The sequence below is a fragment of the Caretta caretta genome, chromosome 13 (assembly GCF_965140235.1).
Source record: "Caretta caretta isolate rCarCar2 chromosome 13, rCarCar1.hap1, whole genome shotgun sequence".
NCBI lineage: Eukaryota > Metazoa > Chordata > Testudines > Cheloniidae > Caretta > Caretta caretta.
Window position 1 is genome coordinate 19,348,337 of NC_134218.1, and position 144,179 is coordinate 19,492,515.

At 44.9% G+C, this 144,179-nt stretch overlaps 4 protein-coding genes across 8 annotated transcripts; all 4 read left to right on the forward strand.

Annotated features, from left to right (window-relative positions):
- The first annotated feature begins 1,379 nt into the window (after positions 1-1,379).
- On the forward strand, positions 1,380-6,023 carry TP53RK (TP53 regulating kinase). The gene is made up of 2 exons (XM_048819508.2): positions 1,380-1,659; positions 5,391-6,023. Exons 1-2 carry the CDS (start codon positions 1,422-1,424, stop codon positions 5,867-5,869), a joined length of 717 nt encoding a protein of 238 aa, XP_048675465.2. The 5' UTR covers positions 1,380-1,421; the 3' UTR covers positions 5,870-6,023.
- A 5,211-nt stretch (positions 6,024-11,234) lies between these two features.
- On the forward strand, positions 11,235-34,291 carry LOC125621996 (tyrosine-protein phosphatase non-receptor type substrate 1). 2 transcript variants are annotated; one of them, XM_048819505.2, is made up of 8 exons: positions 11,236-11,741; positions 20,576-20,917; positions 21,869-22,192; positions 23,485-23,604; positions 24,498-24,857; positions 24,994-25,302; positions 26,234-26,548; positions 27,701-34,291. In XM_048819505.2, exons 1-8 carry the CDS (start codon positions 11,699-11,701, stop codon positions 27,703-27,705), a joined length of 1,818 nt encoding a protein of 605 aa, XP_048675462.2. In that variant the 5' UTR covers positions 11,236-11,698; the 3' UTR covers positions 27,706-34,291. The 2 variants fall into 2 exon arrangements, with proteins under 2 accessions (XP_074974887.1, XP_048675462.2); XM_075118786.1 differs by lacking the exon at positions 20,576-20,917 and having other exon boundaries at positions 11,235-11,741.
- A 7,998-nt stretch (positions 34,292-42,289) lies between these two features.
- SLC13A3 (solute carrier family 13 member 3) lies at positions 42,290-85,681 on the forward strand. Of its 4 annotated transcripts, none has more exons than XM_048819501.2 (13): positions 42,290-42,455; positions 55,964-56,229; positions 56,692-56,855; positions 62,811-62,877; positions 63,654-63,839; positions 67,389-67,514; positions 70,990-71,085; positions 73,800-73,904; positions 75,026-75,123; positions 76,022-76,134; positions 76,472-76,633; positions 79,376-79,513; positions 80,207-80,805. In XM_048819501.2, the coding sequence occupies exons 1-13, from the start codon at positions 42,345-42,347 to the stop codon at positions 80,252-80,254; spliced, it is 1,680 nt and encodes a 559-aa protein (XP_048675458.1). In that variant the 5' UTR covers positions 42,290-42,344; the 3' UTR covers positions 80,255-80,805. The 4 variants fall into 4 exon arrangements, with proteins under 4 accessions (XP_048675458.1, XP_048675457.1, XP_048675456.1 ...); XM_048819499.2 differs by lacking the exon at positions 80,207-80,805 and adding an exon at positions 83,966-85,681 and having other exon boundaries at positions 42,291-42,455; XM_048819503.2 differs by lacking the exons at positions 42,290-42,455; positions 80,207-80,805 and adding exons at positions 50,591-50,611; positions 83,966-85,681.
- A 15,346-nt stretch (positions 85,682-101,027) lies between these two features.
- On the forward strand, positions 101,028-112,313 carry OCSTAMP (osteoclast stimulatory transmembrane protein). Its single transcript, XM_048820572.2, is given in 4 exon segments — positions 101,028-101,071; positions 106,661-107,711; positions 111,961-112,272; positions 112,275-112,313. Coding segments are annotated over 4 exon segments (1,446 nt in total).
- The last annotated feature ends 31,866 nt before the right edge of the window (positions 112,314-144,179 follow it).

A 144,179-nucleotide genomic window follows, 5' to 3' on the forward strand; every position in this document is an offset into this window, starting at 1 on the left:
AAGGAGGAAATATAGAGAGGGCACACAGACAGAAGGCAGTACAGAGTGCGAGAAGGTGGTATAGACAGGATAGGGTAATACATGCTAGGAGGGTAGTATAGAGGGCTGAGTGATACATAGCCGGAGGGCATTATACAGGGGATGGTGTGATCTGTGGTGAGAGGGTGGTATAGAGGGGTGGAGTGATAGACCTGAGTAGGGTTGCCAACTTTCTAATCACACAAAACCAAACAATCCCTGCCCTGCCCCTTCTCTGAGGCCCCACCCTGCTCGCTCCATCCCTGCTCCCTCTGTTGCTTGCTCTCCCCCACCCTCAGGAGGCAGGAGGTTGGGGGCCAGGAGGAATTTGGGATGCGGGGTCCCAGTGGTGCTTACCATGGCTCTCAGAAGTGACCGCCAGGTCTGTGCAGCCCCTAGACACACGGGCGGCTAGGGAGGCTCGGCGTGCTGCCCTCATGCCCGCAGCTCCCAGTGGTTGCGGTTTCCGGCCAATGGGATCTGCGGAGCTGGCAGTGAGGTGGGGGCAGCGTGCAGAGCCTCTGTGGCCACCCACATGCGAGGGGCCGCAAGGACCTGGCAGCCGCTTCCAGGAGCTGCACGGAACTAGGGCAAGCAGGGAGCCTGCGTTAGCCCTGGGCCCCCGCTGAGCCGCCGACCGGAGCCGCCAGGGTCCGTTTTCAACTGGGCGTTCCAGTCGAAAACTATACGCTTGGCATGCCTAGATCTGAGAGGGCAGGAGGGACCTATAGACGGGAGAAGCAGTAATATAGAGGGGCGGGGTGATTCATAGAGGGAGGGCAGTATAGAGGGGGTGGAGTGACAGGATTGGATAGTGCTGCCTGGAGGGCCTATAGAGGGGAGAGGGTGGTATAGAGGGGCGGGGTGATACACAGTGAGGGCGTTATAGCGGGGTGGGGTGAACATGAGGAGGGAGGTGGGGGCGGGTCAATACACGGCAAGGGCGATACAGGAGGAGGGAGGTATGGGGGTGGCGAGATACACGGGGAGGGCGGGGTAGAGGGGCGAGGCAATACACAGGAAGAGCGGTATAGGGGCGGGGCGATACACAGTGAGGGCGTTATAGAGGGGCAGGGCGATATGCGACGAAGGCGATACAGGGAGCGGGGCGATACACGGGGAGGGGGGTACAGGGGCGGGGCGGTGCCGGTCTGGGTTTGCGGGGTGCCCCGTAGGCCGGTGTAACGCGCAGGAGCCGCGGGCTGACTGGCGGGGCTACAGTCTCCGCCCTTTAACGCGCTCCTGGGCGGTTCGGCTGTTTCCGGGAGCCGAACCCGAAGCTTCCCGAGGGCCGCGGTAAGTCACGTGTTACGGAGGGGGCGGTGTCGTGCTCCTTCCCTCTCACGCAGGTTACGCCGGCCGCGGAGCTGACGTACGCCGGTAGCGTACGGGCTCCATCCATCATGGCCGACGGGGGAGGAGAGGCGGGGGCGAGCGCGGTGCCCCCCCCGCCGCTGCAGGGGCTGCAGCTGGTGCAGCAGGGGGCCGAGGCGCGGCTCTACCGGGGACAGTTCCTGGGCCGGCCGGCTGTGGTCAAGCTCCGCTTCCCCAAGCGCTACCGGCACCCGGCGCTGGAGGAGCGGCTGAGCCGGCGGCGGACGGCGCAGGAGGCCCGCTCCTTGCTGCGCTGCCGCCGGGCAGGTGGGGCTGAGAGATGGGGGGCTAGAAGAGGGTTCTGCAGGGTGGGTCTGGGGGACTCTCTGAAAATGGACGGGAGGGCGGGCTCAGCCTAGGGGCAGAGGGGGGCTCTAGGGGTGGGTCGGGGGGGTCTTAGCTCAGGGGTGGAGGGGGGCTCTGGGGTGGGTGTGAGTCTATGGTGAGATGGGGGTTGCTTGTAGGGCGGGGTGGGGGAGCCTAGGAGGAGGTGGGGGCTCTGTGGTGGGGCTGAGCTGAGGGGGGGGCGTAGAGGACTGAGTCTAGGGAGAGATAGGAGCTGCTTGTATGGAAGGGTCTTGGCACTGTTTGGGGAGGGGTTTGTACCATGAATGGAGCCGTCAGCGCCTTTTTACCCTTTTTCATAACCCCAGGTAATAGGGCTTTTAATGAAATTGAAAGACAACAAAAACCTACACAAAAGGACCTGTTTAAAACCCAGCACACAATTGTCCTGAGTGATTGGCTGCCACAGGATATTGTTTTCCCTGTTGTAGGCATTTCTGTGGTCTTTACTGTAGTATCCGAACATTTCACAATATTAATGTATTCACGGAGGTCAAGGACTTGATAGTATTTAGAAAGAGGCTTTGAGCTGTTTCTGTGTTGGGGAAGTAATGGAAATAGGTGTTTTCCAATAGGTCCCTGCATGATTATTCTGCGATCTGGTCTACAGTTAAAATGTAAAAAGAAAAGGAGTACTTGTGGCACCTTAGAGACTAACAAATTTATTTGAGCATGAGCTTTTGTGAACTACAGCTCACTTCATTGGATGAAGCTGTAGCTCACGAAAGCTTATGCTCAAATAAATTGGTTAGTCTGTATCCGCAAAAAGAAAAGAAGTACGTGTGGCACCTTAGAGACTAACACGGCTGCTTCTCTGAAACCAGTTAAAATGTAGAGTGACATATCTTTGTTGCCCAGAAGTAGGAAGAAGTTCACACCTCTGAGTGTAGTAGCTATTCCAACCTGACCTCCAGTGTAAATTTGGCTAGGCTGACAGAAGAATGCTTCCCTTGACCTAGCTACCCGGGCTGGGAGGTGGCTTACCTACAGTGATAGAAACATCCCTTCTGTTACCATTGGAAGCCTCTAGTGTATAGCGCTACAGCACTGTAGTTGTGTTGCTGTAGTGTAAACATGCCCATATTCTGAAGTAGTGTCAACACAAGAAGCTATTCTGGAAGCTATTCTGCCCTAAATTCACACTTTATCTTACTCTGAAATAACTTTCGAGTGTAGACAAGCTCTTGGATAGATAATAGGGACAGCCTAAATTATAGTGGGGCAAAAGTGAAGCAGGGAGATAAACCCTTGACCTTCAGAGCACTATCCACTAATGCAGGGGTTCTCAAACTTCATTGCACTACCACCCCGTGTTATACCAATAAAATAAAAACCAGCAGGATCTTATTAAAGGGAAAAAGGCAAAATACCACATTTATTGTGAATACAGAAAGAATCATAGTAAGTAGTTAGTTATAGCTATAACATTCCATTCAATCTCATATTTATTCACACATTCATTCATATAAACACACACACACAGGTTCTGCAAGGTTGTTATCATAGTTACTAGCCTTAGAGTTGCTCATGCCAAGCCACTGGCCAGGTGGCCTGGACACGAGGAGGGAGCAGGGCCTTGTCAGATGCTCATCTGATGCTCCTGGAAGTTGGTTTGCAGAATCAGACCCCAAAGTTCTCACTTTTTAGAGTCTATTTTTATAGGAATTTCTTCCTATGCCAGTCTATGGGAATTGCTTCATCATGCTGTTGCTGAATCAATCAGCAGATAGCACATTCCTGACGGCTCCAAGATATTATCTTGTTCTTTGGTTCTCCCATTCTTGAGGCTGTTGGGTGGATTCCAGTCTGCCCTCCGGGGGGTGGTCTTCTGGTTATTTCCACTTGACGCCTTCTTCAGCCGATGGACACTGGATTCTTAGGCTGGCACCTCCCTGATCATTCAGTTATTATCCACACCAAGCATCCATCCACATACATCTTCTATCTCTATTTTAATCACAATTGTTAATACAACAAAAGGGCGGGGAGTCTCTGGGTGCTGTTTTTGTTGTTAGAGTATTGCTTTGAGTCTCTCTCTGTGTGAATTGCTTTGAGAACAGACTCTGTCTTAGAATGTACTAAGACAATTAGCAGCTTGGAAGTTTCACACGTAGAGGGAGAGAAACAGTACCAAAAACCAAGAGACCTCTTAATTAGTAATACCCTGGAATTTAAGCTATGGGGAATCAAACTCATTTGTGATTTTAATACAGAACTTCTTTAATATGATCCAACACCCCTTCTGACGACAACAAATTACTACACAACCCCAGGATGCGGGGCTGAAGCCTGAGCCTGCTCGAGCCCACTGCCCGGGCTGGAGGGGCCAGAGCCCAAGCCCCACCACCCCAGACAGGGGACATAAAGCCGAAGCCTGAGGGCTTCAGCCCCAGGCAGGGTGCCTGTAACCTGAGCCCTGCTGCACAGGGGTGAAGCTAAAGCCTGACCCTCACTGCCCAGGGCTGAAGCCCTCCGGCTTGAGCTTTCGGCTTTGGCCCCGGGCCCCAGCAAGTCTAAGATAGCTCTGGTGACCCCATTAAAACAGTGTGATATTTATCTTCATCTGCAATTTCAAGATGCTTGTGTGGTAATTTTTTCTTCTCACAAAGAGCAAATAACTGGTGTGTGTGTGTCTTTGTCATCTTTCTGATTTATTGTACTTGCTCAGGGTCTGCTCAAAATGCTGCCATGCCTAGGACAAAATCCTAGCATATATTTTGCATCTGCCAGACAAATGTGTTTTGGTAGGAGAGGAAGAGTGCTTAATTCTGTATTCCACTGAAAGTGCAGGAGGGATTTAAGGATAGATAATGAAATTTCAGCAGTTGAAATTTAGAGTTTGTCTACATTATGGGGGATCCAATGGCATAGCTACAGTGCCGTAGCCATGTTGCCATAATCCTGTGGTGCAATCCCATTCTAAAGTGATGGAAGGGTTGTGTGGGTTTTTTTGTGTGTGTGGCTATTGGAAAACCACCTCCCTGAGTGACTGTAGGTAGGTGGATGGAAGCATTTTTCTGTCGACCTAGCTGTGTTTTATGCAGTGGGTTAGGCTGGCATAGCGATGGTTGTCAGGTGTGGATTTTTCACACATCTGAGCGTCATAGGTTGACAGAGTTATATTCTAAAGCCTGGTCTACACTGGGGGGAGGGATTTATCTAAGGTACACAACTTCAGCTATGTGAATAATGTAGCTGAAGTTGATGTACTTAGATCTACTTACTGTGGTGTCTTCACTGCGGTAAATCGACAGCTGACGCTCTCCCATCGGCTCTGCCTGCACCTCTCGCCCTGGTGGAGTACCAGAGTTGACGGGAGAGCGCTTGGCAGTTGATTTATTGTGTCTAGACTAGACGCAATAAATTGACCCCTGCTAGATCGGTCGCTGCCCGTCGATCCAGCGGGTAATGTAGACAAGCCCTAAATGTAAACCAGGCGCTAGGCAGGGCAGTAAAGCTCAACACGGCTAAACTTGGGCTTGTCAGTGCCCATTAGGAGTCAGGATTTTGAGCTTCTGTCCCAATTCCAGGATAGTGTTGTAAACTTTTAAGGGTGCATTTGATTTATGTAATTATAAATTTTGAATATCATAAAGCAAGCTGAACATTCTTATAAGCTAAAGGCTAGCATTTCATCAACTCTTTTTTAATAGGGATTTCTGCACCAGTGGTTTACTTTGTGGATTATGTCTCCAACCGTATATATCTTGAAGATATCGCAGGATCAACTACAGTTCGGGATTATATAACTTCTGTACAGCAAAGTGGAAATGATACCAGCAACCTCTTTCTCTTAGCAGAAAAGATAGGTGAGGTTTTGGCACGAATGCATGATGATGATCTTATCCATGGAGATCTTACAACTTCCAACATGCTTTTGCGACCACCAGTGGAAGAGCTGGACCTGGTGCTGATAGATTTTGGACTGAGTTTTATTTCTGGTCTTCCTGAGGATAAAGGAGTCGATTTGTATGTTTTGGAGAAAGCTTTTCTGAGTACTCATCCAAACACAGACACTCTGTTTGAAGTCCTGCTGAAGAAGTACTCGACTACATCTAAAAAATCAAGCCCTGTGATCAAAAAGCTGGATGAAGTACGACTAAGAGGAAGAAAGAGATCCATGGTTGGATAGAAGAAAGCAGAGTTTGTGGGAGGGTAGGGGAAATGTAACTTCCTATGGTGTGCAAGTGTGCTTATGTTTATTAATTGTTTGGTCTTATTTAATAATTCACCATTTTGGTAGCCTTCATTGTCTTACAAGTGTACAATAAACCAGTTTAATCCAACATGGTGGTCATCCTTGTACAGCCATCTGACAAGTGGCTCAGAGTAACCAAGTTAAAGATAGGTGATGAGAGTGCAGGAGGGAAAGTAACAGCTGAGGGGGGAACAGTTGCTTTTCTTGTCTCCTAACTATTAGATATCCCTTTTTAAAAAGAAAAATCCAATATTTGTAGTGTGTTTTTGCTATGCAAACATAGAGCTTGTATTGTTTGATCATTAAAAATGTTATATGCTTATTGCAGTAAATTTGGGAAAGTGTAAATTTCGGCTTGCTCTCAGTTTTCAAATCAACTTTGTTTCCTTAAGCCAATAGTCAGTTACATCCGTAATAAAAATGACCAGTTCTCTGCTGACGATCTTTCGGTTAAACAAAAACGCTGCAACTTTCCATGTAGGGTTTCTGTTAGAAGGAGTGCTTCCATTCTGACTGTTTAAGCCCTCTAAAATTAATCAGTTTTTTATCAGAGTATAGCAACAGCAGAATGCCATAGTGGATCAGAGGTGAGGTCCATGTACTCTGGTATCCTGTTTCTAACTCTGGTCAATATCAGACACTTCAGAGGAAAATGTATTCCTGGGGGAATTTTGCACCAAAAAATTAAAATTCTGCATATTTTATTTGTCAAAACACAATATCATGCCATTTTCAATTATTTTGGTAATTGATTTCAAAATACCTGTCATCAAGTATGTCTGTAATGATACAGATGACAAAAAGGATTCCCCTCAGTAGTAGGGAGTTAAAGAAACCCTAGGGCAACCTAGTTCCAGTTTCTCTGTGATGCTTTTGTTGGGTGCCTCACACATGCCAGGGGAAAACTCAGCCCCTCCAATCTTTTAGTTGATTCTTGTTTTTTTACCCTCCCCCCATATAGTTACCATATTTCAAGTTCCTAAGTAGAGGATGCTGGCAGGAAGAGGGAGCCGTGGAGCCAGACACCCACATCCCCTCCCCTCCTGAGTCCAACCGTGGGGCACCTCCCGGCCCAAATGTCCACATCCCCAGAGTCCAGCTGCAGGCTCTACTCCGCAGTTTCATTACTATCCTGCCAGGCAGAGACGACTTATACCTGCTGATAGTGTGTGTGTGTGTGGGGGCACAATTTAAAGGTTTGGCTGTCCCAGAACAACTGGAGTCATACTCCCCCCTAGCAGGCCTCACCCCCTCCTTACTTAAGTCTCCCTTCCTGCAAAGCAGCAGCTACTCCCTGCAGCTCCCAGCTTTTGCTTCTGCCTCTTCTGGCAGCTGCTGTGCAGGGAGGAGGTTTGGCTGCGCCATGTGACTAAGCGGGGCCAGCAAACCTGGGAACTGCAGCCTACCCAAGCCTCCTGGGCAGGACACTTAGATCAAGAGAGAGACTTTTCTATTAGCTTTTTTCCCTTCAAGTATCCTATGGTTACCCTATCATCAGTGCTAGCAACAGTGGGGTGTGTAGGTAGCATAGACTGTGGCTCTCAACCTTTTCAGACTACTGTACTCCTTTTAGGGGTCTGCCTTGCATACCCCTAGTTTCACCTCACTCAAAAACTACATGCTTACAAAATCAGACTTAAAAATGCACAAGTGTCACAGCAGACTATTACTGAAAAATTGCTGACTTTCTCATTTTTACCATATAATTATAAAATAACTCAATTGGAATATAAATATTGTCTTTACATTTCAGTGTATAGTTTATAGAGCAGTATAAATAAGCCATTGTATAGAATATTAGTTTGTGCTGACTTTGCTAGTGCTTTTTATGTAGCCTGTTGTAAAACTAGGTAAATATCTAGATGAGTTGATGTACCCCCTGGAAGACCTCTGTGTACCACCAGGGTACACGTAACCCTGGTTGAGAACCACTGGCATAGACAAACCAATGTTCTTTTAACCGTTCTGTCACCTAGAAATGCCAGCAGCCACTGTATCCTACAGTACTCCCATCATTACTGAGGATGAAGACAGAGGTTACGTGTGCAGTGGTAGGAAATGTGAAGAAAAATATGAGCATAGGTGAAGCCACCTCTCCAATAGTTAAGTGGCCTTTGCATATAATAGCAAGAGAATGTACTTTGGTGTTCTCATTCTGTTGACTTTTAAATACCTGACAGAGTACCAGTGCACACTCTTCATCATAAGGGACAGCAGGAAGAGTTTTGGAGAGGTGGCTGAATGATCCAATTCCGTACTATGTTGAAACCTCTGGATCAGCTCAAGATCGATCTAAAGCAGGGGTGGGCACACTTTTTGACCCGAGGGCCATATTGGGGTTGCAAAACTCTATGGAGGGTCGGGTAGGGAAGGCTGCTGCCCCCTATCTGCCCACTCCTACTTCCTGTCCCCTGACTGCCCCCTGCAGAACCACCGAACCATCCAACCCCACCCCTTGTCCCCTGCCTGCCCCCTGCTGGGACTCCCTGCCCCTAACCTCCCCCCCGGACCCCACCTGCTCCCTGTTCCCTGACTGCCCCGGCCCCTATCCACACCCCTGCCCCTGACAGGCCCCCTGGGACTCCCATGCCTATCCAACCCCCCTGACTGCCCCCCCCGACTGTCATCCCCCCCGGACCCCCTGCCCCTTATCCAACCCCCCCGACCCCCTTACCATGCTAGTCAGAGCGGCAGGAGCTTGCAGCCGCCTGGCCGGAGCCTGCCCTGCCGCCCAGAGCAGGGGAGGGGCCGGGGGCTAGTCTTCCCGGCCGGGAGCTCAAGGGTTGGGTAGGATGGTCCTGTGGGCCGGATGTGGCCTGCGGGCTGTAGTTTGCCCATCTCCGGTCTAAAACCTGGAAATGTATACTTGACTGTCTTTCAAACAAACTTGAGTTGCTTTGTGGTGTGGGTTTTAAGTCTTCTCTGATCTGTGGACCAGTAAAGGTCCCCTGCCACTGTCAGGATGGGGGTTTGGCTAGTGGTGTTCAAAATTCTCTCTTCCCACGCTGTTGCTATTTACTACTTGCTTATCACTCTACCCCAGAGGTGGCTGCATTGCAGTGATAAAGTGTAAAATATCTTAGAAAATTAAAAGATGGGTACATTCCTTTTTGAAGAAGGGAAGGAGAGAGCAGATGTTACAGAAACATTATTATTTATATAACTGGATCTGGATGCTGTTACCTCCAGGTAGCTGCTCTTGTGTAATAAGTTCTTTGCCTGGAAGTGGTTGGGATCACCCTTGGCATTAAAATGAAAAAACAAACAAAAGCATTTATAGGGGTGTCCCGACCTCTGCATTGATTCTGTGCTCAGCAGAGGTGCTGCTTCCTTCCAGTCTTACCTACAAGTATCCATGACAAAATAAAACCTGAGAGGGAACCAAACAAACCACCCATGAAATCAGACCTATGATCTTCCTATGATGTGCAAATGTGCTTATGTTTATTAATTGTTTGGTCTTATTTAATAATTCACCATATTGGTAGCTTTCATTGTCTTACAAGTGTACAGTAAATCAGTTTAATCCAGCATGGTGGTCATCCTTGTACAACCATCTGACAAGTGGTTCAGAGTAACCAAGTTAAAGACAGGTGATGGGAGTGCAGGTGGGAAAGTAACAGCTGAGGGGGGAACAGTTGCTTTTCTTGTCTCCTAACTATCAGATATCCCTTTTTTAAAACAAAATCCAATATTTGTAGTGTTTTTTGCTATGCAAACATAGAGCTTGTATTGTTAGAGCATTAAAAACGTTATGTGCTTATTGCAGTAAATTTGGGAAAGTGTAAATTTCGGCTGGCTCTCAGTTTCGGCTGGCTCTGCTCCGAAGTTTCATTACTGTCTGCCAGGCAGAGATGACTCATATGTGCTGATAGTGGGGTGGGGAAGAGGTGCGGGGGGACACAATTTAAAGGTTTGGCTGCCCCTGGTACAGCTTGAGTCATGTTCCCCCCTGGCAGGTCTCACCTCCTCCTTACCAAAGTCTCCCCTCCCGGAAAGCAGCAGCCCCTTCCTGCAGCTCCCGGCTATTGCTTCTGCCTCTTCTGGCAGCTGCTGTACTGGGCTGGGGCCTGGCAGCAGCATGTGACTGGGCGGGGCCAGCAAACCTTGGAACTGTGGCCTGCTCAAGCCTCTTGGGGAGCTGGGCTCTGCCAGACCTTAGCAGTGGGCAGCAGTTTGGCAGTGCCAATTCTGCGGGGGGCGAATTAAATTCTGTGCAGAACATTAATTCTGTGCAAACTCTGTGTTGTGCAATGGTGCAGAATTCCCCCAAGAGCCAAAATGTAAGAATTCTGCAGTAGGCAGATGTGGGCTAATCAGCCCCCCGCATCGTGATCACTCACATCTAAGCCCTGAAGCACACATTTGAACATTAATTGGGAATATGTTCTTAGCACTAACTACTATAACTCTGGATATTCTTAAAAAGAAAAGGAGTACTGGTGGCACCTTAGAGACTAACAAATTTATTTGAGCATAAGCTGTAGCTCACGAAAGCTTATGCTCAAATAAATTTGTTAGTCTCTAAGGTGCCACCAGTACTCCTTTTCTTTCTGCAGATACAGACTAACACGGCTGCTACTCTGAAATCTGGATATTCTTGTTGTCTGTATAAATGTCCGGTTCCTTCTTGAATGTTGTTAAGTTCTTAGCCTCTGACTTTTGGTGGCAATCAGTTCTACAGTCTAATTATGTATTTATTTCCTGTCATCAGTTTGGAACCTGCCACCTTTGTTCCCTTGTCCTGTGGTATGAAATGGGGAGAAAAGAAACTCCTGATCTACCATCTCTATACCAGACATTATTTTATACTTTTATTCCTTGTTGTAGAATCTGCATCTTTTCAATGTCTCTTCCTATGATTTTTTTCCATGGACAAGTAGTGTAGACAAGCCCTAATCATTCTTGTCACCCTTCTCTGAATCTCTCCTTATTTTGAAATAACCACTGCTGTAAACTAATAACTACAGTTTTATTTTTCCTGTGACTTTTTTGTAACCATGTCTCATCTGCACACTTTGGGGAAGATGGGTGGTTGTATTATATCTTAGGGAGCCAGCCCTGAGATTGGAGGCAGGCGCCTTGGTCTCTGGCAGCCCCCAGGGCTAGTGGGAGGGAGCATGGTGAGTTTCTTTGTCCTGGGGGAGAGAAAGGACGCACAAGAGCCCGCCTCGCGAGGTGGTGAAGGAGACGGAACTCCCGTCTGGCTCTATAGAAGTCACTGCCATGCCGGCAATCGGAACAAGGCGCGTACCAAGCAGCTCGGTGGCTCAGCTTTAGCGCCGCAGCTTGAGAACGGGGAGGAGCCGAGTTCGGGGCTGCTACTCCCCGCCCCGTGCAAGCGTCCTAGCGCTTCGGGCTGCCTGTGCCCGGCGCGTATTCACTTCCTTGCCAGAAAAGTTTGCCCGGGTCAAGTGCCCGGTTCCCCCCGCCGTGGGAGCCGGGTTCCACCGGCCAGGGGACAATTTTACCGGGCGGCCTCCTCTGCTCTGAGGAGCCCCGGCGCTGCCAGCGAGGAGAGCGACTCCAGCCGCCCCATGTCCCTAACGCCAGCCGCCCCCCCTTTGCCCCGCAGCGCCAGGCGCCCTACAGGGAAGGAGGTGCCGGGTGCCTGGGCCCAGCGCTTGGCTGCACGGGGGCACCGGTCCTAGCTTTCCCGGCGCGCCTGGGGGGCGCGGCCGAGGCTACTCCTGACGGCAGTTCAAAGCGCACCTGCTGCGGCCGCGGCCGCTTCCCGGCGCCCTGCCCTGGCCACGCCGGACGATGGAAGCGCTGCTCACGGCGCTGGCGCTCCTCGTGGCTGCAGGTATGGACGCTCCCCGCGGGCTGTGCCTGGTGGGAGGCGGCGCGAGACACAGGCGGCTCCCCCTTGCTGCCTCGCCCGCCGCCTTCGCCGCCCGGTGTGTTGCCAATCCGCGGCCCGTCGCTGCCAGCCTCTGCACAGGACCTTGCTCCTGGAGTGGGGCTGTCCAGCTGGGATTATTCCCGAAGGAAGATCCTGGTCAACGGCAGCGGAGGCGGCAGTGTTGGGCCTTGGGGGATGGGGCGGGGGGTTTCTTCTAAATTAAAGCAGTTGGCGTTGAGGTTGGACACAAACCCCGCGTGTCACCACAAGGAGAAGGAGGCAAGTACCGAAGTTGGTGGTGGTCTTGTGGTTTATTGAAGCAGCAGGCAAGTAGGCTTGGAAGGATTAGATTTTTTTCCCCCAGTAAATGTCAGTTTCACGGTACACACAGGATCTGGCAAAACATTTCCATCAATAGTCACCGAAAGGTACAGCTCGGCAAAGTGAGAGAAAGGCTGCCTGATAATGTAGTATGTATGTCTACACTACGGAATAAGGTCGAATTTATAGAAGTCGGTTTTTTAGAAATCGGTTTTATATATTCGAGTGTGTGTGTCCCCACAGAAAATGCTCTAAGTGCATTAAGTGCATTAACTCGGCGGAGCGCTTCCACAGTACCGAGGCTAGAGTCGACTTCCAGAGCGTTGCACTGTGGATAGCTATCCCACAGTTCCCGCAGTCTCCGCTGCCCATTGGAATTCTGGGTTGAGATCCCAATGCCTGATGGGGCTAAAACGTTGTCGCGGGTGGTTCTGGGTACATATCGTCAGGCCCCCGTTCCCTCCCTCCCTCTGTGAAAGCAAGGGCAGACAATCATTTCGCGCCTTTTTTCCTGAGTTACCTGTGCAGACGCCATACCACGGCAAGCATGGAGCCCGCTCAGGTACCCGTCACCCTATGTCTCCTGGGTGCTGGCAGACGCGGTACGGCTTTGCTGCACAGTAGCAGCAACCCATTGCCTTCTGGCAGCAGACGGTGCAATACGACTGGTAGTCGTCCTCGTCGTGTCCGAGGTGCTCCTGGCCACGTCGGCTGGGAGCGCCTGGGCAGACATGGGCGCAGGGACTAAATTTGGAGTGACTTGACCAGGTCATTCTCTTTAGTCCTGCAGTCAGTCCTATTGAACCGTCTTATGGTGAGCGGGCAGGCGATACGGACTGCTAGCAGTCGTACTGTACCATCTTCTGTCAGGCAGGCAAGAGATGAGGATGGCTAGCAGTCATACTGTACCATCTTCTGCCGAGCAGCCATGAGATGTGGATGGCATGCAGTCCTTCTGCACCGTCTGCTGCCAGCCAAAGATGTAAAAGATAGATGGAGTGGGTCAAAACAAGAAATAGACCAGATTTGTTTTGTACTCATTTGCCTCCTCCCCTGTCTACGGGACTCATTCCTCTAGGTCACACTGCAGTCACTCACAGAGAAGGTGCAGCGAGGTAAATCTAGCCATGTATCAATCAGAGGCCAGGCTAACCTCCTTGTTCCAATAAGAACGATAACTTAGGTGCACCATTTCTTATTGGAACCCTCCGTGAAGTCCTGCCTGAAATACTTCTTGATGTAAAGACACCCCCTTTGTTGATTTTAGCTCCCTGAAGCCAACCCTGTAAGCCGTGTCGTCAGTCGCCCCTCCCTCCGTCAGAGCAACGGCAGACAATCGTTCCGCGCCTTTTTTCTGTGCGGACGCCATACCAAGGCAAGCATGGAGGCTGCTCAGCTCACTTTGGCAATTAGGAGCACATTAAACACCACACGCATTATCCAGCAGTATATGCAGCACCAGAACCTGGCAAAGTGATACCGCGCGAGGAGGCGACGTCAGCGCGGTCACGTGAGTGATCAGGACATGGACACAGATTTCTCTGAAAGCATGGGCCCTGCCAATGCATGCATCATGGTGCTAATGGGGCAGGTTCATGCTGTGGAACGCCGATTCTGGGCTCGGGAAACAAGCACAGACTGGTGGGACCGCATAGTGTTGCAGGTCTGGGACGATTCCCAGTGGCTGCGAAACTTTCGCATGCGTAAGGGCACTTTCATGGAACTTTGTGACTTGCTTTCCCCTGCCCTGAGGCGCATGAATACCAAGATGAGAGCAGCCCTCACAGTTGAGAAGCGAGTGGCGATAGCCCTGTGGAAGCTTGCAACGCCAGACAGCTACCGGTCAGTTGGGAATCAATTTGGAGTGGGCAAATCTACTGTGGGGGCTGCTGTGATGCAAGTAGCCCACGCAATCAAAGATCTGCTGATATCAAGGGTAGTGACCCTGGGAAATGTGCAGGTCATAGTGGATGGCTTTGCTGCAATGGGATTCCCTAACTGTGGTGGGGCTATAGACGGAACCCATATCCCTATCTTGGCACCGGAGCACCAAGCCGCCGAGTACATAAACCGCAAGGGGTACTTTTCGATAGTGCTGCAAGCTCTGGTGGATCACAAGGGACGTTTCACCAACATCAACGTGGGATGGCCGGGAAAGGTACATGACGCTCGCATCTTCAGGAACTCTGGTCTGTTTCAAAAGCTGCAGGAAGGGACTTTATTCCCAGACCAGAAAATAACTGTTGGGGATGTTGAAATGCCTATAGTTATCCTTGGGGACCCAGCCTACCCCTTAATGCCATGGCTCATGAAGCCATACACAGGCAGCCTGGACAGTGGTCAGGAGCTGTTCAACTACAGGCTGAGCAAGTGCAGAATGGTGGTAGAATGTGCATTTGGACCTTTAAAGGCGCGCTGGCGCAGTTTACTGACTCGCTTAGACCTCAGCAAAACCAATATTCCCACTGTTATTACTGCTTGCTGTGCACTCCACAATATCTGTGAGAGTAAGGGGGAGACGTTTATGGCGGGGTGGGAGGTTGAGGCAAATCGCCTGGCTGCTGGTTACGCGCAGCCAGACACCAGGGCGGTTAGAAGAGCACAGGAGGGCGCGGTACGCATTAGAGAAGCTTTGAAAACCAGTTTCATGACTGGCCAGGCTACGGTGTGAAAGTTCTGTTTGTTTCTCCTTGATGAAACCCCCCGCCCCTTGGTTCACTCTACTTCCCTGTAAGCTAACCACCCGCCCCTCCTCCCTTCAATCACTGCTTGCAGAGGCAATAAAGTCATTGTTGCTTCACATTCATGCATTCTTTATTCATTCATCACACAAATAGGGGGATGACTACCAAGGTAGCCCAGGAGGGGTGGTGGAGGAGGGAAGGAAAATGCCACACAGCACTTTAAGCACAGCACTTTAAAAGTTTACAACTTTAAAATTTATTGAATGACAGCCTTCCTTTTTTGGGGCAATCCTCTGTGGTGGAGTGGCTGGTTGGCCGGAGGCCCCCCCACCGCGTTCTTGGGCGTCTGGGTGTGGAGGCTATGGAACATGGGGAGGAGGGCGGTTGGTTACAGAGGGGCTGCAGTGGCAGTCTGTGCTCCAGCTGCCTTTGCTGCAGCTCAACCATACACTGGAGCATACTGGTTTGGTCCTGCAGCAGCCTCAGCATTGAATCCTGCCTCCTCTCATCACGCTGCCGCTACATTTGAGCTTCAGCCCTGTCTTCAGCCCACCACTTACTCTCTTCAGCCCGCCACCTCTCCTCCCGGTCATTTTGTGCTTTCCTGCACTCTGACATTATTTGCCTCCATGCATTCGTCTGTGCTCTGTCAGTGTGGGAGGACAGCATGAGCTCGGAGAACATTTCATCGCGAGTGTGTTTTTTTTTCTTTCTAAGCTTCACTAGCCTCTGGGAAGGAGAAGATCCTGTGATCATTGAAACACATGCAGCTGGTGGAGAAAAAAAAAGGGACAGCGGTATTTAAAAAGACACATTTTATAAAACAGTGGCTACACTCTTTCAGGGTAAACCTTGCTGTTAACATTACATACATAGCACGTGCTTTCGTTACAAGGTCGCATTTTGCCTCCTCCCACCGCGTGACTACCCCCTCAACCTTCCCCCCTCCCTGTGGCTAACAGCGGGGAACATTTCTGTTTAGCCACAGGCAAACAGCCCAGCAGGAATGGGCTCCTCTGAGTGTCCCCTGAAGAAAAGCACTCTATTTCAACCAGGTGACCATGAATTAGATCTCACTCTCCTGAGGATAACACAGAGAGATAAAGAACGGATGTTGTTTGAATGCCAGCAAACATACACTGCAATGCTTTGTTCTACAATGATTCCCGAGTACGTGTTACTGGCCTGGAGTGGTAAAGTGTCCTACCATGAAGGACGCAATAAGGCTGCCCTCCCCAGAAACCTTTTGCAAAGGCTTTAGGACTACATCTAGGAGAACCGCAAATGCCAGGGCAAAGTAATCCTTTCACATGCTTGCTTTTAAACCATGTATAGTATTTTAAAAGGTACACTCACCAGAGGTCCCTTCTCCGCCTGCTGGGTCCAGGAGGCAGCCTTGGGTGGGTTCGGGGGGTACTGGCTCCTGGTCTAGGGTGAGAAACAGTTCCTGGCTGTTGGGAAAACCGGTTTCTCCGCTTGCTTGCTGTGAGCTATCTACAACCTCATCATCATCATCTTCTTCGTCCCCAAAACCTGCTTCCGTATTGCCTCCATCTCCATTGAAGGAGTCAAACAACACGGCTGGGGTAGTGGTGGCTGAACCCCCTAAAATGGCATGCAGCTCATCATAGAAGCGGCATGTTTGGGGCTCTGACCCAGAGCGGCTGTTCGCCTCTCTGGTTTTCTGGTAGGCTTGCCTCAGCTCCTTCAGTTTCACGCGGCACTGCTTCGGGTCCCTGTTATGGCCTCTGTCCTTCATGCCCTGGGAGATTTTGACAAAGGTTTTGGCATTTCGAAAACTGGATCGGAGTTCTGATAGCACGGATTCCTCTCCCCAAACAGCGATCAGATCCCGTACCTCCCGTTCGGCCCCTGCTGGAGCTCTTTTGCGATTCTGGGACTCCATCATGGTCACCTGTGCTGATGAGCTCTGCATGGTCACCTGCAGCTTGCCACGCTGGCCAAACAGGAAATGAGATTCAAAAGTTCGCGGTTCTTTTCCTGTCTACCTGGCCAGTGCATCTGAGTTGAGAGTGCTATCCAGAGCGGTCATAATGGAGCACTCTGGGATAGCTCCCGGAGGCCAATACCATCGAATTGTGTCCACAGTACCCCAAATTCGAGCCGGCAACGTCAATTTAAGCGCTAATCCACTTGTCAGGGGTGGAGTAAGGAAATCGATTTTAAGAGCCCTTTAAGTCGAAATAAAGGGCTTCATTGTGTGGACGGGTGCAGGTTTACATCGATTTAACGCTGCTAAATTCGACCTAAAGTCCTAGTGTAGACCAGGGCTTAGAGTCTAAATCCAGTGATTTAGACTTTGAATCAGGGTTGTCACAAGTGGACTTAAGTGACTGAGTGGTAAGAACAGGGCGGATTGGTTGATATGAGGATATTTACTTTGGATATTTTGACATGTGATATTGACAGTTTGTGTTTGAATGGTTATAAAGCTTTAACTGTTTGAATTTCAATATCTATTGCCATTCAATAATTGTCCCCCCCCCCCTAATTTCCTACAACTGTAAAAATTTAAATAGATAAAAATAGAAAAAGCTTTAAGCCCCATTTTCTCCTGCAGCTGTTCAAATTTAAATATCGGTTTTATTTTTAAGAATTTTAAAATATTTTTATCAATTTGTTCCATGCTGTGTGTGTGTGTGTGTGTGTGTGTATATATATATATATATACACACACACAGTTATCAGAAACTTTAAGTGGGCATGCTAGAGGAACCATGGAGGGGGAATACAGGTGCAGTTACCAGAAACTATGAGTTAGGCTTGACAGAAATTGGTTTATATATATATATATATATATATATATATAATAGTTTCTGGTAACTGCACCTGTATTCCCCCTCCATGGTTCCTCTAGCACACCCACTTGAGCAGAGACCTGCATCTCTCTCACCCTCCTCACAGGGGATTTTAAGACTGCACAGCTACTTGGATAACACTGTGATATCCTCAGCAAGCCAGACTGCCTAAACAGGCCAGCATCTGCATGCTGTTTTCTCCCTGAAGGCTATAGCCCATGTATTGCCCACAGTTAGAAGTTACCACATAGCTCCTTCTAAGCAAATACATTTATTCTTAAGGTAAAAGCAGGACAGAGAAAACAATAAGAGAATCTACACACATGCTAGAATGGTTACTACAGGTCACCCCAAACACCAACCTAGCGCACTGGTAGCTTTCAGTCTTTCAAAACCCACCATTGGGTTTTCCCTGTGGTTGAAAGTTCATATCCATCTTAGCTCCAGAACCAGAACAAAGGCTGGGAAGAGCATTAGTTTCTTTATACATCTTAGGCCTTTGATCTTCTACGATGGGTAATCAGCAAAGACCCTCTCCTTTGAATGTAGCTTCAAAAGGCTGGGTTTTTGCATAACCAGAGTTGGTTAATGTGCGTTAACCCTAGGTATCCCCAGGAACTGCAGTTAATGCTTATTGTCCCAAAAGTCTATACCTGTCTGGCATTTTCAATACAGTCTTTTGACCTCCCAGATCCTTTATTGGTCATATCTTGCCCCTAGAGAGATTACATGAACTTAATACAATAAGGTCTTTCAGGGATATTGCGACATTGCCATATCTGTAACACATGGCGTTATATGCTAGATAAATGTATGCCAGCTAAATAATAGGTCCCTCCTCAAAAGAGTTTACCTTGCAGAGATATGAGTGGCTATGTTGCAATACAATACAGAGCAAACATAGAGTATCAGGGTAATATTTGGAATGCTTCACAGAACAGGGCTAGAAAAGTATAGTATTTTACACTAATTGTTTGGAATGTGTAACAACTTACATCTAAAATGAAGGCAAATTTGGCCCAAAGTGTCTTCAGTGTCCAAGTTTGAGGGTTTCAGTTTTAAGGGCCAAATTCTGCTCTTGGATGCACCTACACGGCTCCTGTTAATTTCACTGGAGATTCCCGTTTTCAAGTGCATCAAGAGCAGAATGTGGCCCGAAGAGCTGCGTTGTAACAATAAATAAATAAATTAAATAAAATAAATCTGAATTCAAAGGAGATAACATGAAAACTATTCTGAACATTTGCCATTTGGGAGGGTTGAAGTGGAGCTGGGGGGGGGGAAGAAAAGGAAACATTATGTCCATTAAGGGACTGTCCAAATTCCACAAGTCATCTCCTGACTCGTTCAGTAATAAATAAGGATAGTTTTATTAAAGATATGTTTGAATACAGTGGTATAGTTACAAGAAAAGAAGTCTGATTAATTTCTGAAATCTCTGACACTAAAGAGTGCCGTTGTCTCCCTAAGGTGGCTAGGTTTATTTCAGGCAGGAGTCTGGAACGAACACGTGGAACAATTTCCATAGCAGACCTTTTACAAATTGGGAAGAGATGTTCCACAGGCAGAAATGTATGACAATGACTTAGAAAAGCAAACAGGACCATCAGCTTGAAATCTAGTCAATTAAAAAAAAAAAGAATGAAAAGTCGTTTCAGGTCTTATCTTGATCTCTTGAGTCTTGATTGTGATTTTTACAATTACGTTTTCTGGACTCACACAATCAAAAGAGGAAACTGAATAAGATCACAATCCACCTTTTGTTTCAGTTGGTGTGAATCCTACACCTGTGCAGGACCCCACTGGCTTCAATGGGGCTGTGCAAGGGTCCAGACATCCTTGCTAGCAGATCTGATTGCAGGTTTGGGACCTGTGTTTGGCATCGTGTGCTGTAAAAGGCATGCAATAAACAAACAAAAAATGAATCCAATTCCCCGCTCTAAGCCTTTTCAGGTGTTACTTGTAACAAGGGTAAGGAAATAAATTTGAGACAGATGTGTGATTTTTATGTTGACTGTGTCCCATTGAGTAAATGATTAAATGTTTGGTGCTCAAAACCATCAATATATTGGTCGCCCCATCTCAAAAAAGATATATTAGAACTGGAAAAGGTCCAGAGAAGGGCAACAAGAATTACTGGGGGTCTGGAACAGCTTCCGTACTGGGAGAGATTAAAAAGACTGGGACAGTTCAGCATGGGTGTGTGTGTGTGTGTGAGATATAAAGCAGTCTGTAAAATCGTGACTGGTGCGGAGAAAGTGAACGGGGAAGTGTTATTTACCCCTTCACATAGCACAAGAACCAGGGGTCACCCGGTGAAATTAATAGGCAGCAGGTTTGAAACAAAAAAAGGAAGTACTTCACACTATGCACAGAAAACGTATGGAACTCGTCGCAGGGGATGTTGTGAAGGCCAAAAAAATAACTGGGTTGGAAAAAGAATTACATAAGTTCATGTTTATGAACTATAGTGATTAGCCAAGATGGCTATTAGCTGAGATGCTCAGGGATGCAACCCCATGCTCCAAGTGTACCTAAACCTCCAACCGCTAGAAGCTGGAACTGGATGACAAGGGATGGATCACTTGAAATTGCCCTGTTCTGTTCATTCCCTCTGAAACATCTGGCTCTGGCCTCTGTCAAAAAAGAGGCTACTGGGCTAGATGAACCACTGGTCTGACTCAGTATGGCTGTTCTTATGTTCTATGTTCTTGAATGGCTCAGTTCCTAAAAATATTAATCCCCTCGGATATGTGTCTGATGGCTTTGATTTATCCACAGGACAGGTACAACCACAGAAGCACAAATATCCCCACCCCAGCACAGTAATGTGACTCCATCCTGATCCTAGACAGGCCCCTAATTAGGGCTGAGAGGGAGAATTCAGTCTCTATAGCCCTTTCACTCCTTTTCCTGTTGCTGAGACTGATCGTGATAGTGCCAATTGCATGTTCATTTGTTTTATTTTTAGCTACGTTGGAAATCAAGACAAGCCCTTCCCCAGTATTCTGTCTGGTGGACACACATATTGAGTTGCATTGTAATTTTACAATCTGGAAGAGTGTTAAATTGGAGGATGTGGCCGTGAAATGGACCATAAACAATGAATTTGGAGAGAAGACAGTATACCAGTTTGATGGAAAGCATACATTATATCACCGGAATGGGGCCTTGGTGAATCCTGAATTACTAACCCAGGGCAGCGCATCACTGAACCTGCATAATGTGACATTAGATGACGAAGGGATCTACACATGCACTGTTTTAATAACCCCGCAATATGGAAGTGGGACAATCCGCCTCCAAGTCAGAGGTACTCAGCACTATTCGCTATAAAACAGAAACAACTTGCGACCAATGTGTAACTTTGAGGCCACTCCAAGGGTTGAGTTAAGACATGATGCTGTGATGTGATGTAACGGTAGCCTTATTTTAGCCTTAGAGATTTTCATTTTCAGGAATGCCTAATTGCTTCATAAACTACAGAATTGGGCCAATAGGGTGTCAGATAAATGGGAGTATCCTGTATTAATAAACTCATTTTACAGATGGGGGAAATTGAGGTTTAGAGAATAACTGACCTGCCCAGAATCACACAGTGAGTTCATGATAGAACTGGGCCTAGAACCAAGAGGTCTGATTCCCTATCCCTGGACTGCAGTAACCACTAAACCACATATGGATAGGAAGTGACTTTTTTGGAATAGGAGCACTGAATATTAAGCAAACCCCTATAATTTCTCTTGCCACTGCCTACAGCCAGCTGATCATTCTCCAGTGACTGTTTTGAATTATTTTTAGGTACTTGTTTGAGGATAACTGTAGCAAATGTTTCTTAGAGGATCATCAGGTGCTTGCCAGGTCCTTGTGGTCAGTTTAAAGTTAGCTCCTTTACTTTATCTTTGATGCAACGATTTAGCCATGGTCTGGCTTGTTTACATGTAAACATTATAAAAGTAAAACTTTTGTAGAAAAGAAACTCTCCCGAGCAATTCTTACTATGCTTCACTGGTGTGTATCTATCACTCATTTGTGTATTTACAGTCTCCTTTTTATTTTGAACTAAATTTTTGCTAGTGTCCATTAGCGCTCAGTCAGTATTTTGGATCTAGTCTTATTCACTTACTGCCATGTAACTCTCTATTCCCAATTTTAACTATCTACCCAGAAGCAAAATTAGTGTCTGGTGCTAATTAGGAATCTTTTATGGGGAATCATGAGCAATAGGATCTTGTCTGTGCATGACTGTGATTTGTCTTCCCAGCTCAGCCTACAGTGTTGCTGTCACCCCAAAACCCCGAAATTACAGCAGGGGGAGAGAAAACCTTTTCCTGTGATGTTCATCAATTTTACCCTCAAGAAATTGACATCTCGTGGCTGGTTAGGAAGTATGGCAGTAAACACGAGAGGCCTTTAACGCAGGATATCTGCACGGGAGTCCCATTGGCTCAAAAGGGCATGTTCACTGTGCTGAGCCGGGTGACCCGAGAGGTGTCTGAAGAGGATGATGGATCCTTGTACATCTGTGAAGTCCGACATGAATCCTTGGAAAAGCCGCTGAGAGGAAATACAACCATATTTGTCACAAGTAAGTGGCCCAAGAACAGACTCTGAATAGATCTGGTTGAAAATTTTGTAATGGCTCAATTTTCTTTCCGAAAATGGAATTTTGCTGAAATCAAACTGTTTCATGGAAACATGTTGGTTTGATGACGTTTTCAACAGGAAAGTTTAAATGAATCATTTTTTACTTTCTTTTTAATTTTGATAAAGTCAAAATCAATCATTTTTACCTTATCATGTTGATTAATTTTTGTTTAAACTTTTATATTATACTAAAATATTAGTTTTAATATATTGTATGTATAGATTTAACATGATAGAATATATGCCACAGTTAATATTTTATAGAACAATGTTTTGACATTACTGAAATTAAATGTTTCAATTGTTCCATATCAAACTTCTTCCAAATTTTCATTTTGCAGAAAATTTCAGACTTTCAGCTTTTCAGGTTGATCTGGAACAAAAACAAATTTTAAAATGTTGGGATTTCCCAGCAAATGGAAATTTTACTTTAGGCATTCGGGAAATCCTAAGAAGTGATTGATGGGAGGAATGATTTTAATAGGGGCAAAATCCTGCCTTAACTCCAGAAAGTCCTGAGTGCAGTAAAACCAGTGCCCAGGGGCTCAGGACTCCAGGAGGCTGCACAGGGGTTCTGCATTCTCTTCAGGCTGTGCTCTGTGTTGGCTCAGTGCAACAGCACGCGGAAGAGATTGCAAGTAGGGCGGGGCTGTTGCAGAGCCACCATCCACAGAAGAGGAATGCAGCATTCCCAGAGACTTTTGCAGCCTAGAGGCTTCAATAGCTGCTCCTGAGCTCGGCAGCCTGTATGGGAGATCTGTTTTTTCACCCTTGCAGTTCCCACAAATCTCCCCAGCTCACAACCCCAGTTTCTCAGGTTGTAGCTGAAGGCAGGAAATCAAAAAATACTCAAATATACTGTGTATCAGCCTTCTCTAGCAAACTCCTGTTAGCCCTATCCCTGCTTCAATACCCTCATGAACATAACCCTGTACCCAAAATAACAAAGTTACTCCATGGCTCAATCCGCTCCTCTTTCAAGTGTGTTCTTCGTGCACATGCTGTCCAAAAGGCCTATAATCCCTTGTCTTGCCTACAGAGAACTGATCATAGCTTGACCTCTTCATGACTCAGTTTACCATCATGTAAAAGGGGGATAATAACAATAATACAGAAGTGCTTCACTTTCCAGGGCTGATGGGAAGCTTCATTAGTTGTTTGTAAAATGCTTTGAGATCCTTGGGTGGAATTGGATTATTTTAAATTGTTTCTAATGAATACATTTGTTTTCAGCCCCAAGGCAGTATCAGCGGGACATGGGGTTCATTGTTGGAGTGGCTGCTGCTTGTATTGTGATAACTGGAGTGTGTAGTATATTTTTGACCATATTCTATCGGGAACAATTTATGAAAGGTAATTATTTTTTTTTAAACATTCCTACCCTTCAGCATCCTTCTAGCTGTGGTAGGCCTCCCATTTATGTACTAATGATGATAATAATAATTAATAACTAATAATAACTTAGCTAAGGGTACGCTCTGCAAAACAATGTGCTTCTTAGTTCATGTTAAAGGAAAGTTGGCCTAAAAATCAGAGCTACAGCTTTCTCTAACCCAGAGTGTTAACAAATATCGTATTTGATTCTGAGCCCCAAAGAAGGGAGTTGCTAGCTTCTGTACTTCTATCTGATTTCCTTAAGGATATTTTGTATGTTAGGGCATCTCAATCAGCTGTACGGCCCATGCACAGACTCCTTGGGAGGCACCAATAGTAGGTAATCTAGTTTATTTGCCTGCATCGTGGCAGGATTGATTTCATGTCCCTAAATCATCTGTCATGGATTAATTTAGTCTAATCTAATCCAGTCATTACAGGGATGCAAGAGGGTTTTAGCAACTATGGGAGACCAACAGTAGAGATAGGGGCACTAGATTTTAGCAGTCATAGCACTTGTCAGTACTGGAGGGATCAGAAGGGTTTAATCAGCTAGAAAGGGTGGGTTTCAGCAACTGAAAGAGGGGTGGGCCCCCTCAACTCATCGTATTGCAAAAGGCCATGGGGTGGAGGAGGTCCTGGTTGTGTCTGAGCAAGAGTGATGACAAAGCAGGGCTCCCGTCAAAGGTCCAGGGCTCTCTGCAGCTACACTTTGGGTACATGTCTAGAAAAGACCCAATGTGTTGATTTCACTGGGGCCAGTATTTCACTCCTACTGTGAATGTCACTACTTTATATACCCAGGAACCCCCGGTTCTGCTATGCCAGCATCTCACAGAGACTTCTACATCCCAAATTTATCTTCTTTTCAGTGCCACCTCAGGTTTCCTTGATTAACAAACCAGATGTGATCCCGATTAATGAGAAGCTGAAGCTGATGTGCAACATAAATGGGTTTAGACCAAAAGTAATTAGTGTGAAATGGTACCGGAGAACCCCCCAAATGGCATCAAGTGAAGCTCCTGGAGAAGCCTCTTTTCTTCTGGGTCCAAGAGAAGATATTACAGACAAGGCAAGGCAGCCTTTGGAAACCAATGGCAAGTTCTTCAGTGTTCCATCCTGTCTGACCTACATACCCACCATCCCGGATGATGGGGCAGTGTTTGAATGCAGCATTGAGCACAGTGCACTGAAAAGCGCCATATGGATGAGCACCACGCTGAGTGTCACCGGTAAAAGCCCCTTTCTCCCCCTCCACCCGACCCCAGCAGATCTTCTTTTCTTACTAACTCGTTGCCCTGAATAGTAACTTTTTACAAGATTTCCCTAAACACACTCTCTCTCTCTCTCTCTCTGTCTCCCTTTCAGCTCGGCCGGCAAGTCTCTACATCACTAGCTGGCCTCAGGCTCCCACGGTAGGAGAGAAGCTCATTCTGAGTTGCGTAGTAGAGAAATTTTACCCGAAGAATATCACTTTGACTTGGTTTCGAAATGGACAACTTGTTAGCGATGTGACACAGTTTGGACCTTTCCCTTGTGAAATTGACTATTTCAGTGTCTGGAGCCAGACAGAGTTTATGCTGACCAATGAGGAGGAAGGGGCAGTTTATATCTGTCAGATAAAACACAGCAGCTTTGGAAATATAGAAGAACTCTTCTATGAAGTTAACTTGCAAGGTAAGATGCATGCTGTGAGTCAACAGCTGCAAATGATGCTAGCAATGAAGCTGCCTTTGAGAGGTTCAGCGGATTTACACCAAGAGGTGCAAAAGATTTGTGGGGTTGAGTTTCAGAGCTTGAAAGGCAGGGTGGTCTATTGGCCTGTGCACAGGGTATAGTGCTAGGAAGTCCTGAGATCTAATCCTGGCTCTACTGCTGACTTGGTATGTGGCTTGGGGCGAGTCAGCCCCTGTTTTTCATCTATAAAATGTAGAGTATAGGGGTATAGTGAACATCAACTCGTTCATATAAAGTGCTATGGAAGTATTAAGTATTTCTAGGTGAGACCGGTTTGATCACCTGGAATCTGAATGAGGCCTTTGGGTTAAAGAGTGTGGAGGAAGCTAAGGAGCAGCTGAGTTCCTCCTAACCCAGCCTAGTAGAGTGATTGCTGAATGGACCTTCTGTTTTCTTGTCTTAGCCCCATTTCACTCACCAATCTTCAGCGATGGCGCTAAGTGGAACCGGCCCAGGTAATGCCCAAGGTCTGGGATGAGGAAGAAGAGCTGTGGTAGCTGTGTCTGAGTAGAGAGAGACCTTATACAGCACCGTGCACTGGGAGAGCCTGGGGATGCGATGGGGGCCATGAGCTATCAGTACAGGGGAAAGAATGTGGCACACATAATGTTGGGCCAAGGTCAAAGCTATAGTCACACCCAAAAATTCCCATTGCCAGACCCACAACATGCCATATACAATCAAACCAGGAACAATTTGCAGCAGCTCTCTCACTGTGTGAGCTGTAAGCTCCCACATTCTCATGACTGTCATAAATAATTCACCACTCCCATTGGTACTGTTATGCGTCTTGGCCATTTGCTCTCTTCTTGACATTGGAGGCGACTCATCTGACCATCTGTCCTGCTGTGTGTTCTTTCCGTTTGAACAGGGACACCCCCTGAAGTTCTCTGGATCACCACAGACCCTTCTGTTCCTGTGCTGGGAGAGGAGCTGAGGCTGAACTGCAGGATCAATAACTTCTCCCCTAACGTGATCACTGTGAACTGGTTCCGAGATGGGCACCTCCTGCAAGCGGGAGTCTGCCATTCAGTCTCCATAATGGGAGCCAATGGTTTGCACTCCATCTGGAGTGTTTTGAGAGTCACGCCTGGAAGGGAAGAGGAAGGAGCAGTGTTTACATGTCAGGTGACACATGCTGCTTTAAGGGACTCTGTAGAAAGATCATACACTCTGCAGCTGCCTGGTACGTCCTGTACTGTGTGTTTGATTGCATAGTTAATACACTGCCTGAGCAATGGAGATTAGCTGAAAGCAAAGTGTGGTCAAGGGGCCAAATGAGGCCTGTAGAGTGCCAGAGGGAGGCCTAAAGTGATGTTGTGAGCCGATGGCTGTGAGCTAGGAACTTAATGAGACCTGGTCTCAGCTCTGACATGGACTCCCAGCATGCTTAATCTCTCCGCCTAAGAGCCCCCATCTGTACAAACACTCACTTACGTAAGGGTGGAGCGAGGATGGCTGTGTTTGTAAAGCGCCTCATTTCTAATTGTTATGTTATTAGAATGCAGCCTGTGGCTGCTCTCTGCATGTCATCGTAGGACAGGAACAAAGCTGATCAACTGCGGGTTTTTAGGGCTGGTGAAATGTTATGAAACACAGAGCCTCTGAGTAGGCTCTAAAGTCATCCTAGCCCCTCCTGCATCCCAACAGCTAGAGGTGAGCACTGCACCAGGGGTGCCCCCCCCCATCCCGCCTCCTCTTTTGTATTGGTCTCTGGCTACCAGATTTAGTCCTTTGGCTAGTCGATGTCTATTACATTTTTCCAAGCCCTGCCCAAAGTACTGTACTCATGTATGGGATCCTCGCTGTGGTCAGAGAATGCAACTTTCTGCATCACAAATGGCAACATTTCACCCAGGATAAATAAGGTGAATTTTGTTTATGAATTTGCTCCATATGGAAATATGTCATTTTTATTAAAAAGAAAAGGAGTACTTGTGGCACCTTAGAGACTAACCAATTTATTTGAGCATGAGCTTTCGTGAGCCACGGTACACATCTGATGAAGTGAGCTGTGGCTCACGAAAGCTCATGCTCAAATAAATTGGTTAGTCTCTAAGGTGCCACAAGTACTCCTTTTCTTTTTGCGAATACAGACTAACACGGCTGTTCCTCTGAAACCTGTCATTTTTATTGAGACATTAAAAAAAAAAAAAAAGCCCTGCAGACTATGGGTAGTGAGAACCCAAAATGTTTTACTCTGTTGCAAACTGATTAACTTCCCCCCCACCATTTGGCACGTGATTTTTTGTTTTTGTTTTTGTTTATGTCGGTGTAACAAAGCACACATCAGCAGTTACTGCTGGCCGAGCTGACAATTCTGACTTTTTCTTTATAGATTGACTTGGTGAAGGCTTAACAGACTGTCCAGGGTGGGAAAGAAAGAGCAGAAGGTACACTTCCAGCACCGTGAAAGTTCTCTGGAAATGAAACTTACTAAACACTGAAGAGTTGATTCTACATCTCTCCCACTTCATCTCCTGGCTTTCACATTCTCCTTGTAAAGGGATCCTAACTGTTCCTTCCCATCCTACAGTGTAAGGACTGTGTCTGGTTATACGCCACACTCGTGGCAGCTGCTCGCTGCCTTTCTGAATGAGAAGCGCCAGTTCATCAGCTGGTTTGTAGAGCAGAGAGAATTTTTTGTTCTTTAGCTTCACCTTTGGTTAAAGGATGGGCTAGCTTCCTGCATTTGTTGGGTTGTACAGAATTGCTAAATGTCACGTGAGCAACACTATAGAATCAGTATTATTAATAAAATACTTTTTCTTAGTATTATTAACACCTAGGATTTATCTCCCAAGGGCATTAACTAAGTACTGGGGCTAGGGTAGCTAGGGCATAGTTATTAACTTGTTTAACAGAGGGAGAAACGGAAACACAAAGTAGTGAAAATTATTTACCCAAGGTTACGTAGGGAGCTGTGGAATTATTTTCACAGCTACTAAGGGGTTCATTGGCTTTCAGGTACATTGAAATGATCCTACCTGACTCCTACATAGAAATGGGCAAGGTCACGAAGAAAAGAGAGGACCTATCCTATATTTTACCACCGGGTGTCTCTCTTTACCTCATCACTGGAGGTAGAAATGAAAAATGTAAAGACAACTCTGCAGTCTGGCCTGTGGTGACCAGAGTGTGTTACCTAGCCCAGTGTGAATGGAGAGAAAGCTTTGCCTTTCTTTTCTTAATTCTTTTCACAATCAAGTATTTGCAAATTCATTTATTGAACAGAAAATTGACACTCCTCCTACACTTTTTACACAATGGATTGACTCCAGCTGTTTTGAGGAATAAATTCCCTTTCTCAGCGGGCCAACTTAGATCTGCTGTAAATGGATGCCATTCCAGTGATTTCAGTGGCGATGTACCTGCTTACAACAGGTTTGAATTAAGTTCAGTGTGCAATGACATCAAACCATGGGGAAAGGGGATATAAGGAATTAGGGAATGATAAAACAAGGGGAGAGAGAGAAGTTATTTTAGGATAGCTTTGGGATAGCTTCTTTTGGAGAGGGATGTTGGTTATCAACTGAATTGTCTTAATTTGTTACATTCTTTTTTTTATTGTTGTAACTCAGTGGCTCTCAAGCTTTCCAGACTTCCCTTTCAGGAATCTGATTTGTCTTGCATACCTCCAAGTTTCACCTCACTTAAAAACTACTTGCTTACAAATCAGAGATAAAAATACAAAAGGGTCATAGCACACTATTACTGAAAAATTGCTGACTTTCTCCTTTTTATCATATAATTAAATAAATCAATTGGAATATTAATATTGAAATAATATTAATATGGAATTATTAATATTAATATGTTAACATTTCAATATATAGAGCAGTATAAATAAGTCATTGTCCGTATGATATTTTAGTTTGCACTGACTTCGCTAGTGGTTTTTATGTAACCTGTTATAAAACTAGGCAAATATCTAGATGAGTTGATGTAACTCCTGGAAGACCTCTGCGTACCCCCAAGGGTACATGAACCACTGTTGTAAGGGATTTCTATCATAAGCAGGGGGCAAAGAGCAGCAAGTGCCTAGGTGTAGATTACTAGAAGTAATAATGTTAAGGACCGCTTTGGCCATTGAGTTGATTGGGAGTAGAATCCAGCCCCTCTGTAAGAGGAAATGAAGGAGGAAAGTGTGGTTGCTTGGCCAACAAGGAACACAAAGATACAAATAAATGTGAAATCTAATATATATGTTTAAAAACCAATAAACATGGCTGCTGGTACAAGTGTGTGAGCAAGAATACACATGTATAATCTGTAGCTTGTGCTCAGTTACCATGACTGCATGTGAAAAGGACCAGAGTCTCACTGTCCCTTTGCATGTTCAGTTACTGTGATTCTGCATGAAAACTGTGTGTACAAATTGTGCATGTGCACTTTTGAGTGGGAATTTTTGAAACTCTAGGCCTCAGTAGCTGCAGGAATTTGGAATCTGCCTGCTTTGCAAAATGCAGAGCATTACTAACCTCCTGCAAACACCGTATGGGTGCTGATAGGAAAATAAGTCAAACAGTACAATAAAAGCTCATTGGTAAAACAAAGGTCAGTATGTGAGGGTCACTAATGATAAATACAGCCTCTCCCCAGTCAGAACACAAGCCCAGAGTCTCAGGCTGTCCCTTAGTGCCATATCTACCAGCTCTCCCTTTTGCATGAACAGTGAGTGGATTTAAATGTAGTGGAACTGGGGATACAGAAAGTGTTGGGTTGGCATCAACCATCCTTCCTTCCATGCCCATTAACAGAGAGATAAAAATCTAGTTACAGCAGGAAATAATTAATATGGGAAAAAATGAAGGAAAGAAGCATATGGGCCTTTGCTAATGCTGGTGCAGGAAGTGTTGATTGTAGGTGTTTACAGGGGTGCTGGAACAATTTGTATAGTGGGGGTGCTGAGAGCCATTGAACCAAACTGAACCCTATATGTAATTGAAACCACTTCAAGCCAACACCTCTAGTTCCAGTGTCTATGGGCATTTACATAATTAAGAAGATGCAAAGAGGTTAGGGTTTAAATCTTAATCACATTCAAAATACTGGAACTCTAAGCAAATCAGTATGTCACCACTAGCACAGTAAACCTCAGTAAGAGACAGGCCCCTGTCCTATGAATGCTGAGCAGTATGTTTATAATACTGAACTGATAGGGGCTGCATTAAGAGAATTGAATAGAATTAAACAGGCACAAATGTGAATCGAGTAAGGAAATGCCTTCCCTTTGTTTCTCACTGTTAGAAACCTAAAAGAAAAGGAGTACTTGTGGCACCTAAGAGACTAACAAATTTATTTGAGCATAAGCGTTCGTGAGCTACAGCTCACTTCATCGGATGCATTCAGTCATGTTAGAAACCTGTATCACTATAAGAGAAATGGCAGATTTCTGCACTGGCCACCAGATAAACGCTCTTTCTCTTCTAAGATCTCGTGGTGTTCTTGTATAGTTGATTTTTAAGAGAGGGGTTTGTGAGGCTTCTGTGGCTACAGCATAGAAGCAGAGTATATTGTCTGGTGACTTGGGCTCCTTTTAAGTAATTGTAGTGTTTTATGACTTGAGAAGTTTACTGTTGGGTCCTCAGCTTCTTTATCTGCTCATCCTTTGTCATCACACATGGAATGTTACGTAAGTGATCAGGTTGTGGGGGTTACAAACCCCCCACCATTTGAGTCATGTTCACAGGTGATGCGCAAGCTCCCTTTTCTTTCTCTTTCCTTCTTGCTGTTAATTATGGGCCTGATACTGCAATCCTTATCCTTATGGCTAACTCACGTACGTGTGTAGCCATTGGCTTCAATGGGAGCAGGAGCAGACCCAGGACAGTTCTCCTGGGACTAGTCACAGGAGTAAGGGCAGCAGATTCAGGCCTTGTATTCGTGGTCTGAAAACGTGAAATCCACCCCATTGTTTCCTGATTTCTACCTGTGTCAAAATGATCCCTGGTAACCCTGGAGCCTAGAAAATCAGTTCAAATCAAAGCTGCCCTATCAAAGGATGGGAAATTGAAACAGGATCAGGCTAACAAAAGGAGCCCAACTAAAATGCAACCTGCTTTAGCCATGTGCGTCTCTGCTGCTTTAGAGAACTCTGGTATTGGAAAATCCTGGAACAATGAATAGCACTGGGTTTGGTGGGGCTCACCCAACAATATTATGGTCTTGGTTGTGTGTCAGTCCTTTGCTTCCAGGATGTTTCATCTTTTCATTGGGGTTTGTTTGTTTGTTTTGGCTAGAGCTTCATTCCCTAATTGCCACAGATCATTTAGTTTCTGTCTTATTTGGTCATTTTTGGTGTAGGCATGAAGCGCTCATTTTCCTTTAGCTCCGCAGTTGCTCTGTAATTAACATCTTAAATGCTGTTTACGCTCACTGAAAACAGATTCTTTTCAGTGTATCAGGCTGGCATAAGAAGGCATTGGAAGGCTGCACTGTTGCCTGTTGTTGGTTTTGAAGTTTGACTTTGCCCCTTCTGGGTTTGGATCTGCAGGTTGTGTGTGGAGAGAGAAATGCAATTAGTCTGATTGAATAAGGTCTCGGTGGCTGCTTTGTTTGTAAAGGATTAAAGCTTATGCAGTGCTCGAGAGTTATTCCGCATCTTTTTTCATGCGATAACTTTTTATTCATGTCTCTCAATTGCAAAATATGAAACTTGCAGAAAGGGCTGAAACATACACATGCCTTTCTCTCTTCCAACCAATTCTTTAATTAAATGGAAAACCACACAGTATCACTAGGAGGAAATAAGCAGGAAAGGAGTTATGTATGCCAGCATGGACTGAGCAGGGGGCTGGGAGCTAGGAACATCCTGAATTCTAGCTCTGCCACTGGCTCTCTGGGTGGCCTTGAGCAAGTCATTTAACTTATATCAGTTTCCCCATTTGAAAACTGGGGATGATGATGATAATAATAATATCCATTTATCCACCTCAAAGGGTTGATAGGGTGATTAATTGATTTGTTATTATTTGCATAGTATTCTGAAGCTATAAAGTGCTATTGGAGAGGAGGGAGAAACTATATCACATGGACCAGGATCTGCTCAGAAAAGATGCAAACCAGTCTCTAAAACGTACTGTACCAACAAGCTCTGTCGCTATATACTCCACCTCTTTTCCACCAGGCCAGTGATTTATGGTTCTTATTAGCCAGGGGATGGTTTTCTTCTTTGGAATCTGTTTTGTACTTTCTTGCTACTCATTTGACTCTGTTAGAAACTATGACTTTCCTGACACATTGGGAATGACCTATCTAGTATCGCTAATTCCCCTGATGGCTAATTGGCTGTGAAGGGGAAAGGGCTTGTTTGCCTAATAATAATTCTGTATCTCCTAGTACATTGTGGGGCTGAATTCATCAACATCCATAATGCACTTGGAGCTAGTCAGTCAGAGGGTGCTGTAGAAGTGCAAAGTGAGATCAGGTTATTATGCTGCTTGTCTTTTCTGCTCACTCTCTGGTTTTATTCAGACTGGTTTAGCCTCCATTCGCTGTACTCCAGACACAGCAACAAAACAGAGAGAAAGTCCAGCCCGCACTTGACTTTATCCTCCCATCTTTTCCCCCTTTGATCTGTTCCTCAATTTGATTATAAAGTTTGAACTGTCGTCTGTATCTTCTGCCCCTGGGATTCTCTGAGGCTGTGGCCGATTTTACTTTTTTCTTCTTATGTGGCATTTCCATTCCTGAAGGTTTGCACTTATGGTAGCCCATTCTTTACGATCCTCCGCTTATCTCTTTGTGGATGAACAGTCCTTTTGGTCCACCCAGGATACTACACTGCATTGACTGAGTTCAAGGGCATCGGAACCTTTGTAGAAGGTTGCGGGGAGGACAAGGCCAGAGTGGCGGGGGAATTAAAGTGCTACTTAAATATCCCACAGAGTACAACGGTAATAGAAATACCCAGAATACAAAATGTAGCCAGATTATAATGTTTAAGGCATAATTATAGTATGAACAAACAAACAAAAATAAGACAACTTTAATTCTAAACATCAGGATTGCATTTTATTTTTGCACTTCGTGTATTGTACTTCACTTGCATTTATCATTTTATTGCATATACTCCACTGTTAATACTGCATTATTATTGTTTTTTTACTATTGAACTGTAACTTGAAATTCTGTAACATGACAACAAATTGTCCTTCTTTATATATAATGTATATTTTAACAATTATAACACTCCATTGTAAATCTCCTTAGAATAAGGCATCAGCAAAATTAATAATAATAACAACAAACAACTTTGAAGGAAGGTGAACATGTCCCCATAGAAGAGGTACCATATAACATGATTTTTTTCTATGTTTTATAAAAAATAAAATAAAAATATCTTTTATATTTTTAGAAAACCTAACAAGCACCATGAACAGGTTGTAGCAGATAGAAGCAATACAGGATCTATTAAGCAAAAACTGTATACTTAATGCAGTGTTGCTCACACGATTATCTAGGATTGCAGTGGATATCTAGGAATGCATCTGATCTCCTAGTGCTTCTTGGTCTCTAGGAGTACAGTCATTTTTTTTTTGCACAGTGTATACATTTCTTTTGTTAAAAAGTGGGGAGGCATGGTTCCTTGGCCCTCCCCCCAGTTCCAGTGGCTGAGTTCCAATCATCTCTAATACTTTTTTGGTTGGTTATGCGGTCTATCCAGGATATTTTCAGAATTCTTCTGTAACATTATAATAGGGTGACCAGATGTCCTGATTTTATAAGGACAGTCCCGATTTTTGGGTCTTTTTCTTATATAGGCTTCTATTACCGTCCCCCCTACCCCCGTCCCGATTTTTCACATTTGCTGTCTGGTCACCCTACATTAAAATTTGAAGGACTGTAGTTTATCATCAATTTTTTGAATGTCCATGTTGGATTTTACTTTGTTCGTTCAATAAAATAATCCTCTCCTTGCCCTTTATCCTGTCTTTTTTTGCTGTTTGATAAAGAGGAAAAGAGCTATCCTGCCTGTGCTGATCGGGAATTTATTTTACAGGGGTTGTTGAGGTCAGGTGTGAAAAGCCAGTCATTTGGAGTTATAATTCTGGTGTGGGCATTTTCTGTACTTCCTCTATGACCTGTTTATAAAGCATCTTTTCCTAACAGGCTTAGCCTTTGCTTGGATTAATGTATCTGGGCCACATTCACGTGTTAGTTTTTGCTTGCTCAGCATCTGTGTGCAAAGTGGGGAAATGGCTTTAGTCTTGCTAAGATTAGAATGATACAAGGCAGAATATTGCAGAGGGCCTGGACCAAAACTCTTGAGCTGAGCACCTGCAAACTTTGAGAAAGTCTGGAACTGACGGTTGTCCTTTGTCTTGGGTCTGCTGTGATTAGCTCTTACCTTTACATTGGTTTCCTCCTAGCAGTGTAGAGAACTTGTCAAAATTCTTTTAAAAAACCCTGTGTTGTTGTCAAGTGGAGTTGGAAAAGCAACTGCACCTCCCTGCGTTGTCATTTTTGGCTTCTCCATAATGTGTGTTTGTGTTTGATTTCTGTGTACGGGGAAGAAATATGATACTGGATTCCAGACTGAGCATTTGAACAAATATTTAAGCATGTGGATTTTCAGTGTTTTTTAGCACGTCAGATGTAAGCACCTTTTCCCCCTTTGTATTTGAGATGTATTTAATGTAGTTGTTGGACTCAGTACAGGGGTAACAGGCTGGAATTCTCTGTGTTATGCAGGAGGCCAGACAAGATAATCTAGTTGTCCCTTCTGGCCTTAACATTTAAGATTTTATTTTGAAATGCATGACCTGCTAACTCCCTCTGATAACAAATGGCATGAAGCAAGGTACTCTGCAGTGTGGAAGATCTTGAGGAGAGAGAAGATGCCTGTGTCCCTTTTCTGAGAATAGAGATGGAAAAGAAGTAGCGTCACCCCTCCTTACACCCATTTTACTGTCTTGGTGTAATGCCATTAGCAGCAGAGCTGCACTAGTGTAAAATTAGAATAACACAGTGGTCCCCTGGAAAACAAAACAGAAACCAACACAAACAAGCACATACCCACTTCAGGCAAATAGCAGCGTAGTCCTGTGATTTTAAAAAGACCACTAAAGCTGGTATGCTGTGAAAAAGGACACTTTAGATTTGGCTGCATTTAAAAAGATATGGGCAACCACTGTTTTTTGTTGTTGCTAGATTTGCCATAGAGTTGTATACAACTAATACACGTCTTGTTAGATATGATACTGCTGGCCCTCAAGTTAAAAAGAGTTGGGTTAGTTCTGCTAGGAAATCCCAGGAAGTGATAATGGCGAACCGACTGATATCAGCACTGGGTGAAAGAACGTTGGTGTCCTGTGCAAATTGGGCTGCTCCCACCTTCCCCGTTACCACGGCAGGGCAGCTGGGCCAAACCTGAGTGGCCTCGCTGCACTCCAGCTGCTACCAGCCCTGCAGAGCATGAACAGGAGCCCCCCCCACCCCCCCCCACAGACCCCCGAATGCCCCTCCCACATATACCCCCACAGCCCTCTGCCTGCCCCCACTTATCCTGACATCCCCTACACATCCCAGAAGCCCTGACATACATCCTGCTCACCTCAGCCCCTGGCATCTCAGCCCCACTGGCAGAGCCCCCAACATGCCCCACTCACCTCAACATCCCAGCCCCCAGCCGCACCACCGTCCAAAATCCTCCATTCCCCCCACAACTCACCCCACCACCTCCTAACATCCCCCAGTGCCCCCAACCCCTCACCCTGCAACACTCCCCACCAACCCTTAGTCCACCAACAACTGAGGTCCCCGCCCCTCATCCACCACCACCCCATGAACCTTCCTGACCATTCACCGGCACCTCCCACCACACCACCTGGCTCCGTGCTTGCTCCAGTTCGGGGCAAGGGCAGCTCCTTACGATCCCGGCTGTGGCTCTTGTTGCTCCCCTCACCTGCCCTGCACTCTCACGGCAAGGACCAAATTTGCGTGGGTGGTATTGCCAGGTCACAACGCCACTCATTCAAATTTGGCCCGTGGTGGGGACAGCCAGGCTAAATTAGAGTGAGTGGCGTTGTCATCTCATGTGTCTGGTCGCCACACCACTCAGGTTTGGCCCGTCGTCACAATGCTACCCACCCAAATCTGGTGGTCGAGCTTGCTCGTGAGATGGGCGCCCTGTGCAAACGCCCTGAGTGCATGTTAGTTAACTCAGGCCTGGTTGGCACCCTTATTACTTAATACTCTGCCGCTGCCTCAGCATGGTGCTAGGAGGTGCTGTACTGCAGAGAGTGCTGGTGATTCAATAGTTACTCTTTCCTCTGCCATTACTGAACCAATGCCTCAGCAAGGTGCTTGCTCTTTTGCTGGATACACCGTCTTTTGGATAAGATGTGCCAACTGTAGTCATGAAAGGTTCCCACAAGAGTAGGGGTATTAACTGGGGTATCCTGGACAAATTCCAGCTTTACCTTCTTTACTACACTTGCCCCTGGACTTTCAATTGCATTTGTTACTCTTCAACTTCTATAAATATGATGGCAGTGTGTTACTGGTGCAGCATGAGTGCTACATTTCCATCCCAGAGGCAGCTACTTTTCAGTGATGGGCTAAATGATCCCCATACACACAGGGTCCAGTTTTCATACTTGTCACCTAAGTGAGGGCACTAACTGTGCATTCGGGTGCTCAGATTGACAACTGGGTGCCCAAGTTTGAAAGGTGGGCTCCCCATCTGCAAATTGCTTTGGAGTCTGTTGCAGCTGAAGATGCTGTAGGGTATTGGTATGATTTTGGTCTTTTCCTTACTTTGGAGACAGAGCTCTACACTTGATACCAATTAGGATTCAGAAGCCTATCGTCACCAGATATGTTTGTATGGGGCTTGGGATAGGGTTTTTTCAGCAGAGGCCATTCAGCTCTGGAATAAATTGGCCCCTGTGGTCTGAAGAAACCCAGATGTGCTGGTCTTCAAAGCATGTTGCAAGAAATCTCTATTCTCCTAGGCTTTTTCTGAGGGGGGAGTGACTAGGGCTGAGTGGCGATGGCAGGAAGATGGGCTTGTGTTGCTGGGGAAGGGAGTTCAGTGATTGTTATATGTTGACAGCGAGTCAGTTTTTACTTTGACAGGTTTCAGAGTAGCAGCTGTGTTAGTCTGTATTTGCAAAAAGAAAAGGAGTACTTGTGGCACCTTAGAGACTAACCAATTTATTTGAGCATAAGCTTTCGTGAGCTACAGCTCACTTCATCGGATGCATTCAGTGGAAAATAAGTTTTTACTTTGTGTGTGTGTGTATTTTTAAACTGCCTTGTACTAGCACCTGGAGCGTTAAGCACATTTTACACTTTAAATAAATAGACAAAAGTAAATAAATGTTAATTAACCAAGTAATCTTAACGAGACAGTGACACTGCTCATATGAACAATGTCTGTTCAACCCCATAGATTGGGTTGATTTGTTTGCAGGTCACTCTGTATCCCTTAATCAGCTGATTAAGGGTAACTCGCTAACAAAGTCGTCAATTGGTTTCTTTAATTCCTAGTTACTGTGAAAGGAGATCAATCAACATGATGTGTGTGGCTCTCTTCCATCTTCTTTCCTTTGTCTGGGCTCTTCCTAATCTCAGTGCCCTTCTAGTGGAGACGGGAACATGTAGAGGGAAAAGCCCTTACCTCTCTCAACCAGCCCAGTCTGCCCATTCCATTTGTTTTATCTGAGTCAGGTTTGACCTGCATTCTACTGTGAGAAGGAATAACTTCTAGTTATTTATAAGAACCTTTTAGTTACCTTGTTACTGGAGAAGTCATCTCTGGAAACATGCTCTTTCCACTGACAGCTATTTCACAGCTGTGCTGGCTGGTGTCTGAGTTCTGGGGACAATAGATTTGGAGCTGTTGGCTGTCATTACGCTGAGTTGTATTCTGTGATTCTGCAACCCAGAATGTAGAATTTTTCACTTTTTGGCCCATGTATGTGTCTGAACAATATCTAAATAAAATATGCTCTAAATTATGGAGGAAGATGTAACGGGGAATGGGGAGCACAAAGAAAGCAAGAATCTAAGCTAAGCAGATCTGCAGCATTACCTTCTGCTATTGGACCATATCCTGACATCCTTTCTCAGGCAAAACTCCACTGATCTCAGTGAGAACTTTGCCTATATATTCACTTCTGGATTGTAATCCTGTAGAACAGTGGGTCTCAACCCTTTTCACACGGGGTCTCCTATTCCATCTAGCTGGGGATCTCCTCCTATTTAGCAGTATGGGAAAGATGAGGTGGTTATGACCCTAGGTCGGGAATTTTATTCCATAGATATCTGGATTGAAATGTAAATTTCATTCATGGGGCCAGATTTTCAAAGCATAGTGCAATGGCTACACCTATAACTATACAATCATACCTACCACACCTGCGGCCAACGAGAGCTTTTGCAGATGCCCTTTGAAATGCAGCCCTCCCACATCTTGTAAACATCGCAAACTGAGGAGCCCTGGATTTTTTATTTCCCTCTACCCTCCCCCTTCCTCTCCCACTTTTTCTTTAAAAAGCTCTAGACATTAACTGCAAAAACCTAATTCTAAGACTTCACGGCAGAGAATGCATTTGCTTGTGCAATTAGGCCTTGATCCCAGCTGAAGCATCTCTGGGTGTTACTGTAATATAAATGTTAAATAATAATGAAGGTTACACAGTTAATGTTTCTGATGGAATCTTAACTTTACATTTCCTGCCTTTTGTAGCTTAACTGTGCAAAATTTAAAGTTACATGACATTTTTTGAATTGATTTCTATACTGAAGCTTTGCTTTAGATTTCTTAGTCTGGCAAAACCTCTATCTTTTAAAAATAAGGGCCTTATTTTCCAATGCCTTCTCCCTTGCAACTACGTAAGCAGGTGAGATCTCCCAAATCAGATTACTCCACACACACCTATGGGAATGCTTATCATTTTTGCACAAACGTCGATGATATAAGGTGCAAGGCAATTGAGAATCGAGACTAGACTAAACTATCACAAAAGGAAAATGAGTGCCTTGGAGTCTCGGGTGCACTGTGTATCCCACTACTTCATTTGTGCTAGGTTTACAGTGGTGCCATGGAGCCGGGCCCATGCTCAGAAGGGGCCCTGGCCTGCTCTGCTTGCATTATGCCCTGAGACCCCGCCAGCCCACTGGCTTCCCCCAACCCCACCCACCACTTGCTCTCTCAGCTAGCCTGCCGGTCAGCCGATGGCTCCTCTCCACCCCATGGCCTCAACCCGCCTGCTTCTCTCTGCCCCCTGGCCAGACCCCAGTGCACCTCCGGCTCCAGGCAGTTTCTCCTTCCCACCACCTGTGGGGCCCTGCCTGTCTTCCTAGAGCTGATCCACCTGGGACTGATGCAGAAGCCTGGCCAGTTGTGGTGGGAGACAGTGTGGGGTGCTTGGCTGGGTCCCTCCAGGCAAGTGGGTCCTGACGGAGCCCGGGTGGGGCAGGCCCTGGCCTGGCTGATCTCACCACTCTCAAAGGGCTGGAGCGATTCCCCACCCTGGTACCTGCCCTGGTAGCTCATCCTGGCAGACACAGTCATATCCCAGCAGGGCCGGTGAGTGGGCTGGGTGGCAGGGTGTGGGGCAGTGGGTCTCTGGAGGGCCAGTGGGGGGTGCTGGGCTGTGAGGGGGCGGGGTAGATCTCTGTGTGTTGGGGCACTAGGGAACGGGGTTCTGTGTGGGGTGCTGGGCAGGGGTGGTGTTGTGTTGTGCATTTGTGGCAGGGTCTGGGGAGGTGCTGGGCATAGCGGGTCAGGGGAGGGGAGGGAGCGGGCTCTGGCCATAGGGAATCGTGGGGGTGTTCTGGTGTTGGGCAGGGGGGCTGTGTGACATGGCATGGGTCCACCCCCAAGGGAAGGGGCTGGCTGGCAGGCAGCACAAAGCTGGGCGGGCCATTATGCGTGGGGCAACTGCCGGTTTGTAAATAGTGCCCTCGCCGTGGGCTGGGTGAAGCGGGGCCGCCCCTGCCATGCCATGCCCCATTGTCCCCATGGGGGCCCACAAATATGTTTGGGGCCAGGACCACAAAAGGTTAATTTGGCCCTGTACTTCATGGTCTCTGGACCATTTGTTGAAACTCATTCTCATACTGGGCCTTGGTATTCCCTGTAAAAGGCTTACATTACATTTGGGGGAGAAGCTGCCATTACCGTCCTTCTAAAGGCGACCAACTGCAGCATCACAAACACAGTGTTTCTTCATATTAGATACCCAAGGATAACAAAACATACACTGCTTGTGCTCACTAAACACTAGGGCCAGCCCAGAATCATCCCTGGTGTAACTACTGGTTTCAGTCATGTTGAACCAGGAGTAAATTTGCTCCAAGGACAACACACTTCTAAAATGACTGAAAGGAAACACTATGGCAGGGGCTGCCAGCTTCTCTGTAATGTTTAAATGACTTGGCCTTGAGCTCATATTACTATATTATTTATTATTATTAAACTCTGAACTGTTTAACTTGGATGTTGCATATAAGCCCCCCAATACAGCAACTGTCCCTATTTCTCCTCACTTACAGCAATGCCAACTGGCAGAATAACTTGGGACTGCCAGCTCCACGTTGTAAAACGAGCTAAGTGGCTGCAGAAAGGCAGGCCCAGGCCCTACATCATCATGGCTAGTGTACTACTTGTGAAGCAAGTGTGATTAGTTTACAGCTGGATTCACTCTGAGTAGCCCTGTCATAGATGCAATCAGGTGCTTTTCAGTGATGAGGCTTTGAAGAGAGGGATCTGGTGTTTGATAACTGAGAAAACACTTCAGGATAGCTCCCTGTTGGCTGTAGAAAGGAGTTGGTGGCACCAGTGATTAAGGCGGAGCTGTCTCCACCCCTATGGCACTCAGGGAGCCTAATTCATACCCAGAACACATGCAGCCAATGGCCCCTCGTGCTTCTGACTCCAGGCAGCACATTCCCACGTGACCTACCATCTGCTGGGCGGAGACCCATGAAGGGAGGAAAGCCGCGATGACGGCAGGAAGCAGCATCATCCGAGCAGGCTCAAGAGAGGGGGTTGCACTTCCCTGACATTCAAGCCAAAGGGGGGGGGGGGGGAGTGATGAGCAGCAGCGAGTCCCATGAGGCATGGGCAGCAGCAAGGACCGCGCTTCCTGCAGAAGGGTGGAGGCTAGGGAGAGCTGGTAGGGACCCTATTTCTGCAGGGTGCCCAGGCCCTCCGCTAGCAGGCCAGCTCTTCTTCCGCCAACTCTGGCTGGCCAGCGTAGGGAGCGCTCCAAGACTGGCGTGCCAGCAACCCGTGGGAGCTGGCTGTGGGACCCACAAGGGATGGGTCGTGCCCCCAGGATACTGAGCGATGACTTCTGAGAGAACTGGGTGCAAAACCCCTCTTCCTTGCCCCCGCCCTGTCCCCAGCCTTGGGGCGGTTAGGGATTTCTAAGGCGCCCATCACGGTGGTATCTAGCCAGACTGGAGAAGATCGCGCAGCCTAGTTCGCCGGAGTTCACCGCTCACCAGCTCCGTGGGGTTGCTTTGCACATCATGCGCCCTTCAGCTCGGGGAGGGGAAGCTGTTTTCTGTATCAAACAGCTCCCTCTCCTCCAGGCAACAGACAGGTGTCCTCTGCCGGGGACCCGCGCCGGCCTCTGGACTCCAGCTCCCGGGGCAGCGTGCGGGGGGCCTGCGGGTGGGGTGGCCGGAGCCTGGACAAGGCGGGATGGGGCTGGATGCGGGACCGGGGGTGGAAGGAATGAGGAGCTGGGTTGTCATGCGGGTGCGTGTGTGTGTGTGTATGTCCGGACGTGGGGGGCAGGGGAGGGGTGTCCGGAGCCGGGGTGTGTGTGTGCCCCGGGTAGAGGGGCGGGGTGTCCGGGGGAGGGGGCTGAAGGCCAGCAGCAGTGGCCCCGTGCTCTGTGCCGCCCCCAGGTAAGAGCCCTCCCTTCCTCCCCCCGGAGTAACTCTCCTCCCCCCGGGATAAAGCGGCGGCCCCTGCGCCCGGGCGCACTCGGGTCCAGCTGGGTGTCTGTCGGGCTATGGCAGCGATCGGAGCCCTAGTGAAGAAAGTGTGGAGTATCCGCCGGTTCCTGGTGTTACTCTGCACCCCGCTGGTGCTGCTGCCCATCATCATCAGCCTGCCCCCCAAGGTAACCCCTTCTCTTGCCCCCCCGCCCTTGGAGCCCCACAGGGGATCCCTCCCGCCTGCCCCCAGGGAATCCCGATTCCCCTGCTTGTCTCCAAGAGACACCTCCAGACCTGGCCCCCTAGCGACCCCCCTCCCTCCATCCTAGGGAGCCCCGCCCGCCGTGCTCGCTGCCCCGAGAGGAGCCCCTGCCCTGCCTGCCATGCTCCCTCCCCACATCTCTTCTGTCCCCTTTCGCAGGGCAAGTCACCTACCTGCCCCCTAGCCACTCCCCTCTGCCCTGCCTGCTCTGGGCCAGGTGCTCCCGCCCTGGAGCGCCCCAGCTGGAACCGATCCGCCACCGGCGCAGCGCCTCGTCTGCCCCTGGGGCCTCCCCCGGGCCGGGGCTGTCTCGCGGTCCCGGCGGAGCCCGGCCTTGGCGCCTTTGGATGCAGCAGGGACCGCAGCCAGCGAGCTGGTGTCCAACTCTTAGAACTTTCCGCCGGGTCTCTCGGCGCCAAGCGCCGGCTTCTCAGAGCCGCGTTTCGCTGGCACAGGGCGCCCGGCAGCGGGGACACACAGCCAGCCCCGGCTCCACGTGCGATGTGTGCCCCGCTCCTGCGCTCCCTTCCCCGCTCTGCGCCCGGCCAAGGCACTGCGGAAAGGCTGCGCCCGTGCCCGGCTCCAAGTGCCCCCCTCCAGCCCGTCGGCACTCGCCGCACCTGCTACATGAGCGTGTTTTCCAGACCCTTTCCAGTCAAGTTATTGGCGACACTGGGGCTGGCCTCCATGCGGGTCTGAATCCCCTCCCCGGACAGCCTGCCCTCCCTGCTGACTGCCTGGGGAGAGCTTTCCCTCACCCACCAGAAGAAGACAAGGGAACCAGCAGCACTATGCCCTGAAGGAGCATTTCAAGTCAGGAGACCTCATGAACCTTCCCACCCCAGCTTTCCCCACCCGATCCTCAGTGTTTGCTTGATAAATGATAAATACCTGATGCAAACGGTGCCTCCAGCTCCATAGAGGGTAGAATGGCATTGGATTCCTGAGCCTGGGAAAACTGCACTGCACAGGGCCCCCTGCACGGGTGGGGCCACACATCTCACAAGGGGAAAGAGAGAAGGCAGAGGGAATTAGATCTATGGTCCATACCCGCCAGAGTACACTAGGGGTCAGATTCTACAGCATGGCATTAAGCCCCTGGCACTGTGAGCAGAGTCTGGCCTGAGGGTGAAAATAAGGGGTTCTACCTGTACTCACAGCATGGATAAGGCTTAGCCTATGACTGTGAGCTGCGCTGGCTGCTTAGCCATTACCCTGCGTGGTTTTATCCCTAACTGCTTTGGGCCGTGGCTACTCTGGCTCTCTTCCCCTGTTGTGCTACCCCAGCTGTGGATAGCATAGTTTCTTGAGCTAGATTCCCCCTTGGTTTAACTGCCAGGAAGGCGTTTTCTGAGGAGCGGTCCCTGTAGGGACACTGGAAGTCCATCATTTTTTGCTCTGGGGGACTTGGGGTGGAAGTGAGTTCAGGGGCAGGGCCTGTGCTTAGTTTAACTCTTTTGATGTCTTGGTGAAAAGCTGCTTTGTTGTAGGATGCAGATACAGTGATGTTAACTGTGATGTGTATTTATATATTTGTGAAAGTGCCTAGAGTTTTGGTGGGGCGGGGAGGGGGCAGCGATAGCTCCAAACAAACCAATCCAACCCAGGGTGGTGGGAATATTGACTAATGCAGAACTAAGCAAGAAGGGTCTCAGAACTGGCTACAATTAAGTGGAATATGCTAAGATCTGGCACTAACTAGTATGGGATTCTACTCTTTCAACCTTCCTAGGATACTGAGTACTTAGAATGTTTTTCATCAGTAGATCTCAAAGGGAAACTTAGGTACAGAGAGATGAAGTGACATGCCCAAGGTTACCCAGCAGGCCAGTAGAGCTACTAACCCAGGATTCCAGAGTCCCAGCATAGTGTTCTATCTACTAGGTACACTGCCTCCCCAACTGTAAGGAAATCCCACTATAAGGCAATCCCAAGATCTACACCCAAGAACAGCTTTCTCAGGAGAGCCAAAAGTTGCAGGTTTGGTGTTAGCATTGTGGCTGGATTCTCAATAAAGTGACGCATGGACCACAATATGCCCAGTGAGTATTACATGGTTTCAATGGCTTGTTATCATTCCCTCTTACAAGCAGTGTTGCGAAATATGGCATTTTGCAGGTGTGGGATGTGCTTGTAAACAGGCAACCTTTGTTATCATGACTGACGAAGCTTCTTGAGTGAATATTTGGATTATTTTGTACAAGCTGTTTTTAGTTTAGGATTTGGGCTTGGGGACTGTGTGTTAGACAGCAGAGCAAGTGACATGTCTTTACAGTGAATGCTGAAAACCTTCTTGGGGAAATACAGGATTTTTACAAATCACACAGAGTTTGGCTAGATGTCTAGAATGACTTGTATTTCCTCTCAGGAGACTTGGGGTATTTCACCCCAATGATTGGGAAGTTTTTTGCCACTGACTTAAACGGGGCCAGGATTTCACCCTTGAATTCACATCATGACTCAGATCCACTTGAAAATGAATTTGTTCCTGTCAGCAAAAATTGGGCACAGTTCAGTATGTTTGGCAGTCTCTTCTCAAGAGAAGCTCTGGACTGGAACAACCATGGCTATAGCAGGTCATGATTCACGTGCATTCGCAGAGCTGTGTTGGGGACACCTGTGTAGTCTACTGACTTTGTGCATGGCTCTAGTCAGATAAAACCTACACATCCAAAGTCACAACATGAATCCCTGAAATAAAAAAGAAAGAAGAAGAAGAGGCAGGAACATTGTTTTAGTTGATGTCACCACACAGTAGCAGTGAGAATTCCTTTATGGAATTAAAATCCATAGTTTCCATTTTGCATAACTGTTGTTTTTGGATGATGTCTTACTAAGTGCACATGAAATCTTTTGATTGTTTCAAAGGGCAGAAATAAGATTACATAACAGGTATCTAATTCCTTCTGCAGACTTGTAAATAGCTCATTATATTAGCTTGTGCATTCATTTTCTGTGGCTGAACAAGTGACTAAAACTTTTAATGGTTTCCCTTTTGAAGCTGACACTGATGTAGGTCCAGGCATACAATCTGTGGTAGAAGAAGCATGCTGTGTGTTAAATGCAGACTCTTGTCTTGGGGTATGTCTACACTACAAACCTAGGTCACCTTGCAGCCACCACAGTAATTACTGCAGTAGTGCCTGTCTACACTACTCTCCTTGGGTCGGTAGTGCATGTCCTCACCAGGAGCACTTCCATTGACCTAAGAGGGACAGTGTGGGGAGCTGAGAGCCTGGTCTCTCAGCTCTACTGGCAGTTCCCTGCCAGGACCCTGGCTGCCCCACAGGCTCCTGGGGTCCTGGTGGGCTACCTCCCATTCTGCTCCCTATTCCCCACCGGGAGAGGGGAAGTTGCCCAGGGCTTCCTGCCTGCCCCTTCCCTGCCAGGTGTGGGGAGGAAGTCACCCCAGCTTCTCGCCCTGGCTCCCAGCTGGGATCCGAGTCCAAAGTCCCCTGGGCTTCTCACCCTGGTTCCCAGCTGGGAGCAGGGTCCACCTGCCCAGCTCTCTGAGGGAGCAGGGCTTTCTTGTCATAAGCTGCCTTATGTCAACCTAACTTTGTAGTATAGACCAGCCCTTGGAAGCCCAGACTCAGCGGTTCTAATATACTGGTAGCTCACTCCTCATGTGCACGTCCACACAGTTCAGCATGATTTGCACTTTTTTGCTCTAGAAAGACCCAATATTTAGAAGAGTGGAGGGGATTGCAGCTCAGAACTGGGCATTGTGTGCGGGGGGTGCTGCAGATCAGTGTTTCGGCACATTGTGGGGTACAGTGCGGAGAGCCAAGGACTGGAATAGCAGTAGCGGCTGCAGGTCAGGTTACAGAGGCGTTAGAATCATAGAATATCAGGGTTGGAAGGGACCCCAGAAGGTCATCTAGTCCAACCCCCTGCTCAAAAGCAGGACCAATTCCCAGTTAAATCATCCCAGCCAGGGCTCTGTCAAGCCTGACCTTAAAAACCTCTAAGGAAGGAGATTCTACCACCTCCCTAGGTAACGCATTCCAGTGTTTCACCACCCTCTTAGTGAAAAAGTTTTTCCTAACATCCAATCTAAACCTCCCCCACTGCAACTTGAGACCATTACTCCTCGTTCTGTCATCTGCTACAATTGAGAACAGTCTAGAGCCATCCTCTTTGGAACCCCCTTTCAGGTAGTTGAAAGCAGCTATCAAATCCCCCCTCATTCTTCTCTTCTGCAGGCTAAACAATCCCAGCTCCCTCAGCCTCTCCTCATAAGTCATGTGTTCCAGTCCCCTAATCATTTTTGTTGCCCTTCGCTGGACTCTCTCCAATTTATCCACATCCTTCTTGAAGTGTGGGGCCCAAAACTGGACACAGTACTCCAGATGAGGCCTCACCAATGTCGAATAGAGGGGAACGATCACGTCCCTCGATCTGCTCGCTATGCCCCTACTTATACATCCCAAAATGCCATTGGCCTTCTTGGCAAGAAGGGCACACTGCTGACTCATATCCAGCTTCTCGTCCACTGTCACCCCTAGGTCCTTTTCCGCAGAACTGCTGCCTAGCCATTCGGTCCCTAGTCTGTAGCTGTGCATTGGGTTCTTCCGTCCTAAGTGCAGGACCCTGCACTTATCCTTATTGAACCTCATCAGATTTCTTTTGGCCCAATCCTCCAATTTGTCTAGGTCTTTCTGTATCCTATCCCTCCCCTCCAGCGTATCTACCACTCCTCCCAGTTTAGTATCATCCGCAAATTTGCTAAGAGTGCAATCCACACCATCCTCCAGATCGTTTATGAAGATATTGAACAAAACCGGCCCCAGGACCGACCCTTGGGGTACTCCACTTGATACCGGCTGCCAACTAGATATGGAGCCATTGATCACTACCCGTTGAGCCCGACAATCTAGCCAGCTTTCTACCCACCTTGTAGTGCATTCATCCAGCCCATACTTCCTTAACTTGCTGACAAGAATACTGTGGGAGACCGTGTCAAAAGCTTTGCTAAAGTCAAGAAACAATACATCCACTGCTTTCCCTTCATCCACAGAACCAGTGATCTCATCATAAAAGGCGATTAGATTAGTCAGGCATGACCTTCCCTTGGTGAATCCATGCTGGCTGTTCCTGATCACTTTCCTCTCATGCAAGTGCTTCAGGATTGATTCTTTGAGGACCTGCTCCATGATTTTTCCAGGGACTGAAGTGAGGCTGACTGGCCTGTAGTTCCCAAGATCCTCCTTCTTCCCTTTTTTAAAGATTGGCACTACATTAGCCTTTTTCCAGTCATCCGGGACTTCCCCGGTTCGCCATGACTTTTCAAAGATAATGGCCAATGGCTCTGCAATCACAGCCGCCAATTCCTTCAGCACTCACGTTGGCAGAGTTGAATGTGGCAAACTTTCACCGTGTCTGACTGAGCTATGTTAGCAATTAGTCTTTAATTTTCATGAGCTCTAAATTCAGTCTCAATTTTAAAAATTGCTGCTTCACTGCCATTACTATCTGTATTACTTTAAAGCCAAATTCCTGGTGTAGTGACTATAAATCAGGGCAGAATTTGGCCCTGCATGTTTAAAACAAATCTGAGCGGCAATTTCACTATCTGAACCATGCCGTCCTCCTTAAGTTTAGAGTATGGATGAGCCTACAGCTGGAAGTCACTCTTGCAGAGTGTCATTTGTTCACATTCGAGGTAAAACCTCGGGTGTCAAAATATAAATTGACTCATTTTTCTTCAGCAAGCAAAGAACCTTACTTAGGTATCCACGTGGGATTAAATTCTGAGGTCTGGAACTGTGTTTAACCTGTCCTGCACAGCCTCAGCAGCAGGCTGGGAAATGAAGGACACCGGTTACATATATAACAATTTTCAGAGGAACAGCCGTGTGAGTCTGTATTCGCAAAAAGAAAAGGAGGACTTGTGGCACCTTAGAGACTAACCAATTTATTTGAGCATGAGCTTTTGTTCACCAAGAGGCTTGAACAGGCAGTCTCAGCAGGTGAGGGGAGCCCATGTGGTGGCATAGCAGATGGCATAGTGGCTTGTAAAAGGAACGTGTGCTGGCTGTGGAACATATGCCATTAACTGCCTGGCTGAAGTTAAATGCCTGACTTAGAACGGACAGCTGCTAGAAACCTCATTGATTTGGGGGTTTCTCAAACCAGCTTCTTATGATCCAGGCCCTCAGTGAAGGTAATAAAGCTAGATCAGGTGCAAGTCCATGCATTGATTTAATATATAATCTATCTGTTGGCATAGTAGCTAAACCCTGATAAATATATATGATGAACAGCCTGGGCCAGTACCTCAGCCCGCCGTCCTGGAAGCTTTGAGCAGCATAAAGCAGTTGGAAAGTTGCCCTAAGGCAAGCCCTGATTGTAGAGGAATCCCTTGGTAATAAGAAGCCACAGTAGCTAGCTCTATGCTGCCCATTCCCCACACCCTTGGGCAGGAGGGAGCACGACAGAGTGGGGTGGAGGGCAGAGGGCACTGTGCTCTGGTGAGCTATGCCAGTGTAATTGCCTTGAGGGGGGTATTAACAGTTAGTGGAAGTTAGATCTGGTGGGTATTGGTCCAGCTGTGCATTGTAGTGTTCAGTGATCACTCGGTGCTTAATGTGCTTTATTCTGTGTCCTGTTCCAACTAGCTAAGCAGCTTCACAGCACCCCTCACAGACTCTCTGCCTTGGAAGCTCAGCCCTTAAAGGCCCAGTTCCTAATGTCACAGGTGGCCCCCACATCCACCCCTACCTTATGTACTGGAACCACACCAGTTCTGCTGCCAAAGGGCCCTCCACAGCCATGAAGGAGAGGCTGGATTTTGGCCATAACACAATACACTTCTTAATATCTTTTAAAGGGGACTGGAGATGTGGGGCCTAATGTACAGCATTTAAACAGAACCGTTATCTTAGGTCTCAGTTTGGCCTAAGCACTGGGCACTATGAGTGCACAGTGGGGGCTGGGTGTGGGAGGTGGGGTTGAGTTATTCAAGGTCTTCAGGGTTTTTTAACTCGACTCTGTAAAAGCTCCACTGGAATTGTGAAGGCCAATTAGTGTAAATGACAGATCCCCTGGAAAGCCAAACCAGCTGACCCAATTTCCATTCACAAGGGATGGATGACCCCCTCTGCATTGTGGGTCAAAGGGCAAAGATTCATCCGGACTTGCACTGGAACTGCAAGAAACCACAAACTTAACACGAGGAAAATCCTAAGTGGGCCAAGGCTCCCTGAAAAGATTTGAACTCCTCAGTGAACCTTTCAGTGGACATGATCCGAGTGTGCACCCAGGTGACATTCACCTGGCTAGGAGTTTCCTTATGAACAGTGGCACAGGGTGTTTCTCCGATTTTTGATAGCTTTGGGTGTCAGAGGATTGAAAGTCCACCAGTCAAGTTGGGGCCCTTCCATTGCTGCTCATCCCCCACCCCTCCATCCATACTGAGGGGACGCTGTTAAGAAAACTTCACCATTAGCCCCCTGCAGTGCAGCAACAGCTCCGGTTGTAAGCAGAGATACCACATAAAGAGGGCTGTGCGAGTACATACATTGGCAGACAGACTGCAGGATCCTGGTGTGCTGACATTTGAATGGCACCTCCTGCATTTGTCAATGCTCTCTGAGGGAGTCACATCGTTGAAGGAGGAGACCTTGGGGAAACTGGCATCATCTGTACTTCCACCTGCCTCTCTCACAGGTGGGACAGAGAAAGTCCTACCTCAGAGGCAGGTTTGGCTGGATTCCAGCATGTGCTCCCTCAGTGGGAGCTGAAACAATGAAAGGGCAATCTGTCAGACTATGCATTAAGTGCCACTGTCATAAATATAAAGGGAAGGGCGACCACCTTTCTGTATACAGTGCTATAAAATCTCTCCTGGCCAGAGGCAACATCCTGTTACCTGTAAAGAGTTAAGAAGCTCAGCTAACCCAGCTGGCACCTGACCCAAAGGACCAATAAGGGGACAACACACTTTCAAATCTTGGGGGAGGCTTTTGTTGTGCTCTTTGTTTATGTGGTGGTTCTCTCTTGGGACTGAGAGAGGCCAGACAGAAATCCATCTCCTCCAACCCATCCTAATCCAAGTCAATATTGCAACCAGTATAGGTAAGCCAGGCAAGGCAGATTAGTTTATCTTTTGTTTTATCTGAATTTTCCCTGTGTTAAGAGGGAGGTTTATTCCTGTTTTCTGTAACTTTAAGGTTTTGCCCAGAGTGGGATCCTCTGTGTTTTAAGTCTGAATACCCTGTAAAGTATTTTCCGTCCTGATTTTACAGAGATGATTTTTACCTTTCTTTTTTTTAATAAAATCCTTCTTTTAAGAACCTGACTGATTTTTTCCATTGTTCCAAGATCCAGGGGTTTGGGTCTTTGATGATTTTGTAACAAATTGGTTAGGATATTATTCTCAAGCCTCCTCCAGAAAGGGGGTGTGTAGGGGTTAGGGAGATATTTTGGGGGAAGTCTTCTCCAAGTGGTCTCTTTCCCTGTTCTTTGTTTAAAACACTTCTTGGTGGCAGCATACTGTTCAAGGACAAGGCAAAGTTTGTACCTTGGGGAAGTTTTTAACCTAAGCTGGTAAGAATAAGCTTAGGAGGTCTTTCATGTGGGTCCCCACATCTGTACCCTAGAGTTCAGAGTGGGGAAGGAACCTTGTCAGCCACAATGCAAGGTTTCCTGAGGAAGTGCATCTCCCTTACCACATTTTGCACCAGGGCCCCTCGGGTCACCCCCACCTCTCTGGCTGCTGCTGAAATTCTTGAATATCTAACCCAAGAACTGGAGGGGGAGTTGTGAACTTTGGGCATAGGGGGCACTTTTAATGAGCTGTGCAAAGTGCTTGTTACAACTGCTGCTAATGAACTTAGGGTCTACAGTCCCCTGGCTTGGCAGCATCTGCTGTAGCCAGGCCTGCTACCAGGGGCTCTAATCAAGTGTTTAATGCCCAATGCTGTCTAAAAACACAGGTTCAATCCCTTAATGAACACAGGTCAACTTAGAACTAACTCAGAAGCAAGATATAGGAGCTGGCAGGCTTGGAAGCAATGGATATCTCCTGCCTGGAGTAAGGAAACTTAACAGCTTCCAGGAAAAGGTTACAGCTCTCACATTTAAAAGCAATGAGCAGGAACTACTTTCAAACTATGTAGTAATAGTGGGTGTCTGAGGCTGACTGGAGATGATGGGTGGTGTCCATAGAGCCCAGTGGGCTAGCAGCATCAAGGTTGCAAGAGGAAGTGATTGCAAGAATGGGGTATGGTGCACTGGTGAGAAGGCATGTACAGAATGAAAAGCAGTGATATCTATTGCTTAGAGTGGGGGCCTGGGAGTTAGGGCTTCTGGGTTCTATCTCTGCTTCTGGGAAGGGAGTGTAGCCTAGCCGGTGAGAACACAGAACTGGGATCCAAGCTCTGCCATTGATTTGCAGCGTGACCTTGGGTAAGTCATTTAACCTCTGTTTGCTAGCCAGAATGTTTGCAGACAAGGCATGTTTTACATGATGATTTACAGAATAATTGCAAGAAGCGCGTATTCTGAGTGGAAACCTGCTTGTGGTCACCCACTCCGTGAATAGACCATGTGACCTTCGTGTCCAATCAAAACAATATGAATGTCAAATTATGAACAGTTTGCAAGCAACAAACAACAGTTTGCAACCTGGAGGTTGGTAGGTATTTGTATGCCAGATAATGGTGATCAAAGGTGAAATCCTCACCTCTACTATGACCCCTTTACACTGGGCAGAAGGGCCAGAGTGTTGAATGGCGATCTAAAGGTTCTGGCCCGGGGAGGAATCCCCTGTCACAAGAACTGAGTAAGGTCCTCTCCCACCTTGGCTTTCCTGGCATAGGTGTGTGTGGCTGAGGGCCTCAGGGGTGTATTGGTTGTGGGGCTGTAGTACACAGCATGGCAGCCCAAGGAGGCTGTTGTAATTTGGAGAGGCCCTTTGATGCTATCCAAATTTTGCCAGGGGACTGTGACTATCACCAAGCCGCAGCATGGTTCCTCATTGTGGAGGCAGAGAAAGGGAGTTCTGAGTACCAGTAGCAGGTACAAGAGCTTAAGGTATCAATATGTGTGTATAGAAGTGGTTGCAAACTGTTAGCCTTACTAATTCTTCTCCCTAGCCTGTGACAAATGGCAGGGAGGGCTTAAGCAGCCAATGGGCTGATGAATGTGCATTGCCCAGCAAATTTTGTCTGACCAAGAAAGTCTTCCAATAGCTCCCATAACACTGTCCCTCCAAGTCCCTGAAGTCCCTCCAAGATGTCAGCTCACGCCTTCTGATGGGTTGTTCCTGTCCCCTCCTTCAAGCTGCCAGGCAGTGGAAGTCTGTCTTCTGTAGTAACACTTGCTAGGTGAGGCTTGGCTTCCTCTGCCATTGTAGAGTTCGCAGTAGGTACCATAGTATGAAAAATCCCGGATTCGTCAGTGGAACAAAGGTATTTCTTGGGCACAGTGGAGCAGAGGCCATTCTCTAACGAGCCAGTTTTGTCTCTGGTAAAACTGGAAGCAGCTCCGGGGCAGTGCAGGGTTGCCCAAGACTTCCCTAGCAATCATTAAATGGTTAAAAATTAACCCAATCACAAGACCCACTTGAAAGTTTGCATTTGCTACCAAAAATTATCTGAACTTTAATTGAGCTAGAGACTTATTTATTCCCCAAATCCCTACGCTGCATGGGAGGGCGGGGGGAAGCAGAGTGGTGCTGGTATGCAACGGCTCTGCAGAGTGGGATATAGTATGATGGGCAGGAGGAACACATTGCTACATATTCCCTGGGTGATGCATGCTGCACAGACAGTATATGCATTGGATGTGGGGGACCTGACCACCCCACCAACTAGCAAAGCAGTTGCCCTGGCCAAAGAACACTGGCTACGATGGCAGGCAAACATCAGTTGAATGTAGACACCTAACTCCCTTAATGCTTACTAACCAACCTCCCAGAGGCTGGGAGCACTAGTTCATTAACATTTGCAGAGTGCTTTGATCATTCAAAATGTTCAGTTTCATTAAGGACTTTTAGAGGCTGTGGGTGTTGTTCTTGGGGATACTTACTCCTAATCAAAATTTGGGTGGGTGGATGGGTGCTGTTAAAGATACACTCCTTGTTTTAAATGAAAACTTTTCTTTGGTTGGGGTCCAACCACTTTTTGTTCTGAACTAAGTTACATCAAGAAAATGACAGTTCTGTCAAAAATACCACATTGGCTATTTTTGTTATTGATTAATAGATGACACCACAAAATTGCAACGAGACACTTCAGAATCATGGTACAATTCTTCATGCCTGGTTGTGTCTGTAAACCTTGGCTTTTGATCCTGCACTGCAAGTAAATTATTAGACTACAAGTTGTATCCCATTGAGTTGAATTGCTTAATTCATATGTAGAAATTGTCAGTGTTCTTTTTGGAAAATAAAAACTCTTGTCTTTACAACTAGCCCTCTGAATTGTGCTTTTATCTAACCTGATCAGCTGAGAGCTTCGTTGATGGAGCTCTTGCACTGGGATGCTGACAAACAGCTTAAATCACTGGTACAAGAGACAGAACATGACACCTGAGTTGAAATTCATTTTGGTGAAACTTTCCTTTCTGGAAGCTGAAGAGGATTGGGCAATAGGGAAAAAAGGTCATTTGATCTTGCAAAGTTTCTGGAACTTGGACTGAGGGCAAAAAAATATTTGCATTACAGTCTGTAAACTCTGTTGGAAAACCCAGGGTGTTAGCAACCTTCATCTCATCTGAGCAGCATTGTAGGCAGAAGATTAACAACATAATTAGTCAAGTGGATCATTTCTCTGTTTCCTTTATTGCCGGCTCTCCCCACAATCACTCTCAAGGGCATAGAGGGGTCTCAGTGCAAAAGTTAATGCAGTCCCTGGAGGATTTATTGTTGCTGGTGTCTGGAAGGATCAATGCACATTTCCCTTCCCATTCCAGCCAGGTTTTGCTCCTCCTGCTCCCATCCCTGTGCTGATCCATAGGCGTAGGGAATGGGAGGAAAAAATAGTGCATGAAGACAACTGACTTTCCTCTCGGTGACAAGGGAGATGTACCCACCCCTAATGTGGAGGCACAGAGCCTCCATACACATATCCCAATGCCCATGGCAAAGCCCCTGAGATGTGCATGGATATTAAGGAGCCCTTAGGTTCTAGGTCCTGAACCCTCCCTTCATTCCACAGAAGGAAAACTAGGGAAATGTGATCTAGATGAAATTACTGTAAGGTGTGTGCACAACTTGTTGAAAGACCATACTCAAAAAGCAGGTATCAAGGATTCACTGTCAAACTTGGAGGATTTATCTCGTGGGGTTATACAAGGGTCAGTGCTGGATCAAGTGTTGTTCAATATTTTCATTAATGACTTGGATAATGAAGTGGAGGGCATGCTTATAAAATTTGCAGATGACACCAAACTGGGAGGGGTTGCACACTTTTGGAGGACAGAATTAGAATTCAAAATTACCTTGATAAATTGGATAATTGGTCTGAAATCTACAAAATGAAATTCAGTAAAGATGTGCAAAGTACACTTGGGAAGGAAAAATCAAAGCACGACTACAAAATGGGAAATAACTGGCTACGTCGTAGTACTTAAGAAAAGGATTTGGGGGATACAGTGGATCACAAATTGAACATGAGCCAACAATGTGATGTAGTTGTGAAAAGGCAAATATTCCTGCGTGTATGTGTAGAAATGTTGTATGCCAGGCAAAGGAGGTAATTGTTTTGCTCGCTTGGCACTGGTGAGGCCTCAGCTGGAGTACTGTGTCCGTTTTTGGGTGCTGCATTTTAAGAAAGATCTAGACAATTTGGACAGAGTCCAGAGAAGAGCAACAAAAATGCTAAAAGGTTTAGAAAACTTGACCTATGAGAAAAGGTTAAAAAAAACACTGGGCTTGCTTAGTCTTGAGAACAGAAGACTGAGGTGGACCTGATAACAGTCTTCAGATATGTTAATGGCTGTTATAATGAGGATGGAGAGCAATTGCTCTCCACTGGAGGTAGGACAGGAAGTAATGGGCTTAATCTGCAGCAAGGGAGATTTAGGGTAGACATTAGGAAAAACTCTCTAACTATAAGGATAGTGACATACTGGACTAGACTTCCAAGGGTGGTTGTGGAATCCCTGTTACTGAAAGTTTTAAGAACAGGTTGAAGCAGCATGTGTCAGGGATGTTTTAGGTATAATCAGCCCTGGACTAGATGACATTTTGAGGTCCCTTCCAGCCCTGCATTTCTATGATTTTAATCCTGCCCCAATGGAATGATCTGGGGAAAATTCTACATAGATGAGGGGTGAGACCCTCCTCTGCTCTCCCTACCCCTGCACACTGGTGGTAAGTGGGTGCATTTTACTTGTTCATGTTAAGTGTACCAATGTGCGAAGGCTTGTTTGTAACTCCAGAGCCGTCAGCTTCTCTCTCTCCATTTCCTTTTGCCTTTTCAGGAGGGAAAATGCCTCTATGTGATCCTCGTGATGGCCGTGTACTGGTGCACAGAAGCCCTGCCTCTGGCTGTGACTGCTCTGCTGCCAATCACCTTGTTTCCATTTCTGGGGATTCTCCCTTCGAACAAAGTTTGCCCACAGTATTTTTTAGACACCAACTTCCTCTTTCTCAGTGGTTTAATCATGGCGTCGGCCATCGAAGAGTGGAACCTGCACCGCAGGATTGCCCTGAAGGTTCTCATGCTAGTGGGAGTCAAGCCTGCAAGGTAACCTACAGACCAATGGTGATTGCTTCGTGCCCTAATTCCCCAGGCTCACGCTCTGGTGATTTCAACACGTGAGCTGAGCTGCAGATTGGCCAAGAAAACAGTACCACAAATAGTGAATAGTGCACACTAGTAAGAGCATTGCACACACCCCTGTTGTCTTCACACACACACACACACACACACACACACACCTTTTTCAGAGCTTGCTGATTTCATTAAGCTCAGGTTGTTTTCATTCCTTTGTTGGCTTGTAATGAAGCAGAGGAGAAATGTAACTACTTCAGCCTTGTCCTATTAGCACTTAACCCTGTTATACATGCTCTGGCATATTATAGGATAACCATAGCCAGCTTTGTTCTTGTTAATGTTATGAGACTGTGGCATGGGATTTTCTCTGCTGGAATCTAAAATTGACCTTGCAAAACACAGATTGTTAAACTTAATTTTTCTGCCTTCCAGGCTGATCTTAGGAATGATGTTGACAACTTCTTTCCTGTCCATGTGGTTAAGCAATACAGCCTCCACCGCTATGATGCTTCCAATCGCAAATGCGATTCTGAAGAGCCTCTTTGGAGAGAAAGAAGCATCTAAAGCTCTCAACAGAGAAAATGAAGAAAATCCAGGTAGCTCAAATAGTGCAATAGATTGCACAATCTGGGGACAGTCCTGTTCCCAGTGAGCTCTGTGACTAAATTTCCATTGACTTCGATGGGGACAAAAGCAGGCCTGTTAGCTGGAGTTTAATATATATTGGAATGCCCTTTTTAATAGAATATGTTTCATTATGAAGGTGAAAGGGCATTGGAATGTTACCCTCTCTCAACACTCCCCTTCATCCTGGCTCCTCCGCCTGCCATGCGGATCAGAATAGATTCCTGTGAGCCATGGTTAACTTCGATACCGGTTGGGAGCCATGAGCTATTGAATAAGACATTTCACCGGACAAACCTGGTGAGGTGGAGCATTTGATTTGCAAATATGTCCTGGGGCAAAAAGGGAAAGGGTGGGTGATACATAGCAAAGTAATGGCGCAAATAAAACACATCCAGATGCAATGGTGATGAGACTCATATTGATACCTAGACAGGTAGAGAGACACAGCCAATACCTCTTTTAAACAATAACTTTTTGCAGTTAGTGGCCCTATCTGCAGGCTCCGGGTAAGACAGTCACTGCTCTTTAGGCCCTGATCCTGCACCACTAAAGTGGATGAGAGCTGTGCCATTGTCTACCGTGGGTTTAGGATCAAGCCTTTACAGCACACAACCTTTTCCAGTGGGGGCGTGATTGCAGCAAGGGATTGGAGTCAGGATTCCCTGTCACTGACTTGCTGTGTGATCCTGGGAAAGTCATTTCTCCTCTCTGTTCCTCTCTTTTCCCAACTGTAAAATGGAGATAACAAGGTGGGGGAGGGGGGTTAGAGGGTTAAATGAGGCTTATAAACCATTGAGATATCCTCAGGAGTAGTGCTGTAGAAATGCTAAGGATTATTAATAAACAGCTATTGCACAAGGTTCAATCAGGGAGCTTAGTAATTGGGAAAAAAATCTTCCCCAGTAGCTTGATTGTTCACAAAATAATTTCCAGGGAGGTTGCTTTTCTGGCAGACAGTGATGAAAAACAGCAAAATAGAAATGAAATCCCCGCTGAAGCTATTAATGATGGTTAGGGTAGTAGTAGTTTCTCTCTCTTACGTCTCCTAATTGCCTTTGTGAACTGCAGAAACGGAAGTAGCACTTACTAAGTAATGGCTTTTTGGTTGCTGCTGATTCCTGAAATGTAGAAAACTGAATTCAAGCATACACATGTTCTTACAGAGTTGTAATTAATCAGTCGCAATCAGTGCAGGACAATCATGAGATACTTTTGATCCAAGCCATTTTGTTGCTTTCTCTCTATGAATTTTTAATCATGCACTTTTTTAGTCTATTACAAATGGTCACTCTTTTTTGTGATCTTTCAGAATTAGAGCATTTAGTGAATTTGATCTTTAACTTTCTTTAACCCTGTCCTATGAGCTGATTTTATTATTTATTTACAATGTTTATTATGGTAGTGCCTGAGGAACAACTAATACTGGGGCCCTATGGTAGCCGATTGTGCTAGGTACTGTACATACTGTCCCTGTCCCAAGGAACTTACAATCTAAACAGGCAAGACAGTCAGGTCAGTGGAAAGGGCTATAACATACAAACAGAATCAACAGAGTGATGATTTGCAGATATGTTAGCTGTATCATTGTCATTTTTGTTATTTATTTGGAAGTTGAGATTTGCCAGTACAGTAAGTAGAAGTGAAAGAGAAATTCACAACTGAAATATAGGGTGTCAAAATGCAGATATCCTAGTATCTCTTTGTCTGGGAGAAAGGTTGACATCAGTAACAGTGGAGCCTACTTTGGCTCTAATATGAATGCCAAGACACACTCGCCCTTTTCTCTTATCCTCATTGTATTTAGAAATTAGAATGGGAGCTTCAGCTGTGATCTGGACAATGCAAGCTGAATTTCTTGAATGAACCCCAAATCTTGAAGCAATTTCTCAGTCAAGAACAATGAATTTGGTTTGTGTCTAGAAAGATGATGAGAACTGTGAACCAGGTTTTTCCTTAAGGTTTTATCTGTTATCAAAACTTGGCTTAACACCAGGATTGGTTTCACAACTAGGTTTAGGTTTTGTTGCCCAACTTTTGCACAGCTTGCATGAAACGAACAATTCACTTGCTACCTTTGGAAAGAGCTACATTCATTTTAAACGTCCAAGATATAATCATATACATTACAAAAAATTAGATGAGCAAGAATATTGCAAAATGGGCTCCATTTTGAGCTGCTTTTAAGAATGACATCTGATGATGTGCATGTGCAAATCTGCATGGGTACATTTAAAAACAATTAGGAGGCTAGAAAATTAGTCTAGTTGTTGGAAAAAACATTTTAGCTGGGAACATATATTAAAGAATTTGTACCGTTCGAGTGCATTTGTCTTTCAGAATGAACCTCAAAGGCTAAGAAATTACCTGAATAATTAGCTAAACAATTTAAATTACTGTATATCACTGACAAACTGATCATATATATATGTGTATATATATAATGGTCTGCAAAAATTGATGAGAAAAGCCTTGAGCCTGGAAACACTTAATCTTTGCTCATGTGAATGAACTAATACAGATATGTAAGTAAGTGTTTGTGGAATCGAGGTCATAGATTGCTGAGGGTATTGACTAGTGTTCACCCATAGAATATACCACATTTATGGGTACCTTTATAAGAAACTAGGTAAATCGTAAATGATAGTTGAAGCTTGAATGACTCACTTGGGTTTAACAGTGTTTGGATAATTGTCCTTCCATGAAATATCCAACTGTCCTTGATTTTCAAAGTTGGGATAGAAACCTGCTGAGAACAGGGTTTCATGTGACTTCCGGAATTTTCTATTTTGAGGCTGGCTATAAATTCCTTAGGCACAACCTTAATTAATTTGCCTTATATTCTGACACTTCCACATATATACCCCATGACATCCACATGATCAACTGCAGAGCCAAGTGATAACGAATGTATCCTGCACCTTTGACCACCTCACCTCTCTGCCCGCTAATCCATCTCTGCCAATATTTCATTCCTCTGAGCAGCTTTAAACAGCTATTTAAAATTTTTTCCTCCTGAATGTAGATTTTCTTCTGCAGAATCACATGGGGCATGTCCTGCAGTCCAACAAGGCTAGGAACAGAAGCTTCATATCATTAGAAAGTTACGAATTCATAGCTCCGCCCCTCCTTTTGTAATCTCCTTGGCAGGTTGCGAGATATCAGCTATCAGAATGTTACATTTTTAGGGATGGAAAAGTTATTTTTAATATATTTTAGAAACCTCTAAAAGTTCATAGTGATGATCTTCTTCCACCATGCCTGAAGAGTTGGGTTCATGTTATTAAGTCACCTTGTCTTTACTGGCCAAGGGAGTCTAATAAGAGTACAATAGTGTTAAAGCTAAACTTTATCTAAAGCAGTCTTCCTGTAAAGTATGTAGCCTGATTGTATGATAGTACAGCACTGGATGATGTGTTTATTGGCACACGTTTGGGATAACCTGCATAACTCACGACTTCATCAATCACTGGGAATGTCAAGCTTCAGAGGTGTAGCCGTGTTAGTCTGGATCTGTAAAAGCGGCAAAGAGTCCTGTGGCACCTTATAGACTAACAGATGTATTGGAGCATGAGCTTTCATGGGTGAATACCCACTTCGTCGGATGTATGCAGTGGAAGTTTCCAGAGGCAGGTATAAATATGCAAGCAAGAATCAGGCAAGGGATAACGAGGTTAGTCCAGCGAGATTGAAGTGTTCTCCTATAGGTTTTTGTATATTGCCATTCCTAATATCTGATTTGTGTCCATTTATGTAGGAGAACACTTCAATCTCGCTGGACACACACTAGCAGATTTAAAGGTAGCCATCCTGCAGCAAAAAAAATTCAGGACCAGACTTCAAAGAGACACTGCTGAGCATCAGTTTTTTGCAAATTTGACACTATCAGCTCAGGATTAAACAAAGACTGTGACTGGCTCGCCAGCTACAAAAGCAGTTTCTCCTCCCTTGGTGTCCACACCTCAACTGCTCGATGAGGGCCTTATCCTCCCTGATTGAACTAACCTCGTTATCCTGAGCCTGATTCTTGCTTGCATATTTATACCTGCCTCTGGAAACTTCCACTACATACATCTGACGAAGTGGGTATTCACCCACGAAAGCTCATGCTCCAATACGTCTGTTAGTGTATAAGATGCCACAGGACGCTTTGCCGCACTGGGAATGTGGCCATCATGCAGTGTCTTTTTTTCTCTCTCTCTGCTTAAAAAAAAAAAAAAAAAAGAGTTCTCAGCCTTGGGAGTGCAATGCCCCAGGAGGCCTGTGAACAGGTGTCAAGGGGTGGATCCTTCCCATATTGCTATATGGGAGAGGGTTTGGGCCCAGTATGAAAGACATTGAGAACATCTAAAATAAACAAAATGAAATTTACACTCTAGTTTAAAAGGCCAGCACAAGGCTTAAGTGGGATTTAAATGGTGCATAGGCTTTGGTTTGGCCCTCTATTCCAAAGTTGTCATTTACCCCTAGAGAGAGAGAAAGTCCTCATTCATCAATGGGTTAATTTTCTTCCTTCCAATTACATCCCTTTATCATAGCTTCCTTGGAATCAAAGCTCAGCTTTCCAAGAGAATTAACTCTGATTCCACAAATTAGCAATGTGTAAAACATGACATTGCAAAGTTCCCTGGTTCACTGAGCTTGATCTCTTCAGTGTACGAGTAAACAGGTCCAAAGACTTTGACCATTGTGTCCTCTCCCCATAGTTCACTACATTTTCTTGAAGGTAAGAGAAGGCAATGTTTGTGGATGAAGTATGTGCAGGGAAAGCTGGGAGGAAAATAGCACTGAGTCCATGCCCATGATGATCAGCAGGGCATTTTGATTGTTAGTAACCCTAAACCTAGGCCTCTGAATCCTAAAACGTACAACAACATGGCAAGGGTAGCAAGGTTCAGCAACACAGCAAACATCAAGTGTAATGAAGGACTGTGCTTCTGGCTTAAATCTAATAAAATTCACTATCTCCCTAAGACCAAGGTAAAAATCTGGGGAATGGGGTTTTATAAAAATGTATTGCCCAAATGTGCCATTTCACTCAGAACTGCATGCAGAAGCGGCTTGTCAGATCCAAAGTCCCCCCATGCTTTCTTAGGACTTATGCCCTGGGGTTGGCCTTCAGAGGATTATGCTCTACTTTGGGAGTGTTCAGCCTTTGGAATGTGTGGCTTTCAGAGGGCTGATAGGCTCTGAAAATTGCCTGTGCTCTCTGGGTGAAATTAACCCATGTGAAGATGACCTGGGATAATGCCTCATCACCACTATGTCCTACTCTAGCCTTCAAAATGGGATTGGAGGTGGGAGCGAAGTGGTGCGTGGGCTTTGGACTGGTTTTCTGCATGGGGCTGAAATTTCACCCTCTTAGAGCTTATCCTTTGGGGGAAAGTGATTTTGGGACAGGGACAATCTTGATGTCATTCAAGGCCAAACAATTTTTAAAAATTCCGATAAAATTATTTGGAGTCCTAAAAACAAACCACAGTTTACCGAAAAATAAACACCAAATACCCAAGAGGTTAAATTACGAAGTGGAAATACAGTCTGCATTAGAATATCCATGTCACTAGAGATGTAAAAAAACCCTGGATCAGATGTAGCCTGGCCTGGTCGCACAGGAGGAGCTGAGTTTGTCAAGGTGCGGGAGAGGCTTCCAGAGATCGTTGGAGCAATGCTATACACAGTGTCCTACAGTGCACCGTGGTGGCTGTGGGGAGTGGGCCGTACTGCTGCCTGTGCCCTGGCCTCAGATCAGCAGGAATGGATTTTACTTCTTCTGCCTCCTTGCGCTTCATCCACAGAGAACTCTCTGTGTGTGGAGGGAATTTTCCGCTCTGAAAATGGCTGCCCTTTCCGTTCCATTGTCTGGGTCAGGGAGAGTTTTTCTAGATGATTTAAACTGTTTTAAAGTCCTAATCTTTCTTTTTCAGCCTCTTTACAGCAGAATAAACTTTACACTGTATCAACTGAGCTGCAGTTTCTGGCAAGTACGGAGGAGTAAGTTAACTATAAAGTTTGTATTGGAGAGTTGAGTGAGGAAATTATCCCCTCAGATAGAAACAGCCTTAGGAGTGTGAAATTCAATCAATGAAACTCTTTTGATTCTACCTGTTACTCCATTTCCCAACTACCAACAGCCTGACCAGAGAAATCCCTCTCCAGTATATTCAACAAGACAGCACAGGGCCAAATTTTCAGGCCATTTTGAAAATGTGATGGGAGGTGTCTGCTGCTGGGGAAGTGTCTGCATTGCTTTTTTGAGAACAATTAATGTGTCAGGCGGCAGGTTTAAATCACCAAGATTTACATCTCTCTGATGGTCCAGGTTTGATATGTAAATGATGTAGAAATAAATATCTTCCCCAGGAATAGACTCTTCTTGCCACTCCATAGCTTGAGATCATCAAAGGCCTTTTCACATTTTAACATGAAGAGTATTGACTTTTTGTTAAGTTTTTTTTGACGGCCTGATCTTACAAAGTGCTGAGTGGCTCCTGGGAGGTGTGAGCACCTTTAACTCCTCTTGAGGGCAGTCAAGGGTGCTCAGCGTTTCGTGGGACCAGTCCAGTACAGAGTGATTCTCAATCATCAGCTGAATAATGAGGATGTTAAGCAGGCCCCATGTGTTGCAATATTCTGCATAGACGTCCCTTGGGATATTGCTAATCTCGTTGCTAAAAGATGAGAGTTTTCCTTTTGTCTAGGTTCTGAATTGGTTACACCTGTATTTAAACCAGGGCTTTCAATGGAGTCTCTTTTGGAATGTTTTAAAGCAAAGATCTGATGGAGGAGAAGGAAGTTGCCATTGAAGTTCCCATGGATTTAAAGAAAGAGGACGAATACAGGGCAAACGTATGGAAAGGTTTCCTCATTTCAATCCCTTATGCAGCCAGCATTGGAGGTACAGCAACGCTGACAGGAACGGCACCAAATCTCATCCTTCTAGGACAGCTAAAGAGGTATGGGAGGAAATCCTTAGGAAGCCAGGTCCCTAGGAGTACAATCGGTTTATGAAATTTCTGCTGATCTGCACTTTCTATTAGGGGGAATTCTACAAAATTAAGACATCACATGTTTGCTATAGGAAATTCACCTTTGGGCAGAGGCCAGGTATGTGAAGTTCCTGCCCTCAGAAGCAAGTTTTGGAAAAAGCAAGTGACAGTAGGGATTCAAAAGGAAATGGCTCCTTCAATCTTAGTTACAATACGTGGGTTGTCACCCTAATGCTATTGGTCCTGATCTGCAAAACACTATACATATGTTCTTGGGACTTAACCATATGCTTAAAATCAAGCACTTAGAATCACAGAAGTGTAGGACTGGAAGGCACCTCAGTCTTATGGACCCATAATCCAGTCCCTTGCATTCAAGGCAGGACTATGTAATAACTAGACCATTCCTGACTGGTATTTATCTCACCTGTTCTTAAAAACCTCCAATGACACAACCTCTCTAGACAATTTGTTCCAGTTCTTACCCACCCTGACAGTTAGGATGTTGTCCTTAATGTCCAACCTAAACCTCCCTTCCAGCAATTTAAGCCCATTGCTTCTTGTCCTATCCTTAGAGGTTAAGAAGAAGAATTTTTCTTCTCCTTTTAAAAGCCTTTTATGTACTTGAAAACGGTTATCATGTCCACTCTCAGTCTTCTCTTTTTCAGACTAAACAAACCCAGTTTCTTCAATCTTTCCTCATAGGTCATGTTTTCTACACCTTTAATAATTTTTGTTGCTCTCCTCTGTACTTTCTACAATTTGTCCACATCTTTTCTGAAATGTGGCAACAAGAACTAGACACAATACTCCAGTTGAGGCTTTATCAGTGCTGACTACAGGGGAAGAATTACTTCTCATGTCCTGCTTATAATACTCATGTTGATACATCTCAGCATGATGTTTGCTTTTTTGGCAACAGTGTTACACTGTTGACTCATATTTAGCTTGTGATCCATTATTATCCCTAAATCTCTTTCCACATTACTCCTTCCTAGGCAGTCATTTCCCATTTTGTATGTGTTCACTAATTGTTCCTTCCTAAGTGGAGTACTTTGCATTTGTCCTTATTGAATTTCATCCTATTTATTTCAGACCATTTCTCCAGTTTATTCGGATCATTTTGAATTTCAATCCTATCCTCCAAAGCACTTGCAACCTCTTCCAACTTGGTATCATCCACAAACTTTATAAGTGTACTCTCTATGCCATTATCTAAGTAATTTATGAAGCTATTGAACAGAACTGGATCCAGAACCAGTTCCTGCAGGACCCCTCTTGATGTGCCCTTCCAGCTTCACTGTGAACCATGGATAACTACTCTCCGGGAATGGTTTTCCCGGAAGTTATGCAACCACCTTATAATAGATCCATCTAGGCTATATTTCTCTAGTTAGTTTACGAACAGGTCATGTGAGACAGTATCAAAAGCCTTACTAAAGTCAGATATACCATATCTACCACTTCCCCCCATCCACAAGGCTTGTTACCACATCAAAGAAAGCTATTAGGTTGGTTTGACATGATTTGTTCTTAACCAATCCGAAGTGAGCTGTAGCTCACGAAAGCTTATGCTCAAATAAATTGGTTAGTCTCTAAGGTGCCACAAGTACTCCTTTTCTTTTTGCGAATACAGACTAACACGGCTGTTACTCTGAAACCTGCCATGTTGACTGTTACTGATGATGTTATCTTCTCTGTGTTTGCAAATTGATTGCTTGATTATTTGCTCCATTATCTTTCCGGGTACTGAAGCATATGACAAGCTGGCAGACTGGTCTGTAATTTCCCGGATTCTCCTTATTCCCCTTTTTATAGATTGGCACTATATTTGCCCTCTTCCAGTCCTCTGGAATCTCTCCTGTCTTCTATGAGTTTTCAAAGATAATCGCTAGTGGCTCAGATATTTCCTCAGTCAGCTCCTTGAATATATTGCATCAGGCCTTAATGACTTAGAATCATAGAATACCATGGTTGGAAGGGACCTCAGGAGGTCATCTAGTCCAACCCCCTGCTCAAAGCAGGACCAATCCCCAATTTTTGCCCGAAATGGCTCCTCAAGGATTAAATTTATAACCCTGGGTTTAGCAGGCCAATGCTCAAACCACTAAGCTATCCCTCCCCCAGGGGACGTGAAAACATCTAGCTTGTCTAAGTAATTTTTAACTTGTTCTTTCCCCATTTTAGCCCCAGATCCTATGTCATTTTCACTGACGTTCACTATGTTAGACGTCCGATCACTAATAACCTTTTGGGTGAAAACTGAAACAAAAAAGGCATTTAACACTTCTGCTATTTCCACAAGTTCTGTGATTGTCTTTTCCCCCCTCATTGAGTAATGAGCACACCCTCTCCTTGGTCTTCCCCTTGCTTCTAAGGTATTTTTTCTTGGTACCCTTTATGTCTCTAGCTAGTTAATCTCATTTTGTGCCTTGGCCTTTCTAATTTTGTCCCTACATGCTTATGTTGTTTTATTTATATTCATGCGTCATAATGTGACCAAGTTTCTACTTTTGTTAGGACTCTTTTTTTTGAGTTTCAGATCACTGAAGATCTCCTGGGTAAGCCAGGGTGGTCTCTTGCCATACTTCCTGTTTTTCCTATGCAGTGGGATAGTTTGCTCGTGTGCCCTTAATAATGCCTCTTTGAAAAACTGCCCGCTCTTTTGAACTGTTTTTCCCTTTAGACTTGCTTCCCATGGTTAAGTGTTTTGGTGAACCAGGGCAACAGTGAGCACTTTATAAGTTGTCCATTATGTGGTGAAAAAGGAAAACAAGGCACACACTATTTCTGTCCTGGATGGCAGTGTTGCCTAGTGGCTAGACCACTGGACTGGAACTCAGTAGACTCTGCCGCTGGGTGAATGTGGACAAGTTCTTTGTGCCTCAGTTTCTCCATCTATCAAATACAGATGATACTGACATCTTTTGTAAAGTGCTTTGATTATTATTAAACACTAAGAGGCTCCCCTATCTGAAAAAGTAGACATAGTGTTGCCAATGTAAACCTGCAGTTATGTCTCAACCATGCAGTGATCTACATAGAAGGTTCTTCCTAGACATGGATGAAAGTGGTTCTGTTTGGGTAGAGCTCTTCTGTAAGGTTCACATTCAGGCACTCTTACGGTGGGTTCTACCATGAATTAGGATTAGTTAGTTAATTTCTATAAAGTGCTAAATATTGCGTGGTGTTGTTATTTGGGAATTCCTGCAAATCTAGAGAGCTACATTTTCAAGATGTCTGTTCCAAAATGCCATTTCAAATTGTCCATTTAAATTCTTTGAAGCAGGGACTCTTTCTTACTACATACTTGTACAACTCCTAGCACAATAGGGTCCCAATCTCAGTTGGTGCTGGTTGGCACTATTGAGATATAAATAATCACCTTTTTAAAACCTGTGCAGCTGGAAAGTTTGCATGACATTTTGATCTTGATTTCAGATGTTTGTTCCCCTTCATTTCATGTGAAAGGGGTGTTCCACTCCTCAGATTAATTAGCTTTCATCATTTTCGAAGTTTTTTTCCAGAGTGTGATGTGGTGAACTTTGGATCCTGGTTTGTATTTGCATTTCCTTTAATGCTGCTTTTCCTTTTCCTGGGATGGCTATGGATCAGTTTCCTGTATGGGGGAATTAACCTAAGGTACTTTTATATCTAATCTATTTGTATGCTTTAATCTCATTATGACTACAGTGTAAATAAGCAGTTTATCTGGTCCTGTTCCAAAGCCCAGTGAAATCAATGGGAATCTTGGTTCAGGCCCTTAAACATTTCATCTGTACGTGTTGTAATAACTCAGTCCAAATTTGTTCTGCACGAAGTTAGATGTATATCATTCATGTTCAGCTAAAAGCTCCTATTTGAGTAAATTCAGTGTGATGAATAATGAAAGTGTCCTATAAGTGATGAATGCAGAGCTCATAATTATAATATTATTTTGTATTCTGATCAGAAAGTTCATGGGAGAGATTGCGAAGGGTAGACCTGGTCAGAAAAAATTGATGAAGCACATTTTTGGAGAAAAACTTTATGCACTTTTGAAAATCTCACCCAAGGCTCTCAGTTTACAGCTCGCTTTAACTAGCCTGCACATCTGAGCCTGCAAATGTTGGGCACACAGTCGTTTGGAGGTGCACATGGGCATTTGTGTGCACAGATCTGGCAGATAGGTAGTTGGCCATCCAACTGACATGCACAGTAATGTGATCTGCATGTGCAGTCAGTGAACATAGAGTTTGCAGGCTCGATTTACTGCCTGATCCTGTGCCCAGGGAAGTTAGTGGCAAAGCTCCTACTTACTTCAGTGCAAAAGCATATACAGTTTCTAAGAGATGCTTTTGAATTTGTTTTTTGTTAAAATGTTTATTGGTTTTTAACTTCAGGAGAAAAAAAGAAAAGGAAAAAAAAAACCAGGTGCACGTTACCCAAGTATATAATTATATCAGTGACACAGAAAACAGAAATTACTAGGGAACTTTTTCAATGCAATAGGAAATAACCAGTGTAAGTCCCTGATCCTTCAAACATGAAAGCATGTACGTAACTTTGTTCGTCTGATTCAGCAATGCACTTAAGCATGTGCTTAATTTTGAGTCTGTGTTCAAATCCCATTGATTTCAATAAGAGTTAATAATTGCCTTGCTGAACTGGGGCTTTAAGTAATCCCACTGAAGTCATGTATTTAAGGATTCTCTGTACTAAAAAAGTTATACTAGTGTAACTATGTTGGTTAGGGGTGTGGTGTTTTTTTAACCAATATAATTATACTGATCTAAACCCTAGTGCGGAGGTAGTTATACCAGTATAACGATGCCTTACACACCACCTGGAACTGGAATAAATTATACCAGTATAGACACTTGTTTGTGTCAACACTAGGATTATTTTGCTGCTCTAACTATACCAGTACAATTAAACTTTCTAGTGTAGACAAGTCTTAAGTGTTGGCAGGGTCAGGGCCTAGAAAAATCAAGCTAAAGAAACACAAACAGAAATTGTGCAGCCTATTAAAGAATCCAGATTTTGACCTGGTCTACACTTAAAACTTAGGCCAACATAGGTATGGCATGCAAGGATTTGAAAAATCCAACTCCTGAATGCTGCAGCTATGCGAACCTAAATCTCCAGTGTAGACACAGTTTTTATCACGGCTTTGGAGCGGAGCCCGGAGCTGGAGCGCGGAGCAGCTCCGGAGCAATGGAGCTGCAGGTTTTTGTTTGGAGCTGGAGCGGAGCCGGAGCACAGCTCCAAAGCCCTGTTTTTTATAGGTCGCCAGAAGAATGTTTCTGTTGACCTAGTACCATCACTCAGGGAGGTGCAGCAAAAGCATTTATTCAAAAGCATTTTAGATAACAAGGGGTTGTCTTGATGTCCTTGGGTAAAACTGCAGCTACTAAAAGAATCAGAGTACTGTGTAAGGGGCTGTCCATAAATTACGTAATGCATTAGGGGGTAGGTGGGTTCTTAATCTTGTGTGTTTGTTTCAGTGTTAGTGTTACAAAGGGTGGGTGGGTCTTTAACATCACCAATAAATGTGTTATGCAATTTATGGACATCCCCAATATCTATTTGAGAATCAGGAATTTTTGGATGGTCAAACATGCATCTTTATAAAGGATCTAACCATTGGACATCCATTTAAAACAACAAATGAATTAATCAGTCTTAGTATCACAGAATCGGATATCTAATGGTGTAAGTCTGGCTTTTCAAATGTAATCAAGGTCCCAGGAAGTATTAGAAATGTATTTTAACCACATGACGCTGATGGGACACGAAGCAGCTGGTGATGAATATATCATTCATATGCACACGTACTGTCTAAGAGTAGGCTGTGTACTAGTCCAGGGTTCCCTGCTTAAAAGGCTTAGCCTGGCTAATGAAGAGAAGCATATTAAAATGCCAGTCCCTGTTGTTAAAAATTCCTCACATATTTGTTCATCATCAGCGAGTGCTTTGCATAAATTAGAGATTGCCCAGAAAGTTGTTGGTGACTTGAGAAGGTGGGGGAGGGGAGGGGAGATCCTTATTTCCCACCTTGCTTTCTTTTCGATCAAGTGGCTGATGCAGTCATCTGCTAAAAGTGATGAAATCTGCAAATCTGACAACTTCACTCTCATTTACATTCTGAACAGTCTCTGTGAACACAGGCTGTGATTACCACAAATAAGCTTCTTTAATGCAGGGGCCAAAGTCTCCTTTGCATAATCCTGGGGAGAAAGGCAACACAAAGTAGGATAAATATTGCTCTTGTTTACACTAGGGAATATTACCACCAGTGAGAGCCGTAGTGTAGATAAGGCTCCTGTGGCTTCCTCTGTTTTTATCACTGCATCAATGAAACCTGCCCTGAGCAGGACCTGTCTAGTCTACCTCAAGGGACACATCTTGCTCCCCACCCTGAGTACTAATGAAATTTACATACTCATAACCCAGGGAGAATTCAGCCCAAGGGTTTCTAGGCAGCACCAGAGCTTTTCTGTTGGTAACTAGAGCCACGTTTCTGGCAGGCATCAAAAAGCGCCTGCTCAGAACTTGCAAGTGCTTGTCTCTTTGCATGTGCCTCAGCCCATCTGTGCTTGCCACATGGACAATTGGATGCATTAATGTCTGTTTGTGCACATAAATGAATGTGCTCATAGATTCTGCAAGCACATTTGTGTCTTGTCATGAGCGGGTGGGACTATCGAGCTATAATATCCACTGTCCAATACATTAATGGCTAGATTTTGCCACCTTTACTCACACTGAGTGCCATATTACTACATGAGTAGTCCCACTGATGTTTACAAGACTATAGGCCAGGTGAGGTACGACTCAGTATGAGTAAGGGTGCCATGAACATTATTTGTGGCATTATGCATAACTTGTCTGAGAGATGGGAAGTCTATTTAAGAGATTGGAAGTATTTACTATACTATGAAATGGATCCATATGATACTGGTTTTCTGAAATCACTGGTCCATGCTGTACCCTTTATTCTCCTAAACCTTCCCTGTAGCCACCCTGTGCATGCCCTGTATGGGTGTGTGCAGGAATAGTAAACATGAACATTAATGTTTGAGTTCCATTATGAACCTGCAAAAATGAGTGGTGTTTGTTATTTCTGTGTTGGTAGGCATTGCAGAAAGAAAAAGTCAGAAATAAGAGTGGATGCAGAAGACCGAGCCCGAGCAGTCATAAAGGAAGATTATCAGAAACTGGGGCCAATGAAGTGAGTCGCGAAAAGAGAACAAAAATGACACAGAAATCAACCAGGCTGGAAACAACATTTCTGGGGAGGGAAACTGAGGATATTTGTCAGAATTTGTCAGTGAATTTCCATTTGTTAGTATTTGTGACCATTTTGAGTTTGTTTTCCTCAAACATTCAGTTGCTCTGTCTTTGCTAATGCAGATAATTGCAGATAACAAACATGTAGCTCCAATATTCCACAAATGCCAATTTTCAATTGTAGATGACAATTCATGCTGTGTTAATTACACATTGTAAGTCTTTTAATCAGGAAACAGAAACAAGATCATGTGACTTATGTAACTAACCAATACAGTGTGAATTTTTAATATTCACAGAAAGCTGTTTATGAATGGTCTGCAGAGCACGTATTATTTGCTGAAGAGATTCATGATGAATATAAAGAATATAATTCAATTATTTTATGATCTGTTTGTGGGCAATTTGTGAACAGAAAATCAGATGAATTTTTGTGGAATATATTATTGATTGTGAATTATTCTCTGAGATCTATTAATCAGTCATGTGAAGAGAAAACAAGATGCGTTCGAGTTGCTTTTTGACCTGAAATGGATTATTTTTGGTTTTGTTGTTGAATTTTTGGTGGTTCTCACCCTTATAAAAGAAGATAAATATAGCTATATTTTGAAACAAAAAGTCTAAGGGCTTGTCTAGGCAAACAACTAGCAAGCAGCCAGCTGGGGTATAAATGCACTTTCTGTGTTGACCCTGCTGCAGCTCACTAAAGGTTCGCTAGCGCTTTTTTACCTACACCACCTTGACGCAGGTGTAGATGCAAGCAAACTACGGCACTTTTAGTGAGTGGCAGCAGAGTGCGTGTGGATAGTTCCAGTGTGGCAGGCCAGCGCACTGTAGATTTCCACACCAGCTTGCTGCACAGTAACTCTTGGTCTAGACAAGCCCTCAATGATTTGTTTCAAAATAGTCAAAAAGAACCATTTTGACTCTTGGAGGGGTGGAATGGGGGGAAAATCCATTTTTTCTGCCAAAAGTATGGGCTGAATTTGACCTGAATTAACTAATAGTTTCAGTGTCCCCCAAAATGCATTTTTAAAAATGAATTTACCGTTTGCCAAAAATAAATAAATCGCCCAGCCTTACTCACAGAGATATTGCGAGGGTTCACTGATGTAGGTAGCGCAGCACAAACAAACATTCTAATTATTATTCTTGTGTGCTCTAAATGAAAGAAATTGGTTTATTTTTTTCCCTTCAGTACATTATGGACCAGCCTGCAAAATGTCATTGTAAGAATCAAAGTCCCACTTTGAGTTTTAGGAACAGAGAAAGCCCATTAAGCCATGTGCTACAAATTTGATTAGCTTAAATTCAACCCAAGTGATTTCTTTTCAGTGGTTTAAGTATCCCTCCTTCCTTGTGTCTTTGAGAGGTTTTAAGGCAATATTTTGGATGTGTCTTGGTCAAATCCTAGCTCCACTGATGTCAATGGGAGTTAAGTCACTGACTTCATTCAGGTCAGGATTTTACCCCCTGGTCCTTACTAGAAATATTAACACTAGCAGATGTTACTGCAATTGTGAGACCTCACCTGGAATACTGTGTACAGTTCTGGTCTCCCATGTTTAAGAAGGATGAATTCAAACTGGAACAGGTACAGAGAAGGGCTACTAGGATGATCCGAGGAATGGAAAACTTGTCTTATGAAAGGAGACTCAAGGAGCTTGGCTTGTTTAGCCTAACTAAAAGAAGGTTGAGGGGAGATTGATTGCTCTCTATAAATATATCAGAGGGATAAATACCGGAGAGGTAGAGGAATTATTTAAGCTCAGTACCAATGTGGACACAAGAACAAATGGATATAAACTGGCCACCAAGAAGTTTAGACTTGAAATTAGACGAAGGTTTCTAACCATCAGAGGAGTGAAGTTTTGGAATAGCCTTCCAAGGGAAGCAGTGGGGGAAAAAGATCTATCTGGCTTTAAGATTAAACTCGATAAGTTTATGGAGGAGATGGTATGATGGGATAACATGATTTTGGTAATGAATTGATCTGTAAATATTCATGGTAAATAGGCCTAATGGCCTGTGATGGGATGTTAGATGGAGTGGGATCTGAGTTACCCAGTGAAGAATTTTCTGTAGTATCTGGCTGGTGAATCTTACCCATATGCTCAGGGTTTAGCTGATCGCCATATTTGGGGTCGGGAAGGAATTTTCCTCCAGGGCAGATTGGAAGAGGCCCTGGAGGTTTTTCACCTTCCTCTGTAGCATGGGGCACGGGTCACTTGCTGGAGGATTCTCTGCTCCTTGAAGTCTTTAAACCACGATTTGAGGACTTCAATAGCTCAGACATAGGTGAAAGGTTTTTCGCAGGAGTGGGTGGGTGAAATTCTGTGGCCTGCGTTGTGCAGGAGGTCAGACTAGATGATCATAATGGTCCCTTCTGACTTTAGTATCTATGAATCTATGAATCTCCTCCCTCATCAGCTCTCAGTTATTCACACCGTCAGTAGGGAATGCAGTCTACATTCTGCTCTCAGAGAGGGAAAGTCCCCATGTGTCATGTGTGAAGTTTAGTGTTATTCACCTTTCTAAACTAAGGCTTGAAATGCAGTGAAATCATCACTAGCAGTTAAAGGTGACCTGGGAAAGGTAACTTGTGTTCACTTCATTAGCATGACTGGTTTTTAATTGCATCTCTTTAAACCTTAGGTTTGCAGAACAGGCAGTTCTCTTCCTCTTCTGCTTGTTTGCAATCCTGCTGTTCTCCAGGGACCCAAAATTCATCCCAGGTTGGGCAAGTTTCTTCACTCCTGGGTAAGATTCTATTTTCAATCTGTTGTAACATTTTTCAATAGTATTTCCAGGCTTTTGAGATCCCTGTGTTTTCTGTTGTCCTTGTTTATACTGTTCTCCAGGTTTCATGGAATAAATGGAACTGAGCCTTATGTATCTCTCTAGAACCATTTTAATTGTTTATGTTTCTAAGAGGAGGTAGTGGAAGCCTTGTGGGATGTTAGTATTGAAAATGCTCACACCTATTTCCTGACAGCCCTACGGCCTGAGCTCTGGGAATGTTGTCTATTGATACATTTAGGGCCAAGTCCTGAACCCTTTGAGCAGACCATTGATTTCAGTGTGGGTTTGGACTGAATCAAGGCTGCAGGAGTTCACCCCTTAGTGCTTTTTCTCTTTGGTTTGCAACCTTTTCTCTGTTGTGACATCCAGACCTTTCTTATGTGAAGACAAAGGTTAAGAACAATGAAGGCAATAATAATAATACTCACAGAGTGAGAGCAAGTTGTCTCTGCACAGAAAAGAGACCCGCTCTATTTCTCTAGGGACACAGTTCAACAGACTATTCATATTCAGAAAAGGAGTTCACTACATGCTTGGCTTTAATGGGAATCAAGTACATACTTCACAGATTAATTTTGTTCTCAATAGTTAACAGTTACTTAAAGTTAAAGTTTAAATGCTTTGCTGAATTGGGGCCTAGAGTTTTTATATCATGCTCTTCACTTTAGAAGCTGAGCATTTTACAGAGATCATAACCAAAACAGGCCAGTGGTCTGATTTTCCTACTTCCCTGCAACCAGCTTAGGCAATCTCCCCAGACCTCCATAATCAATATTCTTCTCACACTCTCTAACAGACTGAAAGTGATTCAGTCATTCAAGCAGCCAGCACTGCCAACCCCTCCCTATTCTTTTTAAAACTAGGTTTTTGTGTTTTCAGTGTCTCTGATCAGTTTTCTAAAGGAGTCACAGCCAATCTTAGAAATGTTGCTCAGAGGGGAATTAAAAAAAAAAAAGAATCATGACCAATGAGTGTTGTTGATGTAAAATCCTAATCCTCTTTGGTAAATCCCAAGTTTTGTAAACTTTACAAATCTCAAGACTTTTGCTGCTTACAAGTGTTTCTGCTTCTCTGGTCAGGTTTGTCTCAGATGCGGTTACTGGAGTCGCCATAGTGACCATACTGTTCTTCTTCCCTTCACAAAGACCATCCTGTAAATGGTGGTTTGACTTAAAAGGTAGGTTGTAAGCCCTCGGGGTAGGGACTCTGTCCCCTTCTTCTGTGTTCTCTATAGGGTGAGCACACTGCAGGAGCTCAGCACATAATAGTAAGGCAGGGTACTCGGTCAGCAGGTATGGGGTAACATTTTGAAAAGCACCTATGTCCCATTGACTTTCAATGAGACTTCAGCACCTAAGTGCCTGAGTCACTTATGAAAATTTTACCCATATGGCTCTGGCCACCTTCATCTTTAATTGGAGATGCAGCCTGTGCAGCCCATGGGCTCAGCTCACAGCAAAGCAGCACTTGCTCTGGCCTAATGTCACCAAACGAAAGCCACTGCCATGACGTCATTTCATGCAGATTAGGGGTTGCTTTCAGGTTCCCGGAGGTTGCTCCTCAGACCCCCATTGGGTGAAATGTGGGTGTCCTTAGTTCACAGAACATGAAAGCCCTACTAGTTTACCTTTCCATATGACACAACAATTGAGTTCTCATTCAGAAGTGACCTTTTGGGGGGAGACACAGCAATTTCCTTGCTAGAAAGCTCCTACCACTTTGAGCTGCCAGTAGAAAATTAATACGGTGATGAACTTGCCCACAAAAATTACAAATGTCAGAAAACTTCCTCCTGCCAGAATCTGCCAGATGTCAGAGAGAAGAATATCTAAGTCTATTACACCAAGGAAATTGTCCTTTATGTTAATAAAAAAACAAGCTGAGAAAAAGCCCAAGAAAACCGTGACTGCTAGAACTTTTTGCTGCCTGTTTAATTGAAATTGAAATATCCATGTGTTTGTTATTAAGTGATTATCAGCTAACTTTGACACCAGTGAGTAATTTAGCTATTTTATCAGATAACAAGTTATTTGTTAATCTGTGTGTGTGTGTTTGGTGGGGATCTCTTTGTCTAGCATCAAACACTGAGAATGTGCCTTTGCTGTCTTGGAGAAGGGCCCAAGAGACTGTACCCTGGAACATTATCTTGCTGCTCGGTGGCGGATTTGCCATGGCAAAAGGATGTGAGGTAGTATTTGGAGTGCTGCCCATCATTGATGTTACCTTACTGTCATTCAGCCCTATGCCCCTGGTTTTTAAAAGGGTATCAGTTTGGTTTGCTCCTGCGATTTTGCTCCTGCGATTTTGCACCTGCAGTGTATGGCAGTTAAGACATTGAGTGACTGGATCTGACATCTAAGGGCTATAACATGCACCCCTGCCCCAAGGTGGCTGCGTTTCAGAAGTGGGTGGGCGAAGTGATCCCTATTTATATGTAGTTTGCAATTCTGTGAAATGATCTGAGTCTTGCGTGGAAATGCAGGAACTCAAATATAAAACCTGCTGCATTTTCTCTCCTGCTGCAGGAGTCAGGCTTGTCTGTCTGGATCGGAGGCCACCTGCATCCCCTGGAGAGCGTGCCACCGGCAGTGGCTGTTGTGCTTATCACAATAGTGATCGCCTTATTCACAGAGTTTGCCAGCAACACGGCCACAATTATAATCTTCCTGCCTATCCTGGCAGAACTGGTAAGATACGTTACCATGACGGGGCCAGCTCTGACCCCTCTGTGGTCTCTCTCAGTGCACCCCCTTAGGTGTTACGCCTCGTGTCTTTACCTTGTCTGGGATGGAATCCCAGAATTCTCCCATTATCAGACCAGGCCCTGCGCTACAGAACCCTGTGTACCCGTGTGATGGCTCAGCAGGCCTGACTAGGTTCAGCCCCTGCAGTTCTTCCTTGTGGGGGCTTGTGCCCTGTGGTGGCCACAGTGACAGACAGCCTTGTCTGAACAGTAGGAACAAAGCATAACATAAGAGAACAAGGATTTGAACATGACAAAAGATCTCCTGCATGTCTATCTTACCCTAAGCCCTACTAGTGGGCCAGGCAGGTTTTGCTTCATCTGACCCCCTAGCTGGAGTCTCTCTCTGTGTCACTCTGTTCCCCACCAACAGCTCCCTCCAGTTGCCTATCCCCTCTCTCCAGAGAGTGACTTTTTAACTGCTTAGTGTCCTTTTAGTTTTTAGGTGCCCAGCCTTGGCAAAACAAGTCTGGTAACTTTGATTGGAGCAAAAAAAAATGAGGAGTACTTGTGGCTCCTGAGAGACTAACACATTTATTTGGGCTGAATTTGTCTGGAGCGTGGATGTAGCATCTTCACAGTTAAATAGCCCCAGGCATCGTCTCTTAATGATCCCTCTGTGTTATGTATCTAGAGCCATACTGTTGTCTTCCTATTAGTTTCCTAACAACCCTGCTATTAACCAATAACCCAATACAGCCCTGCTGTAACTATCCCAATAACCACATCACATACAGTATTTACAAATTATTACAGTCAGCCCCATGCCCTTCACAGTTTAGGTACCCTGTGAAAACACTTCTCTCTATTGGAGCAGCCTGGCCTCCATCAGCTGCAGAAGACGCACTAATCATCTGGGCAGCCATGGGTCACCTCACTCTTCTGCATACGAGGCCCAATAGTCTCCAGGATCTCAGCTGGCCCATCCAGCTGTATGGGGTTGTGACCATGGTCACTGGAGGGGCTATACTGAGATTGCTCATTCAAGGCAAATCGCAAAGAATAGGTCAGACGATCCCCCAAACTGGTGGTTTATTCTATAATTAGATTTCACCAAGCCAGTAACCAAACAGCTCCTGTAATACCTTACTGATTACCAAGAAGCCAAAATACATTTCCCTTTAAGCACTCCAGCCTTTGGCTCCCACGCAGACAGCCTACTCTAATATAGTGAGGGTTACTAAAAACCTTATTCACCGTATATAAAGTTCTACCAAGAAATCAGACACATTAACCACCAGGTCAATGAATATTTCAGATCTCACCCAAATACATACTTATAGCCAATCCTTATTAATTAAGATTTATCAATAAAAAGAAAAGACAGAGAGTTGCCGTGGTTAAAAGATCATTCGATGTACAGATATGAATAAAGTTCTTAGGTCAGTTTCATAGCAGAGATGGTGAGCTTGCTTTGTAAAAAGCCTTCTGGAATCAATTTAAAAGGCTATAGTTCAATAGGCAGTTCTTGTGCAGAGTTTGTTCAAGTTCTTCCATGAAAAGTAGAGCAGAGTAGACCTGGAGACCTCAGTTTCACAAGCTTAGACTTTCCCTCTCAAAGTTTAAGCAGATCTGAGATAGCAAGCATCAGACGTGAAACTTCCTTTATAGCTTGAAGCAAGCTGTGTTCACAGCAGGGCTTGCTTGGTTGAAGAATAGGTAATGTATATTGTTGCTTCGAAGCTAATCCCTCATTCCTAGGCATACCCTGGTAGCTAGTTGCATTCATTAGCATAGGGAAATTAACCATCAAAGAGCTTACAGGTAGTTTACTACAAATTTCAAAGATAAATGAAATAATAATATTATTGCACCGCAAGTCCCATCTAATTGAGAATATCCCCTTTTGACCTCTGAATCAATAGAATACCATAATGAATCATTAAAGAGAGGAACAGAATTTTAGCATCTACAAGCTAATTAGATCACGTTGTTAAACTTCTAACAAGGTAAACACAGAAAAATACAACTGGGATCTATTCTTGATTCTCTAACAATACAGGCCTCCATTTCAAGGACTGTAGTCTATTTAACATGCCTGTGCTAACAATCTGTAAGGAATGGACCTGTATACAATTTCAATACTCTTCTAATATGTCCTTAAGGGTTGGTTTTGGGTCACTCTGCCTGCTGGTTGCTTAACCCTCACTGGCTCAGCCTCACAGGGGTCTACATTCCCCCTGAGGCCATGTAAAGAGACCTCAGGATTTAGTCAACCAGTAGTTTTGCTGATGGTGTGATGGCAGGACTGGGTATGGTGTATTTAAGTGGTTAGAACAGGCAACCAGGAGCCAAAATTCTTGGTGTCCATTTCTAGCTCTGCCACTGACCTGCTGTATGACCCTGGGCAAGTCACTTCCCCTCTCTGTGCCTCAGTTTCCCTATCTGTGAAATGGGGATAACAACACCTGCGCATTTCAAAGGGAGCTTATATGACCTGCTTAATATATTGGAGTGTTTGGAAACAAGATGCTAAGGAGCATAAGTACATGCTGCACAACATGCATAATAATAATTTTTAAAAATGTTATTAGCAATAGAACAGCAGGATATGCTATTATAAATCATAGATCACTGAGTTCTGCTAGGCACAGTGCTGTAATTATTTGCATTCTTGGATGTATTTCCATTGTAGCTCAGAACCCCTAATGTATAGTGGTTTTCTTAAAATTTTTGTTCTTTCAAGGCAATTCGTCTGAAAGTAAATCCCCTGTATTTAATGATACCAGGAACTATAGGATGCTCATACGCTTTCATGCTGCCGGTCTCCACGCCCCCTAATTCAATTGCGTTTTCTTCTGGACACTTGATGGTCAAGGATATGGTAAGTTGTTTTATGTACAAAAATCACTGAAGACACAATCATCTAGATGAAGAGTTTTTAAGACAATCATTTTGAGATATGCTACCAAATCAGCGTTTTGTAAAATAAAATCACAAAGGTCAGTTTCTGTTATGAGCAGTGTTTGAATGCAAAGTACTTCATTCATGGTTGGTCATATCTAGCTGCCTTAGAAAGTGTTATTTAGGTAAAAATGGGCCAGATTCTGCCCCTGATTAAACCTATGTAAATCCATAGTAATTCAACTGTCTTCAGTGGAGTTACTCCCAAATTTCTTCTGAGAGCTGAGTCTGACCTTTAACTAATTGAAAAGTGGATCCAGGAACTAGAAAAATAATCCATTTTCTGCCTCCCCCTTTAGATATTAAACTAATATATTGTAACAAGGGGATGCTTATCTTCCTGCTGTCCATTTTGCTGAGTTTGAGCTCAGACCTGTCACAAGGATCTCTGCTCTCCACTTTGGGAGAGGGAACACGAGTCCTTTAAATGACTCTTGCGGAAGTGTCTTTGACCTTATCTTCTTCACATTCTATTACTGTGCTTCCCCTTTGCTAACTAAGTTTACATGGCATTCACAGGTTCCAGTGAAAAATAACCTTTGGCATCTCTTGGTCATAACTAGTTCTGCAATTGTTTGTGACCTAGGGTTCTTTGCACTGATTTATCTTTTAGATTATGAATAAAATATCAAGCCATGAAGTTACTGAGCATCCCAACTAAATTTCCCAGTAGACCTTGGTCAAGTCACCATCTCTATGTGAAGTGCATGTTACTACTTTCCTTTGGATTGGTTAAGTGGATATACTGCCAGTGGTATCTGATGTAGATGCTGTCTGAATCAACTGCACTAGAATATTTCAGTCTTTTCTGCTCTGGAAGGAATTATTTGACATAATATGCTTGGAGCAATCACCCAGGCAATTCCCATTCAGGAAGATGATAGAGGGAAACAGAGAAAGGAAAGACAGACTATTTTAGGAAAGCCAGAATGCTACAATATGAAGCTCTCTAAGTGAGCAGCAAAATGAATGTCTCTCAAAACTCAACAGGAAACACATATATGAATTCTCAAATGTGCTGTCAAGTTCTCTGTAGAGATTAAATTTACAGCCTGTGTAACAATTACCCTCGCTAATGAACATACATGCTATTTCCTAAACAAAGAGTCACTAAGAAAAGAAGAGCTACTTCTCCTTTTGATTTTACTATTAAGTTTGTTTTGTTTTCCTGTCTGGTATATTCTTGTCAGCACTTTTTAAAAAAAGACTTCTTATTAAGGCAAAGTTATAATAAAGTGTTTACATTCGACACTATACATTACTATTAGTTTTTTAATGTAGATCCTTACATTAAAGAGCACAAAAGCAACATTTTTAATTCACTGGGCAGAAGAGATTGATCACAAAACTCCTATGAATGTCCATGGGGGTCAACTTAGTACATCTCTGTACTCCAGACAGAGCATTTGTCCCCTTATATAACACCTCACCTGTGTCTGTGGCCCCCTAATGGTGAACCAAGCCCTTTTTGGTGACTTTCAGAATAAAACATTTTTAGAAGCAATGGCTGAGGAGCGGAGATGGTCATATAGGGGAAAGGATCTCCTTCTTATAAGTGCAACCATTCAGAGCTGGTTAGAATTCACATGAAGATGGCTCAGATGTTCTCCCCCAGGCTGTAGCGTTTACGTTGTGAAAGTGACTTTCAGACCATTTTCATACTGTTCTCACACTCTTATCCTCAAGGCCGGTGAACATGAGCAGAAATCACTAGACCTGTTCGGTAGGAACCTAGTCTTATGTGGTTCCATAGTATAGTAGGTTGGTTTGGAGATCGCTGGTACTAGCTGCTAAGTTGGTTTGGTTACCTAGTGCCTCAGCCCACAACCCGGTGCTTCTCAGCATTTGCACAAACACCCAGTAAATGAGGAAGTGAGAACTGGGGAGAAAAGAGCAGGCCTGTTTTCAGTTTCCTTCAGAAGAGAAGGGTGCCTGGAAACGCACAGGAAGGGGATTGAATATTACAAAACACCTTGGTGTGCGGAAGGGCAAGGAGAACACTCAGTGAAAAGCAAGGAGGTGATGAGGAATTGGGTAGGCTTCTCTCAAGATTCCTCCCAATTTTCCTCTCCTTACATCTTACCCCAGAGTTGCAGTTACTCCCCTCCAGGAAGAGGGCTAGACACAGCTACTTCCAAAGCCCATCTGCATTTTGTGCATCAGCCGGAGGGGCTTGCTGGAGAGTGACCCGAGGCATTCCCTCTCCTACAGGCTGAGCTTTACAGCCTTTGCCAGCCTGAGAAGTGAGAATCGGGGACTGGGACCGGAACCCAGTTTGCCAAGTTGGAAGCCCAAGCATTGCCAGGAATCCTGCCCTGAGTGAGTGAAATCCAGACACTATGGGGTTTAGTACTTCAGCAACTCAGTCTCTTCTCTGGCCTTGGCGCTCAGACAGCAGCACTCATTAATACAGGGTTGGGTCCTCTGTGTCCCCCACATCTTGGTCAGCAAATTTTACCTTGTGGTTATATGTGCCACACTCTGTTCCGTAAAGGATCAATCTTTAAGGCTCTGCAACAGTGGCTGCTGCATGCAATGAGATAAGGTTCATTTTTTCTATTGGAAACCATGGAATCTAGCCGCCTGGATTAGCCTTTCGCAAGGGAGCCAGAGGGTGAAGGGCTAGTGCCAAAGTGGTTAAAGAAGAGGAACTTCAGAGATCAAAAGATTCATGTTGATGAGCAGGGATCTGATCTCACACTATGTTTAAATATGCTGCTTACACACCAAACAGCGGGCAGTTGGAATAAGAGGAAGCCAAGGTTATGTGCATGCACCCAGGTGTATGGCTCAGCTGAGAAGCTGGGATTTTATCTATGGGAGGGGCTGATAGTTATTTTTAGGGTTGGCTCAGTTTAGAGACTGTCACCCTTAAGCACATCCCCTTTAACTTAATGTGCAATGATAGAAAACACAGTTTGGTCCCATTCTTGTTGACAGGTCAGCTGGCCTGGATGTCAGCTTGTTTCCCAAGCTTGTGTTCTGCCCTTGGCTGGCCCCAGGAAGAAGCAAGTTTCATGACTTTGCTGTGATGTTCTGTGACTATGGAATGAAAGTGTAATTTGTGAAAGTCCCTTTCAATGGCACAGGCTTACCCCATAACTTCAACGTGCTTAGCCCAATGGAGTTCAGCATTCCTTCACATCCTCTAATTTCCTTTCGCCCCCACTCTACCCCAGACACCTTACAGTTAAAAGTGTGATGACATGCCTTCTTCTGGAGCGGCTACAATAGCATTCAGCCATTCAAGCCTGTTCTCTCTCTCCCTTTGTACACCCACCGGTTGTCCTGGTTTAGACTGAAGTTTACCAGTTGCCATGGTTGTATGAATTTGTGCCTTTGCATTGAGGGAAGTGAGAGTCAGTTGCTTTGGAAACAGTGAGCCAAGTCCTGATATTCCTTTTCAGTTTTACTCAGGCTCAAGCTAATGGGACTTTTGCCTGAGTGAAAACTGAGCAAAGGCTTTGGGAGAAAGCACAACTCCTTTTGAAATTCAGCTGTTTATCAGCTCAAATTCCTGTTGGCTTTACATATTGGTAAGGGGCTCTGGTGGTTTTCTTTCTGTTACATTAGGTAAGAATCGCACACCTAGCCTTTGATTATTAATTTTACTCAGCTTTTACTCTTTGCCTCCATATTGCTGTAGCTTTACAGAACTGCTTGTTCATATTAATTGGTTAAAAATGTCTGTGGTTTCATTCATTCCCTGAACATGGACACTGATTGTATTACAGAGAGGGGTGTTTTTCTAGGAGGAAAATAAAACAGGAGCTTAAAGACAGAAAGTGCTTTTTAATCCACAGACTCTTTAAGTTGGATTCTCAGTTCCCTGATGCTCAGCTGACTTGTAAGAGAATCCTTTCCTTCTGCAGAAATGAATCTTAAAACAAACACATACATACTCCATTCACTGGGATGTTAGAGATGCTTTTCTAAAGTCTGATCCTGAAAAGTTTTGAACACCCACTGCTCTTAGTGAAGACAGCAATGGAAGCTGCATGTACTCCATGGCTCCCTGGCCCTGATCATGCACCAACAATGACTAAACTTTCATTTATGCCACTGGCACAGGATCAGGCCCTAATTCAGCAATGTGTTTGAGCGTGTGTTAAGCATGAGAACAGTTTTGTTGACTGCTTAAAGTTAACCATGTGCTAAAGCACTTTGATGGCTGAGGACCTAACTCAGCATTTGGGAGTGGGGGGTCCCTGACTTGAGAAAATCCTGCTGAAATGTTAATTAAACCCCTCTTTGTTGTAATGTTCGTTCATGTGCAGTCAGTCCTCAGGGCTGGCCAGCTTGGTTCCTTGTGTCACATGCCCAGGATTTCCAGGCTAAACCCTAGTATAATGTATCTGCATTTCTTTCACAGGCAAGAACTGGGCTGCTCATGAATCTTATGGGTGTTCTGCTCCTTAGCTTGGCTATAAACACATGGGCCAAGAGCATCTTCCAGCTGGGCACCTTCCCTGAGTGGGCCAACATCCATGGAGAGAACATCACATCCCTCTTGCCGGATGTGAAGAATGTTACTTTAAGCTCGCTAAATAAAATATGAACAAAGCCAGGTCATAGGTGGGACTCACTCGCTTAGGACTGGGGCAGAGGAATCGCCAGAGTGTACTCACAGGACAAAGGCCGGATTGCTGCTCATGTTGCACAGGACTTTCCATTCATTTTATTTTATTTTTATAAATATTATTCATTGTCACTACATAATTTTTGGGGTGGGGATCTTGTAAGATTTATCTCCGCCCCCCCACAGATACCTATCAAACAGTTTTAGAAAACTTTGTTCTTCATTAGTAGAGGGTATTAAATGGTGACCAAGTAAGTCTCTAACATTTCCAGGGTAAATGCCACTCCTGGTGAAATCTATGGGAGTTTTCCTGTTAACTTCAATGTGCTAATTTCGGATACCCTAACTCATGCTGGATGGTATCCTTATTCCCATGAGTGAAGTCAATGGGACCATTTCAGGTGCTACTCAACTTGAGTCAGGGTATCAGAACCAGGCCCAGTGTGTGGGCCATGCTTGAGCCCTGTGATTCTAGAACACTTGTTAGGGGGTCAAGATTTCACAGGGATTTCACAAGTAATTGTGTCATGTAGTATGAAGACTATTTCTTTAGCTTCTTATGAAAGGATAATTCAGGAGACTATGACTGAGTCTAGCCAGAATTTGATGTATTGCTTCACAGTGGGAGTTTGGTAACAGTAGGTTTCCAAACACATTCATTAGCTTGGGAATTATTTTAAAACTCAAGACAATAATTTTCACCCACATTTTTGTACTGACTGGAAAGGTAGAGATTTGTGGCCATATTCACTCCTGGTGTAACTCTGTGTCTATCAGGGGCATGACACCAGTGGTTTATGTGGCTAGTCTTAAGTTGGTGAACGTCCTTTAACTGAGGTTTGAGGTTGACCTACTCATGACAGTGCAGCTCAGTCACAAGTCAGTAGACTGTTCGCAGAGGAATGTTGACCTTTTTTTCGAAACGGAGTTTGAGTCTTTTATCTGATTGCTTGGGTCCTTGCAATGAAAGGATTTGCAAATTGAGCATGATTTTCATCACCTTTTTATCTAAACACATGCATTTTGTTTGTGTAAGACTCTGACTATTTAATTAAAGATCAGTATTTGAAACAGACAAGTTGAAAGATGAGGAGTCTGATACAGTGCTTTGGGGAGGGTTAGCGAGGGAATCCTTGCACTGATACAGATGTTGGACTCAACTGGACCAGATTCCCAGCTGGTGTAAGGTGGCATAATGCCAGTGGTGTCGACGGAAGTAAACTGATTTACACCAGCTGATGGTCTGGCTCAGTTTTCCCTTGAGTTACTCAAAAGATTCAGTGTCAGCTCCGAGAGCAGACAGGGTAATTTATCCATCAGACCCAATTCTCTCTGTAATCTCAGCAGCTGCTGCTGCTGCTGTGAACCCTATATTGATTACATCACAGTATGAACGTTTCCAAAGAGGTCAAGCTGAAACCAAACTGCCCGACTGTGGAAGTCAGCTGATGTTGAGACAAAATCCTCGCGATTAGGGAACTTGTACAATAAAATGCATTCATTAGCGTGCCACTGTGTTATGTTTTATCTGTGAAGCCAGGGGAGAAAGGTAGGGTCTGAGGCTCTTCTCGCTTGCACCCGTCTCACTCCATTGGCTTCAATGGAGCTGCTCCTCACGGAAGCTGGGGTGAGTGAGAAAAGAGTCTGGTTCGCTGATGCTCTGCCTGTGTTGCCTTCATTCTAGTCAGGCCAGGGACCCTGCAGCCTCAACGGCAATGTCATCCATTTAAGAGTGTGATTAAAGTGAGGCATGAGCTTGTTGGGCCAGTTCCTGGCTCTCCCAGCCTGAGGTCGATGGTGGCAGTGGGGGCACAGAGCAGCAGAGGCGGGAGCCAGTCTGCCTGGGCAGCGGTGGGGCGATGCCTTTTGTGTCGCAGGCACGACACCACCTGGGCACGTAACGGGGTGCCCCACATGCTGCCCTCAGGGCTGGCGGCAGGTGCCACGCTTCCAGGTTGCCTGGCCCTGGCCTTTTGGGGGCATACGGTGCTAGCTGGGCCTTGCTTGTGTTCAGGGAGAGCTGTCAACCGCACTGTGGCTGCCTCCTCTTCAGCCTTTGCCAGCTGCCATTGCACCCGCCCTGGAGGAAGCCCAATGCAGCCACTAGTCGCTAAAGTGTCACTTCCTGTAGGCTTGGCCACATTCACCTCAGCAGGAGCCTAGAGTCCTAGCAAACTGCTTCGTACAGGTCTGGATTGTCTGCGTCGCTTGGCCTATGGCTCAACACTTACACTGTACCGTGTTCCTGACCAAGTTTAAGAGGCCTGATGCTGGCTGAGCTGGTGACTCAGCGTCTCTGAGCTCAGCAACTAGGCTTCAAAAATTAATCCAAGGGCTCTGGCTTTGGAGCCGTTATGCTGCTGATATGGTCATCCTGGGGCCTGTAAGTATGTGGGATGAACTGCAAAGTGAAAATAGCTCCCTTCTTACAGTTCTGCCCATCATCCTATGGAGTGTTGATCCCACAGTAGAGGAAGTGATTACAGTGAATGTAGTTTATCCCTACGGCAGGAGCCCAGCCTGCATGGCACAGACAGTATTGACTGCCACAATCGTAGCTGCAATATTCAGAAATGGCATTAACATCCCATCAATGCAGAATGGCAAGGCTGATCACAGGGGCACAATTCCGGTCTCTCTCTCTATAGCCTGCAACCCAGGGGATCAAATCAGTTAGCAAATCTCTTGCTGGGCTGAAACTGGAGCAAAAAAACCTAGCCCCACCATGAATTTGGGGATTGAGGAAGGGTGTTCAGATTTAGATTCCTGGATCCAAACTCTCCCCCTTTGGTTCTAGTTGTCTTCAAAATTGGATGAGGCCTTGTTTCTAGACTTAACTTGGAGGTAGCGCAAGCTGCTAAACATCTCATGAGAGCAACTCACAGAATTTGGGCACTTTTATAGCGCTTTCCATTTGAGGATCTCAAAGTGCTTCAAAAATGCATCCCACCTGGGGTGGTTGGGAAGTATTATTAACCCCATGTTACAGATGGTACAACTGAAGCACAGACGGGCTAAGTGACGTATCCAAGGTCACTCAGTGGGTTTGTGGCAGAACTGGAAACCAAAAGTAGATGTCCTGCCTCCGAGTCCTGTACTTTAGCCACAGACCATGCTCCCTTCTCTCCGTATCGCTATAATCAGGATACTGCTTTCAGAGCCCCAAAATGCGTGCATCCTGGTTCAAAGCACTCTTGGGAATATAGGATTAGTTAACTCTGCTCCTTTGTATCCATGTGTGCACTGGTCCTAGAGTAATTGCTCTCTCCTAAAGTCTTATTTCATGGTTTTAAGAGTATCACTTACCATGCAACCCTCTCTTACTTACACTTGTTGCTAGCACCAAAAATCACAATGACACTGCATTATACAATTGTATGCACCAACTTGCCTCTTCCCAAACCCTGCAGGCTGCATCACTGCCTTGTTAGCTGCTAAAAGACTGAGGCCTACCTTATCACATTTGTATATCATCCATCCTGAATTTTAGCTCTTAAGCCTTCATGTTCATCACTTTCTAAGGGTGATCAGGCCACTGGCAGTTAAGTCCCTTGTAGTTCTCAAGGCTCCTGTTATGTTATGTGACTGAATTGTCATCATATTTTCTTTTCTTCGTAAGCGATTTTCCAGGACCATCATGATCAGTTGACGTAGATGGTCCACATGTTGGACTTGATGAAACACTAGCGGGTGTCGAACATTTGTTTTCTCGGTTCTTTACACTGTCAATTTTCAGCCACTTGTTCATATTGAGTGTACAACAGTGCAAATAAGAATAACACACTAAGAACGGGAACAAATGAACCAATGAGTAAATGAGACGATTCACTCACCTCTCATTGGAGCAAAACGGCATGCTACAGAGAATGACTGAGTAGGGACTAACTGTGGGTCGTTACCACCAATTGGCTACAGTGACCTTGGTTCTATTTGACGCACAAACACTTTTTCTTCCACCATCTGGGGGATGCAGGGCCAGGGACAAATTAGCCTGGACGGCCCCCACCAGGTACAGCGTGGCTCCCCATCCCACTCTGCCCCTCACGCCGTCCAACTTCCTAGCTGCAGCCCCGCACTCCTGGGTCCCCGCTGCTGCCCCCCCGCCACACCGGGGGTCCTTAGGGTCCCTCTATCTGCCATTACAGAATTTTTTCTGAGAACCCCCTGATACATTTCACAAACCCCCAAGGGTTCAAGAACCCCAGTTTGGGAACCACTGGTCTACCAGCTCATAGTAACACTACATGGCGCTTAGAACAGAAATTGAAGAAGAATCCTGTAAACAACAGGGAAAATTTTGGGGAGTCAGTGTACAGATTCCTGAGCTGGAATTTGTCAGGACAGCAGATTTAAGATGGTCCAATTCTATGCCATGGGCTCTTTAAGTACACAGCCTGGTAAAAGCCTCAGCCAAAAGACAGTACCTTTGGCAGCATGGTGGCTCCTTAATGTCATCATGGAGCATTGGTTCAGCAATGACTCAGGCCTTGTCTACACTATGAAGTTAGGTCAAATTTATAGAAGTCGGTTTTGTAGAAAGCTTTTTATACAGTTGATTGTGTTTGTCCCCACACAAATGCTCTAAGTGCATGTAGTCGGCGGAGTGTGTCCACAGTACTGAGGCAACCGTTGACTTCCGGAGCGTTGCACTGTGGGTAGCTAGCCCACAGTTCCCGCAGTCTCTGCCACCCATTGGAATTCTGGGTAGAAATCCCAGTACCTGATGGGGTTAAAACATTGTCACGGGTGGTTCTGGGTACATATCGTCAGGCCCCCCCCCTTCCCTCCCACCCTCCATGACAGTAAGGGCAGACAATTGTTTTGCGCCTTTTTTCCTGAGTTACCTGTGCAGATGCCATACCATGGCAAGCATGGAGCCCGCTCAGCTAACCGTCACCGTATCTCTCCTGGGTGCTGGCAGACGCGGTACTATATTGCTACACAGCAGCAGTTTATTGCCTTTTGGCAGCAGATAGTGCAGTATGACTGGTAGCCATCGTTGACATAGTCCAGGGTCCTCTTTTAACTGACCTCGATGAGGTCAGGGGCGCCTGGGCAAACATGGGAGTGACTCAGCCAGGTCATTTCCCTTTTAAGTTTCGTCTCATGGCGATTCAGTCCTATCAGCAGTGCGCTGTCTTTTAATCAGCAGCCAGGAGAAGACGGTGGCCAGCAGTCATACTGCACCATCTTCTGCCGAGCACCCAGGAGATGACGATGGCCAGCGGTCGTACTGCACAGTCTGCCGCCAGCAAGATTTATAAAGATAGATGTAGTGGATCAAAACAAGAAATAGACCAGATTTATTTTGTATTCATTTTCTCCTCCCTCCCTCCGTGAAATCAACGGCCTGCTAAACCCAGTTTTGAGTTCTATTCTTGAGGTTTTGAGTTCTCTCCCCCTGATGGGGCCATTCTGTTTCTCGCAAAGCCACCCCCTTTGTTGATTTTAATTCCCTGTAAGCCAACCCTGTAAGGCATGTTGTCAGTCGCCCCTCCCTCCGTCAGAGCAACAGCAAACAATCATTTTGCGCCCTTTTCCCTGGATTGCCCGAGCAGGAACAGACACCATAGCACAGCAAGCATGGAGCATGGAGCTCACCGCAGCAGTTATGACCATTGTAAACACCTCGCCCATTATCGTGCAGTGTCTGCAGAACAAACACCTGAAAAACTAGGTGAGGAGGCGATGGCAGCGCGGTGATGAGGACATGAACACACTTTTCTCTAAAACCGCGTTCCCCCGCAATTTGGAACTCATGGTGTTAATGGGGCAGGCTCATGCTGTGGAATGCCGATTCTGGGCCCAGGAAACAAGCATAGAGTGGTGGGACCGCATAGTGTTGCAGGTCTGGGATGATTCCCAGTGGCTCCGAAACTTTCGCATGCATAAGGGCACTTTCATGGAACTTTGTGACTTGCTTTCCCCTGCCCTGAAGCGCAAGAATACCAAGATGAGAGCAGCCCTCACAGTTCACAAGCGAGTGGCAATAGCCCTGTGGAAGCTTGCAATGCTAGACAGCTACTGGTCAGTCAATAATCAATTTGGAGTGGGCAAATCTACTGTGAGGGCTGCTGTGATGCAAGTAGCCAGCGCAATCATTGAGCTGCTGCTATCAAAGGTTGTGACTCTGAGAAATGTGCAGGTCATACTAGATGGCTTTGCTGCAATGGGATTCCATAACTGTGGTGGGGCTAGAGACGGAACTCATAGCCCTATCTTGGACCAGACCACCAGGGCAGCCAGTACATAAATCGCAAGGGGTACTTTTCAATGGTGCTGCAAGCACTGGTGGATCACAAGGGACGTTTCACCAACACCAACGTGGGATGGCTGGGAAAGGTTCATGATGCTCCCGTCTTCATGAACTCTGGTCTGTTTAAATGGCTGCAGGAAGGGATTTACTTCCCAGACCAGAAAATAACTGTTGGGGATGTTGAAATGCCGATAGTTATCCTTGGGGAACCAGCCTACCCCTTAATGCCCTGGCTCATGAAGCCATATACAGGCACCCTGGACAGTAGTCAGGAGCTGTTCAACTATAGGCTGGGCAAGTGCAGACTGGCAGTAGAGCGTGCATTTGGACGTTTAAAGGGTCGCTGGCGCAGTTTACTGACTTGCTCAGATCTCAGCGAAACCAATATTCCCATTGTTATTGCTGCTTGCTGTGTGCTCCACAATCTCTGTGAGAGTAAGGGGGAGACGTTTATGGAGGGGTGGGAGGTTGATGCAAATCACCTGGCTGCTGAATACGCTCAGCCAGACACCAGGGCAGTTAGAAGAGCACAGCAGGAAGCGGTGCGCATCAGAGAAGCTTTGAAAACCAGTTTCATGACTGGCCAGGGTACTGTGTGACACTTCTGTTTGTTTCTCCTTGATGAAAACCCACCTCCTTGGTTGCCTCTAAATTCCCTGTAAGCCAGCCGCCCTCCCCGCTTCGCTCACAGCTTGCTTGCAAAGGAAATAAAGTCACCATCATTTAAAAAACATGTATTCTTTATTAATTGATTATAAAAATAGGGAGATAACTCACAAGGTAGCCCGGGTGAGGTGTGGGAGGAGGGTAGGAGGGAAGGAAAAGGCCACTTTAAAACTTGTTGAATGCCAACCTTCTGTTGCTTGGGCTGTCCACTGGGGTGGAGTGGTTGGGTGCCTGGAGCCTCCCACCCCACGTTCTTGGGGCGTCTGGGTGGGGAGGCTATGGAACTTGGGGAGGATGGAGGGCGGTTAAGCAGGGGCTGCAGCGGCAGTCTGTGATCCTGCTGCCATCCATGAACCTCCACCAGACGGCGGAGCATGTCTGTTTGATCCCACAGTAGCCCCAGCATGTCCTCATGCCTCCTCTGATCTTCCTGCCACCACCTCTCCTCACGTTCATCGGCCACGGTCCTGTACTCTGCTATTGTGTCCCTCCACACAGCTCTGTCAGTGCCAGATGACTGCATGAGCTCAGAGAACATTTCATCGCGCATGCGTTTTTTTCACCGCCTTATCTGAGATGGCCTTTGGGACGGAGGAGGGAGACTTGAAACATTTGCAGTTGTTGGAGGAAAAAAAAGGAGTGAAGTATTTTAAAAAGATACATTTTACAGAACAATGGCTATACTCTTTCACGGTGAACAACGCTATTCACATTACATAGCACGTGTGATTTTGGTGCAAGGTCGCATTTTGCATCTTATATTGAGTGCCTGTGTTAGTGTTAGAGATCACACACGCAGGGCTGGGCAACAGAATTCGGCTTGCAGGCAGCCATGGTAAGTCATAGTCTTTCGGCTTCTGCAACCTTCATAACAGCAGCCCCCTCCTTTCCCATACCAAGCAAAGCCCGTTGAGTTGGCCATTTACTGCTGCAGTTTTCCCGTTAATGTGCAGCTGCAGAAACCAAACTAACCCCCTCCCCACCATCCAATTCTCTGGGATGTCGCTTTTCCCCTCCCCCCACCACCTGCCTGGTATCAGGGAAGATCCCTGCTAGCCAAACGCGAACAGCTCAGCACCAGTGGCCCCCCTCCCACCGCGTGGCTAACTGTGGGGAGGATTTCTTTTCAGCCACAGGCAAACAGCCCAGTAGGAACAGGCACCTCTGAATGTCCCCTTAATCAAATTCCCCTATTTCAACCAAGTTACCATGATCAATATCACTCTCCTGAGGATAACACAGAGAGATAAAGAATGGATGTTGCTTGAATGCCAGCAAACACTGGGACCATACGCTGCCAGGCTTTGTCATGCAATGATACCAGATTACTTGCTACTAGCATGGTGTGATAAAGTGTCCCACCATGGAGGATGGAATAAGGCTGCTCTCCCCAGAAACCTTCTGTAAAGGCTTTCAGAGTACCTCCAGGAGAGCTTCATGGAGATGTCCCTGAAGGATTTCCGCTCCATCCCCAGACATGTTAACAGACTTTTCCAGTAGCAGTACTGGCCATGAATGCATCCCAAGTCCTCAGGGCTACTTAATCATTAAAAAATGCTTGCTTTTATAACATGTATTATATTTAAAAAGGTACACTCACCAGAGGTCCCTTCTCCGGCTTCGTTGGGTTGGGAGGGTATTTCAGTCAGGGTGATAAAAAGATCCTGGCTGTTGGGGAGACCGGTGTGCTTTGTGCTTTCCTCAAGCTCATCCTACTCCTCCTCCTCATCTTCCCCATTTGCAAAATCCTCAGGCATGGCGGAGAGTACCCCATCATCGGAGTCCACGGACAGGGGTGGGTAGTGGTGGCGGCCCTCCCTAGAATTGCATACAGCTCAGCGTAGAAGCTGCATGTCTAGGGCTCTGTCCCAGAGTGTTCGTTTGATTCTTTGGTTTTCTGGTACGCTTGTCTGAGCTCCTTAAGTTTCACGCGGTGCTGTGTTGAGTCCCTGATGTAGCCTCTGTCCCTCTTGGCCTCTGAGATTTTTTGAAATGTTTTGGCATTTAGTCTTTTGGAACGTAGTTCTGATAGCACGGACTCCTCTCCCCATACAGCGATCAGATCCAGTACCTCCCGTTCGGTCCATGCTGGGGCTCTTTTTCGACTCTGGGACTGCATGGTCACCTGTGCTGATGAGCTCACCTGGCCAAACAGGAAATGAGATTCAAAAGTTCCCAGGGCTTTTCCTATACACCTGGCCAGTGCATCCAAGTTCAGAGTGCTGTCCAGAGAGGTCACAATGGTGCACTGTGGGATAGCTCCCAGAGGCCAATACCTTCGAATTGTGTCCACACTAACCCTAATTCGAAATGGCGATGTCCATTTCAGCGCTGATCCCCTTGTTGGGGAGGAGTACAGAAATCGGTTTTAAGAGCCCTTTATGTCAAAAAAATGGCTTCGTTGTGTGGACGGGTGCAGGGTTAATTTGGATTTAACGCTGCTAAGTCCGACATAAACTCGTAGTGTAGACCAGCCCTCAGAGAGCAGAGCAACATTTACTGAATCACCATGCTTGATACTTCCTGCACTACTTAGCTTTTCCTCTTCCATCCAGACACAGACCTGATTAGCCTGGGAGATCAAACACGTTTGAACCCTGAAGTGACATGGCAGCATCTGACCACAAGAGGTCACAGTTGCTTCAGATAGATGAGAAAGACCCCACAACTAGTACTAAAATTCATTGCCATGAAGGAAGCTCTTGAATTATGCATTGGGAAAGGTTAGGAAAAGTCTGACAGTCATGTTTCAGGCTCATTTTTCAGAGAATATAGAACAGGCGTATATAGAAGAGGAAGGAAATCTCAGGTTTAAAATCTGCCCCTTAGCCTTCCTACAGTTATCCCTGCTGGAACTTAGATGTATGTCTAGATTTATCCATGAATTTTTGCATGTGCATTAAGAGATCCAGTTATACAACAGTAGGAGAAGAGACAATCCATATACCAACTTTAGATCAGACACACACTGGGAGCACAAAGAATCAGTTAAGTGAGAGAAGCGTCATATTTACAGAAGGGAGTTATCACAATTTGGTATCACAGACTATTAATTTATTTTGCTTATGGTCCCTGTTTGACAGAATCTCTTGGGTCCGGTAATGTAACTCCTGGTTTATTCTGGGCCTGAGCCTGCCTCTGTTACTCAGTTACTCTGTGCAGCTAATGAGTAAAATTTGTCATTAGTGCTTTAATTTTCCAGGAGACAAATACAGAAAGTGCACAGAAACTATCTACCTATTTTGGGACTGCTCATGTGAGTGCAGGCTGCAGGATTAGTTCCTTTGTTACCATTGGGACCAGGTTATAGAATTTCTGCTGCCTTCCACAATCCAGCAAGTATTCACCTTCCCCGGTCCACAGGCATCTGCCACACACAAAGTTGCTGAATAATTTTCTGCTCCAGAAAACTGCCTGTCCAGCTTGTAAGACAGGTTTAGCCCAGGTCAGTATAGTGGCCTAATGCTAATATTAGTTAGTATTCAAATAAAGAGAGAAAGTAGGTAATTTTAAAATAGTTCATAATGAGACCTTAATTGATTCTACAGGAGACAACTGTTGGATCTTTGTTCAATCCTTTTATGTTCTGGAAATTGAATTCAGATCCTCATGTAAGCAATTCTGAAGGAAGCGCAAAATAAATAACAGCTTCTTTTGTTCTGCCCTGATGGTCTTCCCTTCACAGACAGAACAGCTGTATTAATTCTGTATGCTGCATTTTCTGGCTGGTTTATGCTGTTCACATAATGTCTGAAGCATTGCTAGGAAACCTTTGTGTTACCAGCCGACTGGGGAGCATAATTACTATAACTACAGTGCAGAACCGCTGGGGTGTAGCTACTAAAGCCGAAAACGCCCAATTTGTGATCCCCAGCAAGGGCTCATTGGCTTCATTATGCTTTGTAACATTTGATTGTGCTTTATAGAGGTTGTGGGTGGGCCTGTCTTGAGAGAGGTCTAATGTGCAGCCACTTGAAGCTAGCATTACTTTAGTTTTCTCTGCATGGTGACAGTAAAGATGATTTTGTCTCACGTTCTGCACAAATCTATAATCACAGCTACACCGGAGCTTCTTAGGGCTAGTCTGCTGGCCCAAGTGGCTGCAGACCTGGAAGATGTGGGCTATGGACAAGTCCCCCTGCATGGGAGAATCCTCTGAATGGCATAAAGTCTCAATAACTCTACTCCACCTGCCACACCCCAGGGTCCTAGCACAGGGGGCCATGCCCAGAGAGAAGGAGGCTTGGTCTGGAGGCCATTACAACTAGCTAATCTCCAGCTGCCAGACAACTGATGGCAGCTGTTATAAAATACAATAGCTTTAGGCTGCTCTAAATTATACTGGGGACTGGGTTGGTTCCCTTCTGACCGTGGAAGCATGAAGAGTGATTTTAGCCACCATTGCACTCCTCCTTGTATTTCGGCACTAAGCACAACACAGATAGATTGGAGTCTCTGAATCGGAGCTGTTAATAGCTCCTGGCAGTCACTGTGAATTTATTCCAGATCTTGCTTTCCTTGATATCTCTATGGCATCGGCCGCTGTGGGCTCTAGGAGTCTGAATTCTGTTTACACCAGTGCCCTCTGAAAACAGCCGGGGAGCAGCTGGTACAGGAGAGCACACATCAAACTGAAAGAGTTTAACTTAGCCTGGCACAGCAGGGCAGAGAGCATGTGCAATTTAAACAGCAATTCGCTATTAAAAACATTTTTAATGAGATTTACCAGTTCGGTGAGCGATCTGTAATTAGCCCAAATCACTTCACACAGAAGCAGCATTTTAATGTGAAACTATCCAGCTGTGATGTATGTTTGCCAGGAAACAGAAATGGCTCCATCAAACATACAAGCGCTGTATCAAGCCTGGTAACAATCAGTTCAGGTGTGTCAAGAACCACAGAGAAATTTCACAGAGTTTGTGCATTGGCCTGTATCTACTCTACCAACTGACTAGGGTTTGCTATAGAAATGTCACCGTAGCACCTGTGGGAATTCTCTGTCCCTTGAAATCTTTCAGTCAAGCCTGGATGTCTTTCTAAAAAGTCCTCTTTAGCTCAACCATAAATTATTGGACTTGATGTAGAAATCACTGGGTGAAATTCTATGACCTGTGTTCTGTGGGAGGTCAGACTAGATCAGTGGTTTTCAAACTTTTTTGCCTGGGGAACCAGTTGAAGAAAATTGTTGATGCCTGCAACCCAATGGAGCTAGGGATGGAGGGGTTTTGGGTGTGAGAGGGGCTCTGGGCTGGGGCAGGGGGTTGGGGTGCGGGAGGGGGGTCAGGACTTTGGGCTGGGGCCAGGGATGAGGGATTTGGGGTGCAGGAAGGGGTTCCAGTTTTGGAGGGGGCTCAGGGCTGGGAGAGGGGGTTGGGGTGCAGGCTTACCTCTGGTGGCTCCTGGTCAGCAGCACAGTGGGGGTGCACCGTGGACTGCGCTGTGCCCCAGAAGTGGCCAGCAGAAGGTCTAGCTCCTAGGTGGAGGCATGCAAGTGGCTCTGCGCGACTCTCACCCACAGGCATCGCTCCCCCACCAGTTCCCATTGGTCAGGAACTGGGAGTGCGGAGCCGGTGCTTGGGGAAGGGGTAGTGCGCAGAGCCCCATGGCCCCCCTGCCTAGAAGCCGGACCCACTGCTGGCCGCTTCTGGGGTGCAGCACGGTGTCAGAAAAAGTGGGCACTAGCCTGCCTTAGCTGGGCAGCACTGCCGACAGGACTTTTAACGTCCCGGTCAGTGGTGCTGACCAGAGCAAGGCAACCCAGTGCCTTACATGCCACCACCCAGTAGTGGATCATGACCCATGGTTTGAAAAATGGACTAGATGATCACACTGGGCCATCCTGGCCTTAAAATCTATTCACCTAAATGCTTTACAGGTATTAGGTTGGATATTAGGAAAAACTTTTTCACTCGGAGGGTGGTGAAGCACTGGAATGGGTTACCTCGAGAGGTGGTGGAATCTCCTTCCTTAGAGGTTTTTAAGGTCAGGCTTGACAAAGCCCTGGCTGGGATGATTTAGTTGGGGATGGGTCCTGCTTTGAGCAGGGGGTTGGACTAGATGACCTCCTGAGGTCCCTTCCAACCCTGATATTCTATGATTCTATTCTAAATTACATCTGCACTGTAAGATCCCATGGCACTTCAAGGGATCACTGCTCTTCACCCTCCCCTGGTTTTAGGAGGCCGTCCTTGGGCTAGGTGTACAGTGTGGGTGTCCAGCAAGGCCGAGGGCAGAGAGAGATGGATGATGTTGCTGTGTGGCAGAAATCCCTATAGAAGTGAATGCTGCTCCTTCTATTGTGCAAATTCTAACCCCCCTTGAAGGGGTAAGAACGTGGAGTTGCAGAATTATGAGTTACTAATACAGCTGTGCTGCTGGGGCAAGAACTTTGTGCCTAAGCTTGAGTTCAGCAGAGGTGGGACCCTCTTGCAGATGTCTTCTTCCCAAACGTGGCTGTGAGGCTGTGCCTCCCATCATTCCACTTTTCCTCCAGACCTGTTTGGAGGAAGGGGATGCATAAGGCCTGTTGTTATTTGGAGTCATCAGTAGGTTTTCTGGGTTGTTTTTTTTGGCATGGATGATGATTGCAGCTCTAAAGAAGCAGATGACAGTGGAATCTAGCTATAACCATTTCCTTAAAAATTGTTGATACCTTAAACTTCTGCAGGAGCGCAGATACAGAAGGTTGTGTGGGAGCTATTTATTTCTGGCCAGTTTTTTAGTGACAGCAATCACTGCAGTATCTCAGCACTGAAGAGCTGCCCAAGGAAAATTCAAATCAGGTTTTATGAGTGTCTTCTTTTCAAATTAGATGGAGTCAGCTAATCAGACTGCAACTAAGGAATTGGTCAGCCTATTAAGGACCTGTAATGTATTGGGTCATATCCTGTTAAATAGCTTATGAGACCCCTTGTGGAACGCTGTCTTCCATATTTCAGAAGCTCTTCACCCAGAAACCTGCCAGAGCGGCAGCATATATATGTACCTAGGTCTTCCCTGTTGTATATCATTAGTAAACACAGTTATTTGGACTCCACGTACCGTCTTCATAATACAATGGTGTAAAGAGCAAGAGACTCAACAGCGTCATTTCCAAGGGAGTAGCCGTGCGCTCCAGGGAGTGACTAGATGCGGAAGTTGAGAGCACGAGTAACAGAAGAATCCACCTAGTGCTTCATCTTCTCCCCACAGCTGGAGTATTACTCTCATACTCTGATGAGAGCTAAAACAGAAAGATAAGAAACGAGGTGACAAGTAATAAAGAAACTGGAAAGTTTCCCTCTGAAGCATTGTCATTGGACACTGTTGGAAGACAGGATACTGGGCTAGATGGACCATTGGTCTGACCCAGTATGGCTGTTCCTATGCTCTTAAAGTCTCATCCTTTCTGGGGCGATAAAGTAAACATTCAGCTTTACCTCTTTGGGACCTCCTACCAATGTTCCCTGGAGTGTGAGTGTAGCTAGGAGGAAATCAGCTGGGCTAGGAAGGGAACTAATGATTTCCTAATACATTGTGATTATGGTTGGAAAAATGACCATGTGACTAATTTTCCATCTTACTCAGTGTTGTATTTACTTGTCATCTGTCTTTGTCTCTTATCTGCGAAAATGCCTGACAAAAACAAGCTTTTATACTAAAGTTAATGCAACTACAGCAAGAGATAAATACATACACAGTGCTCATGTAGTGTGTGTTACTGACAAACATGAGTGGAGTCTCACAACAGCCCTCTGAATTTGGGAGGGTAGCACTAGTATCCCCACTTCACAGAGCAGGAACCTGACACACAGAGAAATGAGTTAACCAAGGCCACAGAGTGTGTCATTGGCATGACTGGAACTAAGAATCAGGACTTGTTGACTCCCAGACTCATGCTGTAACAGCTAGCCCTCCTGTCCTCCTGAAATATTTCCTATAGCAGGCAGTAAGTGACAAATTCTGGGCTTTTATGAGAACAGCGGTAACCAATGTGATTTTATTTTGCTCATCAATAGAGCTGCTCAGAAAAAAAAGAAGAAGTTGTGGGTGGGGGGAAACCAAGCATCCAAAATTGGACATTTTTTCATTTTTGTTTCACTTTGGATTTTTTCATTGAAAAAAATGTAGAACCATTTCCATGAAAAAATTCAAGTGAAAAACCCTTTTTGACATTTTCCACAGAAATAAAAGTAGCTTTTTATTTACCAGCTCAATTCTATTCTGTTCTGGCCTGATTCTTATACTGCCCTCATCACTGCACTCTGTGAGCACCTTCCAACAGCGCATTGAGCAACGTGGCTCACATCTGCCGTGCATGGGTTCTCAGCCTCTCCCCAGGGTGGGACTGGTGTGTGCAATGGAGTGGTTTTGTTTTCGTTTTCAAATGGTCACGCTGCGCCACGTTTATCATTCATGGAGAAGGAACGTCAAAGACGAGCACTTTGTGCTTGAGGAGATTTGTGATGCTTCCCAGTTCCTGTGGGGGTTAATTCCACAGACTCAGATCAGCCCCAGAGGAAGCTCTGTTCTCCTGCGCTGATTTCTTAGAGTCTCTCACACCCCTTATTGGCATTAGCAGCTATGTTATGAGGCACAGGAGGTGCATTAGGAAACAGACCGCACCATTTGCTGCTGTAGTGGTACAGATCCATCCTGCCCTGCACTCCCCCGGAGTGTGCTTTACATTGCTTAACAAACGCAGAGTAACTTTTAAAAAACACAGCCAAATTAACAACACAGTACAATTACCCAAGACAAGACAACATATACAGGGAGAAGGCCGTACAGGGAAATAAAAGGACATACTGTGGCCATGAAGGTCAGCAGTGGCCATAATGAAACCACCTTTGTAAAGTGTTCGAGGCTGATGGAAAGTGACGGATAGGCAGCATTCTGTGTGGCAGGGGGTGAATTCTGCATGCTAGTGCCTATCCTAGCTAAGGCAAAACCACCTGACAGCCTACAGTGAGACGGTGGGATCCCTCCAAAGCAGGTGTTGTCAGGAACAGAGCATAATTAGCAAGAGGAAACGGAGCCAAAGAGAGCAGTTACATTGGCATGGAACAGAATGGTACTTTCAGGCTTGTAAGGGGGTATTTCAGAGTTGCAGTATAGTAATATACTGACTGGGGAATATTTTCAAGAATAAAAGCACTGAGGCTCGGTTTGCTACATATGATTCACAGGGCCATTATTTGGTTGGTCACTAGGACTTTATAAAAATGTTCACAGACCCTGAAAACGTTGTAAATTTTAGCATCAATTATTATTTGGCTGAAAATGCCCACCATAAGTAAATCATGTTATTCAGTGTTCTCCTTTTTAAAAAGCTTAATTAAGCCAATCAAGCAACAGAAACAATGCAAATAGCAGATTGTCAATGCAAGCAATGCCTGAGGCTGAAAATTATCTGCCCAACCTCTCTTGCAAACCTTTCTGAATATCAAGTACATTGGAAGGAAATGACAATCAGCTGACGAGCAAATCACTAACTAGAATCAAAGGGTTTGCATTCAGCAACAAACATGATTCAGAGTGACCAACTCTACCACAGACTAGCAATTGATGACACCTACTTGGTTCTTTTCAGAAAACGGACACTTCTGCTTTCTGTGGGCAAAATTGTGCAACCCCCTGTGTGCCTTTTAGACAAGCAATCTAGAATCCAGCAGAGGTTCCTCAAGAAAGAGGCACTAAACTTGTTCTGCATCTGATAGTGTGATCGCTATCTGGGGCTCTTAGTAACACGGAGCTCACCTTTTTGGGGCCAGGCTTGCCACATTTGGCATCACCAGCCTTCACTAGTCTGAACCATTTTAATGTCCATTCATTGAAATCTACCCCTCTGGTCCCAGCTGGTCACTTCTCCTAGTTCATCTGTCTGTGCCTTTTGGGAGCTATACTTGAGGTTTCTTTCTGAGTGGAATAAGTGGCAAGAAACTTTCCTGAAGCATGGAGCATTTACCAGAGAGCACAAGGCCTCTTCGCAGAGCTGGGTATGTAGAATTCACTTTCCTCTGCATCTCACTCTCCCCGCCTTTGTGCCTATGATATTGACGTTTTATCTGTGGAAAATCCAAGGAACAATTGTTCCAGAATTGCTTTTTTCAATCGTCTCCCCAAAGAATAATGGTGGGTGCTCTGGTTTGGTTTGAGTCATGGGAAGACAGGATACTGGGCTAGGTTGACCTTGGGTCTGAGCCAGTCTGGCAATGTCTGTTTCCAGTCGTGGTCAGCACCAGATGCTTCAGGGGAAGGTGTAAGAATCCCACAATGGGACACTAGGTCTCATCCTGATTTCTAATGGTTAGCGATTGACTTAAAACCTCAAGCATGAAGGTTTAATATCCCTTCTCAAATGTTTATCATCATTAACTATTATAACTCAAAATAGTCGTAGTATGCATAGAAATGTCCAATCATTCTTTTTAGGAATCTTTTAAAATTCTTAGTCTTAATAGCTTCCTGTGGCAAGGAGTTCATGTTGTGTGAAACAGTATTTCCTTTTATCAGTTTGCAATTTCCCCCCTTTTAATTTCATTGAATGTCCCCTTGTTCTTGTATTATGAGACAGAGAGAACAGAAGCTCCCAGTCCGCCTTCTCTATACCATGGTCAAATATCTACTACTGGTGGAGATTAATCTATTTATATTAATCATAATAACTGTAGAGTTGATATTATTATAGCTATTATTATTTGTATTATCGTATTGCCTAGGTCCCACAGTGCAAGGTACTGCACATATTCAGAACAAAAAGACAGGTTTCAGAGTAACAGCCGTGTTAGTCTGTATTCGCAAAAAGAAAAGGAGTACTTGTGGTACCTTAGAGACTAACCAATTTATTTGAGCATAAGCTTTGATGAGCTAAAGCTCACTTCATCGGATGCATACTGTGGAAAATACAGAAGATGTTCTTATACATACAAACCATGAAAAAATGGGTGTTTACCACTACAAAAGGTTTTCTCTCCCACCACCCCACTCTCCTGCTGGTAATAGCTTATCTAAAGTGATCACTCTCCTTACAATGTGTATGATAATCAAGGTGGGCCATTTCCAGCACAAATCCAGGTTTTCTCCTCCCCCACCCCCCCACAAACCCACTCTCCTGTTGGTAATAGCTTATCTAAAGTGATCACTCTCCTTACAATGTGTATGATAATCAAGGTGGGCCATTTCCAGCACAAATCCAGGGTTTAACAAGAACGTCTGAGGAATGGAGGGGGGATAGGAAAAATCAAGGGGAAATAGGTTACCTTGCATAATGACTTAGCCACTCCCAGTCTCTGTTCAAGCCTAAGTTAATTGTATCCAATTTGCAAATGAATTCCAATTCAACAGTCTCTTGCTGGAGTCAGGTTTTGAAGTTTTTCTGTTGTAATATCGCAACTTTCATGTCTGTAATCGCGTGACCAGAGAGATTGAAGTGTTCTCCGACTGGTTTATGAATGTTATAATTCTTGACATCCGATTTGTGTCCATTTATTCTTTTATGTAGAGACTGTCCAGTTTGACCAATGTACATGGCAGAGGGGCATTGCTGGCACATGATGGCATATATCATATTGGTAGATGTGCAGGTGAACGAGCCTCTGATAGTGTGGCTGATGTTATTTGGCCCTGTGATGGTGTCCCCTGAATAGATATGTGGGCACAGTTGGTCTCTTGGTTTTTGGTACTGTTTCTCTCCCTCTATGTGTGAAACTTTCACGCTGCTAATTGTCTTAGTACATTCTAAGACAGAGTCTGTTCTCAAAGCAATTCACAGACAGAGAGACTCAAAGCAATACTCTAACAACGGAAACAGCACCCAGAGACTACCCGCCCTTTTGTTGTATTAACAATTGTGATTAAAATAGAGATAGAGGATGTATGCGGATGGATGCTTGGTGTGGATAATAACTGAATGATCAGGGAGGTGCCAGCCTAAGAATCCAGTGTCCATCGGATGAAGAAGGCGTCAAGTGGAAATAACCAGAGGACCCCCGGAGGGCAGACTGGAATCCACCCAACAGCCTCAAGAATGGGAGAACCGAAGAACAAGATAACATCTAGCAGCACGGAGCTGTCAGGAAGGTGCTATTTGCTGATTGATTCAGCAACAGCATGATGAAGCAATTCCCATAGACTGGCATAGGAAGAAATTCCTATAAAAATAGACTTTAAAAAGTGAAAACTTTGGGGTCTGATTCTGCAAATCAACTTCCAGGAGCATCAGATGAGCATCTGACAAGGCCCTGCTCCCTCCTCATGTCCAGGCCACCTGGCCAGTGGCTTGGCATGAGCAACTCTAAGGCTGGTAACTATGATAACAACCTTGCAGAACCTGTGTGTGTGTTTGTATGAATGAATGTGTGAATATATATGAGATTGAATGGAATGTTATAGCTGTAACTAACTGCTTACTATGATTCTTTCTGTATTCACAATAAATGTGGTATTTTGCCTTTTTCCCTTTAATAAGATCCTGCTGGTTTTTAATGTATTGGTATAACGCTTCAGGATAGGTTGTAGATCCTTAATAATGCGTAGGAGGGGTTTTAGTTGGGGGCTGAAGGTGATGGCTAGTGGCGTTCTGTTATTTTCTTTGTTAGGCCTGTCCTGTAGTAGGTGACTTCTGGGAACTCTTCCTGGCTCTATCAATCTGTTTCTTCACTTCTGCAGGTGGGTACTGTAGTTGTAAGAATGCTTGATAGAGATCTTGTAGGTGTTTGTCTCTGTTTGAGGGGTTGGAGCAAATGCGGTTGTATCGCAGAGCTTGGCTGTAGACAATGGATCGTGTGGTGTGGTCAGGGTGAAAGCTGGAGGCATGTAGGTAGGAATAGTGGTCAGTAGGTTTCCGGTATAGGGTGGTGTTTATGTGACCATCGTTTATTAGCACTGTAGTGTCCAGAAAGTGGATCTCTTGTGTGGAATGGACCAGGCTGAGGTTGATGGTGGGATGGAAATTGTTGAAATCATGATGGAATTCCTCAAGGGCTTCTTTTCCATGTGTCCAGATGATGAAGATGTCATCAATATAGTGCAAGTAGAGTAGGGGCGTTAGGGGACGAGAGCTGAGGAAGCGTTGTTCTAAGTCAGCCATAAAAATGTTGGCATACTGTGGGGCCATGCGGGTACCCATAGCAGTGCCGCTGATTTGAAGGTATACATTGTCCCCAAATGTAAAATAGTTATGGGTAAGGACAAAGTCACAAAGTTCAGCCACCAGGTTAGCCGTGACATTATCGGGGATAGTGTTCTTGATGGCTTGTAGTCCATCTTTGTGTGGAATGTTGGTGTAGAGGGCTTCTACATCCATAGTGGCCAGGACGGTGTTATCAGGAAGATCACCGATGGATTGTAGTTTCCTCAGGAAGTCCGTGGTGTTTTGAAGGTAGCTGGGAGTGCTGGTAGCGTAGGGCCTGAGGAGGGAGTCTACATAGCCAGACAATCCTGCTGTCAGGGTGCCAATGCCTGAGATGATGGGGCGCCCAGGATTTCCAGGTTTATGGATCTTGGGTAGTAGATAGAATATTCCAGGTCGGGGTTCCAGGGGTGTGTCTGTGCGGATTTGATCTTGTGCTCTTTCAGGGAGTTTCTTGAGCAAATGCTGGAGTTTCTTTTGGTAACTCTCAGTGGGATCAGTGGGTAATGGCTTCTAGAAAGTGGTGTTGGAGAGCTGCCGAGCAGCCTCTTGTTCATATTCCGACCTATTCATGATGACAACAGCACCTCCTTTGTCAGCCTTTTTGATTATGATATCAGAGTTGTTTCTGAGGCAGTGGATGGCATTGTGTTCTTCACGGCTGAGGTTGTGGGGCAAATGATGCTGCTTTTCCACAATTTCAGCCCGTGCACGTCGGTGGAAGCACTCTATGTAGAAGTCCAGTCTGCTGTCTCGACCTTCAGGAGGAGTCCACCTAGAGTCCTTCTTTTTGTAGTGTTGGTAGGGAGGTCTCTGTGGATTAGTATGTTGTTCAGAGGTGCGTTGGAAATATTCCTTGAGTCGGAGACGTCGAAAATAAGATTCTAGGTCACCACAGAACTGTATCATGTTCGTGGTGACCAAACGCCACTAGCCGTCACCTTCAGCCCCCAACTAAAACCCCTCCAATGCATTATTAAGGATCTACAACCTATCCTGAAGGATGACCCAACACTCTCACAAATCTTGGGAAACAGGCCAGTCCTTGCCTACAGACAGCCCCCCAACCTGAAGCGAATACTCACCAGCAACCACATACCACACAACAGAACCACTAACCCAGGAACCTATCCTTGCAACAAAGCCCGTTGCCAACTGTGCCCACATATCTATTCAGGGGACACCATCACAGGGCTGAATAACATCAGCCACACTATCAGAGGCTCGTTCACCTGCACATCTACCAATATGATATATGCCATCATGTGCCAGCAATGCCCCTCTGCCATGTACATTGGTCAAACTGAACAGTCTCTACGTAAAAGAATAAATGGACACAAATCAGATGTCAAGAATTATAACATTCATAAACCAGTCGGAGAACACTTCAATCTCTCTGGTCACGCGATTACAGACATGAAAGTTGCGATATTACAACAGAAAAACTTCAAAACCAGACTCCAGCAAGAGACTGTTGAATTGGAATTCATTTGCAAATTGGATACAATTAACTTAGGCTTGAATAGAGACTGGGAGTGGCTAAGTCATTATGCCAAGTAACCTATTTCTCCTTGTTTTTTCCTACCCCCTCCTACCTGCCGCCCCCGCCCCCCCCGTTCCTCAGACGTTCTTGTTAAACCCTGGATTTGTGCTGGAAATGGCCCAACTTGATTATCATACACATTGTAAGGAGAGTGATCGCTTTAGATAAGCTATTACCAGCAGGAGAGTGGGGTGGAGGGAGAGAAAATCTTTTGTAGTGGTAAACACCCATTTTTTCATGGTTTGTATGTATAAGAACATCTTCTGTATTTTCCACAGTATGCATCCGATGAAGTGAGCTGTAACTCACGAAAGCTTATGCTCAAATAAATTGGTTAGTCTCTAAGGTGCCACAAGTACTCCTTTTCTTTTTTCAGAACAAAAAGATTATCCATGCCACAAGAGCTGAATGTTATTCAACATTACATTTGAGGATGAGCAACTGACCTTCAATTATTAATTTAGAACTTTCAAGAAATACCTAGAAATTGCCTGTTCTTCATTATTTGAAGGAAATTCTACCCAGTCCCACATATGTAGTTCAGCAAAGCCAGTACAGAGGAACAGAAGTGAGAGACAAGATGTGTTCAGGAAAGGAAGCACATAAAAAAGACCTGTTAGTGCATCACCCCTGAAAGAAGCCACCTGCTAGTAGCCACCCCAACAGAGATCATCCTTATATATTATAATGCCCATGAAAAATAACGAAAAGACATTACACTAGTCGGACAGTCCTTTCTTCATGTCCCATTTCTATTAGTAACTTTATGGTATATTAGAAGCAGCTTTCACAGCTCGGTGGAGGTCACTCTGCTTCATCTGACAGTCACTGTTTTGGCATAAACTTTTGGCTCATATCAATTCATTTCTATATTGACTCTGCTCAACACAGCATTGCTTTTTCTTGGTATAGGTTAAGAGTCCAGATCTATTGCCAGGAAAATCTGTTTCCAAAGATACAAGAAGTCGTGTTAGATGCATGGTCTGCCTACTCGAAGCCGGTGCCTTCAAGCTGCAGTGAGCTCCTGACTTTGTTTCTTCAGTGCTGCTGCATTGCCTTGCTGACAGGTGGCCTCCTCTACAACTGGATGTTCTCCTCACTAGAGTATCCATTTCACCTCTCCTTTGCAACTGCAGTTTCCTTCAGTCTGCTACTTCTACTGATCCTCTTCTTGGTGCATCCTATCCGCTGCATGTTCACCATAATCATACCTACGTTGGGCACTAAACAAGGCCGGAGGCTGCTCTTGTCCACCTGCTTCATGATCGTGGCAGTTAATATCTTACCAAACATCATGGACAACATTAAAACCATACTGCAGGTTATTAAATGCATTTGCAAGGATTCCTCAGACAGCCTTTTGAACTCAACAACCCTGCTGGGAAAAGCTTCCATGCAGTTTGGTCACCAGATCAAAGAAGTCACTGACAAAATGGCAGATAACTCTCTGAAGCCCAGGAATGGACATTTTCAGTATGCTGTGAATCACAGTAGTTCCTTGGTGAGGGACCAAGTGCTAATTGCTAGTCAGAAGATCAAGGATGATTTCTCTGCTGTCGAATTGCTGGTCAAACAGGCATTGCTGGTAGCCAACAGGGTGGCTGCTGGCTTCTTCCTGTTCTATCTCCTTTTTGAGTCCGCTTGGTATTTGAAAAGCTATCTCACCAACCTCCAATTTGACAATATTTACATCACCAAAAAGCTGGAGGACTTGGCTGTGGACAAGAAAGCAGCCCATCTGCTGACATGCTCACCCAAAAAACTGATCAGATCCACAGGCTTGAAGCTGTCCCGGGAGGAAAAGATGGTGTGCCTGGTGCGCATGATGCTCCTCACTTTGGTCCTGATGCTGACAGCGGTGATCATAGCAACGGACTACATCGCCTTCCACTTGGCAGATACAGCAATGAATGAGGTGGCTCAGTTTCCCAGGGTGCCCATAACGCTCAACATTAAATATGATGTAAGTAGCAGAGTCCCTAGCCTGGCCCTTTAAATAAAGGAATGCCCAGCTTTTCTCACCAGCCAAAGCTACATTTGTCTGAGCTGTTCTATTGCCAGCTGCACAGATAGAATGGATGCAGGACAGGGACATATGTACTCTCACAGCCTGCCTCCAGCACATATAGTTATAGGGTGAGGAGACAGCAACTGTGAAAAAACGGGACAGGGGGTGGGGGGTAATAGGCACCTATATAAGAAAAAGTCCCCCAAAATGGGACTGTCCCTTTAAAAATGGGACATCTGGTCACCATATATAGTTATATAAGGCAACATTATGATCAGGGCCGTCCTTAGGCATAGGCAGCATAGCGGCTGCGAAGGGCACCCGAAAATTTGGGGCACCCCTGGGTCTTAGTGTCCACCCTTCCACCTCTTCCTATCCCTGTTCTGACCCTTCCTGCAGGCTCCCACAGCTGGCTGCTGCAGCCTGGTGACTCTTACTCTGGAGGGGATCTAGTAACTTAAAAGTGGAAAAGCCTTCCAGCCTGCCAGACCTATTAGCACTACACTGAAACTGTTAAAGAGCCATTCAAGTGGTAATGAAGCCATTTAACAGGCATTTGCCAACCCCCAGGTATATACTGTCAGTTTCTGAATTTACTGACAAAAACAGTTGTGCATTACTGTCATATTTACTCAGAACATGTTAGTCTACAGGACCTTAATTGAAAATTTGCTTTAAATATATTTCACTAGTGTGTTGCTGAAGGTGATAAAATCACATCTCTAAAAAATCCTTGCATAGATTTTTAGATGCACAGTCTTGAGTATTGATCTTTAGCCTTAAATGCTTGGATCTTCAGACATATAGTTTTTTAAATAAATCATTCAAAGGACCACCCTTATCTAAAATACACATTTTAATTTTAATAACTGTAGTACAAAAAACTTGCTTCCAAAATCTTCCTGTCCTTTCTGTCCATCCCTTTCTCCCTTCGCACCCCTGTTGAAGAGAGCCCTTAAAGAGACAACATCCTTTCCTGCCAGATAGCTGGACAAACGAGTTTCCCTTTCTTTACTTCTGACTATTTGATGAACGAGTTTTAAGAGAACCCTATAGCAAAATCAGTACCTTAGTAAGATATAACATCCTTTGTTATGCCTAAAATCTTTGGAAACATATTTTTTGAAGTTGGTGAAGTTTCATGAACATGTCTATTGTTATGGAGATCACACAAAGTAATCTTAGTGTTCCCTGTTTCTAAAAGCGGCGAACATTGTTATGAACACACTAAATCGCTGTGACTGATTAATTTAAAATAATGTCTTTGTTTCAGTGAGTTAAATATGTAGTAATCTGGAATGATTACTTTATGAAGGCTTAAGAGTACATTTAAAATATAAAATCAGCTCAGGAATTCTGATTAAAAAAATGTAAAACAGAGAAGAGCTGCATCATGTATTCCATAACATTTAATGTTGTAGTCAGCAGGGCAGCTGACTTGCCCTTACTACAAAGTTTTTGCAAATAAATCTCTGACAAACTTCAGGGCATATCAAAAAACCCATGCCTGACATTTTTTATTCCCAAGCTTAGTGCTTTTAATTAGGTACCTTCTGCATGTCCAGTCTTCACCTTCTGGCATGCAGTGGAAAACATGCTCCATTTTCTTTAGAAAGAAATTGCAGAAGAGTGTTTTTTTCAAATGTCATTTGCTTTGTTTGAGTTCAGGGATTTGGCTGGTAGGGGGTGATCAGGGAGGGGGAGGGAAGAGAGGAGGGAGAGAGGAGGGAGAGGGCGGGGCCTGGGCAGAGTGGGGGCGGGACGTGGAGCAGAGCAGGGGTGGAGTATGGGCGGGGCCACAGGCAGAAGAGGTGGGCTGGGGAGCTAGCCTCCCCAAGTGGTAGCTTCACCCATTGCCCATGACAGCAGGTAAGAGCGGGTCGGTTCCCGCACACCCAGTGAGCACTGCAGTGTCCTTAGGCAGGGGCCGTATTCACAGAGCCGAATGCACCAGCGCCGTGCATTCTGCATGAGGGAGAGGGTATGGGGGTTTCTGCGGGGAACTGTGAATCTCTGCTGCCATGAGATGGGCCGGGCATCTCGGTATCCTTTGCTGCCTCCCCCCTCTCCCCTGGGCTGTGAGCCTGGGCTGCTGTCGGCTGGCCGTAGGGGCACCAGTTTAATAATACTGTGTAGGGTCCCACAAAGCCTAAGGTTGGCCGTGATTGTGATCTCTCCTGTGCCCTCAACTCCCACTAGTATCAGTGGCAGCTGAAGACAGCCAACAACCTGAAAGAGCAGGGTTTCTAGTACAACCACTCCCGCTGTAGAGATCACTGCTGAATCACATGTGGTGCATTAACAAATAAAGGACAAAACTAGCCCAGCGTTTGTGTTTAACCCCATAGGACAAGTGAGGAAGTCACTGATCAAGCAGCTGATGTGGAGATGAAAACTTTCACTTTGAAAGCATATGTTCTTGTAGGGATTGCCCTTAAGGGTCTTTTCGGGGATTCTGGGGTAGTACAGGGGGAGGGGTGAAGCAAAATCCAAGAGAATCAGTCATGCGGTGTCAGTCATTCAGGGCAGGAGCATCTCTTGCCCTCATGCCAGTACAGGAGAGTCAGGCAAACACTTTGCACCTCTTTACTCTCCTCTGTGCAAGTAGGATGACCAAATAGCAAGACAGAGCCTGATAATATCGGGACGTCCGGTCCCCCTATGTGCAAGGCTACCTGTATTGTGAGTCATAGAGCAGGGAAGGAGGGAAAGCAGTCTCTGTGGGGTCAGTAACCCCACTCCTGTGCAGATGGGCAAGGAATGGGTGAGTGGGAGGCATGGAATGGGCACACCTTTGGTCCCTGTCCCACCAAATGCTCTGGGGGCCAGTGTGTATAGAACAGTAGCAAGGAGGGGACCAGGGAGCAAACTGTGATTCCGACTGTAAGATACAATCTAGCCCTTAGAAAGCATCATGGATACTCTGCAGTGAAATGAGGTGCTGGAATGCCACCCTGTGTCCTCTACATCCTGCCTCTAGTCTGGGACAAGTGGGCTCTCGGTGACGGGAAGAAAGAACAGTTTATTAGAAAGAGGAATGGGGCCCTTCCCACCTCTTCCCTGAGTTGTGATTGCACTGACTGAATCATAGCTCCAGAGACCCACTCGTATGACAGCGGGGAAAGTTTTACCAGGAGACATTTACATGATAATAATTATGGGGATCTACCACTTAGGAATATGGGAGTCACCAAAGCAGAGCAGATCAATGGTTCATGTAGTCCAGTGCTCTGTCTCAGAGACTGGCTAGCATTGGATTCATAGGAATTGTGATTTATTATTTATACAATGCCCAGAGTTTGTTAGACACTTTTACAATCACACAGGCCAAGAGCATGACCCCTAGCTCTCAGCAGCAGTCTCACTGGAACTGCTCCCCACTCTGAGTAAGGGATTCACAAACTGGGATAGACAGAACAGCCCTCAATGTACAGAGACACCAGAAAATCAAGGAGGAGGGTCGGGGGATGGGATGCAAAACCAGATTTGGTTTTAATCAGTTCTGTTTTCAGTTTTAAAATGTATTTTTCCTTTTTCTTTATTAACCCTTTCCTGTTCTGTGTTTAAATTCATGCCCAGTTGCTTTTTAATGGTCAGTCAGGACACAGGCAAACAAACCCTTTTGGGCCCTCTCCAGTTTCAATATATTTTTTATTCCTCTACCTATTTTCATTTTTTCTTGTTTTTTAGCTTTCCTGTTTTAATTATTCCCCCCCCCCCTTTCCTTTTTTGGGATGCTCCAGTCGCCGGTGTAATCCTCCCATCACACACTTAACTGGGCAAGTCTACATTTCTTCCCTAGCCACCACTGGCAAGCAATTTATAGCCAGAAACCTGTGGACTGAGAAACTAGTTAACCTTCATGCTAGAGGGTGTAACTGCACATGCCATTCTTTGCTATAAGAGTTTAATGTTTTTATGACTCTTATCACCTCAAACAGTTTACTGCTATTATAATTATTGTGGCAGCAGCTAAGACCTCAGGCAGGATCCTACTGCATTGTGCTAAACAGCGTACGCCCATGTAAGCATATTATCTAGTCACAGCCTGAAACCTACTTGCATTTTTAGCTCCCAATCTTACCAAACGTGTACAAAATTTAATTGTGATTCTTACATTGCCGAGTTGCTATTTTTGTACTTGCCAGAGTGTGGTTGGGTTTTTTCCATCTTCCCGTTGAATCTATTATTTTGTTTGTTTCAGGCTAAAATAAACATTCTGCCCTTTATCTGGAAAATTTTCAATGGAGTCACTTCTGGAGAACAATCCATTGTGAACTTCGAAAGAACTTACCAGCAGAATCTGACCTTCATCTCTGCCGATTGCACAATAAAACGGCCAAGCCCCCCCAACAACTTTGTGGCCCTTGCTGTCGGAATGCTCTATTGCATCATCTATGCCATGATCTTTCTGGAAACGTACGCACAACGTTTGTGCCGAAAAATCTCTGCCTCCTTCTTTGAAAGACAAGAAGAGCAGAGAGTCCAGCACCTTTACAGAGAGCTATTAAGGAAACACAAGAAGAAGGAGCAGCAACTGAAGCAGGGGATTTGTAAATCTCTGGCATGCTAGCATTCCTGGGATGCTATGACAGGAGATGACAAGGACGCTTTAGGCGCTATGCCATGACAATCTTTTTTTGGATAGTTCAGCCTGGGTTTTGTCTTCAAAGTCAGGGGTAGGGAATATATGGAATATGGGCACAAAACTACAAACATCCCAAAATCTGAGGGTTTTGTATTTTGCTTTAGTGTTGCAAAAATGGCCAAGTTTTATGGTTACTTTTTTTTTTTTGCTCAGCTCCAGGACCATTTTACAACAAAATTGGTTCTATTATAAGCAAAAAACCCCAACATGTTCAAGATTTCAAATTTTAGTCTGATGCAGAGCAAATTTGGCCTCAAAACATGCAAAAATGAAAACAATTTTGCATATTTTTATGCAAAAACCATAAAGTCACAAAAATGTCAAGAAAAGCACAATTTGACTCTAATAAAATGTCCTGGAATTAAATTTTGCGAAAAGATCTTGCTGTTTTTGCCCAGCCCTAACCAGAATGTATTTGTGTAAAGTGATAGTCTGTTTCACTTGTGCTATGTTAAATATTTATACATTTTGAGAGAGAAATTGCTTAAAACTTTATTGATCTATGGAGAGAAATATGTAACTTCCTGTCCAATGACTGGCATTGGCATGGAATGTCCTGGTTATTGTCTATTCTTCACTAGGGGTGATGTAACCCACAGCCACTCAGCGTCTCCTCCTAGTGGTGACTGGGCCACATACAGAAGTTGACGAGCCTGTTGCAGCCTCAGTTAACACATTTCGCTCAGGCAAAAGGAGCTTACGCTTTTAGATCCAGAGATCCCAGATGCAGACACACCCAGAGAGATGTCATAACACTGACACTAAATGAAAATGGGGTTTCAACAACTGACCTGCCGTTATCAAGCACTATAGGGTATGTCTATGCTGCATTTTGGAGCGAGCCTCCCAGTGCAGGTTGACAGACTCCGGGTAGCGGGGCTCAGGCTGTGAAGCCCACGCCCCCGGCTTCAGAGCCTGAACTCCTGCCTGAGTCGCAGCTTCCCAGCTTTGTCTACATTGCTATGTTTAGAGCACTAGTGTAAGCTCCTCTAGCCTGAGTCTGTTGACTACCCCCGGGTATTCACGCCTCCACACTACCGTAATAATTTTTGTACAAAGTATGCCTCGCAAGGATGTCGTTGGCAAACTCAATTTACTGGTCGGTATTGGCCTAATAAAGTATGTGTGACAAAGTTGCAAGATCTCCCTGTATAAAGTTATTCGCACATGTTTCAAACCCTACAGCCCTGCACAGACAGAGGTTGACAAACAGGTCTGTCTTAGGCAGAGGAATATGTGCTCTGCTTAATTTGCATTTAAGCAGTAAACAGTGTCGTCAAGCAAGAAGGGAAACAAACAAAGCTCAAACAGGTGAGAAAAAGCTGGCAAGGAACCTCCTCCCTCATAGACTCTTTATTTCCTAGTGCCGAGCCGGAAATGTTTTTTTCAAGAGGGGGACTGAAACTGTAAAAAGGAAGGACAAACTCTCCCAGGTACCCCCTCTCTCCATCCATCCCTTTCACTGCACCTGAAGCAACAAAGGAAGCATTCCCTGGACTCTGGGGGAGGGTCCAGGCCTACAGAGATTGATCAGTAAGACTGATGAAAGCCTGTGGTGCGAAACTTTGCTTGAATCTGATATAGTTTGTCAAGTTAGGTGTTAGCAAACATTCAATCTTTATTAACTACAAAGAGAGAGATTTTAAGTGACTACAAGTACTGAGGCATAAAAGTCAAAACGGGTACAAGAAAAATAACCTTGTTTTACTGTTTTATCTAATGCAGTATGTTTAAATTGGAGTGTCTGAATAACTAGTTGCGATAATAAAATGGCATATTATTCCCTTTAAATATTTTGTACTGTCCAGGAGAGAGCTGAGCAGTACAAGACATACATTTATGGGGGGGAGATCTGGGGCTGGAAGTGAGTTGGGGTCACCCTGCAGTATAACTCAGGCTGGTGAGAGCCAGAGTGTAACCCAAGTGTGGCGGGCAGGCTGCAGCTACACACAGACACTCAGGGTGTAGCTTGCATGCTGGAAGGCTGTTTGTGAGTGGCCCAGGTGGGAACTATGTCAGCAAGGCATTGTAAGGCACCCATAGATGCAGGACAGGGGTGACACATCTACTCATTAGTCTGGATTGTACCCTGGCATGTCGTCACAGAGGCTCACGCCAAAATGCTGTGTAGACATAGAGTACTCCAAGGGCTTGTCTACACTAGAGTTAATTTGGATTAAATTAAATTAAATTCCTGGTAAAAGTGGTTTAAAATAATTTGGAATAAGGCACTCTTAATCTGGAATAAGAGCATCCACACAGGGAGATAATCAGAAATAGGTCAACTAGAATAACTCCCCATGTAGACAAGCTCTAATATGGCCTGCAGCTACAAAAGGAGGCTGGCTGCTATTTCAGGGCTTTGGTCTATAGTGTAATATGAACTTCTAAAATCAGGTTGGGTCTACTGAATTTAGGAGATAAAACCAAAAGAATGGGAAGTAGATTCAAAATAGCTAATAAATGAGCTACCCAAGGTTAAGTGTCATGGCAGAGGTGTGAGAATCCCTGAACATTTTCCATGTGAGGTGGCAACTCTTGCTGTTCACACCAGATCTCTCACTGGAAGAGCACCAGAAGGATTTTAACAATATCATCACCAGCAGAAGTGAAATCCATAACTGAGTGGCCCCCATATATGCACTGTGATAGGGGAAAGAGAGGAGCACAGAATGGGTCAGTCAGACCATGACATCTTCCCTGAGCTGAATGATTAAGTCTGACACCTGTGCCCTTCTCCTTCTGAGCTTTGCATTCTCTGTCATTAAGAAAGTAAGGGAAAGAGTGGGAGTGGAGGAAGATACCACACATTGGTGGCTATTCAAAACTCCCATTCCCCTGGCTACCCATTTGGGAACCTCTGGTGCACGTACTATAAGTTATCTAGCAGTGTGCACAGCTAGAAATTAATCTAACCCTCTTGCAGTTCTTGCCTGAGTATTTTGCCGGGAATGAATTAGCCTGACGGAATTTTTTGCTAGCAAGTTCAGTATTTCTCTAATGTGTAGAATTGTATCCATATAGTGTGAGCATTAGGCATCCTCAGACATTGCTAGCCCATGGCTACACATTCAGCAACTATCAGCTGGAAAATGTTGTCATGGGAATATTGTGTGATAAATGGAATGAGTTATTGCTTTGCTGAAGACATACATTTAGTCCATATAAAAATCCTGGCTTTCTGCCCCCTGCACCATAAAAATATCCTAAAAATGTGACTGAGTGAGATCTCTCCCTCCAAAAATTTCCAAAGCCATAATATACAGTTAATTTCTTACACTATTGCCCCTGCGAGGATACATCAGCACTGGACTACATCTCACTCCTAAAAGGGCTAGGCTATCTATTAGGTTGTGTCTATTTTGACAATCGTAGTAATTATGTTATAACTAGATTTTAAATCTTTTCTCAGTGATGACAGCTGAGTACACCATCTTACTCTGGAAAATTATCTTAGCCCCTTCTCACATAGCTGGATAAGTCTCTTCCACTCATCCCCTAATGAGAGACTTGGAAAAAAAGAAAACACGGAGCAGAAGAGCAATCCAACATTGCAAAATAAAAAGGGATTTAGCACTATCTGGGAAGAGGGCACTTGACGGTTTGTTATGTATATATATTTTTAAAGGACCTAAGGGCCTCTAATCTTCTGTTTCAGTTCAGACTAAGATTTCGCTGACTCTTTTCATCGTGCTGCTGGGGAGGTGAGAAGATTCAGTGTGAGGGATTGAAAATGCAGAGTGGGAGGCCAATATGAGAGGCAGATGACAATGAGGAGCAATTAAGTGTCAGGGCTGAATGATGCCAGGTGGGCAGATTCTGTTGTTTCCATGGGGCAGGTTTGTAGAGCATCAGAAAATGCCTGTGAGCAGGAGCTGCGAGTGTCAGTTGGGAAAATGTACCAACGCGTGACATTTCAAGGAGAGGTTTTAAAAATACCTATCTCCCACTGAACCATTGTGGAGAGAGGGCGCTTCAAAGCCGATCCTGTCAGCAAGATGATCAAGGTATCACTAGCAATCTGAAACATGTACATGGTTTTACCCTCCCATGGGTAATATTATATACAGACAGACACTCCTGGGGTGTGTGTTGTGTAGAGGAATGGGGTAGTCTCTTTAAGTAGTCTGTGATCCCTCCTAGTAGTGCTCACTGTGTTCTATGTTTTAGAAGCTGCTAGAAACCAGCCAGAGCAGTACAGACCTCGGTGTGACATTTTTGTGTGTATTTAGTAAATATGGTTATTTGGACCCCACTGTGCTGATGTGATGTTTTCCTATTATATTTCTTGTGTAAAGAGCAAAAGACACAACAGAGGACATTTCCAAGGCACAGATATCAGTTAGGTGGTTAATGCCCAATGGCTTTCAATGGAGATTAGGCACCTAACTCATTTGTGCCTTTGCAAATCTCATCTATAATCCCCACAGGGTACTTATGCCCCACAACAGAGTCAGTAGCACAGCTGGGGCTGCTAGAGAGATGAAGCAGGGTGTGAAAAAGAAAAACAAATTTTCAAGCATGACAAGTAGTTTTGGCATCTAAAACTGAGCCCACAATTCGGTGGCCACAAGTTAAGTGGGTATCTTGTTTTCACCATTAGTTTTTGTGAAGGTGGAAAGATGGATTGGCACATGCAAATTGGGTAGGATTATATGCACAAATGGTGATTCCGTGCACTAATCCTTGATTACCTATACAAAAATTAATGGCATGCCAGACGAAAAATTTCAGATGCAAAATTTAGGTGCCATTTTACTGGCTGTTTTTCAAAATTTGGCTCAGATAGTTCATTTTATTTCCTACTGGGCTCCTGTATGAGTCCCATTAGTGTGGTTTGTAATTAAGAAGAGATTTCAGGCTAGCAGGTGATTTGGGAGAGTGATCAATTCTTATTATAATGTTTCCCACTCTGAAACACCACCGACTCTTGAAACTGGAATAATATGGCAACCATTAGTGCTCTGGTTTTAGAGTATGCTAGTCACTTCTACTTGTGTTGCCAAATCCAGTGTTTTTCAGACTTTTTAGGCTGCATACCCCTTTCCAAATAATGGAGTCTACCATGTACCCTCATCTGAGACAGGGTCATCATATACCTGTGTCATAAATATAAAGGGAAGGGTAAACCCCTTTGAAATCCCTTCTGGCCAGGGGAAAGCTCCTCTCACCTGTAAAGGGTTAAGAAGCTAAAGGTAACCTCGCTGGCACCTGACCAAAATGACCAATGAGGAGACAAGATACTTTCAAAAGCTGGGAGGAGGGAGAGAAACAAAGGGTCTGTGTGTCTGTCTATAGTCTGTCTTTGTCAGGGATAGACCAGGAATGGAGTCTTAGAACTTTTAGTAAGTAATCTAGCTAGGTACGTGTTAGATTATGATCCCTTTAAATGGCTGAGAAAAGAACTGTGCTGAATAGAATAACTATTTCTGTCTGTGTATCTTTTTTGTAACTTAAGGTTTTGCCTAGAGGGGTTCTCTATGTTTTGAATCTAATTACCCTGTAAGGTATCTACCATCCTGATTTTACAGGGGGGATTTCTTTATTTCTATTTACTTCTATTTTTATTAAAAGTCTTCTTGTAAGAAAACTGAATGCTTTTTCATTGTTCTCAGATCCAAGGGTTTGGGTCTGTGGTCACCTATGCAAATTGGTGAGGCTTTTTATCCAACATTTCCCAGGAAAGGGGGGGTGCAAGTGTTGGGAGGATTGTTCATTGTTCTTAAAATCCAAGGGTCTGGGTCTGTAGTCACCTAGGCAAATTGGTGAGGCTTTTTACCAAACCTTGTCCAGGAAGTGGGGTGCAAGGTTTTGGGAAGTATTTTGGGGGGAAAGACGCGTCCAAACAGCTCTTCCCCAGTAACCAGTATTAGTTTGGTGGTGGTAGCGGCCAATCCAAGGACAAAGGGTGGAATATTTTGTACCTTGGGGAAGTTTTGACCTAAGCTGGTAAAGATAAGCTTAGGAGGTTTTTCATGCAGGTCCCCACATCTGTACCCTAGAGTTCAGAGTGGGGGAGGAACCTTGACAACCTGTGATTAGATTGCCAAGTCTTGCTAAATAAAATGCAGTGTCCACCATTACAGGATTTTTTCTCATGTACACCCAATGAGAGCTCGCTTATCCCTAAGGGTGCTCATACCCCTGTTTGAAAACCACTAATATATCCATCTAGGTTTTTATATGATACCCATTGCCATTATATTTGTGTGCATCTCAAAATTACAAAGTGTACGTACATATATGCATTGCTCTCTCTCTAGCTCACTCAGTCAGAAGTGGCTGGATTTTTGGGGGTTGGTTTACTGTTTAATTTTCAGGAAGGCTTCCTCTCTCTCTGTGGGGGTGTAATTGGGGATAGGCTATTAAAAGTGGGTTTTGCATTTGGCTGTCAAAGTTCTGAGGCCCACAAACAACTTGATTTCTCCCAGCACTTAGTTCCAGATTCATGAGCCAGTCACTAATAAAAGTTCTTGTGCTGAGGTGGGTGTTCCCTGCTTCCTGTGGAACACAGCTGCAATGGGAGGTCATTATCACTCAGGGAGAGGGGGTCACCTAGGTCATTTAGATCAGATCCTTAAAGGGCTTTTGAAGATGAGGACCAAGCTTTTGAATATAATTCAGCACTACATGGGAGCTGGTGCAGCGAGCAGAGCAGTGGTGTGACAGTGTCTCAGTGGCCTGTGTTGCTGAGCAGATGAACCGAAGTGCTCTGAAACAATTGCTGCTTTTTCAAGCTTGACAGTTTCAAACCTAAGTTCAGAGAATTGCAATACTCTAGCTCAGTGGTCCCACAGGCACAGATCACTGCGGCTAAATCTGAATCTATGAGGCAGCACATCAGCCCCCCCTTTATTCTGAGCAGACTGCACCAGAGGATGAAGCAGGGGGAGAATCAGTTAAATTACCGAGCTCAGTTATAATGGCAAAACTATGCAGCCTCCCTTTCTTCAGTGTGTCTTGACTCTTTCCCTCACTTCTCCCATCCAAGTCTTCATTAAGGTACTGTAATTATTTGCCATAATGGACCTTATGAGATTAAATTCAGAAGTGAAGAGGCAGCTGGAGCCGGATGCATCAGACTCTTTCAGCTTCTGAGGTATTTGGAACAAAAGAGTGTGGGTTTTTTTTTTATTTAGTAGCTACCTAAGGAAACAGTGGCTGTAACTGTCTCACTGGATTTCCTGGCGCCACATTGTTACCTTGTTTAATACAAATGCCTTTCTGCCGCTGGAACAATCAAGGACTTTGAGCCTGGTGTTTCTTTAGAAAATGCTTTAAACTCTCCTGCATTTGTGAACCAAAGAGACTTCCACGCTCCCTTTGAGTAGCTGAACCTATCTGGAACCAATGACTGGAGCAGTGGGGAAGAGAAGAGAAGATTTCTTTCAAACTAGAAACCATCCCCATTAGCATACGGAGTTCTGATAAGCACTTTTCATTGTAGTCACTGAAGTAGATGGCTCAATTTTTCAGAATGGACCCTACTCTTTTTAGTCAATGCCTCACAATGGTACATTTCACACAATCCAAGTTCTTTTTGTACCATATCCTTAATATGAAACAAACTTCCAGTTCCTGTCTCTATCCCCCAACACAAGGAGGAGTGGTTACAATATGACCTGCAGGGAAGATTTCTGTAGAAGGAGTGGAGTGGAAGATGAAGATGAAGATGGCTGCAATGGTCAGTTCAGAGGGTGAATAGCAAGGGGAAAGTGGAAGCACAGGGTTGGGGATTTATTACATTTAGAGATGGGCACAAGTCTTGAAATTCAGATGTGGATTTTGACACACACCTGACACAAAGCCAGGGGGATGTTTAGGTCTGGGTTTCTGAGTTGGCCTTATCTGTGCGGAGAGAGGACAGGGCCCATGGGAGTCAGGAAGTCAGTTGGCAAGGCAGCTCTTCCAGAGGACAGTGGGAGCAGATATTAAAGTGCTACATTGTAGCCGAAGAATCTTAACAGACGATAACAGAACATAAAATGCAAATAAAGAATTAGATCTCCCTTTCGTATTGAGGGGTTGGAGTTTCTGTTCAGAAACACAGTGCATTACAAAGGATGGGGCGCTCAGCTAACTAAAGGCATAAAATACATTTATATTTGTGTGAATCAACTTCATTTGTCTTTGCTGAAGTTACATTGAGTTGCTGGGAAGCAACAAAATCAGAAAATAAATAACATCTTTAAAAGGTCTTGCAAAATTTCAGCCAGCATGTTTAACAGGCTGACTTTTAAAGAAAGATTCAGGCCCTGCTGCTGTAATCTAAAGCAGCTCCACTGACCTCAAGGAAGCTGCACCAGTTTCTACTGGCAGAAAGTCTCACCCCCAACATCTGCATAAAGCTGACCTTCCTTCCTGTTATGTAAAAGACGGCTACTGTCACTCGGCCAATCAGTGACAGCTGAAGCAGCAAGTTCTGTTTTTTTCTGCCACTAAATTAGGGATGGGAGAGACCTCAAACCCAACCCACAATGTTTTTGTTTGTTTCAAACCTATGTGGTTCATTTTCCCCCCTTGGATTTTTTTTATCTTCCTTTGTGTTAAATGACACCTACCAAACAGCAACATTAATTTTCATTTTTGTCTTGACTAAAATCCAGTATAACCTCTTTGAGCCAAAAACTATGCCAGTAATTATATGGATGAAGATAAGTATGCATGCACACACTCTATAATCTATCTGGGCATAGAATCATACCAAGGAAATCAGTGAGAGTTTTAGCTGTGTAAGGACTGCAATATCCAGCTCACATTCTTGCAGGGAAATGCCATTAGCTGAATGCATCCATTTTGCTCCATCATTACACAGCTGCCCTGTTCATTTTTCACTGATGTGCCTCAATTTCACTGAACTTGCACTGTGCATCAACCGGAAATATTCAGAAATGCCTGGACTTCTTGGGTGTTTGCTAAGTCCTATAAGATCCTGTCTCCTTCATTTTTTTAACGGAAATCCCCACTTCCTTTGGCTGTAATTCGCTAGGCCCTGTGAGAGAAGACTCAGCGATTACCTTGTTCATTCAATCAGGTTAGTAGGGCTTTCCTCTGACACCTAACAATGACACCTGTCCATCACGACCGTCCCTAATGCAATGAATGTCTTAACATCTTTAAAGGTTCTTTTGGTTCACAATAACCTTTCTCCACTAAGGACTAACCCTAAGAACGCTATAGGAATTCAACAGAGCATCAAGATTGATTTGGCTAACCAAATCTTTTAACTGTTATCTAAAAGGATATAACATATCTTAGGCACCCCAATTACCATAGTTTCTGAACCTCTCACAGTCTTCAACACATTTATCCTCACAACACCCCTGCATTTTAGAGCAGTGCCATTATCTCAGCTCATAGATGGGGAACTGAGACACAGCGAGAATAAGTGACTTGCGCAACATACACAAGAAGTCCCCTGCAGATCAGGGTCTTGAACCCAGATCACCCAGATCACAGACTAGTGCAGCGAACGTGGACCCCATGAAACCAGCCCGTATGAGAGGTTTCTGTATCACAGGAAAAGTCCATCTTGCAAGAGATCAACTACAGATAATAGCCAGCGGCAGAGCAGTCACATGATTATTGCCTTTAACTAGCACAGCCACAAGCTGTAACCTTCTTTACTTGTAGTTGAGTGGCATTTGCAAAAGGGAGAGATTCTTTCCTGTTTTTTGAAACCATCCAGGAGTATCAAATGCATCTCTTTCTGTCTGATCCTTACAACCTAAATTCCTCACTGACCAGTCAGGGTCGGTGGCGATACACACCAGTTGCAAATGGCTTTTGGAAAGTGACTTGAACCTTACAGCTGAAAGATGGTGCTCAGTGAAGATCAAAAACAAAATTCCCCTCTATGCAAAGCCCTGATTTCCTTCCAGAGAAGCAAAGAGAAGAATCTGTGGTTGAGTTTAACCAATCCGCTCCCCACCCATCTTGTGCAGCTTAATTGCACAACATTTTATGTGACGTTTGATTAACAAGCAGATTCTCCTAAGGTTTGGCCAATATTTCCACACTCCCACAATGGCAGTGACTCAGAGTCAGGGTGGGATAAGAGTTATCACAGGATGATCAGGATGTTCTGAGTCAAGGGAAAAAGGCCTGAGTAAGCCAGTGGAACACATAGACTGCAAAGACCTAGTAATAGCTGGACAACTTCTTGTAGCCAGGCAGTTGTTTCCTCTCAGAGCCAGCTGACACAAGATCCCTTTCCTACCGATAAGAAATAAGAATTCCACAAGGGGCCTGAAAGCTGAGATTTCTCCCTGACAATCACTGGGATTTATTTATTTATTAACTTTGGGGCAGCTACTCTGTCGGGTGTAACTCGGCAAAGCTCCACTGAAATCAATGGAGCCACACCAGTTTACACCAGCAAAGGATCTCCCTTTCTTGAAACTATCACATCCATAGTGCTTTTCAAGCACTGTACAGTCAGTGACACACACACACACAGCCTGGCAGGTGTAATTCCCATTTCACAGACAGGGAGACACAAAAGGGTGAGGTGGCTTGCCAAGGTCACACTGCAGGGCTGGACCTAGAACAGACTGAAAGCACAAGGATCACACGATCGCTGCACAGAGAAGGTGAAACCCCCCCCGTTCTGAGGGCTTACACCTCTTAATTACCCTCACGGGTTTACAGGGTGTATAAGCTCTGTGTGGTAGTCTCCACACAGGAGATAGTGTCACCTCAAGAGAACAGTGAGGGGGAATTTGACCAGCAGCAGATGTCTTCCTTTATAATAGAACGTTAACAAACGAGTGGTATCCCTGCTCATTCCAGCGCAGGAGACAATAGCAACACGTGCATGAGGTGCTATTTCTCTGTCAGTGCAGTTTGTGTGTCCCCCCCTTGTTGGATTCCTGAAAACACTCTCTGCCTTGAAAGTGCCTGATCCAGTGCATCCTGTGATATGTTAATCAATTCTCCCCTATTCCCCCCTCTAACACACACTCGAGTTCTGAGATCAGAAGCAAATGGTCTATTCTCTTGCAATGTCTGTACCAGTCAGGTGACTCAGTACTGCCGGAGCATTTTGGCTCTTTTGTGGGTAGTTTAAAGGCCTCCAAATGCAAAGAATCAGTTTGGGCAGAAGCAGGAGGCAGGGATTTCTGTTTTTGAACCTTTCCTTTCTGAAGACCTGTGAACAACAGCCCCATGTGGAGGGAGTGAGAGCGCTGTTTGTCCATGGGGAGCACATTCCAATCACGGTGACCGAAGAGCTCCAGATGGGCTTTGCGTGAGGCACATCGGTGATCTTCCTGATAACACCATCCTGGCCCCTATGGATGTAGAAGCCCTCTACACCAACATTCCACACAAAGATGGACTACAAGCCGTCAGGAACAGTATCCCCGATAATGTCACGGCAAACGTGGTGGCTGACCTTTGTGACTTTGTCCTCACCCATAACTATTTCACATTTGGGGACAATAGATACCTTCAAGTCAGCAGCACTGCTATGGGTACCCGAATGGTCCCACAATATGCCAACATTTTTATGACTGACTTAGAACAACGCTTCCTTAGCTCTCGTCCCCTAATGCCCCTACTCTACTTGCACTACATTGATGACATCTTCATCATCTGGACCCATGGAAAAGAAGCCCTTGAGGAATTCCACCATGATTTCAACAATTTCCATCCCACCATCAACCTCAGTCTAGAACAGTCCACGCAAGCGGTCCATTTCCTGGATACTACTGTGCTAATAAACGATGGTCACATAAACACCACCCTATACCGGAAACCTACTGACCACTATACTTACCTACATGCCTCCAGCTTCCATCCAGGACACACCACACAATCCACTGTCTACAGCCAAGCTCTAAGATACAACCCACATTTGCTCCAATCCCTCAGACAGAGACAAACACCTACAAGATCTCTATCAAGCATTCTTAAAACTACAATACCCACCTGCTGAAGTGAAAAAACAGATAGACAAAGCCAGAAGAATACCCAGAAGTCACCTACTACAGGACAGGCCCAACAAAGAAAATAACAGAACGCCACTAGCTGTCACCTTCAGCCCCCAACTAAAACCTCTCCAGCGCATCAACAAAGATTTACAACCTATCCTGAAAAATGATCCCTCATTCTCACAGATCTTGGGAGACAGACCAGTCCTCGCTTACAGACAGCCCCCCAACCTGAAGCAAATACTCTCCAGCAACCACACACCACACAACAAAAACACTAACCCAGGGACCTATCCTTGCAACAAAGCCCGTTGCCAACTCTGTCCACGTATTTATTCAAGGTTTCAGAGTAACAGCCGTGTTAGTCTGTATTCGCAAAAAGAAAAGGAGTACTTGTGGCACCTTAGAGACTAACCAATTTATTTGAACATGAGCTTTCGTGAGCTACAGCTCACTTCATCGGATGCATACTGTGGAAACTGCAGAAGAAAACCTGGATTTGTGCTGGAAATGGCCCACCTTGATTATCATACACATTTTAAAGAGAGTGGTCACTTTGGATGGGCTATTACCAGCAGGAGAGTGAGTTTGTGGGGGGAGGGGGGGGGCGGAGGGTGAGAAAACCTGGATTTGTGCTGGAAATGGCCCAACTTGATGATCATTTTAGATAAGCTATTACCAGCAGGAGAGTGGGGTGGGAGGAGGTATTGTTTCATGGTCTCTGTGTATATACTGTCTTCTGCAGTTTCCACAGTATGCATCCGATGAAGTGAGCTGTAGCTCACGAAAGCTCATGTTCAAATAAATTGGTTAGTCTCTAAGATGCCACAAGTACTCCTTTTCTCCTTACAATGTGTATTTATTCAAGTGACACCATCATAGGACCTAATCACATTAGCCATGCCATCAGGGGCTTGTTCACCTGCACATCTACCAATGTGATATATGCCATCATGTGCCAGCAATGCCCCTCTGCCATGTACATTGGCCAGACTGGACAGTCTCTATGCAAAAGAATAAATGGACATAAATCTGACATCAGGAATCATAACATTCAAAAACCGGTTGGAGAACACTTCAACCTCTCTGGCCACTCAGTGAAAGACTTAAAGGGTGGCAATTTTGCAACAGAAAAGCTTCAAAAACAGACTCCAGTGAGAAACAGCTGAGCTTGAATTAATATGCAAACTAGATACCATTAACGTGGGTTTGAACAGAGACAGGGAGTGGCTGGGTCATTACACATATTGAATCTATTTCCCCATGTTAAGTATCTTCACACCTTCTTGTCAACTGTCTAAATGGGCCATCTTGATTATCACTACAAAAGTTTTTTTCTCCTGCTGATAATAGCTCATCTTAATTAATTAGCCTCTTACAGTTTGTGTGGCAACTTCCACCTTCTATGTATGTATGTATATATATCTTTTTACTATATGTTCCATTCTATGCATCCGATGAAGTGGGCTGTAGCCCACGAAAGCTTATACTCAAATAAATTTGTTCGTCTCTAAGGTGCCACAAGTCCTCCTGTTCTTTTTACAGCTGCAATGGTTTACTAGCCTGCAGGAAACATGCCATCGGAAAGGATTTCTAGTTCGGCTGATAACATACCCCCAGCCCACGAGATGTCATTTTATTGCAAGTAATTTGCTGTTCAGCTGCTACTAAATGTTTTAAAAGCCTCACAAAATTCAGTCTACTGGGTCTGGAAACCTTCATCTTAAGCAGCATGTCTATTTATAGCTACAGTAAGTCTAATTTTCCTTGAAGTTGGGTTTTTTGTCTCATGTGGCACATTTCAGCAGCAGAACTAAAAGTGAGCTAATAACTGAAAATGTCTTAAAACTTATGCTTTGCCCTTAGCACCTTCTACGTGAGGATCGCAAAGCACTTTACGATTAATTAATCCTCATGACACTCTGGGAGGTAGGGCAGTTGTTATCTCTATTTTGCCTCTGATGGGGTGAATATCACTAACTGCTTTAAAATGGCAGGACTCCTGGGTTCTATTCACAACTCTACCAGTGACTTGCTGTGAAGCCTTGGTTAAGTCGTTTTTCACCACTTTGTGTCTCATTTTCCCCTTCTGCAAAATAGGGATAACAACTGCCCTACCTCCAGAGCAAGACAGATACACTGTGTGATGTGTTTTGTTAATTACACATCATCGCATAAACTGTCATAATAGAAATATATTTGTGGCAGAAAGTATATTTTAGAACAAACACATTATAATTAAAAACACAAAGAGGAGCACAATGTGATTTCTTTATTATTATCATCACTGTCAATCTGTTTTAGGGACTAACGCTAGCTTAATAAAGCAAAGCACTTATTCAAATGTAAATTGCATTCAGGAACAACACAGTATTTTTAGGTTTATGAATCATCAGCTGTTGATTAGACGATTGTTTCTCCAGCCACATTATTCTCCACCAAAAAATGCTGTGATGCAAATCACTTCACACAGTGGATTGTGTCCAAAGTCCACTTATTGATTTTTAAATTACCGTATTTTTCTCATGCAACTTTTCCATGTACAGTATTTGCAGCTCATGCTCAGCGCTGACAATAAAAGGCCCAGTCCTATTAGAACAGAGCCAGTGGTCTAACATATGTTAAACTGACCACATTATAATAACCAATAATATTTCTCTTGCACTATAGGTCAGAGATTTAAAGGTACTTAGGTGCCTAAAGATGCAGACAGGTGCTTAACACGATTTTCATAATTGACTAGACGCCTAACTCCCACTAAAATAGATATGAGACGGATGCCTAGGCACTTCTAGAATTTCTACTAGGCACCCAGCTGCACCATTAGACACCTAAATACCTTTAAAAATCTGGCCCTTTGCATTTAGGGACCTGAAAAGATACAGCAAGTCCCCTGCAGCTGTGTGGCACCAGAGGGAAGTGGCTTGTTCCAGTGCAAACCCCCTAAAGATTTACAAACATAGACATAAAGGCCAGGTCTGGAGATGGGTTCGTCATGGGAAGGTCAGGGGTCCACATGACAAATTGATAAGAGGACTTAACAAAACCCTTCAATCTCTCTGCTTCAAAGACTCCAACCCAGTGACTCTAGTTACCATCGGATGGCTGTTTGGTGTCTCAGCTCTCCATGGACAAGCCACAAAAACACTCATCCCTGGAAAAAGCACTATAGCTGACAGTGTCAGGAGAGAGGCCAAGGCCTGACTGAGCCATGGAGACTGAGTGCAGGTTGCATTGGAACCATGTCTGAGGGGAAGTCTGAACTGTCACTGCCCGTTGCTATACCTCATCTATAGGTAAAAGGAAGGACTTCATCCTCTAGCCCTCTCAGTCTTGAGGCTCAGAGCTGCCCTGCAAATTACTATTATTTGTACAGCACCAGCAGTGTGGTAGGTACTTCACAGACCAATGTGACGACATGCTCCTTACTGCCCTCCCCGATCCCCATTTGACTGGCCAGCTCTGTGGGCTGATTAAATGATGGCACTGGGTTTAATTAAGTGACCCTGCCCGCCACATGCCTTTTGGGGTGGTTTGCTCTCCCTGGAGCAGTCCCAGTTGTGGGGGCTGTGATAGTCTCTGACACTTATGCAAAGTTTGCAGCGTAAGGTACATTCTTTGCAATGTCCCACAAAGTCAAATGAGAGCCAGGGAGAATCTAGAGCAAAACCAAGGGGGAAAGAGACACCCAATCCTTTCAAATTAGCTGGAATGTTCTGATCATTGTAAGGGGTGGAGAGGTGCAGGGAGATAACATTAGGTAAGGACATAAAAGGCAACAAAACACATTTTACAAATACATTAGAAGCACGAAGACGACCAAGGACATCGTAGGCCTATTACTCAATGAGGAGAAAAAGACAATAACAGAAAATGCAGCAATGTCCGAAGTGTTAAATGCCATTTTTCAGTTTTCACCAAAAAGGTTAGCAGTGACTGGACGACCAGCACAGTGAACATCAGTGTACACGGGGAGGATCTGAGGCTAATATAGGGAAAGAACAAGTTAAGACTTACTTAGGGCAGATTTATACTTAAAACATTGCATTGGCGCAGCTGCACTGGTGTAGCACTTAAGGGCACGTCTTCACTTGTGTAGTTGCGGCACAGTGCTGGGAGAGAGCTGTCCCAGCACTCTAAAAAAACCACCTCCACAAGGGGCATAGCTCCCAGCACTGTGCACTGTCCATACTGGCGCTTTACAGCTCTGAAACTTGCAGCGCTCAGGGGGGTGTTTTTTCACACCCCTGAGTGAGAAAGTTGCAGCACTGTAAAGTGCCAGTGTAGACAAGCCCTAAGTGAAGACGCTCCTAAGGCAATGGGAGAAGCTCTCCTGTTGACATAGTGCTGTCTACATGGGGAGTTAGGTTGGTATACCTATGTTGCTTGGGATGTGGGTTTTGCATACCCCTGAGTGATGCAGTTATACAGATATAGGTCTGAAGGGTAGACCTGGCCTTAGATGTCTTCAAGTCATCAGGTCCTGATAAAATATATCCTAGAATATTTAAGGAACTGGCTAAAGAGATCTCTGAACCATTAGCAATTATCTTTGAGAACTCCTGGAGGACAGGAGAGATCCCAGAGGACTGGAAAAGGGTAAGTACCTATTTATAAAAAGGGGAATAAGGGCAACCCAGGGAATTATAGACCAATCCACTTAACTTTGGTACCCGGAAAGATAATGGAGCAAATAATCAAACAATCAGTTTTTAAGTAATTAGAAGATAATAAGGTGATAAGTAACAGTCAACAAGGATTTATCAAGAACAAATAATTAAATCAACCTAATATCCTTTTTGATAGAATAGACTTGTGGCTAGGGAAGAAGTAGTAGATGTGATATACTTTGGGTATGTCTACACTACAAAATTAGGTCGATTTCATTTAAGTCAACATTGAGTCGCTGATTTAAGCATTGAGTCGCTGATTCTGCACGTCCCCACTATGCACATTGTGTCAATAAAGCGCATCCTCACTAGCAGGGCTTGCATCGACTCATGGAGCACTGCACTGTGGGTAGGTATCCCACAGTGCATGGAGCCGTTCAATGCCTCATGGAACCAAAACATTTGTGTGGGTGGTTATGGGAACATGGCATTAGCCTCCCATGATGCACTTACCTCCCTCCCTCCCTGAAATCCATGGCAAACCAACCAAGCCTTTTTCACACCTTTGTTCCTAAGCCTGGGTTACCCATGCAGACATCATAGCATGGAAAGCATGGACCCCACTCAGCTGTACACTGTTGCTGTGAGCATTTCAAACACCTCGCGCCTTATCCTGCAGTATTTGCTCAACTGAAGCAAGAGCTGCTGCGCAGAACAGTGTGATGCCATGCAAGCAGCCCTGCTGGAAGCCATGGAGTGGAACAATTTGCATGCTGGCGACAGTCGCGCATCACCTTGACATGATGGAGCGCTGCTTCTGGGCCCAAGAAAAAAAGCACTGACTAGTGGGACTGCATCGTTATGCAGCTATGGGATGATGAGTAGTGGCTGCAGAACTTTCGAATGCACAAGGCCACTTTCATGGAACTGTGCAAAAAGCTTTCCCCCAGCCCTGACGTGCAGCAATACTAAAATGAGAGTTGCTCTGACAGTTGAGAAGCGAGTGGCAATAGCTCTGTGGAAGCTTGTAATGCCAGACTGCTACTGGTCAGTGGGGAATCAATTCAGAATGGGTAAATCTACCAGGGGGTCTGCTGTGATCCAAGTTGCCAGGAAAATCAACAGACTTCTGCTAGGAAAGGTAGTGACTCTGGGAAATGTGCAGGACTTACTTGATGGTTTTGCTGCGATGGGGCTCCCTAACTGTGGTGGGGGGATAGACGGAACACATATCCCTATCTTGGCATCAGATCACCTTGCCAAAGAGAACATAAATCAAAAGGGGTACTTCTCAATGGTGTTGCAACTGCTGGTGGATCACAGGGTCCCTTTCACCAACATCAACGTGCGATGGTCAGAAAAGGTGCATGACGCACGCATCTTTAGGAACTCCGGTCTGTTCAGAAAGCTGCAAGCAGGAACTTTCTTTCCAGACTGCAAAATAACCATTGGTGATGTTTAAATGCCAATCGTGATCCTGGGAGACCCAGCCTACCCTTGCTCCCATGGCTCATGAAGCCATACACTGGCACCTGGACAGCAGTAAGGAGTGGTTCAACCATAAGTTGAGCAAGTGCAGAATGGTGGTGGAATGTGCCTTTGGACGTTTAAAAGCCCGCTGGTGTAGTTTGCTTACTAGGTTAGACCTCAGTGAAAGCAATATCCCCATTGTTGTTGCTGTGTGCTGCGTCCTCCATAATATCTGTAAAACAAAGGGAGAAAAGTTTACGGCAGGCCGGGGATTGGAGGAAGATCACCTGGCAGCCACTTTTGAGCAACCAGACACCAGGGCAATAAGAAGAACACATCGAGGCGTGCTTTGTCTCCGTGAGGCTTTGAGAACTAGTTTCATCAATGACCCACAGTAATGTGACACTTATGTGTGTTGTTCCTTACCTAGCTGTCCCCTTCATTGCATATACTCCCCTGTAAACTACACCCCACTAACCACTGTGTGCTGAATGAATAAAGAGCCTTTTCTCCTCAATCCATTAATTTTTATTATGTTCACAACCACAACCAGGGAACGCTCAGGAAAGTGTGATTGTGTGACCCAGAATTCACCAAACAGGGGTGGATTACTTATCAAATTGTTTGCAGTTTAAGAGCTAGTATTTAAAACTTCCCCCATTTCCCTTAGGTGACCATATGCGATATCACTCTCCTGCATGATTTTGGCATAGATGTTAATGTTTCTTCTGCTGGTTCAGAGCTCTGCTTGCACAGACTCTTCTCCCCACACACCAATAAGATCCACTACCTCCTGTGTGCTCCATGATGGGGCACGTTTGCGGTCTTGAGCATCCATAGTCAGCTGTGCTGATGAGCTCTCTATGCTGATCAAAGAGGAAATTCCTGGGGCTTTAACGGGGGGAGGGGGAGGCTGTTTCCTGTGTACCTGGCTGAAGTGCAGTGGAGTTGAAAGTGCTCTCCAGAGCAGTCACAGTGGAGCACTGTGGGACACCTCCTGGAAGCCAATTCATTCGAATTACATAGCGCAGTGTCTACACTATCCCCATGTCGACGCGTGGCTTCGACTGAAGCGCTATGCCTTTCACGGCGGTGGAGTACAGAAGTTGACTTTACAAGTCCTTTAGGTTGGCAGAAGGGACTTAGTTGTATAGACACATACATTATTAACTCGAGCTAATGCGGCATTTGTCACTCTAACTTTGTAGTGTAGACCAGGCCTTTGACTTTAGAAATGCTGTTGATACTGTCTCACATGACCTTATGAGCAAACTAGGGAAATATAGCCTAGATGAACCTACAATAAGGTGAGTGCACAACTGGCTGGAAAACCATACTCAAAGAGTAGTTATCAATGGTTCACAGTCAAGATGAAAGGACATATTGAGAAGGGTCCACAGGGATCTGTCCTGGGTCCTGATCTGTTCAATATCTTATTAAATTTGATTTGGATAAGGAATAAACTTATGAAATTTGCAGACAGTACTAAGCTGGGTGGGTTGCAAGCACATTGGAGAACAGGATTAGAATTCAAAATGATCTCAACAAACTGAAGAAATGGTCTGAAATAAACAGGATGAAATTCAATAAGGACAAATGCAAAATACTCCAGTTAGGATAGAATAATCAATTGCAGAAACACAAAATGAGAAATGATGGACTAGGAAGGAGTGCTGCAGAAAAGGATCTGGGGGTTAGAGTGGATTACATGCTAAATATGAGTCAACAGTGTAACACTGTTGCAAAAAAAGAGGACATTATTCTGGGATGCATTATCAGAAGTGTTGTAAGCAAGACCAGAGGTGAAAGTAAGCCAGTACTGTCCGGTACGGCGTATCGGCAAGAGCTGGTACGCCGTGCTGGACTGGACCAGCTTTCCTGCCAGTGATTTAAAGGGCACAAGGCTCCAGCTGCTGTGGGGAGCCCTGGGCTCTTTAAATCACCGCCGGAGCTCCAGCAGCCAGGCTTGGGTGGGGATTTAAAGGGCCTGGAGCTCTACGGTGGCCAGAGCCCCAGGCCCTTTAATTTGCCCCTGAATCCCGGGGCTCCCCGCCGCCTCTGCAGCTGGTATCTCGGGGGTGATTTAAAGGCCCAGGGGCTCCCAGTCACAGCCGGAGCCCCAGGGCCTTTAAATCTTGAAAGGCCCCACCTCTTCCAGTTGAGGCCCCGCCTCTTCCGGTTGAGGCCCCGCCCCTGCTCAGGACTCCCGCATACCAGTAAATCCTTTAAGTTACTTTCACCCCTGAGCAAGACACAAGTAGTAATTTTTCCACTCTACTCAGCACGGACAAGGTCCCAACTAGAGTATTGTGTCCAGTTCTGGGAAAGACAAATTGGAGAAGATCCAGAGATGAGCAACAATAATAATTACAGGTCTAAAAAAACATGACCTCTGAGGAAGGATTGAAAAAATTGGGTTTGTTAAGTTTGGAGAAGAGAAGAGACTGAGAAGGGACATGATAACAGACTTCAAGTGTGTAAAAGATTGTTATCAAGAGAGGTGTGATAAATTGTTCTCCTTATCCACTGAGGACAGGACAAGAAGCAATGGGCTCAAACTGCAGCAAGGAAGATTTAGGTTGGACATTAGGAAAAACTTTCTAACTGTCAGTGTAGTTAAGCGCTAGAACAAATTACTAGGGAGGTTGTGGAATCTCCATCACTGGAGGTTATTAACAACGCCTGTCAGGGATAATACTTAATCCTGTCTCAGTGCAGGGGTCTGGACTAGCTGACCTTTCGAGGTCCCTTCCTGTCTTACATTTCTGATTATAATGGAGGTGAAGATGAAAAAGGGAGGGCAAAAGGTTAACCAAGCTAATAACCAGACAGCAGCTCCAATTACGTTCACTGCTGTTTGACACATCCCCTGGGCCAACCATCCAGGCTGAACGGTGTATTAGTGATATGATGGGTTAATATCCACTAACCACTGGTTGGGAGAAACAGACCAATCCTTGTGGGCTGGCTAGCACATAAATCAGGAGCAGCGGTCTGTAGCACATTAAAGCAGCAGAGGTAATTACAGCACTTCCAAATGCAGCATGCTGGGACCTGATTATTCAGGAGTTTGTTTCTTGTTCCTTGCTAATGTGGACAGGATTTTTAATTTCAAGAGAGCAGGTGCAGGTAGTTTGTAGCAGAGGAAATCTCTGGGAAAGACTCCTTGAGTGGCCACCCCTGCAAGGTTTGACAGAGAAGTTATGGCTGCATAATTGATGCAAGCATCTACTGTGCATATAAAAGAAGCAGTATAAGCCAGTGGATCGGGCACTGGACTGGGACTCGGGACACCTGGAGTTCTGTTCCTGGTTGCCAATGACCCGGTGTGTGACCCTGGGCATGTCACTTTCCCCCTCAATTTCCTGACTCTTTCCCTTAATCTGAAGGAGATGGCAAGGCTTATGATGTTCCGTAGGCATGACTGCCTCACCTGCATTTTGCCCACTAATCTCTCTCCTCTAGGACTGTTTCTAGTATTCCAGATACCTGAGTAGCTGCAGAGAGCCATTTATATTATTTTTTATATATACACATGCACACATAAAATTCGAACCATTAATTTGGATAGCAGTCTGGAACATGCCAATAGTTTTAAAGATGTCCAGGAACCTGATTCATTCTAAATTGTATCTTGTTTGTATTCTGGGACTTAATTTGATGGTGAAACATCCTAAAATGTTCATATTAAGGCTGCCCCCATAATGAGCTACACTGATTGACATCTTGCTTTGTGTTGAGTTCTGCTTGATATGCACACGACACATACAAAGCAGATGCTGAAATCCGTATGCATCAGTTTCAACAAAAGCATTCACATCTAAGAGGTAGAATGTGCATCCACTCTCAAATTAGATGCAAACTCCTTTATAGTCCTTCTGTATTCATAGAGCCATTATGTGCATCACTTATAAAACTGGGACAGTGAAATTGTGTCCTAAGAGCTCAAAGCAAAAGATACAGGAGTCCAGTATGTCATTTAATTAGTCCAGAGAATCAGCACAAAAACAGGCAGAGGAAACAGCCGATTAGTCAGGCCAGTATTAATCACAGAGAACAAGAATTCATTAATCTAATTGCAACCAGACGAATTTCAAAGTATATAATTATAATTATATACCAAGGAAGTAGAGAATCTACTGTCTCACATGTTATGATATCCACACAAATATAGACATTCAGCAGTTTTGCTTTTACTGTGTCAGTGGGAGCAGGAAAGATGTATCTGAGGAAATGAGAGCTGATCTGCTTGGCAACCCATAATGTGGCCTGATGTTCCTGCTGAAAAGAGTCAGAGTTGTTAGCACGGAGAGATGTATGAATCTCTCTATGAAGCAACTTCCTAAACTATTAACTTTACAGAAAGAAGGCGGAACTGTTGGGATGGAGGCTGGCTATTTTCTATGGGGGATCTTTTCCACCAGGTGTTGTGTCAGCAGTATGTACTATCTTATCTTGCTCAGAAATCTATCCCATTACTTTCTCCTATTGCAATGCTGGAGGGTAGGCTGGCTTTCCTCTCTTTACTTAATGGTAGAGCAGTGAAATATTTCACAAGCTTACCCACTGGGCAAATCCAATATATCTGCACCGGTTTATAAAGTGGGATCAATACAAAGGCTTCATTAAGTACTAAGGAATTTCCGTTAATTTATTTCACATTCGTCTTTCCATTTGTGCGCCCGCCGAACTCTTGCCAATTCCTACCCTCTGCTTTGTTATTATTCAGCACTGATCTTTCTGTCTCATACACAGAAAATAATTTGGAAAGGAGAGTCAGATTATGATTATACCTTTGATTGCTTTCGGCTCCTGCCACATGATATGCCAGCAAACAAATAGATACCAGATTGGGGGGAGGGGTGAAGAGAGAAAAGGGTTCCTTAAGAGTTGTCAAACAAAATAATATTTACCAGTAGGATATTAAATTTAGAGCTGGGAAAAAGGAGCCATCCTGGCCCAGATCTTGGTCTTTAAAACTTTTGTTGATCAGGGTCACAGTATTTAGCTCTTTTAATCTTTTCCTCCTAACTTAGTCCCTCCAGAAGTAATAGATGGAAAAGTAGTTTCTCCTTCTTCTTCAGTGAACTCCCTCTATCCAGTTAATATCTTTCTGTTACACTATGCCAAGAACTGAAGTGCATCTGGGAGCTACTCTAATACTGCTCTCAGTGGAGAGGACAACATTGTCAACTTTCTGTTAATGTACAATTAAAATTCAGTTAAATGTACCACAAATGATGGTACAAGTTGCTCATGCTGTCTGCAGTTGTCCATTGATTGGCATCTCTACGGTGCTCATCACCATCGTGACTGCTCAGAAACCAAATAGTGTTGTTAAAGTGGCATCACTTGCAGTGATGTAGCATTCATTATGTGGCATATGTTAGCCGTGTAGCTGGAAGGAGAAGCTGTCAATCTCTTTTCTGTGTCCTGGCACCTTTTAAATGCAGAACAGTTTCCGTGCCTGTCTGCAATGGAAGCAGCTATGAGGCAACTGCCATTTTGTGTTACAATTCACATGCAGACTGTTACAGCACAAGTCACTGCGATTGCTCTCTCTCACAGGATAAAGTTTCCATTCCGCTGCGTCAGCTTGATGCCATGGGGAGCAAAATGGACTTAAAGCATCCAGAGATGGTCAGCAGAGAGTTTCCCCTGTGCAGGGAGGGCTCTGGACTAGTGATGGCTTGTGGAAGTAGCTCCTCTGCCTCTTACACCAGCCCCACCCCCAGCCCAAGGAGGGCAAAGGGACCTGTCAGGACATTGCTTTGCAGGGGCAGAGTAAGGCAGCGAGGGGGTGGATATGTGTTGTGCTACGCCTGATGCTCCATTGGTGTACATCAGACTTTCCTTTCAGCACTAGCTTTCAGCAGGGCAGGAGGTAGTGCAGGATCAGGGAACCACAACGAGCTCCCTGATGACCCCCATTTCACAGGATGGAGCTCTCACACATTTGAGCATTGGCCCTGAAGACTCTAGAGCTGATTCTTCTGTGCTTGCACCTCATGCCTGTGCAAAGAGAGTGGAAATGGGTATAAAATTGCCACTGTTGGTACAGTATTCTCCTGCTATAGAAAGCTGTTGCACGGTAATGAAGGACCCTGATGTACTGAGATGCAAATTTGTACACAAACAGAGCCTCTTAGGCAAGGTGTAATTGACAGCCCTAATCCTCAATCTACCAGAGAAAACTCATTTTAATATTTTCCCAGGAAATAGAGTCACTAGCAATTTTAAATCCAGAACACTTTTGGGGGGGCTTTTCATACCATCTAAGTTATACGTACTGTAAAAAAAAAAATGATTGGCATCGTACATTATTTTAAAAATACATCTCAATATTTAATAGCATTTTGCACATTTTTTCCAAGACCTCCTCTATTCCCATTCATGTGTAATGGGCTCTGCTGCTAAAATACTTCTTCTAGAGAAGTCTGTCTTCAGAAACCTGCCTTCTGACTGTAAAGAATTAATGTGGCCAGCACCTTTTTGTACAGATGACAGCTGAGTTATTAATAAGCTATGTGCTTTGTTGATGGGATTTACCTGGGAGACCATAGACAGAGCTACATGCCAGGAGGAGGAAGGAGCTCACTGATATGGTGAGGGAAGCTAAATGGAGATAATTATATCACTGAAGATAAGAGAACAGTTAACTTCTACACTCACAGATCTTCATTCTTCCACTCTCCTGGCTTTTGAAAACTGAATTAATTGGTTGATGTCATGTCATCAACACTGAAGAGGGAAAATAATGTCACTGAGAATGAGACTTTCTATCTACAGGCTGTTTCGGTGACTTATGTGTAATGAGTTGATGGGTCTCAGTCCAGTTCCAAGTAGACAGTTCTCTATGTCACACACTCCCTCCCCACCAATCACAACACGTATATCAGTGTAGCCATTCTTAGGAGAATGCAAGATTTACTTCTCTCCTTTATCACCAGAGATCATCCTTCCAGGGCAGGAGTGGGGCATCCATAGGTAATATTTGCATTACAACTGCCATGCTGTCTGAATTCCAGTAATAGATAACACTGATCTTCTAGGTTTTCAGTCAGCACTATCATTCCTTTAAATGAACAAGCCAAGATAGTGAAGTCATGGAGCATTGCCAAAGCCTGATGCCTGTGAAGTCTGGGAGCTGCTGGAATTTCCTGGCAGCTGGAGTGGGGATTTGATTAATTTGCTGCAGATTTTCCAGATTCACGTGAGTCTGAGATTCTGACAGACCATGTAGCTGGCAGCCTTCCTTTTGCTGCTGCATCTAGAGCAAGGTTTATGCCCTAGCCAAAAGTGCCCAAATTGCTGCCAATCCCATTTTAGTGGATAACCTTAATTAAAAGAGGAAAGTGGAAAATACTTGTGAAAAATGTCTCTCTCTCTCTGTCACCTGAGGAGCCCACGGACACTTACCACGAGAAGAAACTCACTAGGGCCAGACCACTCAGCAAGAACCTGCTTTTACTTACACCTAAATTGTTCATTAACATAATTCTACTGGATGAAAACCAATAGACAGAACTAAAACTAAACCAAAACCATCATAAAAAATACACTACAGTGAGTAGCAGGATTGGTTAGATATAAAATAATTGTATATCCGATCCGTAACGTCTATAAATATACGAAGATCTCCACTGAAGCAATAAGATGGCCTAAAAAGAGAATTGTTATTACCATTAGCTATACTAAAACAGCACCAAGGAAGTGCAATCAAAGATTGGGGCCGCATTGCAAAGTGCTCTGTATAGACAGGCAACAAATTGTAATATTTTATCAGCTCTGTTTCAGTTAAAGCTTCAACCTAAAGACTGTTTATTATGTGCATTATGGTAGCATCTAGAGGCTCAGTACTATACTGAGAAACAGCCTTTTCTCTGAAAAGATAAGACAAGACAGACAAAGGGTAGGAGCTGAAACAGACACACAAAGAGGGAAAGTGACTGGCCCAAAGTCTCACAGCAGGTCAGTAGCAAAGCTAGGACTAGAACACAGGTCTTCTGACTCCTAGCCTGGTGTCCGCTTCACCACTCTGCTCTCTGAAACCCTTTGCTGCTGATTAGCTTTTCTACAGGACTGATCTAAGAGCTGAAAACCAAAGATGCACTTTGAAGATGTTTCAACAGTTCAGGGCTAAGGTGTCAAAACCTCCAGAGAAGGTCATTAAAGAAACTGCGGACTTGAGACAATAACACAGAACAGGTGTCAACACTGTACTGTCCTTTGATGCCCTTCAGCCCTTCATGAGTTCTGCTCTAATGGAAAATTAAGGTCTACCCATTGGCAGATTATGAGAATGAGGTTCTATAAACAGGTAAGTTTTAGACTGAAAGAGACTTGGTAATGTGTGCTAAGGCTGCACTGGATCTCCTGACAGGAGCAATAGCCCAGCACATTATACTCTTCTAACAGCATCCCTAGGGTGGTGTGTCAGGCACAAAGCTGAAGGCCCAGCTCTTAAAGACAAGAAGAGCAGCATCTGAGCTCAGAACACATGCTGAGATAGCAAGACCAGTTTAAGGCTGGGTGAATCTGCTGCAGCCCAGCAGCAAAGCAGTTGGGTATGACAATTCTTGTCATTAGTTTCAGAGGAACAGCCGTGTTAGTCTGTATTCGCAAAAGGAAAGGAGTACTTGTGGCACCTTAGAGACTAACCAATTTATTTGAGCATGAGCTTTCGTGAGCTACAGCTCACTTCATCAGATGTTTACCGTGGAAACTGCAGCAGACTTTATATACACACAGAGAATATGAAACAATACCTCCTCCCACCCCACTGTCCTGCTGGTAATAGCTTATCTAAAGTGATCAACAGGTGGGCCATTTCCAGCACAAATCCAGGTTTTCTCACCCTCCACCCCCCACACAAATTCACTCTCCTGCTGGTGCTAGCCCATCCAAAGTGACAACTCTTTGCATAATCAAGTCGGGCTATTTCCTGCATAGATCAAGGTTTTCTCACATCCCCCCCACCCCCATACACACACAAACTCACTCTCCTGCTGGTAATAGCTCATCTAAACTGACCACTCTCCAAGTTTAAATCCAAGTTAAACCAGAACATCTGGGGGGGGGGGGTAGGAAAAAACAAGAAGAAACAGGCTACCTTGCATAATGACTTAGCCACTCCCAGTCTCTATTTAAGCCTAAATTAATAGTATCCAATTTGCAAATGAATTCCAATTCAGCAGTTTCTCGCTGGAGTCTGGATTTGAAGTTTTTTTGTTTTAAGATAGCGACCTTCATGTCTGTGATTGCGTGACCAGAGAGATTGAAGTGTTCTCCGACTGGTTTATGAATGTTATAATTCTTGACATCTGATTTGTGTCCATTTATTCTTTTACGTAGAGACTGTCCAGTTTGACCAATGTACATGGCAGAGGGGCATTGCTGGCACATGATGGCATATATCACATTGGTGGATGTGCAGGTGAACGAGCCTCTGATAGTGTGGCTGATGTTATTAGGCCCTGTGATGGTGTCCCCTGAATAGATATGTGGGCACAATTGGCAACGGGCTTTGTTGCAAGGATAAGTTCCTGGGTTAGTGGTTCTGTTGTGTGGTATGTGGTTGTTGGTGAGTATTTGCTTCAGGTTGCGGGGCTGTCTGTAGGCAAGGACTGGCCTGTCTCCCAAGACTTGTGAGAGTGTTGGGTCATCCTTTAGGATAGGTTGTAGATCCTTAATAATGCGTTGGAGGGGTTTTAGTTGGGGGCTGAAGGTGATGGCATTAGTTTGTGAGATTATTCCTGATTCACAGTGAATAGCACAAGTCTGCTGAGTCAGGTATAATATCTGTCTGTCTCAGTTCCTTGGAGAAATGAGGCCTAAACAGACTGAGTGAAATCAGTGCTGATACAGATCTGCTAGGTCACTGGGTGTTATACTTTTCCAATTACAGACTCCTTCTTAATTGAACTAATACTGATCTATACAATATGATTGGAAAGGCGCCTCTCCATGGTTCTGGGTTAAGAGTGCAATCAAGAGTATCTACAAATCCAGCAGCAAAACCTTGCCCCTTTAAACCAGCATAATCCTCCGAAGAGAGACCAAATCCACTGCACTCCCCCAAATGCTCATAAAAACAGAGAGGCTTCACAGCACGCTAGCTACAAAGGGGAACAGATTCAAGCTACTTCAGACCAAGGTGGTGGGGATCCTTAATTCCAGACCTGGTGGTGGTGGTGAAGGGGATGTCTATAGAGAACATCCTACTGTCTCTTAGACCATGGTTGTGCCAGCTTCATCATCTCTGCAGATTGTAACTGTGGCTGGATGAGACAGGGAGAGAGGCACATCTCAGGTAGGGAGATACCAGAGTCAAAGCCAACACACTTGAGACTTTACCCAGAAACCAGCCGACAGCCAGGGGAAATCACAGAGCATTGATGCAACACACTCACAACAGAATACCCCACTTTAACAAGTGGGCTATTGCATTTTGCACTGGCTTCAGCTTCCAAGTGCATTCAAACTCTAGTCCCATGTCAACTGCACCGCACTTGTCAAAGCTAGCAGTGACAAATCTTGGATTGCTGGCAATGTCCTCGCATCCCTGAGGAACAGTCACATGCTTCTGGCTAGATGTAGATGGACAAAAGCTATCTTGGCCACTCCTGCTACTTGATCTTCCAGCAGCTGCCGTGGATTTAACCAGGCCACCAGGGAACACATGACCTCTACCAGAAGGGCAGATATAACTTTGCCATTTGCTTTCCATGAACTTGTGTTCATTGAAACTGACCACATGACATGGAAAGGGAACACAAAGGGGACCGAAGTGTGGCTGATGGGAATACATTTTAAAATGTCACTGAATATGGAACAAAGCTCTCCGTGATTCTACGTGCTCTACAGGGACAGCTCTTATTGGATAAAGAAATAGTGAGTGTCCTCCCAGTCCTGAAAAGGTACTCAAACATCTGTGAGCTTGTTTGGCTTTTCATTGCTCTTTAACTGCAAACATGTGCAGTGTTGCTAACCTGAAAAATTCAAAGTCAAGCTCCCCTCTCCCCCTCCCAAAATCATGAGATTGGCTTAAAAAGATCAGGAGACTTAAAAAAAAAATCATTTTGGATTCCTAGTTACCTTCTGGTTTTTGATCCGTTATGGTTCACATTTTCAGACTTCTCTCCCCAGCCACGGGGACTAGAAATGTTTTTTTTTTTTTTTTTTTTTTGTCAATGAAAGCTGAGATGTTCATATAAGCACAAAGAAAAGGAGTACTTGTGGCACCTTAGAGAGTAACCAATTTATTTGAGCAAAAGCTTTCGTGAGCTACAGCTCACTTCATCGGATGCACATCATTCCAGCAGCTGGGGCTTTAAGAAAAACACTAAATATCATGAGATTCATGTTACCATTGTGAGAGTTGGCAGCATTATGGGTAGCTTTAAGAGTCTTATTCTGGACACTTTTTTTTTAAAGACTGATCTTCTAACTATTTCCAATGGGGAAAAGTTTTAATGTCAGATTGAGTGCTCAGGCAGCTGCACTGAGAATAGGATCAATTTGCATTTCACGAACAGAACAGTCCCTGTCACTGCAGTTCTTTTGAACTAAGATTTCTATTTGAACTTTGATGTTTGAGTGTTGTGTAACTGAAAGCTAGGTCTGGGCTCTGGCCGGTGGCGATGCATAATGTGTATATCCTTTTGACCTTCTGAGTCAATGAGAAGAAGATAAATAATAACACACAGGTCATGACACAATTTTTGGTAGTGAACCTGGTCAGTTTTTTCAAAAAAAGGAGGTTAAAGTTAGATGCTAATCACATATTTAGGTGCCTAAATAAGTAGCTTAATTGTCAAAAGCTTAGCACTCAGCAGCTCCCATTGACTAGAGTAGGAGGTCTTTGTGCTGAGACTTTTTGAAAATCAGGCCACTCTCTAGGTGCCTAGATAAGGATTGAGGAGTCTAACCCTAGGCACCCAGTTTTTAAAATCGTGGCCCTGATCAGCTGTCACAGCACCAGAGTACACCAGGGACCTAAAATCTGCTGATCTGAGATTATAAACTACTGTGCAGTGTGGCCATGGGCTATTTTACAAGACCCTTTGATGAATTATGAACGATTAATGAAATCTTGATTGAACTGAGTCAATTAGACATTGCTTTGCAGCACAGCAAAAAAGCAGTCAATCTTATTTGCAGAGAGAGAGAGAGAGACTAAACAGATTGGAGTAAGATCAAGGTTGTTCTCTTCATTGGTCCTGAACTGAAGAGAAAATATACATGCAAATATATAATGCCCCCCCCCACACTTATTCATATGCTGTTACAGTCTAAACCTTTGGTATTAACGCCTCATTTTACACATAAATCACAGGCAGAATATGCCTTATCACTCAAGGGAGAACAATTTCTCAGGGAAGATAGAAAGCAGCTCTGTAGATTTGTTTTCCCACAGAGATTCTGAAAAGATAATTTAATTCAAATTCAAGGGAAAATTACACTTGAAAACACAACTAAACTTCCCACAAGGGAGTCGGGGAAATGCAGGTAAATTCTAGAGGAGAATTGAAAACCAAGGTACTGGAGGAGAATATCCACCATCACCCAGTTCCCTTCACTTGTGTTCCAGTCACGTCTTAGCCACAATAATATGGCCCGATGAAAGGTTATATTTAACTGGAAGATGATCAGCATCTATAATGTCAGTTTATCCTTTGAAGTGATCCAGAAACTGAAATGACCAAGTTCAAAAGCTGAAAGTTTCTCTTGCATTAGCTTAAAATACATTGCAGCTATTAATTCAATAAACCAGGGACATGGCAAATTGCAGTAAGGACCAAATCCTTTGTCATGGCACAGCAGCTTGAGGACTGAAGAAAGCATGGCAAATGAGGGGTTCATTTGTGGTTTTCCTTTAATAGGGAAGCGTCTCCTTGCTTGACCCATTGTACACATAGTATATTCAGCACTGCAGACTGTGTAGCTGTAGGATGAGTAGGTGAGCAGGCAGGAGTTGTAGCCCGAAATGCCCATGCTCTAAAGAACAAATCTTGAAGGAGTCTACTGGGCAGGGTTCAGAGGTAGCAACAGTGCTTTGGAACATTAGCGCAGAAAGAGCGCAAAGCACAAATTGGGGTGAGGGATTTGTCCTATGGACCTCACCCAGCGTCGTGTCAGAATGTGGAGTACCCAGCTGCCCTGGTGGCAAAGGGGGAAAGTGTGGCTCTCATGCCTATCAGAACCCATAGTCCTCATGTTTGTTAAATGCTATTGCATGCATTCAGTATGGTCTACTGCGGGTGACCCTAAGGAGCTCAGAAGAGCAACCAAGGTTTGAAAGTTTAGCATCTGTCTAAGAAACTAATGGTCCCCATTGTCATAGTGTCTGAGCAGCTAACAATTAATATATTTATCCTCACAGCATCCCCGAGGTAAGGAAGTACTATTGGTCCCATTTCACAGATGGGAACTGAGGCACAGAGGGGGAAGGTCACTGACTCATGCTCAGACAGGAAGTCTGTGGTGGAGCAGGCACTTGAATCCAGGCCTTCTCAGTCCTAAGCTAGTTCTGTAACCACTGTAAGAACAGCCTCTCTTGTAAGATTCTTGGTACTTTCTACTTCTGGATGGAGAAAAAATACCATAGGAAGACCCTTTTGCCTAAGGTATTGCTGCATTTCCAAGTCCTGATCCTGGCTGGATTCTGGAAGGGCAGAGCCCACCATGAAAATAAAAAATAACCAAACCCAAGAGTGAGTCAAAACTTTTTCAAAATCTCTAAAAAGTTTGAGGTGAAGGC

Coding starts and splice junctions, on each gene's coding strand:
- TP53RK (XM_048819508.2), top strand. CDS start 1,422: ATGGCCGACGGGGGAGGAGAGGCGGGGGCGAGCGCGGTGCCCCCCCCG. Junction 1,660..5,390: donor GCTGCGCTGCCGCCGGGCAG/GTGGGGCTGAGA, acceptor CTTTTTTAATAG/GGATTTCTGCACCAGTGGTT.
- LOC125621996 (XM_048819505.2), top strand. CDS start 11,699: ATGGAAGCGCTGCTCACGGCGCTGGCGCTCCTCGTGGCTGCAG. Junction 22,193..23,484: donor TACAACCATATTTGTCACAA/GTAAGTGGCCCA, acceptor ATTTGTTTTCAG/CCCCAAGGCAGTATCAGCGG. Junction 25,303..26,233: donor CTATGAAGTTAACTTGCAAG/GTAAGATGCATG, acceptor CCGTTTGAACAG/GGACACCCCCTGAAGTTCTC.
- SLC13A3 (XM_048819499.2), top strand. CDS start 42,345: ATGGCAGCGATCGGAGCCCTAGTGAAGAAAGTGTGGAGTATCCGCCGG. Junction 63,840..67,388: donor CTTCTAGGACAGCTAAAGAG/GTATGGGAGGAA, acceptor TCATTTTCGAAG/TTTTTTTCCAGAGTGTGATG. Junction 76,634..79,375: donor TGCCTATCCTGGCAGAACTG/GTAAGATACGTT, acceptor TGTTCTTTCAAG/GCAATTCGTCTGAAAGTAAA.